Here is a 143843-nt window from a genome sequence, read left to right as displayed (position 1 = left end):
CCTCTGTGCTCCTGTCCTTTAGCTCTTCTGAACCCCAGACTGCTACAGCAAGCTCTTTGCAAAAAATGGAATCTTTGCTTGCCTTGGAAATCCATATCCATTTTTCTTCTGGCAACCAAATGCCCTCTCCAATACACACCTTCAACACAATTATAGAGAGGGACAATATTTTGTAAAAGAACATCAGTTTTAACATTTAAATATTAATAGATTGTTACATAATATAAACAACTTCATCAAATAGTCTTGGTACAGGGTTTAATTTTGAATTATAGTATTGCCTCAGTATCTTAGAAACAAGCTTGTCCTTTCTTCTATGTAATTGGATATCGTGTAAAGCTTAGCTTACTTTTCTATCAATGCAATCAAAAGGAATATATTGCGATTCCTTTGAAGCTGGAAATTCATGGACAGCAATAGGTTTTTCAGATGTTGTGGGCTCTGACTCTGGAAAAACAAAACAATGAACAAAACATGTTACTAGAAAACAAACCTGGGGCCAAGTACATGTAAATACACCCCAGCACATTTATAAGTACAAGAAGGCCAAGCAGTATAAAGAGTACATTTTTTTTTATTGATGTGCTCAAGTATGACTAATAAGAGTACATATTAAAACGTTTTGGTGGGTAACTGGAGAGAGTATGTTGAACAACTATATAAAATAAGCTACTTTGCAATGGCATCATGTCAATGACCCAAAACATAACAGATGTACTTAAATTCTGAGCAAAATAGGAGGGTTACATGAAATAAATTAAACTGTAAACATAAATATAACTCTTACCTCTTGGAAATCTGCTAAGCAAGTTGCTCTGCAACTTAATGTTGAGGTCCCTCAGGGTTCTGTTTTCGCGTTTAGCGTTTGATTTTCTTTTCTCAACAGTGACATTTCTTCGTCCATATTCCTCTTTTGTTTTTTTAGGATTTCATAGTTTTTTTTCTGTTGCATTATATTTTTCTTTCATTTCTTTAAACAGTTTGGACGGTACAAGGTCTACGTCCGAGTCGTCAGAGCTGCTGGATTCTATTTCCTCCACATAATCCTTTTTCTCTGAATAGAGGATTTCTTTTCCTTGTCTTCTTTTTTATTTCTAATATTTTCGACATTGTTTGCTTCTGTGCCTGAAAGGTTTTTCTTTTTTGTTCCTGCTAAAATGTATTTAGAAATATATCAATCGATCTTTATTTTATAGAGCGCCTTTCATAGTGGACCACAGCGTTTTACAAACGCACTGTCGCCTACAAGAAACCATTACAGATAAAACACATATTAAATAAAATAATAAATACCTAATGCACAGTATACAAGAAACCATTACAGATCAAATATAAATATATGGGTTTCTAATTACTATTATTATTTATGGTTTTTTTTTTTTTTTTTTTTTTTTTACATATTAAGATACTTACCATTGAATGTTTCATTGCGGAGATTTCCAGATCCAGATTTTTAAAACATTGATTTTCTTCGATTTCTTCATCATGGTTAACCTTGGGAACATGGATTCGTTTTCCACTGGAAATTTGTTTCTTTAAATCCTTCTCGTCATCTGGAAATGTTTATGAGACAATTCAATATGGCCTAGTTCTTACATAGAATGCCATCTTTGCAAAAAGTTATTCATTCGAAATTGTATTAATATCCTTTATCAAAATAATTGTCCAAACGTGTTTTCTTTTCACAAGTATCCTAGTTATTTTTTATGTTGTCATTATGTTATTAGCCTACTTTTACTTTTAACCTCGTTGTCCCATTCACCCTAAATAAAAAAAGATAAAACGTCCTTACCTGACAAGTAATAGAATTTGTCCTTTATAATAGTTATTAGAACTAACCAGATGTTGCTTAAGTTTATGCTTATCCTCTGGAAGTTTTTGTTGGCTTTCAGTCCAGTAAATCTGGTAAATTTCCTTTCTGTCAAAATCTTTAGTCGTTTCAGGATTTAAGTCTCTAATAAAAGACTACGACAGCACGTACATCATCTTCAATGTATCTGACAAAAGCGAACACCCCAAATTACCAAGAAAAAAGTCAAATTACAATTTTCACAATAATAGTTACATTATTTTTAAATACCATTACACAGAGGTAACATAACTTACCTTCTAGCCTTTAGCGAAGATGAACCGGTCTGAAAATTCCAAATCTTCTCGCGCAGCTGTTCAAATTTTATTGCAACTGTAAAGCTGCATCAGTAGCGCGCGTGTAACAACCATTAACCGACAACGGGGAATGACGACAGAGACAAGAGGAGCCAGCGGTTTCGAGAAACTTCCAAAAGGTATGTTAAACCAAAAATTAATCACAATACTTAACAAAGTATATAGTGTATTAAAACTTAATACCCTTTTGTTTGTAATATTTTTAGTATTTTTTATTATAAATTAATAGGTTTTTTTCTCTTGTTATTCATAATTGTTAAGTGAAAGTAAACAAAAATATTGTATATGTTTCAGCAGAATTAAAAAATGGAAAGGCCTTCAAAATATAAAAGATATTTAGAACCTGGAGTAGAAGATTACAGGCCGCGCTCAACACAGTGGCTGCATGAAAGAAAACATCATATTGCTTTATCAGAGGTGCCTTTGGTAAGTATCCATTCATTAGTTTTGCATGAGTTATAAAACAGGAGTAGCAGTTTATTTCACATTTCAAATTGATTGCAAGTTGTCTGTAATGTTTTCTAGTGATAACATCCTGTTCTTCCCCATCCCCCCCCCCCCAAAAAAAATCCAAAAACAGAAGACATAACTTACAGCCACAACAGTGAAGAACTGGCTTATGAAGTAAATATTCAAGACCTTCCTGATGAGTTTGATGAACCAGACAGTGATCAAGAACACATGTCATCTGGAACAGCAGTAAATGTGGAAAGTCCTGGTCCTGGTTTCTCAAATGATCCCTTACATATGTTGGGGTCAAATCCAGACCTGAATTTCAATCTGTGCGATTTTGTTTCTACAACAAAAGCAGAGGCACTTTTAATGGTTATGACATTTGCCATGAGGCACTCCCTTACTGGTGTTGCTGTAGTGGATCTCCTTCAAATAATTAACAAATTGTTTGAGAGAGAAGTTGTCCCAGATACGAAACATCTTTTCAGTAAGGTTTTTAGTAAATCATGTGAGTTGACAAAATTTCATTTTTATTGTACATTTTGTCAAACATATGTAGGAAAAGGGTTTTGATGAAAAAGAGAAAAAATGCCCCCAGTGTCACAGTGTTTGTAACTTAGACAACTTGGATGAAGGAAATTTCTTTATAAGTGTACCACTTGCTCCTCAGATTCAATGTTTACTAGAAAAGCTGGAGGGTACTGATGTGTTGTCGTATAGAATGTCCAGAAAAATGACTAACCGTGAGTCTATATGTGACATTTATGATGGCGAATGTTATAGGCAGATATCACAGCCTGGAAAAATTTTAAGTAAACCAGAAAACTTTTCGTACAATTTCAATTGTGATGGCAGTTCGGTGTTTAATTCATCTTCCTTCTCTATATGGCCTATTCAGATAATGATTAATGAAGTACCTCCCAGTGAAAGGGGTAAACATTTGATTTTAGCAGGTTTGTGGTTTGGCAAGGGGCATCCAAATATGGATATATTTCTTGGGCATTTTGTAGAAGAGGCCAAAATGCTTACAGAATTAGGTGTAAAATGGAGGAAAAAGGACAAGACCATAGTAACAAGTAAAATTGTAGGTATTTGTTGCTGTGTAGATTCTGTAGCAAGACCTGCCATGCAAAATTCTACACAGTACAATGGATACTTTGGTTGCAGCTGGTGCTATCACCCTGGTATGTTGGTTTCAGGGCAGGTCAAATACCCAGTTTCAGAAGTAGAGTATGCAGATAGGACAGACAGGGGAATGCTGAATGACATGAAAACTGCATTAAGAGAAAGGATTATATACAACAGAGTTAAAGGTCCTTCTCCTTTAATTAATCTTCCCTAATTTGGAATAGTCTGGGGCTTTACTCCAGACTACATGCACTGTGTGCTCGTGGGTGTTACACGGCAACTTACAGAGCTGTGGCTTCAGTATGCAAATGAAGAATGTTATATAGGCTCACCATCATGTCTAGCTGTCATAGATTCAAGACTACTTAGCATTAAACCACCGCAGAATATGGCACGATTACCAAGATCAATAAAAGACCGAAAGTACTGGAAAGCATCTGAATGGAGAAATTGGTTACTATTTTATAGTTTGCCCTGTCTGAAAGGAATACTGCCAGAGAGGTATCTGAAGCACTTTGCACTTCTTGTTGAAGCAATTTATCTTCCGTTACAATCTCCGATTTTACCTCAAGATGTGAATAATGCTGATATTCTCCTGCTCGAATTTGTAGTAAAGCTGCAATCATTATGTGGTGAAGCTAACATGACATCAAATGTCCATCTTTTGCTTCATTTGGCAAAAAGTGTGAAACTCTGGGGTCCACTGTGGGCACATTCAGCATTTGTTTTTGAGTCTGGTAATGGTAAATTATTACAATTAGTGAAAGGTACAAAAGGTGTAGCTAAACAAGTCGTTAACAAATTTCTGCTTTACAAAGCAATTCCATTATTTAAAGAGATCCACAATATTAAAACAAGCATTGCTGAGTTCTGCACAAAATTAACAGATTATCCAGAACTTCAGGCTTCTGATACAAGCAATGGAATAACACTACTGGGTCCAGGCTATGTACAAAGTAGTTTAGGACAGGAAGAGCAGACACTATTCAGAGAAGCTGGTAAAGAGATACCGTCGACTTTGGTTGTTTACAGCAGAATGGTTGTAAATGGGCAAAAGTATGAAAGTAACAGGGCAAAGAATGGGAGAAATAATAAAAATTGCTAGAAGCAATGCCACCATTGAAAACGAGATTATTATATTTTTAAAAATGTTTGATATAGAGCAAAGACAAGACATTGCCGGTATCATATTACAATGTGTTCAGAATACAAACGAGCACGACTTCTTGTACCGAGTGCAACGGATATTGTATGTAAATGTATTTTCATTTGTTTTGGTCAGACTGCATATATTTGCAAATTTCCAAATGTATATGAGAGGGACTAAAAAGTGTAGGGTAAATGTATTCTGTAAGCCCACCAAATCTAGTTTACACATGTCGTCCATGTGTGTTCCAATTAAGCCCATATATACAGTGCCCATCGTAAGTATTGGGACAGTGAAGTCAGAATTGGTATTTTTTTCTGTATACTGGAGCAATTTGGATTTGAAATGAAAAGATGAATATGAGGCAAAAGTACAGAACGTCACCTTTTATTTTAAGTGTTATTATTCTAAAATGGTAAAACATATATGCACAGAAATACCCAGAAATAAAAGGTGACATTCTGTACTTTTGCCTCATATTCATCTTTTCATCTGAAATCCAAATTGCTTGAGTATACTGCAAAAATACAAATTTTGACTTCACTGTCTCAATACTTACAGATCGTGCAGTGTTAGAGAATACAGCTGTGAAATGTCAAGGAATCAATTCCACTAGATGCTTACAGATATCTGTGAAGTTATGGGACCACTCAGCTCTGATAATAAGTGCTGGTGGGGGTACACTTACCCTGATATATTAAGACGCTCCCTGTCATTTATTTCTTTAGGTATCCAGACTGAAGATTTCATTAGTTACCATTACATTTTGTGATAGAAAAAGAACCTTGGTAGAACCTTGTTTTGGTATTTTTTTATTTACATATTTTTTACTTGTTTGTTATTTTAACCTCTCATAGACTAAGAGAAAAGGTACATTTTAAATTGTAATATGTTTTCTATGCAATGTTATTGTGATATGTTAAAAAAAACCCAGCAATTCTGCAACCTGTTCATCAGTCCATTGTAAATGAATTGTAAAATAATATATACTGTTTGTTTTTTCATATTTTTAACTGTGACCAGTTTTTATAAAATATTAATGGAATGACTAGATTTTGTACTTTCTTATTGTTCTTAACATAATTAAACAAATATAATATCAGAAATTAAGTGTCCTTTTCTTTTTAAACTTCCATTGAAAAAGAGGTAGCTAAGGTAAGACACTGTATTCATTTCTAATACATTATTTTGCTATAATTTAGAATTTTGAATAAAAGCTTACACGAGTAAGATATTTATACTCAAATAGGAGCCTATTATTGTGGATGCAGACACATACTACTATAATTAGCTACTATCAGTAGCTTGCAATTACACCGTGTAACAAAATGTATTTATTTTTTTTTGGTTCCTGGGTAGTAAGTGTTATTTCCTAATAGCTGATGCCTCAAATGTATAGAAAATGGCTATTATTCCCCACAAACTTTGCTTTTGTGACCAGGACAGTGATATTTTGAAACTTACCTATTTCCAATGAGAAAACGGGCGAATGTGTGTCTTTTCGTTCACATAAAGTCAGAAAAAAACAACATATGAATCTAAATTAACATGTATTTATACTAAAGTAAAAACCCAACTGTATAAATGGGTAATTGTATGTAAAAATAATGTGATATCTGCTAACAATTGTAAGTCGCCCTGGATAAGGGCGTCTGCTAAGAAATAAATAATAATAATAATAATAAAGTAATACAAAAATGACTACAAAAGATTTAGAAGTGAGTAGTTTTTCGAGATTTACGATTATACTGTAAATCACTTTCACGAATCAGCCCCCAAATGTAGTCTCCCATCATGTTCCCGTTATACTGTCCTTGGTAGCGGCGTTCAAAGTCCAGTATATCCTGGTGGAAGCGCTCGCCTTGCTCCTGCGAGTACGCTCCCATGTTCTCCTTGAATTTATCAAGATGAGCATCAAGGATATGGACTTTGAGGGACATCCTACAGCCCATTGTGCCGTAGTTCTTCACCAGAGTCTCAATCAGCTCCACATAGTTTTCGGCCTTGTGATTGCCCAGGAAGCCCCGAACCACTGCGACAAAGCTGTTCCAAGCTGCTTTCTCCTTACTAGTGAGCTTCTTGGGGAATTCATTGCACTCCAGGATCTTCTTTATCTGTGGTCTGACGAAGACACCGGCTTTGACCTTTGCCTCAGACAGCTTAGGGAAGAAGTCTTGAAGGTACTTGAAGGCTGCCGACTCCTTATCTAGAGCTCTGACAAATTGTTTCATAAGGCCCAATTTGATGTGCAGTGGTGGCATCAGCACCTTCCGGGGGTCCCAGCCATACTCATGATACTTCAAGGCGTCCAGCAAGGTCTTGATGCTGTTGTAATCCTCTTTGAGGTGCACCGAGTGAGCCAGGGGAAGAGACGGGTACTTGTTACCATTATGGAGTAGCACGGCTTTGAGGCTCCTGGATGAGCTGTCAATGAAGGACAGTATAACGAGAACATGATGGGAGACTATATTTGGGGGCTGAATCGTGAAAGTGATTTACAGTATAATCGTAAATCTCGAAAAACTACTCACTTCTAAATCTTTTGTAGTCATTTTTGTATTACTTTAGTATAAATACATGTTAATTTGGATTCATATGTTGTTTTTTTCTGACTTTATGTGAACAAAAAGACACAAATTCACCCGTTTTCTCATTGGAAATAGGTAAATTTCAAAATATCACTGTCCTGGTCACAAAAGCAAAGTTTGTGGGGAATAATAGCCATTTTCTATACTTTTGAGGTATAAGCAATTAGGAAATAACACTTACTACCCAGGAACAAAAATTGTGTTACATAGTGTTCTCTTTATTTGAGAGATCTACTGCTGCACTACTCACCAGTAGAGATACTGCTGAGTAGTGCAGGAGAGTTCATACCAGTTGGGACCCATTGATGAAATGGACTAATATACCATAGACCAGTAGAGATCTACTGGAGAGTAGTGTAGACCAGTTCATACCAGTTGAGACCCATTGATAAGGTCTACTTGTGAGTAGTTCATACCAGTTGAGACCAATTGATACGTTTACTGGTGAGTAGTACAGACCAGTTCATTCCAGTTGAGACCAATTGATAAGATCTACTGGTTTCAACTGGAATTTTTCTGCTCACGGGCCAGATCATTTTGTGCGTGAGCGTGCTTGCGAGCGCACAACATGCTAGACGGATTAAAAAAAAAAAAATCACATATGTTTTCTTCTTGTTCAGATTAGTTTGTATAGGTTGTTTCGCTCACTAAGCTACTAACAACCAAACGAGCAAGATGGGCTGAAATGACCACCTCTCGTTTGTAAACTTTAAGTAGCACGAAGTGGTTTAAAACGTCATATGTAATTTAGTGGGTGTAAAGAAAAACACAGAGTTTCGGTTTTGTCACTTGCACTTAACCCTGGTTTTACCATTTTGTTTTTCAAAGTCAGCGTAACGCTATGCAACACAGTCCGTATAATTACTGTATGAACACAGCCTAAGTTTTAAATGTTTACAAAACTCGACAATGTTGCCGAATTTGTCATTCAAACTTGTTTTGTTTTAATCAGTTTTGTCTGCTTGTTACTTTTTTCAGCCAACACATTTAAATGACCCTTGTTTGTTACATTTTAGAAGACTGTTTTAAACGTTACAATGTAAATGTTGACTCAGTAGCTACCATTAAATGTTTCAACCTTGGTGACTTTCTTTGATGCGCTATTAATTTTAGGCAACTTGCAATAGAAATGTTATATATATATATATATACACACACACACACTGTATATATATATATATTATATATATATATTTACATGAGACATGTACTTTGTATATAGGTATATAAATGTCAGTTGCTATGGATAAACGCATCAGCCAAATCAATTAATATGACGTAATTTTCTAGCTTGCTATTTATACATTTATGTATTCATTTCTACATTTATTTAAATTATTTCTAAATGTATTTATGCCTCCTATGTATTTGTTTAAATTGTTTATTTCTACCAAATAAATCCCTTTATCTTTAATTTAACGAGGAACTACAATTTATCAGAGATTTAGACAAGGAAGCTACATGCCACTCGTGTACAATTCCATGCTGTGGTATCTACCAAACAAACAGGAAACTAGAAATTTTCAAACAGGAAATCGAACATTCCTAGAATCGCGCAGAACTTTCAGCAAAAGCTGGTCAGGCTCGGATGCAAGCTTAAAAAATAAAACGCATTTCAACAACTGCGCAGTGGGCCAAGGTCGTGTGCTCGTCAAGAACGTCATGTTGCAAGTTCACACCACGTATTTTTTTCTGCGATGTGCCGTTTTAAAACAAATGGTTTCATATAAATGGTGTGGATATCAAAGCGCTTGCATTCTCTGGTTTATTTTGACGTTGATCAACATGTGGAATCAGTTATTTAGCTTTTCTGTTTGAAAAAGTCGCTACACACCCTTAAGAAGTAGACAGAAGAGGAAGAATAACAATGTTACCTTAGTTTGACGACTTCTATCGCATTGTGTACAAGAGGCATGTACGGTTTTATTCCCCCCACATTTGCTGTAAGGAAGTTTCAGACTTTTGATACTGGTACAGATGGGAATTCTAAATCATTTAGTTTTGCCGCTGCTACATGGCAAAAACAGCTAAACTCTTTGCGCTATACAGAGATGCTTGGTAGTTTCAAACAAGTTTTTCTAACTTGTACATTTGAGAGGAACGGTAGTTCCTCGTAGAATGGATAGACAAAATACACAGCCCCTCCCTGGATTTGAACTAATAATTAACCATTACAGCAGTCCTAGTAGCAGGTTCCCAAGACACATTGGCTTTCCTCCCCTCCTTTTCTCTAGGGCAGTGGTTCTAAACCCTGGTCGTTTTGGTTCCAACCGAGCTCTTAAGGGTTCAATTAAGTACTTGAGAGCTCGGTTGGAACAAGACACACCAGGACAGTGGGTCCCCAGGACCAGGGTTGAGAAGCACTGCTCTAGGGGATTGTCATGGAATTGAATCTTATTTGCACAACAGCAGTCAGTGCTAGCTCTAAAAACAGGTTACAACTTGCCTCTCCACTAACTAGGAAGGCAATGCTTCCTCCTAGGAGTACATGTTAGTACGGATTGCGAGGGGGGGAATAAAAACTGATTCAATTTATAAACTGCAAAAACGTGGCTTGCCTGTGAACACTGGTAAACTGGACCAAATCATTACACTATGATACCGTTCCCTTGAAATGGCAAAAGGCGTACAGGCATGTAAAAAAAGGTCTAGGTTACCGATAGAGATCTTGTCACCCTCAACCAATGCTTGGGTCACACAAGTTTTACTGCAAACCCTCTTCACTTCATGGCTGAAAACCAAAAGGTTTAAAGCATCATTTAGTGAGGCAACAGCAGAATCCTCTCATGGGAAAGAGTTATTGAAAAAGGACATTCAAAGGTTAGCTGAATAAGACTGCAGGCATCATTTTAGCCATCCAATACCCCAGTTAATTCAGATCCATTGACCGATGCAAATGTGAAAGCTAGCCACACACACGAGACAATTTCACATTCAAAGATTTTTATTAAACAGAAACCCAACATCTCATAGCTTTGGCAGCAAACACTACAACAGCAAGTAGAAGGACTCCCACTGCAACTCCCAAGACTGGAATATAGGGGACCAGAGGAGGAGTCGCACCTGAAAAGTAGACAATGGCAAGCATTAGGACCCTGAGGAAGCTACACAATACCCAATGTGTGCACTGGGGGAAGAGATGCAAGTGTTGGGTAGAAGAGGCAGAGCTAGTTAGCCTGGAGGGCTTCATTTGAAAGCACAGCTACTGGTTACATTATGTAGCGTGCCTGGGACAAGCATTTGTTTGGCTAAAACTTGCAACAGAAGAGGTCTAGAAAAACTACAGCCCCTGCAGGTGCCCTTTTGGCGCCAGATTCCCCTTTGGTGCAATACACAAAGCTTCCCATGCAAAAGCCAAAATGGCAGCAGTTTCCTAACCTTCATCACCATGCAAAGGAACACAGTTACAGGGCAGGCAGGGGATTAGCGTCTTGGTGCTTTACTGCTTACCGGCTGCTTGAACACTGGCAACTTCCCCCTCGGGTACAATTTGGACTGGTCCAGCAGAAATATAGCCTTTGACAGAGTCAGCCAGCTCAACACTGCGGGCTGGAAGACATACCCCAAAAGAGTTAGATCCAAAAAGGAGCAATTGGGAGTCGATAGAACATACAAATGGGTATCATATATCCACTGCAGGAGAGGTCAGATACACCCTGCCTATTTATTTCTTAGCAGACGTCCTTATCCAGGGCAACTTACAATTGTTACAAGATATCACATACAATTACCCATTTTTTACAGTTGGTTTTTACTGGAGCAATCTAGGTAAAGTACCTTGCTCAAGGGTACAATAGCAGTGTCCCCCACTGGGGATTGAACCCACAACCCTCCGGTCAAAAGTCCAGAGCCCTAACCACTACTCCCTACCTGATCTCTTGTCTCCAGCGATACAGGTCTCATTGCAGACACCTGCCTTCTCAGAAGCACAAACCACAGCTAGACAGTGGAAGTACATCTGCAAAACACAAAAAAGGTCAGACGACAGTGTTAGAGCCCTAGTTCAGCCTCATACACAGCCAACCAATATGTCAGCCTATAGAAAGCCATTTCTAGAGCAGGACTGCCCATTTCTGACCTTGGAGTCATTCCACACCAGTTTAAATAGGGAGCTACTTCAGGGTCTAGATGGAGGTTTAAACTATCGTTTGACATGGGAGCTTTCCTCCCCCACCCCAAACCTAGAGTAGATGGCCGTGTATTAACCCGAGGGTGAGAATGCAGATCAAAAGGCTCGGATTGAGCTCACTGAAAAAAGTTACCAACCTGTTGCCACAGGGCATGGTTTGCAACAGACTGAGCCTGGACCTCAAGCCTCTTGAGGTGGTGGGGGCTCTTGGTGAGAGCGCTGGCAGACACTGGGTGGAACCGGGTCTTGTAGGAGTCGCCACTGACCAGGCAGCTGCAGAAAAGGAGGAGACGACATTGGAGGCAATCGCACACTGGGTTTCGTGGCATGGAGCTCGAGGGGTGAAGTACAGGACAAAGGTAGTCATTTTAGGAAACGACTGAATCCTAGCACATTAGGAAGCCTCCAAAAGACTTCCAAGTGTGTTCTACATGCACTTCCCACCAGAGGGAAACTGCCATGGTGTGTGTGTTTACCATATATAGATGAACACCAATCAAGGCAAATGCAACTCATTGCAGAAGTACATGAAGCCAAAGCCCATTGCAATGCTGAAAAGGCCTTTGCCAGGTCACGTCTATCTAGGCATCCAGGTTATCATGCAATGCAAGTCTACAGCATAGCAAGAAAAGTTTAGACCTCTACCAAGCACACATTCTAAAAGCTGGCATAAGTGACAATGAAACTCCAGCTCAATACCATCTGCCTGCTTACTCTCGTCACCCCCACCCCCTTACCCGTCAGTGACCAGGTCCCATTGAGGGGTGGCGTCCAGTTCAGGGGTCTCTGTGGCCCAGCAGTCCCGCAGGACGAGGTGGTCAGCCAGGTTCTGGTGGTGGAGGAGCACAACCTCCAGGAACAAGGGCTCCAGCCCAGACTTGGACACTGGGAACTCCCGATAGAACTGGGAGAAGGTCACATCTGGCAGGAAGGAGAAAGGTTGACTGAGCGCCCATCACTGCTATGCTTTTAAAGCGCATTATGTGTACAGCCACCATTCCTGGTGGGTTATGGATGAAAGACTACAGAACCTGGCCATTAAAAGGTAGGTGGGTATGAAGGGTGTACCAGGTACCAACCTCTTGCTAGACGGGCCTTCAGATTCAGAACGTCTCTGGCTTTGGGGCCTGGGAAATCAAGAAATGGAGTCATAGTAGTAGGTCGATACTGGTAGTCAGGATAAAAGTTGACCAACACTGTCCCGGGACCGGGCAAGTTAAAACTAGGCACTAGAAGCCATACCTCTCTGCTCAGAGCTGTAAGGATAGAACTCCAGGGATCCAAGACTTTTTTTAGAGTAGGGGGCAGGGACAGCCTTCCTTTCAGCTAGCAATTTCATGGTGTCGTTGAGGGGGTAGCGGCAACGGATGGTCAGCCTACGGGAGACACGTTGCAGTAGTATTGGATAAGACTACCAAGGTCTTTAAAATGCAGTTGAAACACATTACTGTACACTACTTGCAATTTGTTAAATGGTTCCTTCAGAGGCAAATCTTCACAGGAAGTATACCATTATCTATTGGGCAGCATGCCCCAAGTCTAAAAAGTCAGTATCAAGAGGTGCCAGTGTAGGCCCATTTCAGGCCTTCTAGAAGTGCAGGACTCCTCATGCTCACCTGTATTCAGAGTCCCTGGTGATGACTGGAGCATTGGCTGGGAACAGAGCTCTGGTATACACTACCTCATTCTCATAGATCAGGTAGTTCTCCACAATCTGAAACATTGCCATATCAAGCCATTAGTACAAAGCACCCCCACCCACTACTAGAAATTAGAATAGCAGCCCCATTTGAAAGAAATCTGTATGCCAATAGCACATTTAAAAAAAAGACACACAAACAGGAGTTGTCACTTGTCAAACATGCAATTTTAAAAACAGTTCAAGGGGAAGCAATCTTGTAGTCTTTACTAGGGCAGACATGCAAGGCTAGTCCACAGCACTTTTAGGGATACGTATTGCATCTAGTACAGTCCACCAATACAAGACCTGTATGAAGGGCTATTGCACGAGTCTACAGCACCATGCGGGAAACCCACCTTGCTCCTGGTCCCACACGTGTTGACAGTGAAGGTGAAGAGAGCCCTGGTTGAGTCAAACTCTTTGGGTTTGCAGGTCTTATCCAGCAGGGTGGTCTTGCTGGGTTCCACTACTGGTATGGGCTCCATGGTGACAGCCACCACCGTCATCACACCATTAGGCATGCACACTGAAGAGAATGGGGTGAAGTTGAAGCATTCCATGAGAACTTGCTGCATGAACCAGTTCAAGATTGCCACACCAAATCGTGTACCAAGTAGCCTCGAGACGATACCTACAGCTATGGCCAAAAGTGCTGCGGAACCCTGTAGAATTAATTTTGCTTCAGGTCAAACAAAGCCTGCCGAATACTAAAGGATCACACTGTGGTGCACGTACTGGTAGAAGCCTTCACCAATATGCATAGAGACCTGACCGCAGACCAAGAGGCCAGGTAGACCATTTAGAAGTTGGGCAAGTGGCACTACGGATTGTTGCAAGCAATATGTGATCAGTGGAATACTCTCTATAGCAATGGAGAAGGAGGAGTCAGGTATACGGCTAAAGCATATGTTAGAGATTGCTTAGTCAACACGTGTAGAAAATGGCAAGGCATGGAAGCAGGGAGGTGCAGAGCACCAAGACAGAAAGTCAAGCCCACTTTGGGGAACTACTTACCCAACAGCTGCTTGGTAGGAAATTGACAGCGCTGTACAGCGGACAGCACTGCCACGAGTGTCCCAATATCGATTAGGGTCAGTTCTACTCGAACAAAGAGGCCTCGGAGAGAGATATCCTGGAAAAGAGGGAGACAAGCGACACGGGGAAAAAAAACATCCCAGTTTGATGGCACACCAACAGAGGGGCAGGCTTTCCAACCTAGTCATGCAGGGAGAACTACAGATTTAACAAGGCTCAGGTTTGCTCACACACCTAAACAAAGGAAAAGAAAAAGTCTCAAACCCAGAACGAGAATGTAATCCTACAAAACACCCAGTTCAGCCTCTAGGGAGACTCTGCCAAGTACATTCCTAATGGCCCCCAGAAATGTGTACCTCATAGATGCAGCCGATACTGAAGAGCGGCACCTCTAGAATAAACTTGGTCTGGTTGGTGAGGATGTAGCCCCGTTGAGCCGCCAGCTCAGAGGTAAGCTGGTGTTTCTCAATGTACATGGCCCAGAGGTGGTCCATGTTCCCACGCGTCACTTCAAAGACTAGGCTCTTTTCAGTACAAGAGCCCTTGATCACAGGAAGTACTGGGGAGGAAAGAAGAGTCAAGAGCCTGAAGTGTATGCCAATAAAAAACTACCAACCACACCTTCAGTAATGGTCAGGCGTCGACAGTTCAAGCTTCAGCAGAGTGCTGGCAGTCTTCTTTGGGCAGCAGTGCTTTAATGAACATCATTTCTCTCAAACAGCAAGTGCCAATAGGGGTGCATGTCTGTTAGTGTGGGAGGTGTATGCAAATCCCAAGAAAGATGACAGCATGCTAGCAGCAAACATTTTTCAGGAGGCTTTCAAGAGCTTGCAAACTAGCTCAATTGAAAAAAAGGGGAGACATCTTCATGATGGAATTCCCTGGGTGGGCACACAACCAGTGCACCAATCCTTTGGTTGAGAGACTTGGTCTAGTCCAGGGATGTCAACTCCAGCCCGAGGGTCGCAGGGTCTTCATGCCAAAACTCTCAATTAACAATTGAGATAATTTGTTGAATTATCAAACATTAAGGTCTTTTACAGTGGATGGTTTTAGAAATGCACTGGATTCAAGGTACACTACCTATGAAGCATTGAGGCCTGAAGAGAAGTGTTGAATGTGTCCGGTTAATCATCATTAGACCCATTAAGTAATTTGCTCTTATTGTATTACTTGTACTGTAACACAAGAAATGTATTTGCTTACGATTGTAAGTCGCCCTGGATAAGGGCATCTGCTAAGAAATAAATAATTGAGAGCTCAGGGGGAACGAAAGCCAGAAAACACTGTAGCCCGCCAGGAACAGAGTTTGACACCCGTGGTCTAAATCAATCAGTGCTCAGGGACACTTCCCAGCCCCAATACTTACCGACATCCTTAACCTGACACACAATGGTTGCAGGGTGGAAATAAGGCGCATTCTCAGGGATGATGTTCAAGGTGTAGTTGATATTCAAGGTGAACTCCCTCACACCATTGCCAATATACTGCCAGAGAACAACAAATGGTGTAAAGAAGCAGTAACAGTCAGCAACTGTACTGGAGAATAGACCGGTACAGCTTGGGTCTTAAGCTTTGAGTTCCATCAACATATAGGCATGCTTTCATCCCTACCTTTTGTGGGATGAGTGGGTGGGTGAAGGGGACCTTCAGGACAAAAGACTTGGTGCCATTGGGGTGCTGGACCTCAGTTAGCACAATGCCTTGGTTGATGGCCTCAGGAAGGGTCAGAGGAACCCCATTGATGGTGAAGTTCTTCAGCTCAACATCAGGGTTGAAGATGCCAAGGGTCACTGTGAAGACCTTTTCTGCTGGGATGGTATCTACAAACGCAGGCATTTAGGAGGTTAAGATGGAGGAGGGTTTGCATTACAGATTTAAAGCCAGGGCTAGTGTTTTAGTCCAGGACGTCCCCCACTGCATTACACATTGGCACCACAGCAAGGCCATTAAATGCCATGCTGGAAAGCAGGCAGCGTACTCACTGTTGACAACAAAGGGGGTCTCAGCAATAGAGGGGGTGCGGACTGGCTTGAAAGAACGGTGCTGGGTCGCTTCCCACTGGTCATCTGCCCACTGGTGCTCAAGGTACAGGTCAATGGCGTAGATCCGGTTGTACTGGTTATTTATAACACGACTCTGAAGAGACAGAAGGGCATGGTCACAAGAGTAAAGCAGGAGGTGGACTCCATTAAAAGCATGCAGAACCAAGGCTGGAAAGGAAGGGTCATTGGCCAACGTGTAGATTAAAACCAGGATTTACTCAGGGTCAGCTAAACTTGTCTGGGATATCAGAAGCAGGTGTACTGTCAAAGTGCTCATCTAGAGAAACACCAAGGGCACGCAATCTAGGGGGTAGAGAGAGTCTGCAACACATCCAGAACCTGCCTGGTTGTCAGTGAAGGAACGCCAGAGCTAAACCCCCCCCCCCCCATTACCTTCAGGTAGCCACCCTCCGCGCCATAAGGAACAGAGATATCTATGAAAGTCTCATTGACTTTCAGTTCATAGTTCCGTCTTCGGATAGTGGCAAGGTCAAGCAGCTTCCCCTCCACACCCATGGCAATACCCTTGTCCTGGAACTTCTCTATATGCAGGACCAGTGGAGTGAGGACTCTGGGTGCAACCCAAGCCAAATGTGTACCATCAAAAGTGCCAAGATCTAGGAGGGAAAAGACAGTTGGATTTAAAAACTTGTATCCATTAGGAATTTCTGTATAAAAGGAAGTGCAAGCAGATGGCAATCAATATGGCCATGATCATGGCCCTTGTTTGTAGAATTCTGTAGTGCTAGCATGCAGAGATGTTCCTTTTGTAACCTAGTAGAAGTAACTGCACTAGTAATTGTCCAGTTAAAAAGAGGACCACACCATGGCAGTCGTTTTACATGGCCTCTGGACCATGGCAAGATAGCCAAGCTTTAGATCTTACTCTTGGTACAGGCAGCAGAAGTGTCCACCAATAGCAGCATCCACCTTTGCTTGTAGAAGACAGTTGCCCGGATTGCTTCCACTTGGATTCCATTAACCTGGAAGAACATAGCATGAACTCAGGCACAGAAGCAATACAAGTGTGCTTGGAGACACCGATGGAGCAATATGGAACTCTGCTAAAAACAGAACCCGATATTTTAATAGTGCTTTTGGAGAGGTCTTACTGTAAGCATTTCTGATTCCGGCATGTTATAGGGCGAGCGGAAGAGGATCCTACTGGAGGTGGAGTTGATCATGTAGCCCCGAGACTGGGCCACGGAGGCATTCATGGATTTGGCTGGCTGTCCGGTCTTGTGGAACACAACCTGCCACACTGACATGATAGCTTCCTGGGCCTGGAACACAGGAGAGACAGCAGCTGGTCAGAAGGTCTAGGGGCTAGTCTGGTTTTATGGGACTGGGGTAGGAGGCAAGAAGCCAAGTTGACTGGGAAAGGGTGGAGTGATTTTAGCTAGACAAGTTATGAAGCTTAAGACAGTTCACACTTGCATAGAGTAGCAGCAAGTCACAAGCCTGCATAGAAGACAAACTAGGACTGAAACATAGGCACTTAATATACACCTAATTAGGACACTGTTGTGCACGAGAGACCAATCGATGGGGAGGTCCAAGTGTGATGGTCTAGTTGCTACAGAACTCCGCTGCTAGTGAGGGATTGATGGAAACAGGACTCCACAGCAATACGTTGATCAAGTCCCAAGGCCTCACTTGGTGCCCTTCTTGCAAGCCCATCCTAATAGGCCAACGTGCATGGTCTTGCAGGAATGGCCACATGTTGCTTATGTCACAACAGCTTTCTTGCACAATGGGAGAGTCATGCCTTATTCCCCAGACCCAAGCCCAATTAAACATTTGTGCGATGAACTTGGGCGGCATGTGGCTTCTAGGGCCCGGGAGACCACTGAACAGGCAGATGCTTATCCAGGCATGACAAGAGGAATGGGCCAGGATTCCACAAGACAACATCCGAAACCTGGTGCAAAGCATGCGTACTGCTTCCAACAGTGGCCACACACGCTAGCCTGTGACTAGCATAACTTCAGATGGTAAAATATCAATTGTTGGTCAGCACAGTAGAGTCACTGCACAGAGACATGTCATTTTATCCCAATATGAGCGATACATTTGATGCTCATTCATATATATGGCAGCATGAGCATCAGACATCATGTTATTAAAAGATGAGCTATACCTTTTGTTAAATTAGAAATATAGGACAGGTTGCAGAAAGACACAAGCCAATAGCCCTGCTCACAGCAGCCAACAAGATGCTACTGCGAGCTGGATAGCAGCTTGTAAGCACCCTATACAATTGCCATGCTGCATGAACATCTTCAGACCAAAACAGGAGTGGCTTTTAAACTTACTGCAGGGAGAGCAGCGTGCCAGTCTTCAGTATCCATCCCCTCCTGAGCAATAACTGGCACATTTCTCCTTACAGATATCTAAAGATGACAAGGGGATAACGTTATACAATCATTTAGGTTCAGACCTCCCTATAGCTTAAAGACGATCTAGCAGCCCGTCACTTTACAGAAGTAGATGGCTAGATCAGCCAAGAGGAACCCTGTTACAGGTACTGGGCTCAAGTCACAACCAGCTAGAATTAAGCCATGCAGCAAGAAATCTACTGAGAATTTGATACAAGCTTCTGAAGGAGTACAAGGGACAACTGTAAAACAATCAGACACTGCATTTTAGCAACACCAACAGTGGCAGGTTGCAGTTGTTGCCTGGGTTTGGTAGAGGACTGCACATCCAGATTGTGTATTGTTACTAGAGAAACAAACAAATGCACAAAGAATCAATAATTCACCTTCAGTTTAATGCTGTAAATATAAAATGCACAAATATGGGAAGCAAAAAGGCAATGCACACCAATTTGGATTTCTAATCCAAATAAATTCTACAATACTTGTAATTCAATTAGTGTTTGGTATTCTGTCCTAAACCAGTTTCAGTTGCAACATGTTGACAAAATAAGATATGGGGAAATATTGGTTGAATTAGAGTATTGTTTTATTAACTGGTACCACAGTGGCACAAAAAGGTAGTTTAAAAAGAAAAGAATCTGCAGAAGGATAATGGACCAAAGGGTGAGGCATTATTGTGGGCAATGTATTATAGCTAGTGGGAGTACAGGTCAAACCCAGGACTGGAGAGGTCTTACCTCCATGTAGTTCTCTTCACAGACGATTTCGCGGGGGTACCACTGCTTGGTAGTACTGCACGTCATAGAGAACGGGTAGTAAGTCTCTCTGCTGAACTGGTCGATGCGAACGAAACGGAACCTCAAGCTAAACTCCGAATCACTCTAAAGAGAGAAAAGCCATTAGTTTGTTTACAAGGAGACACTGTCGCTTGTAATAATGCTGGCATACATACGGAGCTGGCCGTGTGAAGTGTGACCGCACAGGACTCACATTGCTGGAGACGTGACAAGCAAAGAAAGAAGCCCTGAATATCAGGTCGCCGGGGATATTAACAGAGTAGGTAAAGCCACAGGATGCGGCGTATCTATCGTCCAGAGGGTGAATGCCGTCGTTACCTAAACACAAAAAAGGCTTAATTGTATGTTGAGGCATCCTACAAATACAAGTTCCTGTTACCGATCAAATCATATTTACCAATGATATCGAAGCGAAAGTTCCCTCCAATTAGGAAGTTTCTTTTCGTCGTCAGCCAGAAGTATCGGTCCCGACACTCATTAACAAAGGTCCCTGCGGGCAAAGAGACAAGAGACTTACTCTCACTTGCAGTGGTTCAATAACTATTCAGAGAACTAACCGGTTTTAATGACGAACACAACGTTGGTTATGCGGCAGATACAGTGCGCTTTTAAAAGAGCAAGACCGTGCTAGGGCAGAGACAACTCGTAACATTTCAGACAAAACTTCCCGTTTAAGCAAGTCAAGTGGCAGCTACAAAAGACCACGGAACAATTAAATAAACGCCACTTACCTGGTGGCGCTTGCGCCTTCGCATCCAAAGGTAACAGCATACACAATACAACTCTGAGGATGAAAAAAAATACATGCAAGAAGTGTTATTCAGACACACGCTGTATCCTACACAAACTCGGGTGTACTCAAGACACTGCATACCTTTACACGGCAACGCAAGAACAAAACATATAGAAATGAAATACAGCAACGCAAAGTCATTGTATTTATCTTGCTCTTAATTGTATTATTACTTGTACTGTGATACTTGAAATGTATTTGCTTATGATTGTAATTCGCCATGGATAAGGGCGTCTGGTAAGAAATAATAATAATAATAATAATAATAATAATAATAATAACGCAAGCATCTAAAACCGCGTAGCCATTAAAGACATAAACAAACCAAACACTATAACACATCAAACTCACCCTAAAAGGAGTTTACAATCCATGATACCCATCCTTCGTGCCAAAGCCAGCCACCAACCCGCAAGCTGCACAGCGTGTATTTATACTAAAGAAACCGATATACTCGCTTGCTAGAGTAGGACTGGTTACAGGATTATAAAGCCGCCTGAATTAGCTTGCAACCAATCGGGGCGGCAGCACCTGAGTTTAATAATCCGTTTATTGGAATGATCTTAATTATTGACAAATAGGAGCGTGTTTATCATTTGCCCCCTCCCGAGGCAAAGCCGAGGAGTGTTGGGTTAATCTTCAGAGGGTTTTGATTACAACAACGGTATTTAATAATATAAATACACATAATACAGTAGCGCTAAGTAGCGTGCAATTTATACCGTTTTACTATTTCAGCCGTGAACCAGTGTTTCACCAAAAGGTTCACTGATCCGAATCACCCGCAGCGCTTCATACTATAGTGCCACCTAATGGTAGATCTGCACAACCCAATGTCTTTAAAGCTAAGGCATTACCAAAATGCAACCGAACCATCAATAATAGTGACATTGTGGACAACTGCACCATTAGTTTACAGCGAAGGCAATAACCCGTAACATATTTTTGATACACATTATTAAGCAATTATTAATGCTCTCAGTTACTGTATCTTTTGAAATGTTGTTTCACTAAATGGTAAGGCATCTTGATCTCTTTGGAGTGCTTCGTAATCCATTGGTAGTAATTTAAAAATGTAAAATGAATATTGTAACGACCCCGGTGTAGGACGCCCAAAACACTCCAAAAAGACTAGTGTTTTGAATGTAAATTGCTAACACACTGAGTGTAACGAGCATACGTTCAAAACACTCTGCTGCGCTTTGAATTCACGCTCACACTAAAGGCCGACACTTCACAGCGGGGCATCTGGTCTGGGTGTACTGCCCCAGGAGGACTCGGGTCCGCTGTCCGAAGTTGGAGAGCAAATGGGTGGGGCCCTGCGAGGTACTCAAGCGAGTGAGTGAGGTGGTGTACCGCCTCCCCCGAGGCCAGACCCCGTCGGCGACCTTGAGTAATTCCCCCGCCTTTACACCCACCGGCGATCCGGAAGCCCTATCCCCCGCCGGACGATTGCCAGCACAGTGGTCTGTATCGGGAGAAGGGAGTGATTGGGTGGGGGTGGGGGTGGGGGGGGGGGGGGTGCTGTGCAAGAGAGTGACGGAGAAAAACGTGCTGAGAGACTGACAATCGTGGGAGACCTATCGGGTAGCGGAGGGACACTGCCTGAGAGTAAGGTGCTAGTGAAAAGGATTAGGATACAGACAAGAACCGAGAGAAGGATACGGAACAGGGTCGAGGGTTTATAGTGGGCTTTCTTGTTTTGGTGGTGTGGTCCTGGCCCGAACAGTGGCCGTTAGCGTGTCACGCAGGGCAATACAAAGCTCCACAGAGTGTTGCGTCTGTCATTCTTAAAAAAAATATTAATTAAGTTCAGATATAGCGACGCCAGTCATTTCACTTTACTGTAACAACATACACACAGAATGTAAGCCTACCAGCAGAGATTCAGTAGCAAACCCTAGTGGAAATTCCAACAGAAAATGTTCAACTGGTTTCTACTGGTGACCTGTGGCAACTGGTTTCAAATGGGTTTCTGGACAACTGAACTGGTCTACTGGTTTGGGTTGGAAACAGTAGCTCTACTGGTCTGTACTGGTACTGGTCTCCCAGTAGCTCTTTTGGTTTACCAGTACCTCTACTGGTCTGTAGTTGCACTGGTCTCCAAGTAGCTCTACTGGTTTCTACTGATACTGGTCTCCCAGTAGCTCTACTGGTTTTTCTGTACCTCTACTGGTCTGTTCTGGTCTCCCAGTAGCTCTACTGGTTTTTCTGTACCTCTACTGGTCTGTACTGGTCTCCCAGTAGCTCTACTGGTCTCTACTGGTACTGGTCTCCCAGTAGCTCTACAGGTTTTGCTGTCGTTTTGCAACTGCTCTCATTTGTTTAAATCTGTTGCAGATTTTGCCCTCTGTGCTCCTGTCCTTTAGCTCTTCTGAACCCCAGACTGCTACAGCAAGCTCTTTGCAAAAAATGGAATCTTTGCTTGCCTTGGAAATCCATATCCATTTTTCTTCTGGCAACCAAATGCCCTCTCCAATACACACCTTCAACACAATTATAGAGAGGGACAATATTTTGTAAAAGAACATCAGTTTTAACATTTAAATATTAATAGATTGTTACATAATATAAACAACTTCATCAAATAGTCTTGGTACAGGGTTTAATTTTGAATTATAGTATTGCCTCAGTATCTTAGAAACAAGCTTGTCCTTTCTTCTATGTAATTGGATATCGTGTAAAGCTTAGCTTACTTTTCTATCAATGCAATCAAAAGGAATATATTGCGATTCCTTTGAAGCTGGAAATTCATGGACAGCAATAGGTTTTTCAGATGTTGTGGGCTCTGACTCTGGAAAAACAAAACAATGAACAAAACATGTTACTAGAAAACAAACCTGGGGCCAAGTACATGTAAATACACCCCAGCACATTTATAAGTACAAGAAGGCCAAGCAGTATAAAGAGTACATTTTTTTTTTATTGATGTGCTCAAGTATGACTAATAAGAGTACATATTAAAACGTTTTGGTGGGTAACTGGAGAGAGTATGTTGAACAACTATATAAAATAAGCTACTTTGCAATGGCATCATGTCAATGACCCAAAACATAACAGATGTACTTAAATTCTGAGCAAAATAGGAGGGTTACATGAAATAAATTAAACTGTAAACATAAATATAACTCTTACCTCTTGGAAATCTGCTAAGCAAGTTGCTCTGCAACTTAATGTTGAGGTCCCTCAGGGTTCTGTTTTCAGTATTTAGCGTTTGATTTTCTTTTCTCAACAGTGACATTTCTTCGTCCATATTCCTCTTTTGTTTTTTTAGGATTTCATAGTTTTTTTCTGTTGCATTATATTTTTCTTTCATTTCTTTAAACAGTTTGGACGGTACAAGGTCTACGTCCGAGTCGTCAGAGCTGCTGGATTCTATTTCCTCCACATAATCCTTTTTCTCTGAATAGAGGATTTCTTTTCCTTGTCTTCTTTTTTATTTCTAATATTTTCGACATTGTTTGCTTCTGTGCCTGAAAGGTTTTTCTTTTTTGTTCCTGCTAAAATGTATTTAGAAATATATCAATCGATCTTTATTTTATAGAGCGCCTTTCATAGTGGACCACAGCGTTTTACAAACGCACTGTCGCCTACAAGAAACCATTACAGATAAAACACATATTAAATAAAATAATAAATACCTAATGCACAGTATACAAGAAACCATTACAGATCAAATATAAATATATGGGTTTCTAATTACTATTATTATTTATGTTTTTTTTTTTTTTTTTTTTTTTTACATATTAAGATACTTACCATTGAATGTTTCATTGCGGAGATTTCCAGATCCAGATTTTTAAAACATTGATTTTCTTCGATTTCTTCATCATGGTTAACCTTGGGAACATGGATCCTTCTCGTCATCTGGAAATGTTTATGAGACCATTCAATATGGCCTAGTTCTTACATAGAATGCCATCTTTGCAAAAAGTTATTCATTCGAAATTGTATTAATATCCTTTATCAAAATAATTGTCCAAACGTGTTTTCTTTTCACAAGTATCCTAGTTATTTTTTATGTTGTCATTATGTTATTAGCCTACTTTTACTTTTAACCTCGTTGCACCCTAAATAAAAAAAGATAAAACGTCCTTACCTGACAAGTAATAGAATTTGTCCTTTATAATAGTTATTAGAACTAACCAGATGTTGCTTAAGTTTATGCTTATCCTCTGGAAGCTTTTGTTGGCTTTCAGTCCAGTAAATCTGGTAAATTTCCTTTCTGTCAAAATCTTTAGTCGTTTCAGGATTGAAGTCTCTAATAAAAGACTACGACAGCACGTACATCATCTTCAATGTATCTGACAAAAGCGAACACCCCAAATTACCAAGAAAAAAGTCAAATTACAATTTTCACAATAATAGTTACATTATTTTTAAATACCATTACACAGAGGTAACATAACTTACCTTCTAGCCTTTAGCGAAGATGAACCGGTCTGAAAATTCAAAATCTTCTCGCGCAGCTGTTCAAATTTTATTGCAACTGTAAAGCTGCATCAGTAGCGCGCGTGTAACAACCATTAACCGACAACGGGGAATGACGACAGAGACAAGAGGAGCCAGCGGTTTCGAGAAACTTCCAAAAGGTATGTTAAACCAAAAATTAATCACAATACTTAACAAAGTATATAGTGTATTAAAACTTAATACCCTTTTGTTTGTAATATTTTTAGTATTTTTTATTATAAATTAATAGTTTTTTTTTCTCTTGTTATTCATAATTGTTAAGTGAAAGTAAACAAAAATATTGTATATGTTTCAGCAGAATTAAAAAATGGAAAGGCCTTCAAAATATAAAAGATATTTAGAACCTGGAGTAGAATATTACAGGCCGCGCTCAACACAGTGGCTGCATGAAAGAAAACATCATATTGCTTTATCAGAGGTGCCTTTGGTAAGTATCCATTCATTAGTTTTGCATGAGTTATAAAACAGGAGTAGCAGTTTATTTCACATTTCAAATTGATTGCAAGTTGTCTGTAATGTTTTCTAGTGATAACATCCTGTTCTCCCCCCCCCCCCAAAAAAAAATAAACAAAACAAACAAAAAACATAACGTTATTACATGTATTCTGCCTTTATTTAACAGACTGAGAATGATGAAACTATAGAACAGTTAGTGGGAGATTCTGACAGACTCTCAGGCAGCAGTTGTTCTACGGTAAGAAACACCATGAATATAACAAACAGTAATGCATAATATAGTGTAGCTGGGGTAACTGCTGCCGCTGCTCCGGGACTCATACCTGCAACTGGGTCTGGGTCTGCCGCTTATTATGTGAAAACTAAATTATTCTTTATAAAGCAAACACTTTAATTTTACTCTTTTAAAATACATATTTTACAGATACACTCTGGAACAGAAGACATAACTTACAGCCACAACAGTGAAGAACTGGCTTATGAAGTAAATATTCAAGACCTTCCTGATGAGTTTGATGAACCAGACAGTGATCAAGAACACATGTCATCTGGAACAGCGGTAAACGTGGAAAGTCCTGGTCCTGGTTTCTCAAATGATCCCTTACATATGTTGGGGTCAAATCCAGACCTGAATTTCAAGAAAAGAGAAAAAATGCCCCCAGTGTCACAGTGTTTGTAACTTAGACAACTTGGATGAAGGAAATTTCTTTATAAGTGTACCACTTGCTCCTCAGATTCAATGTTTACTAGAAAAGCTGGAGGGTACTGATGTGTTGTCGTATAGAATGTCCAGAAAAATGACTAACCGTGAGTCTATATGTGACATTTATGATGGCGAATGTTATAGGCAGATATCACAGCCTGGAAAAATTTTAAGTAAACCAGAAAACGTTTCGTACAATTTCAATTGTGATGGCAGTTCGGTGTTTAATTCATCTTCCTTCTCTATATGGCCTATTCAGATAATGATTAATGAACTACCTCCCAGTGAAAGGGGTAAACATTTGATTTTAGCAGGTTTGTGGTTTGGCAAGGGGCATCCAAATATGGATATATTTCTTGGGCATTTTGTAGAAGAGGCCAAAATGCTTACAGAATTAGGTGTAAAATGGAGGAAAAAGGACAAGACCATAGTAACAAGTAAAATTGTAGGTATTTGTTGCTGTGTAGATTCTGTAGCAAGACCTGCCATGCAAAATTCTGCACAGTATAATGGATACTTTGGTTGCAGCTGGTGCTATCACCCTGGTATGTTGGTTTCAGGGCAGGTCAAATACCCAGTTTCAGAAGTAGAGTATGCAGATAGGACAGACAGGGGAATGCTGAATGACATGAAAACTGCATTAAGAGAAAGGATTATATACAACGGAGTTAAAGGTCCTTCTCCCTTAATTAATCTTCCCTACTTTGGAATAGTCTGGGGCTTTACTCCAGACTACATGCACTGTGTGCTCTTGGGTGTTACACGGCAACTTACAGAGCTGTGGCTTCAGTATGCAAATGAAGAATGTTATATAGGCTCACCATCATGTCTAGCTGTCATAGATTCAAGACTACTTAGCATTAAACCACCGCAGAATATGGCACGATTACCAAGATCAGTAAAAGACCGAAAGTACTGGAAAGCATCTGAATGGAGAAATTGGTTACTATTTTATAGTTTGCCCTGTCTGAAAGGAATACTGCCAGAGAGGTATCTGAAGCACTTTGCACTTCTTGTTGAAGCAATTTATCTTCCGTTACAATCTCCGATTTTACCTCAAGATGTGAATAATGCTGATATTCTCCTGCTCGAATTTGTAGTAAAGCTGCAATCATTATGTGGTGAAGCTAACATGACATCAAATGTCCATCTTTTGCTTCATTTGGCAAAAAGTGTGAAACTCTGGGGTCCACTGTGGGCACATTCAGCATTTGTTTTTGAGTCTGGTAATGGTAAATTATTACAATTAGTGAAAGGTACAAAAGGTGTAGCTAAACAAGTCGTTAACAAATTTCTGCTTTACAAAGCAATTCCATTATTTAAAGAGATCCACAATATTAAAACAAGCATTGCTGAGTTCTGCACAAAATTAACAGATTATCCAAAACTTCAGGCTTCTGATACAAGCAATGGAATAACACTACTGGGTCCAGGCTATGTACAAAGTAGTTTAGGACAGGAAGAGCAGACACTATTCAGAGAAGCTGGTAAAGAGATACCGTCGACTTTGGTTGTTTACAGCAGAATGGTTGTAAATGGGCAAAAGTATGAAAGTAACAGGGCAAAGAATGGGAGAAATAATAAAAATTGCTAGAAGCAATGCCACCATTGAAAACGAGATTATTATATTTTTAAAAATGTTTGATATAGAGCAAAGACAAGACATTGCCGGTATCATATTACAATGTGTTCAGAATACAAACGAGCACGACTTCTTGTACCGAGTGCAACGGATATTGTATGTAAATGTATTTTCATTTGTTTTGGTCAGACTGCATATATTTGCAAATTTCCAAATGTATATGAGAGGGACTAAAAAGTGTAGGGTAAATGTATTCTGTAAGCCCACCAAATCTAGTTTACACATGTCGTCCATGTGTGTTCCAATTAAGCCCATATATACAGTGCCCATCGTAAGTATTGGGACAGTGAAGTCAGAATTGGTATTTTTTTCTGTATACTGGAGCAATTTGGATTTGAAATGAAAAGATGAATATGAGGCAAAAGTACAGAACGTCACCTTTTATTTTAAGTGTTATTATTCTAAAATGGTAAAACATATATGCACAGAAATACCCAGAAATAAAAGGTGACATTCTGTACTTTTGCCTCATATTCATCTTTTCATCTGAAATCCAAATTGCTTGAGTATACTGCAAAAATACAAATTTTGACTTCACTGTCTCAATACTTACAGATCGTGCAGTGTTAGAGAATACAGCTGTGAAATGTCAAGGAATCAATTCCACTAGATGCTCACAGATATCTGTGAAGTTATGGGACCACTCAGCTCTGATAATAAGTGCTGGTGGGGGTACACTTACCCTGATATATTAAGACGCTCCCTGTCATTTATTTCTTTAGGTATCCAGACTGAAGATTTCATTAGTTACCATTACATTTTGTGATAGAAAAAGAACCTTGGTAGAACCTTGTTTTGGTATTTTTTTATTTACATATTTTTTACTTGTTTGTTATTTTAACCTCTCATAGACTAAGAGAAAAGGTACATTTTAAATTGTAATATGTTTTCTATGCAATGTTATTGTGATATGTTAAAAAAACCAGCAATTCTGCAACCTGTTCATCAGTCCATTGTAAATGAATTGTAAAATAATATATACTGTTTGTTTTTTCATATTTTTAACTGTGACCAGTTTTTATAAAATATTAATGGAATGACTAGATTTTGTACTTTCTTATTGTTCTTAACATAATTAAACAAATATAATATCAGAAATTAAGTGTCCTTTTCTTTTTAAACTTCCATTGAAAAAGAGGTAGCTAAGGTAAGACACTGTATTCATTTCTAATACATTATTTTGCTATAATTTAGAATTTTGAATAAAAGCTTACACGAGTAAGATATTTATAGCCTATTATTGTGGATGCAGACACATACTACTATAATTAGCTACTATCAGTAGCTTGCAATTACACCGTGTAACAAAATGTATTTATTTTTTTTTGGTTCCTGGGTAGTAAGTGTTATTTCCTAATAGCTGATGCCTCAAATGTATAGAAAATGGCTATTATTCCCCACAAACTTTGCTTTTGTGACCAGGACAGTGATATTTTGAAACTTACCTATTTCCAATGAGAAAACGGGCGAATGTGTGTCTTTTCGTTCACATAAAGTCAGAAAAAAACAACATATGAATCCAAATTAACATGTATTTATACTAAAGTAAAAACCCAACTGTATAAATGGGTAATTGTATGTAAAAATAATGTGATATCTGCTAACAATTGTAAGTCGCCCTGGATAAGGGCGTCTGCTAAGAAATAAATAATAATAATAATAATAAAGTAATACAAAAATGACTACAAAAGATTTAGAAGTGAGTAGTTTTTCGAGATTTACGATTATACTGTAAATCACTTTCACGAATCAGCCCCCAAATGTAGTCTCCCATCATGTTCCCGTTATACTGTCCTTGGTAGCGGCGTTCAAAGTCCAGTATATCCTGGTGGAAGCGCTCGCCTTGCTCCTGCGAGTACGCTCCCATGTTCTCCTTGAATTTATCAAGATGAGCATCAAGGATATGGACTTTGAGGGACATCCTACAGCCCATTGTGCCGTAGTTCTTCACCAGAGTCTCAATCAGCTCCACATAGTTTTCGGCCTTGTGATTGCCCAGGAAGCCCCGAACCACTGCGACAAAGCTGTTCCAAGCCGCTTTCTCCTTACTAGTGAGCTTCTTGGGGAATTCATTGCACTCCAGGATCTTCTTTATCTGTGGTCTGACGAAGACACCGGCTTTGACCTTTGCCTCAGACAGCTTAGGGAAGAAGTCTTGAAGGTACTTGAAGGCTGCCGACTCCTTATCTAGAGCTCTGACAAATTGTTTCATAAGGCCCAATTTGATGTGCAGTGGTGGCATCAGCACCTTCCGGGGGTCCCAGCCATACTCATGATACTTCAAGGCGTCCAGCAAGGTCTTGATGCTGTTGTAATCCTCTTTGAGGTGCACCGAGTGAGCCAGGGGAAGAGACGGGTACTTGTTACCATTATGGAGTAGCACGGCTTTGAGGCTCCTGGATGAGCTGTCAATGAAGGACAGTATAACGAGAACATGATGGGAGACTATATTTGGGGGCTGAATCGTGAAAGTGATTTACAGTATAATCGTAAATCTCGAAAAACTACTCACTTCTAAATCTTTTGTAGTCATTTTTGTATTACTTTAGTATAAATACATGTTAATTTGGATTCATATGTTGTTTTTTTCTGACTTTATGTGAACAAAAAGACACAAATTCACCCGTTTTCTCATTGGAAATAGGTAAATTTCAAAATATCACTGTCCTGGTCACAAAAGCAAAGTTTGTGGGGAATAATAGCCATTTTCTATACTTTTGAGGTATAAGCAATTAGGAAATAACACTTACTACCCAGGAACAAAAATTGTGTTACATAGTGTTCTCTTTATTTGAGAGATCTACTGCTGCACTACTCACCAGTAGAGATACTGCTGAGTAGTGCAGGAGAGTTCATACCAGTTGGGACCCATTGATGAAATGGACTAATATACCATAGACCAGTAGAGATCTACTGGAGAGTAGTGTAGACCAGTTCATACCAGTTGAGACCCATTGATAAGGTCTACTTGTGAGTAGTTCATACCAGTTGAGACCAATTGATACGTTTACTGGTGAGTAGTACAGACCAGTTCATTCCAGTTGAGACCAATTGATAAGATCTACTGGTTTCAACTGGAATTTTTCTGCTCACGGGCCAGATCATTTTGTGCGTGAGCGTGCTTGCGAGCGCACAACATGCTAGACGGATTAAAAAAAAAAAAATCACATATGTTTTCTTCTTGTTCAGATTAGTTTGTATAGGTTGTTTCGCTCACTAAGCTACTAACAACCAAACGAGCAAGATGGGCTGAAATGACCACCTCTCGTTTGTAAACTTTAAGTAGCACGAAGTGGTTTAAAACGTCATATGTAATTTAGTGGGTGTAAAGAAAAACACAGAGTTTCGGTTTTGTCACTTGCACTTAACCCTGGTTTTACCATTTTGTTTTTCAAAGTCAGCGTAACGCTATGCAACACAGTCCGTATAATTACTGTATGAACACAGCCTAAGTTTTAAATGTTTACAAAACTCGACAATGTTGCCGAATTTGTCATTCAAACTTGTTTTGTTTTAATCAGTTTTGTCTGCTTGTTACTTTTTTCAGCCAACACATTTAAATGACCCTTGTTTGTTACATTTTAGAAGACTGTTTTAAACGTTACAATGTAAATGTTGACTCAGTAGCTACCATTAAATGTTTCAACCTTGGTGACTTTCTTTGATGCGCTATTAATTTTAGGCAACTTGCAATAGAAATGTTATATATATATACACACACACACACACTGTATATATATATATATATATATTATATATATATATTTACATGAGACATGTACTTTGTATATAGGTATATAAATGTCAGTTGCTATGGATAAACGCATCAGCCAAATCAATTAATATGACGTAATTTTCTAGCTTGCTATTTATACATTTATGTATTCATTTCTACATTTATTTAAATTATTTCTAAATGTATTTATGCCTCCTATGTATTTGTTTAAATTGTTTATTTCTACCAAATAAATCCCTTTATCTTTAATTTAACGAGGAACTACAATTTATCAGAGATTTAGACAAGGAAGCTACATGCCACTCGTGTACAATTCCATGCTGTGGTATCTACCAAACAAACAGGAAACTAGAAATTTTCAAACAGGAAATCGAACATTCCTAGAATCGCGCAGAACTTTCAGCAAAAGCTGGTCAGGCTCGGATGCAAGCTTAAAAAATAAAACGCATTTCAACAACTGCGCAGTGGGCCAAGGTCGTGTGCTCGTCAAGAACGTCATGTTGCAAGTTCACACCACGTATTTTTTTCTGCGATGTGCCGTTTTAAAACAAATGGTTTCATATAAATGGTGTGGATATCAAAGCGCTTGCATTCTCTGGTTTATTTTGACGTTGATCAACATGTGGAATCAGTTATTTAGCTTTTCTGTTTGAAAAAGTCGCTACACACCCTTAAGAAGTAGACAGAAGAGGAAGAATAACAATGTTACCTTAGTTTGACGACTTCTATCGCATTGTGTACAAGAGGCATGTACGGTTTTATTCCCCCCACATTTGCTGTAAGGAAGTTTCAGACTTTTGATACTGGTACAGATGGGAATTCTAAATCATTTAGTTTTGCCGCTGCTACATGGCAAAAACAGCTAAACTCTTTGCGCTATACAGAGATGCTTGGTAGTTTCAAACAAGTTTTTCTAACTTGTACATTTGAGAGGAACGGTAGTTCCTCGTAGAATGGATAGACAAAATACACAGCCCCTCCCTGGATTTGAACTAATAATTAACCATTACAGCAGTCCTAGTAGCAGGTTCCCAAGACACATTGGCTTTCCTCCCCTCCTTTTCTCTAGGGCAGTGGTTCTAAACCCTGGTCGTTTTGGTTCCAACCGAGCTCTTAAGGGTTCAATTAAGTACTTGAGAGCTCGGTTGGAACAAGACACACCAGGACAGTGGGTCCCCAGGACCAGGGTTGAGAAGCACTGCTCTAGGGGATTGTCATGGAATTGAATCTTATTTGCACAACAGCAGTCAGTGCTAGCTCTAAAAACAGGTTACAACTTGCCTCTCCACTAACTAGGAAGGCAATGCTTCCTCCTAGGAGTACATGTTAGTACGGATTGCGAGGGGGGGAATAAAAACTGATTCAATTTATAAACTGCAAAAACGTGGCTTGCCTGTGAACACTGGTAAACTGGACCAAATCATTACACTATGATACCGTTCCCTTGAAATGGCAAAAGGCGTACAGGCATGTAAAAAAAGGTCTAGGTTACCGATAGAGATCTTGTCACCCTCAACCAATGCTTGGGTCACACAAGTTTTACTGCAAACCCTCTTCACTTCATGGCTGAAAACCAAAAGGTTTAAAGCATCATTTAGTGAGGCAACAGCAGAATCCTCTCATGGGAAAGAGTTATTGAAAAAGGACATTCAAAGGTTAGCTGAATAAGACTGCAGGCATCATTTTAGCCATCCAATACCCCAGTTAATTCAGATCCATTGACCGATGCAAATGTGAAAGCTAGCCACACACACGAGACAATTTCACATTCAAAGATTTTTATTAAACAGAAACCCAACATCTCATAGCTTTGGCAGCAAACACTACAACAGCAAGTAGAAGGACTCCCACTGCAACTCCCAAGACTGGAATATAGGGGACCAGAGGAGGAGTCGCACCTGAAAAGTAGACAATGGCAAGCATTAGGACCCTGAGGAAGCTACACAATACCCAATGTGTGCACTGGGGGAAGAGATGCAAGTGTTGGGTAGAAGAGGCAGAGCTAGTTAGCCTGGAGGGCTTCATTTGAAAGCACAGCTACTGGTTACATTATGTAGCGTGCCTGGGACAAGCATTTGTTTGGCTAAAACTTGCAACAGAAGAGGTCTAGAAAAACTACAGCCCCTGCAGGTGCCCTTTTGGCGCCAGATTCCCCTTTGGTGCAATACACAAAGCTTCCCATGCAAAAGCCAAAATGGCAGCAGTTTCCTAACCTTCATCACCATGCAAAGGAACACAGTTACAGGGCAGGCAGGGGATTAGCGTCTTGGTGCTTTACTGCTTACCGGCTGCTTGAACACTGGCAACTTCCCCCTCGGGTACAATTTGGACTGGTCCAGCAGAAATATAGCCTTTGACAGAGTCAGCCAGCTCAACACTGCGGGCTGGAAGACATACCCCAAAAGAGTTAGATCCAAAAAGGAGCAATTGGGAGTCGATAGAACATACAAATGGGTATCATATATCCACTGCAGGAGAGGTCAGATACACCCTGCCTATTTATTTCTTAGCAGACGTCCTTATCCAGGGCAACTTACAATTGTTACAAGATATCACATACAATTACCCATTTTTTACAGTTGGTTTTTACTGGAGCAATCTAGGTAAAGTACCTTGCTCAAGGGTACAATAGCAGTGTCCCCCACTGGGGATTGAACCCACAACCCTCCGGTCAAAAGTCCAGAGCCCTAACCACTACTCCCTACCTGATCTCTTGTCTCCAGCGATACAGGTCTCATTGCAGACACCTGCCTTCTCAGAAGCACAAACCACAGCTAGACAGTGGAAGTACATCTGCAAAACACAAAAAAGGTCAGACGACAGTGTTAGAGCCCTAGTTCAGCCTCATACACAGCCAACCAATATGTCAGCCTATAGAAAGCCATTTCTAGAGCAGGACTGCCCATTTCTGACCTTGGAGTCATTCCACACCAGTTTAAATAGGGAGCTACTTCAGGGTCTAGATGGAGGTTTAAACTATCGTTTGACATGGGAGCTTTCCTCCCCCACCCCAAACCTAGAGTAGATGGCCGTGTATTAACCCGAGGGTGAGAATGCAGATCAAAAGGCTCGGATTGAGCTCACTGAAAAAAGTTACCAACCTGTTGCCACAGGGCATGGTTTGCAACAGACTGAGCCTGGACCTCAAGCCTCTTGAGGTGGTGGGGGCTCTTGGTGAGAGCGCTGGCAGACACTGGGTGGAACCGGGTCTTGTAGGAGTCGCCACTGACCAGGCAGCTGCAGAAAAGGAGGAGACGACATTGGAGGCAATCGCACACTGGGTTTCGTGGCATGGAGCTCGAGGGGTGAAGTACAGGACAAAGGTAGTCATTTTAGGAAACGACTGAATCCTAGCACATTAGGAAGCCTCCAAAAGACTTCCAAGTGTGTTCTACATGCACTTCCCACCAGAGGGAAACTGCCATGGTGTGTGTGTTTACCATATATAGATGAACACCAATCAAGGCAAATGCAACTCATTGCAGAAGTACATGAAGCCAAAGCCCATTGCAATGCTGAAAAGGCCTTTGCCAGGTCACGTCTATCTAGGCATCCAGGTTATCATGCAATGCAAGTCTACAGCATAGCAAGAAAAGTTTAGACCTCTACCAAGCACACATTCTAAAAGCTGGCATAAGTGACAATGAAACTCCAGCTCAATACCATCTGCCTGCTTACTCTCGTCACCCCCACCCCCTTACCCGTCAGTGACCAGGTCCCATTGAGGGGTGGCGTCCAGTTCAGGGGTCTCTGTGGCCCAGCAGTCCCGCAGGACGAGGTGGTCAGCCAGGTTCTGGTGGTGGAGGAGCACAACCTCCAGGAACAAGGGCTCCAGCCCAGACTTGGACACTGGGAACTCCCGATAGAACTGGGAGAAGGTCACATCTGGCAGGAAGGAGAAAGGTTGACTGAGCGCCCATCACTGCTATGCTTTTAAAGCGCATTATGTGTACAGCCACCATTCCTGGTGGGTTATGGATGAAAGACTACAGAACCTGGCCATTAAAAGGTAGGTGGGTATGAAGGGTGTACCAGGTACCAACCTCTTGCTAGACGGGCCTTCAGATTCAGAACGTCTCTGGCTTTGGGGCCTGGGAAATCAAGAAATGGAGTCATAGTAGTAGGTCGATACTGGTAGTCAGGATAAAAGTTGACCAACACTGTCCCGGGACCGGGCAAGTTAAAACTAGGCACTAGAAGCCATACCTCTCTGCTCAGAGCTGTAAGGATAGAACTCCAGGGATCCAAGACTTTTTTTAGAGTAGGGGGCAGGGACAGCCTTCCTTTCAGCTAGCAATTTCATGGTGTCGTTGAGGGGGTAGCGGCAACGGATGGTCAGCCTACGGGAGACACGTTGCAGTAGTATTGGATAAGACTACCAAGGTCTTTAAAATGCAGTTGAAACACATTACTGTACACTACTTGCAATTTGTTAAATGGTTCCTTCAGAGGCAAATCTTCACAGGAAGTATACCATTATCTATTGGGCAGCATGCCCCAAGTCTAAAAAGTCAGTATCAAGAGGTGCCAGTGTAGGCCCATTTCAGGCCTTCTAGAAGTGCAGGACTCCTCATGCTCACCTGTATTCAGAGTCCCTGGTGATGACTGGAGCATTGGCTGGGAACAGAGCTCTGGTATACACTACCTCATTCTCATAGATCAGGTAGTTCTCCACAATCTGAAACATTGCCATATCAAGCCATTAGTACAAAGCACCCCCACCCACTACTAGAAATTAGAATAGCAGCCCCATTTGAAAGAAATCTGTATGCCAATAGCACATTTAAAAAAAAGACACACAAACAGGAGTTGTCACTTGTCAAACATGCAATTTTAAAAACAGTTCAAGGGGAAGCAATCTTGTAGTCTTTACTAGGGCAGACATGCAAGGCTAGTCCACAGCACTTTTAGGGATACGTATTGCATCTAGTACAGTCCACCAATACAAGACCTGTATGAAGGGCTATTGCACGAGTCTACAGCACCATGCGGGAAACCCACCTTGCTCCTGGTCCCACACGTGTTGACAGTGAAGGTGAAGAGAGCCCTGGTTGAGTCAAACTCTTTGGGTTTGCAGGTCTTATCCAGCAGGGTGGTCTTGCTGGGTTCCACTACTGGTATGGGCTCCATGGTGACAGCCACCACCGTCATCACACCATTAGGCATGCACACTGAAGAGAATGGGGTGAAGTTGAAGCATTCCATGAGAACTTGCTGCATGAACCAGTTCAAGATTGCCACACCAAATCGTGTACCAAGTAGCCTCGAGACGATACCTACAGCTATGGCCAAAAGTGCTGCGGAACCCTGTAGAATTAATTTTGCTTCAGGTCAAACAAAGCCTGCCGAATACTAAAGGATCACACTGTGGTGCACGTACTGGTAGAAGCCTTCACCAATATGCATAGAGACCTGACCGCAGACCAAGAGGCCAGGTAGACCATTTAGAAGTTGGGCAAGTGGCACTACGGATTGTTGCAAGCAATATGTGATCAGTGGAATACTCTCTATAGCAATGGAGAAGGAGGAGTCAGGTATACGGCTAAAGCATATGTTAGAGATTGCTTAGTCAACACGTGTAGAAAATGGCAAGGCATGGAAGCAGGGAGGTGCAGAGCACCAAGACAGAAAGTCAAGCCCACTTTGGGGAACTACTTACCCAACAGCTGCTTGGTAGGAAATTGACAGCGCTGTACAGCGGACAGCACTGCCACGAGTGTCCCAATATCGATTAGGGTCAGTTCTACTCGAACAAAGAGGCCTCGGAGAGAGATATCCTGGAAAAGAGGGAGACAAGCGACACGGGGAAAAAAAACATCCCAGTTTGATGGCACACCAACAGAGGGGCAGGCTTTCCAACCTAGTCATGCAGGGAGAACTACAGATTTAACAAGGCTCAGGTTTGCTCACACACCTAAACAAAGGAAAAGAAAAAGTCTCAAACCCAGAACGAGAATGTAATCCTACAAAACACCCAGTTCAGCCTCTAGGGAGACTCTGCCAAGTACATTCCTAATGGCCCCCAGAAATGTGTACCTCATAGATGCAGCCGATACTGAAGAGCGGCACCTCTAGAATAAACTTGGTCTGGTTGGTGAGGATGTAGCCCCGTTGAGCCGCCAGCTCAGAGGTAAGCTGGTGTTTCTCAATGTACATGGCCCAGAGGTGGTCCATGTTCCCACGCGTCACTTCAAAGACTAGGCTCTTTTCAGTACAAGAGCCCTTGATCACAGGAAGTACTGGGGAGGAAAGAAGAGTCAAGAGCCTGAAGTGTATGCCAATAAAAAACTACCAACCACACCTTCAGTAATGGTCAGGCGTCGACAGTTCAAGCTTCAGCAGAGTGCTGGCAGTCTTCTTTGGGCAGCAGTGCTTTAATGAACATCATTTCTCTCAAACAGCAAGTGCCAATAGGGGTGCATGTCTGTTAGTGTGGGAGGTGTATGCAAATCCCAAGAAAGATGACAGCATGCTAGCAGCAAACATTTTTCAGGAGGCTTTCAAGAGCTTGCAAACTAGCTCAATTGAAAAAAAGGGGAGACATCTTCATGATGGAATTCCCTGGGTGGGCACACAACCAGTGCACCAATCCTTTGGTTGAGAGACTTGGTCTAGTCCAGGGATGTCAACTCCAGCCCGAGGGTCGCAGGGTCTTCATGCCAAAACTCTCAATTAACAATTGAGATAATTTGTTGAATTATCAAACATTAAGGTCTTTTACAGTGGATGGTTTTAGAAATGCACTGGATTCAAGGTACACTACCTATGAAGCATTGAGGCCTGAAGAGAAGTGTTGAATGTGTCCGGTTAATCATCATTAGACCCATTAAGTAATTTGCTCTTATTGTATTACTTGTACTGTAACACAAGAAATGTATTTGCTTACGATTGTAAGTCGCCCTGGATAAGGGCATCTGCTAAGAAATAAATAATTGAGAGCTCAGGGGGAACGAAAGCCAGAAAACACTGTAGCCCGCCAGGAACAGAGTTTGACACCCGTGGTCTAAATCAATCAGTGCTCAGGGACACTTCCCAGCCCCAATACTTACCGACATCCTTAACCTGACACACAATGGTTGCAGGGTGGAAATAAGGCGCATTCTCAGGGATGATGTTCAAGGTGTAGTTGATATTCAAGGTGAACTCCCTCACACCATTGCCAATATACTGCCAGAGAACAACAAATGGTGTAAAGAAGCAGTAACAGTCAGCAACTGTACTGGAGAATAGACCGGTACAGCTTGGGTCTTAAGCTTTGAGTTCCATCAACATATAGGCATGCTTTCATCCCTACCTTTTGTGGGATGAGTGGGTGGGTGAAGGGGACCTTCAGGACAAAAGACTTGGTGCCATTGGGGTGCTGGACCTCAGTTAGCACAATGCCTTGGTTGATGGCCTCAGGAAGGGTCAGAGGAACCCCATTGATGGTGAAGTTCTTCAGCTCAACATCAGGGTTGAAGATGCCAAGGGTCACTGTGAAGACCTTTTCTGCTGGGATGGTATCTACAAACGCAGGCATTTAGGAGGTTAAGATGGAGGAGGGTTTGCATTACAGATTTAAAGCCAGGGCTAGTGTTTTAGTCCAGGACGTCCCCCACTGCATTACACATTGGCACCACAGCAAGGCCATTAAATGCCATGCTGGAAAGCAGGCAGCGTACTCACTGTTGACAACAAAGGGGGTCTCAGCAATAGAGGGGGTGCGGACTGGCTTGAAAGAACGGTGCTGGGTCGCTTCCCACTGGTCATCTGCCCACTGGTGCTCAAGGTACAGGTCAATGGCGTAGATCCGGTTGTACTGGTTATTTATAACACGACTCTGAAGAGACAGAAGGGCATGGTCACAAGAGTAAAGCAGGAGGTGGACTCCATTAAAAGCATGCAGAACCAAGGCTGGAAAGGAAGGGTCATTGGCCAACGTGTAGATTAAAACCAGGATTTACTCAGGGTCAGCTAAACTTGTCTGGGATATCAGAAGCAGGTGTACTGTCAAAGTGCTCATCTAGAGAAACACCAAGGGCACGCAATCTAGGGGGTAGAGAGAGTCTGCAACACATCCAGAACCTGCCTGGTTGTCAGTGAAGGAACGCCAGAGCTAAACCCCCCCCCCCCCCCATTACCTTCAGGTAGCCACCCTCCGCGCCATAAGGAACAGAGATATCTATGAAAGTCTCATTGACTTTCAGTTCATAGTTCCGTCTTCGGATAGTGGCAAGGTCAAGCAGCTTCCCCTCCACACCCATGGCAATACCCTTGTCCTGGAACTTCTCTATATGCAGGACCAGTGGAGTGAGGACTCTGGGTGCAACCCAAGCCAAATGTGTACCATCAAAAGTGCCAAGATCTAGGAGGGAAAAGACAGTTGGATTTAAAAACTTGTATCCATTAGGAATTTCTGTATAAAAGGAAGTGCAAGCAGATGGCAATCAATATGGCCATGATCATGGCCCTTGTTTGTAGAATTCTGTAGTGCTAGCATGCAGAGATGTTCCTTTTGTAACCTAGTAGAAGTAACTGCACTAGTAATTGTCCAGTTAAAAAGAGGACCACACCATGGCAGTCGTTTTACATGGCCTCTGGACCATGGCAAGATAGCCAAGCTTTAGATCTTACTCTTGGTACAGGCAGCAGAAGTGTCCACCAATAGCAGCATCCACCTTTGCTTGTAGAAGACAGTTGCCCGGATTGCTTCCACTTGGATTCCATTAACCTGGAAGAACATAGCATGAACTCAGGCACAGAAGCAATACAAGTGTGCTTGGAGACACCGATGGAGCAATATGGAACTCTGCTAAAAACAGAACCCGATATTTTAATAGTGCTTTTGGAGAGGTCTTACTGTAAGCATTTCTGATTCCGGCATGTTATAGGGCGAGCGGAAGAGGATCCTACTGGAGGTGGAGTTGATCATGTAGCCCCGAGACTGGGCCACGGAGGCATTCATGGATTTGGCTGGCTGTCCGGTCTTGTGGAACACAACCTGCCACACTGACATGATAGCTTCCTGGGCCTGGAACACAGGAGAGACAGCAGCTGGTCAGAAGGTCTAGGGGCTAGTCTGGTTTTATGGGACTGGGGTAGGAGGCAAGAAGCCAAGTTGACTGGGAAAGTGTGGAGTGATTTTAGCTAGACAAGTTATGAAGCTTAAGACAGTTCACACTTGCATAGAGTAGCAGCAAGTCACAAGCCTGCATAGAAGACAAACTAGGACTGAAACATAGGCACTTAATATACACCTAATTAGGACACTGTTGTGCACGAGAGACCAATCGATGGGGAGGTCCAAGTGTGATGGTCTAGTTGCTACAGAACTCCGCTGCTAGTGAGGGATTGATGGAAACAGGACTCCACAGCAATACGTTGATCAAGTCCCAAGGCCTCACTTGGTGCCCTTCTTGCAAGCCCATCCTAATAGGCCAACGTGCATGGTCTTGCAGGAATGGCCACATGTTGCTTATGTCACAACAGCTTTCTTGCACAATGGGAGAGTCATGCCTTATTCCCCAGACCCAAGCCCAATTAAACATTTGTGCGATGAACTTGGGCGGCATGTGGCTTCTAGGGCCCGGGAGACCACTGAACAGGCAGATGCTTATCCAGGCATGACAAGAGGAATGGGCCAGGATTCCACAAGACAACATCCGAAACCTGGTGCAAAGCATGCGTACTGCTTCCAACAGTGGCCACACACGCTAGCCTGTGACTAGCATAACTTCAGATGGTAAAATATCAATTGTTGGTCAGCACAGTAGAGTCACTGCACAGAGACATGTCATTTTATCCCAATATGAGCGATACATTTGATGCTCATTCATATATATGGCAGCATGAGCATCAGACATCATGTTATTAAAAGATGAGCTATACCTTTTGTTAAATTAGAAATATAGGACAGGTTGCAGAAAGACACAAGCCAATAGCCCTGCTCACAGCAGCCAACAAGATGCTACTGCGAGCTGGATAGCAGCTTGTAAGCACCCTATACAATTGCCATGCTGCATGAACATCTTCAGACCAAAACAGGAGTGGCTTTTAAACTTACTGCAGGGAGAGCAGCGTGCCAGTCTTCAGTATCCATCCCCTCCTGAGCAATAACTGGCACATTTCTCCTTACAGATATCTAAAGATGACAAGGGGATAACGTTATACAATCATTTAGGTTCAGACCTCCCTATAGCTTAAAGACGATCTAGCAGCCCGTCACTTTACAGAAGTAGATGGCTAGATCAGCCAAGAGGAACCCTGTTACAGGTACTGGGCTCAAGTCACAACCAGCTAGAATTAAGCCATGCAGCAAGAAATCTACTGAGAATTTGATACAAGCTTCTGAAGGAGTACAAGGGACAACTGTAAAACAATCAGACACTGCATTTTAGCAACACCAACAGTGGCAGGTTGCAGTTGTTGCCTGGGTTTGGTAGAGGACTGCACATCCAGATTGTGTATTGTTACTAGAGAAACAAACAAATGCACAAAGAATCAATAATTCACCTTCAGTTTAATGCTGTAAATATAAAATGCACAAATATGGGAAGCAAAAAGGCAATGCACACCAATTTGGATTTCTAATCCAAATAAATTCTACAATACTTGTAATTCAATTAGTGTTTGGTATTCTGTCCTAAACCAGTTTCAGTTGCAACATGTTGACAAAATAAGATATGGGGAAATATTGGTTGAATTAGAGTATTGTTTTATTAACTGGTACCACAGTGGCACAAAAAGGTAGTTTAAAAAGAAAAGAATCTGCAGAAGGATAATGGACCAAAGGGTGAGGCATTATTGTGGGCAATGTATTATAGCTAGTGGGAGTACAGGTCAAACCCAGGACTGGAGAGGTCTTACCTCCATGTAGTTCTCTTCACAGACGATTTCGCGGGGGTACCACTGCTTGGTAGTACTGCACGTCATAGAGAACGGGTAGTAAGTCTCTCTGCTGAACTGGTCGATGCGAACGAAACGGAACCTCAAGCTAAACTCCGAATCACTCTAAAGAGAGAAAAGCCATTAGTTTGTTTACAAGGAGACACTGTCGCTTGTAATAATGCTGGCATACATACGGAGCTGGCCGTGTGAAGTGTGACCGCACAGGACTCACATTGCTGGAGACGTGACAAGCAAAGAAAGAAGCCCTGAATATCAGGTCGCCGGGGATATTAACAGAGTAGGTAAAGCCACAGGATGCGGCGTATCTATCGTCCAGAGGGTGAATGCCGTCGTTACCTAAACACAAAAAAGGCTTAATTGTATGTTGAGGCATCCTACAAATACAAGTTCCTGTTACCGATCAAATCATATTTACCAATGATATCGAAGCGAAAGTTCCCTCCAATTAGGAAGTTTCTTTTCGTCGTCAGCCAGAAGTATCGGTCCCGACACTCATTAACAAAGGTCCCTGCGGGCAAAGAGACAAGAGACGTACTCTCACTTGCAGTGGTTCAATAACTATTCAGAGAACTAACCGGTTTTAATGACGAACACAACGTTGGTTATGCGGCAGATACAGTGCGCTTTTAAAAGAGCAAGACCGTGCTAGGGCAGAGACAACTCGTAACATTTCAGACAAAACTTCCCGTTTAAGCAAGTCAAGTGGCAGCTACAAAAGACCACGGAACAATTAAATAAACGCCACTTACCTGGTGGCGCTTGCGCCTTCGCATCCAAAGGTAACAGCATACACAATACAACTCTGAGGATGAAAAAAAATACATGCAAGAAGTGTTATTCAGACACACGCTGTATCCTACACAAACTCGGGTGTACTCAAGACACTGCATACCTTTACACGGCAACGCAAGAACAAAACATATAGAAATGAAATACAGCAACGCAAAGTCATTGTATTTATCTTGCTCTTAATTGTATTATTACTTGTACTGTGATACTTGAAATGTATTTGCTTATGATTGTAATTCGCCATGGATAAGGGCGTCTGGTAAGAAATAATAATAATAATAATAATAATAATAACGCAAGCATCTAAAACCGCGTAGCCATTAAAGACATAAACAAACCAAACACTATAACACATCAAACTCACCCTAAAAGGAGTTTACAATCCATGATACCCATCCTTCGTGCCAAAGCCAGCAGCCAACCCACAAGCTGCACAGCGTGTATTTATAATAAAGAAACCGATATACTCGCTTGCTAGAGTAGGACTGGTTACAGGATTATAAAGCCGCCTGAATTAGCTTGCAACCAATCGGGGCGGCAGCACCTGAGTTTAATAATCCGTTTATTGGAATGATCTTAATTATTGACAAATAGGAGCGTGTTTATCATTTGCCCCCTCCCGAGGCAAAGCCGAGGAGTGTTGGGTTAATCTTCAGAGGGTTTTGATTACAACAACGGTATTTAATAATATAAATACACATAATACAGTAGCGCTAAGTAGCGTGCAATTTATACCGTTTTACTATTTCAGCCGTGAACCAGTGTTTCACCAAAAGGTTCACTGATCCGAATCACCCGCAGCGCTTCATACTATAGTGCCACCTAATGGTAGATCTGCACAACCCAATGTCTTTAAAGCTAAGGCATTACCAAAATGCAACCGAACCATCAATAATAGTGACATTGTGGACAACTGCACCATTAGTTTACAGCGAAGGCAATAACCCGTAACATATTTTTGATACACATTATTAAGCAATTATTAATGCTCTCAGTTACTGTATCTTTTGAAATGTCGTTTCACTAAATGGTAAGGCATCTTGATCTCTTTGGAGTGCTTCGTAATCCATTGGTAGTAATTTAAAAATGTAAAATGAATATTGTAACGACCCCGGTGTAGGACGCCCAAAACACTCCAAAAAGACTAGTGTTTTGAATGTAAATTGCTAACACACTGAGTGTAACGAGCATACGTTCAAAACACTCTGCTGCGCTTTGAATTCACGCTCACACTAAAGGCCGACACTTCACAGCGGGGCATCTGGTCTGGGTGTACTGCCCCCGGAGGACTCGGGTCCGCTGTCCGAAGTTGGAGAGCAAATGGGTGGGGCCCTGCGAGGTACTCAAGCGAGTGAGTGAGGTGGTGTACCGCCTCCCCCGAGGCCAGACCCCGTCGGCGACCTTGAGTAATTCCCCCGCCTTTACACCCACCGGCGATCCGGAAGCCCTATCCCCCGCCGGACGATTGCCAGCACAGTGGTCTGTATCGGGAGAAGGGAGTGATTGGGTGGGGGTGGGGGTGGGGGGGGGGGGTGCTGTGCAAGAGAGTGACGGAGAAAAACGTGCTGAGAGACTGACAATCGTGGGAGACCTATCGGGTAGCGGAGGGACACTGCCTGAGAGTAAGGTGCTAGTGAAAAGGATTAGGATACAGACAAGAACCGAGAGAAGGATACGGAACAGGGTCGAGGGTTTATAGTGGGCTTTCTTGTTTTGGTGGTGTGGTCCTGGCCCGAACAGTGGCCGTTAGCGTGTCACGCAGGGCAATACAAAGCTCCACAGAGTGTTGCGTCTGTCATTCTTAAAAAAAATATTAATTAAGTTCAGATATAGCGACGCCAGTCATTTCACTTTACTGTAACAACATACACACAGAATGTAAGCCTACCAGCAGAGATTCAGTAGCAAACCCTAGTGGAAATTCCAACAGAAAATGTTCAACTGGTTTCTACTGGTGACCTGTGGCAACTGGTTTCAAATGGGTTTCTGGACAACTGAACTGGTCTACTGGTTTGGGTTGGAAACAGTAGCTCTACTGGTCTGTACTGGTACTGGTCTCCCAGTAGCTCTTTTGGTTTACCAGTACCTCTACTGGTCTGTAGTTGCACTGGTCTCCAAGTAGCTCTACTGGTTTCTACTGATACTGGTCTCCCAGTAGCTCTACTGGTTTTTCTGTACCTCTACTGGTCTGTTCTGGTCTCCCAGTAGCTCTACTGGTTTTTCTGTACCTCTACTGGTCTGTACTGGTCTCCCAGTAGCTCTACTGGTCTCTACTGGTACTGGTCTCCCAGTAGCTCTACAGGTTTTGCTGTCGTTTTGCAACTGCTCTCATTTGTTTAAATCTGTTGCAGATTTTGCCCTCTGTGCTCCTGTCCTTTAGCTCTTCTGAACCCCAGACTGCTACAGCAAGCTCTTTGCAAAAAATGGAATCTTTGCTTGCCTTGGAAATCCATATCCATTTTTCTTCTGGCAACCAAATGCCCTCTCCAATACACACCTTCAACACAATTATAGAGAGGGACAATATTTTGTAAAAGAACATCAGTTTTAACATTTAAATATTAATAGATTGTTACATAATATAAACAACTTCATCAAATAGTCTTGGTACAGGGTTTAATTTTGAATTATAGTATTGCCTCAGTATCTTAGAAACAAGCTTGTCCTTTCTTCTATGTAATTGGATATCGTGTAAAGCTTAGCTTACTTTTCTATCAATGCAATCAAAAGGAATATATTGCGATTCCTTTGAAGCTGGAAATTCATGGACAGCAATAGGTTTTTCAGATGTTGTGGGCTCTGACTCTGGAAAAACAAAACAATGAACAAAACATGTTACTAGAAAACAAACCTGGGGCCAAGTACATGTAAATACACCCCAGCACATTTATAAGTACAAGAAGGCCAAGCAGTATAAAGAGTACATTTCTTTTTATTGATGTGCTCAAGTATGACTAATAAGAGTACATATTAAAACGTTTTGGTGGGTAACTGGAGAGAGTATGTTGAACAACTATATAAAATAAGCTACTTTGCAATGGCATCATGTCAATGACCCAAAACATAACAGATGTACTTAAATTCTGAGCAAAATAGGAGGGTTACATGAAATAAATTAAACTGTAAACATAAATATAACTCTTACCTCTTGGAAATCTGCTAAGCAAGTTGCTCTGCAACTTAATGTTGAGGTCCCTCAGGGTTCTGTTTTCGCGTTTAGCGTTTGATTTTCTTTTCTCAACAGTGACATTTCTTCGTCCATATTCCTCTTTTGTTTTTTTAGGATTTCATAGTTTTTTTCTGTTACATTATATTTTTCTTTCATTTCTTTAAACAGTTTGGACGGTACAAGGTCTACGTCCGAGTCGTCAGAGCTGCTGGATTCTATTTCCTCCACATAATCCTTTTTCTCTGAATAGAGGATTTCTTTTCCTTGCCTTCTTTTTTATTTCTAATATTTTCGACATTGTTTGCTTCTGTGCCTGAAAGGTTTTTCTTTTTTGTTCCTGCTAAAATGTATTTAGAAATATATCAATCGATCTTTATTTTATAGAGCGCCTTTCATAGTGGACCACAGCGTTTTACAAACGCACTGTCGCCTACAAGAAACCATTACAGATAAAACACATATTAAATAAAATAATAAATACCTAATGCACAGTATACAAGAAACCATTACAGATCAAATATAAATATATGGGTTTCTAATTACTATTATTATTTATGTTGTTTTTTTTTTTTTTTTTTTTTACATATTAAGATACTTACCATTGAATGTTTCATTGCGGAGATTTCCAGATCCAGATTTTTAAAACATTGATTTTCTTCGATTTCTTCATCATGGTTAACCTTGGGAACATGGATTCGTTTTCCACTGGAAATTTGTTTCTTTAAATCCTTCTCGTCATCTGGAAATGTTTATGAGACAATTCAATATGGCCTAGTTCTTACATAGAATGCCATCTTTGCAAAAAGTTATTCATTCGAAATTGTATTAATATCCTTTATCAAAATAATTGTCCAAACGTGTTTTCTTTTCACAAGTATCCTAGTTATTTTTTATGTTGTCATTATGTTATTAGCCTACTTTTACTTTTAACCTCGTTGTCCCATTCACCCTAAATAAAAAAAGATAAAACGTCCTTACCTGACAAGTAATAGAATTTGTCCTTTATAATAGTTATTAGAACTAACCAGATGTTGCTTAAGTTTATGCTTATCCTCTGGAAGTTTTTGTTGGCTTTCAGTCCAGTAAATCTGGTAAATTTCCTTTCTGTCAAAATCTTTAGTCGTTTCAGGATTGAAGTCTCTAATAAAAGACTACGACAGCACGTACATCATCTTCAATGTATCTGACAAAAGCGAACACCCCAAATTACCAAGAAAAAAGTCAAATTACAATTTTCACAGTAATAGTTACATTATTTTTAAATACCATTACACAGAGGTAACATAACTTACCTTCTAGCCTTTAGCGAAGATGAACCGGTCTGAAAATTCCAAATCTTCTCGCGCAGCTGTTCAAATTTTATTGCAACTGTAAAGCTGCATCAGTAGCGCGCGTGTAACAACCATTAACCGACAACGGGGAATGACGACAGAGACAAGAGGAGCCAGCGGTTTCGAGAAACTTCCAAAAGGTATGTTAAACCAAAAATTAATCACAATACTTAACAAAGTATATAGTGTATTAAAACTTAATACCCTTTTGTTTGTAATATTTTTAGTATTTTTTATTATAAATTAATAGTTTTTTTTTCTCTTGTTATTCATAATTGTTAAGTGAAAGTAAACAAAAATATTGTATATGTTTCAGCAGAATTAAAAAATGGAAAGGCCTTCAAAATATAAAAGATATTTAGAACCTGGAGTAGAAGATTACAGGCCGCGCTCAACACAGTGGCTGCATGAAAGAAAACATCATATTGCTTTATCAGAGGTGCCTTTGGTAAGTATCCATTCATTAGTTTTGCATGAGTTATAAAACAGGAGTAGCAGTTTATTTCACATTTCAAATTGATTGCAAGTTGTCTGTAATGTTTTCTAGTGATAACATCCTGTTCTCCCCCCCCCCCCCCAAAAAAAATAAACAAAACAAACAAAAAACATAACGTTATTACATGTATTCTGCCTTTATTTAACAGACTGAGAATGATGAAACTATAGAACAGTTAGTGGGAGATTCTGACAGACTCTCAGGCAGCAGTTGTTCTACGGTAAGAAACACCATGAATATAACAAACAGTAATGCATAATATAGTGTAGCTGGGGTAACTGCTGCCGCTGCTCCGGGACTCATACCTGCAACTGGGTCTGGGTCTGCCGCTTATTATGTGAAAACTAAATTATTCTTTATAAAGCCAACACTTTAATTTTACTCTTTTAAAATACATATTTTACAGATACACTCTGGAACAGAAGACATAACTTACAGCCACAACAGTGAAGAACTGGCTTATGAAGTAAATATTCAAGACCTTCCTGATGAGTTTGATGAACCAGACAGTGATCAAGAACACATGTCATCTGGAACAGCGGTAAACGTGGAAAGTCCTGGTCCTGGTTTCTCAAATGATCCCTTACATATGTTGGGGTCAAATCCAGACCTGAATTTCAAGAAAAGAGAAAAAATGCCCCCAGTGTCACAGTGTTTGTAACTTAGACAACTTGGATGAAGGAAATTTCTTTATAAGTGTACCACTTGCTCCTCAGATTCAATGTTTACTAGAAAAGCTGGAGGGTACTGATGTGTTGTCGTATAGAATGTCCAGAAAAATGACTAACCGTGAGTCTATATGTGACATTTATGATGGCGAATGTTATAGGCAGATATCACAGCCTGGAAAAATTTTAAGTAAACCAGAAAACTTTTCGTACAATTTCAATTGTGATGGTAGTTTGGTGTTTAATTTATCTTCCTTCTCTATATGGCCTATTCAGATAATGATTAATGAACTACCTCCCAGTGAAAGGGGTAAACATTTGATTTTAGCAGGTTTGTGGTTTGGCAAGGGGCATCCAAATATGGATATATTTCTTGGGCATTTTGTAGAAGAAGCCAAAATGCTTACAGAATTAGGTGTAAAATGGAGGAAAAAGGACAAGACCATAGTAACAAGTAAAATTGTAGGTATTTGTTGCTGTGTAGATTCTGTAGCAAGACCTGCCATGCAAAATTCTACACAGTACAATGGATACTTTGGTTGCAGCTGGTGCTATCACCCTGGTATGTTGGTTTCAGGGCAGGTCAAATACCCAGTTTCAGAAGTAGAGTATGCAGATAGGACAGACAGGGGAATGCTGAATGACATGAAAACTGCATTAAGAGAAAGGATTATATACAACGGAGTTAAAGGTCCTTCTCCCTTAATTAATCTTCCCTACTTTGGAATAGTCTGGGGCTTTACTCCAGACTACATGCACTGTGTGCTCGTGGGTGTTACACGGCAACTTACAGAGCTGTGGCTTCAGTATGCAAACGAAGAATGTTATATAGGCTCACCATCATGTCTAGCTGTCATAGATTCAAGACTACTTAGCATTAAACCACCGCAGAATATGGCACGATTACCAAGATCAGTAAAAGACCGAAAGTACTGGAAAGCATCTGAATGGAGAAATTGGTTACTATTTTATAGTTTGCCCTGTCTGAAAGGAATACTGCCAGAGAGGTATCTGAAGCACTTTGCACTTCTTGTTGAAGCAATTTATCTTCCGTTACAATCTCCGATTTTACCTCAAGATGTGAATAATGCTGATATTCTCCTGCTCGAATTTGTAGTAAAGCTGCAATCATTATGTGGTGAAGCTAACATGACATCAAATGTCCATCTTTTGCTTCATTTGGCAAAAAGTGTGAAACTCTGGGGTCCACTGTGGGCACATTCAGCATTTGTTTTTGAGTCTGGTAATGGTAAATTATTACAATTAGTGAAAGGTACAAAAGGTGTAGCTAAACAAGTCGCTAACAAATTTCTGCTTTACAAAGCAATTCCATTATTTAAAGAGATCCACAATATTAAAACAAGCATTGCTGAGTTCTGCACAAAATTAACAGATTATCCAGAACTTCAGGCTTCTGATACAAGCAATGGAATAACACTACTGGGTCCAGGCTATGTACAAAGTAGTTTAGGACAGGAAGAGCAGACACTATTCAGAGAAGCTGGTAAAGAGATACCGTCGACTTTGGTTGTTTACAGCAGAATGGTTGTAAATGGGCAAAAGTATGAAAGTAACAGGGCAAAGAATGGGAGAAATAATAAAAATTGCTAGAAGCAATGCCACCATTGAAAATGAGATTACTATATTTTTAAAAATGTTTGATATAGAGCAAAGACAAGACATTGCCGGTATCATATTACAATGTGTTCAGAATACAAACGAGCACGACTTCTTGTACCGAGTGCAACGGATATTGTATGTAAATGTATTTTCATTTGTTTTGGTCAGACTGCATATATTTGCAAATTTCCAAATGTATATGAGAGGGACTAAAAAGTGTAGGGTAAATGTATTCTGTAAGCCCACCAAATCTAGTTTACACATGTCGTCCATGTGTGTTCCAATTAAGCCCATATATACAGTGCCCATCGTAAGTATTGGGACAGTGAAGTCAGAATTGGTATTTTTTTCTGTATACTGGAGCAATTTGGATTTGAAATGAAAAGATGAATATGAGGCAAAAGTACAGAACGTCACCTTTTATTTTAAGTGTTATTATTCTAAAATGGTAAAACATATATGCACAGAAATACCCAGAAATAAAAGGTGACATTCTGTACTTTTGCCTCATATTCATCTTTTCATCTGAAATCCAAATTGCTTGAGTATACTGCAAAAATACAAATTTTGACTTCACTGTCTCAATACTTACAGATCGTGCAGTGTTAGAGAATACAGCTGTGAAATGTCAAGGAATCAATTCCACTAGATGCTCACAGATATCTGTGAAGTTATGGGACCACTCAGCTCTGATAATAAGTGCTGGTGGGGGTACACTTACCCTGATATATTAAGACGCTCCCTGTCATTTATTTCTTTAGGTATCCAGACTGAAGATTTCATTAGTTACCATTACATTTTGTGATAGAAAAAGAACCTTGGTAGAACCTTGTTTTGGTATTTTTTTATTTACATATTTTTTACTTGTTTGTTATTTTAACCTCTCATAGACTAAGAGAAAAGGTACATTTTAAATTGTAATATGTTTTCTATGCAATGTTATTGTGATATGTTAAAAAAAACCCAGCAATTCTGCAACCTGTTCATCAGTCCATTGTAAATGAATTGTAAAATAATATATACTGTTTGTTTTTTCATATTTTTAACTGTGACCAGTTTTTATAAAATATTAATGGAATGACTAGATTTTGTACTTTCTTATTGTTCTTAACATAATTAAACAAATATAATATCAGAAATTAAGTGTCCTTTTCTTTTTAAACTTCCATTGAAAAAGAGGTAGCTAAGGTAAGACACTGTATTCATTTCTAATACATTATTTTGCTATAATTTAGAATTTTGAATAAAAGCTTACACGAGTAAGATATTTATACTCAAATAGGAGCCTATTATTGTGGATGCAGACACATACTACTATAATTAGCTACTATCAGTAGCTTGCAATTACACCGTGTAACAAAATGTATTTATTTTTTTTTGGTTCCTGGGTAGTAAGTGTTATTTCCTAATAGCTGATGCCTCAAATGTATAGAAAATGGCTATTATTCCCCACAAACTTTGCTTTTGTGACCAGGACAGTGATATTTTGAAACTTACCTATTTCCAATGAGAAAACGGGCGAATGTGTGTCTTTTCGTTCACATAAAGTCAGAAAAAAACAACATATGAATCCAAATTAACATGTATTTATACTAAAGTAAAAACCCAACTGTATAAATGGGTAATTGTATGTAAAAATAATGTGATATCTGCTAACAATTGTAAGTCGCCCTGGATAAGGGCGTCTGCTAAGAAATAAATAATAATAATAATAATAAAGTAATACAAAAATGACTACAAAAGATTTAGAAGTGAGTAGTTTTTCGAGATTTACGATTATACTGTAAATCACTTTCACGAATCAGCCCCCAAATGTAGTCTCCCATCATGTTCCCGTTATACTGTCCTTGGTAGCGGCGTTCAAAGTCCAGTATATCCTGGTGGAAGCGCTCGCCTTGCTCCTGCGAGTACGCTCCCATGTTCTCCTTGAATTTATCAAGATGAGCATCAAGGATATGGACTTTGAGGGACATCCTACAGCCCATTGTGCCGTAGTTCTTCACCAGAGTCTCAATCAGCTCCACATAGTTTTCGGCCTTGTGATTGCCCAGGAAGCCCCGAACCACTGCGACAAAGCTGTTCCAAGCCGCTTTCTCCTTACTAGTGAGCTTCTTGGGGAATTCATTGCACTCCAGGATCTTCTTTATCTGTGGTCTGACGAAGACACCGGCTTTGACCTTTGCCTCAGACAGCTTAGGGAAGAAGTCTTGAAGGTACTTGAAGGCTGCCGACTCCTTATCTAGAGCTCTGACAAATTGTTTCATAAGGCCCAATTTGATGTGCAGTGGTGGCATCAGCACCTTCCGGGGGTCCCAGCCATACTCATGATACTTCAAGGCGTCCAGCAAGGTCTTGATGCTGTTGTAATCCTCTTTGAGGTGCACCGAGTGAGCCAGGGGAAGAGACGGGTACTTGTTACCATTATGGAGTAGCACGGCTTTGAGGCTCCTGGATGAGCTGTCAATGAAGGACAGTATAACGAGAACATGATGGGAGACTATATTTGGGGGCTGAATCGTGAAAGTGATTTACAGTATAATCGTAAATCTCGAAAAACTACTCACTTCTAAATCTTTTGTAGTCATTTTTGTATTACTTTAGTATAAATACATGTTAATTTGGATTCATATGTTGTTTTTTTCTGACTTTATGTGAACAAAAAGACACAAATTCACCCGTTTTCTCATTGGAAATAGGTAAATTTCAAAATATCACTGTCCTGGTCACAAAAGCAAAGTTTGTGGGGAATAATAGCCATTTTCTATACTTTTGAGGTATAAGCAATTAGGAAATAACACTTACTACCCAGGAACAAAAATTGTGTTACATAGTGTTCTCTTTATTTGAGAGATCTACTGCTGCACTACTCACCAGTAGAGATACTGCTGAGTAGTGCAGGAGAGTTCATACCAGTTGGGACCCATTGATGAAATGGACTAATATACCATAGACCAGTAGAGATCTACTGGAGAGTAGTGTAGACCAGTTCATACCAGTTGAGACCCATTGATAAGGTCTACTTGTGAGTAGTTCATACCAGTTGAGACCAATTGATACGTTTACTGGTGAGTAGTACAGACCAGTTCATTCCAGTTGAGACCAATTGATAAGATCTACTGGTTTCAACTGGAATTTTTCTGCTCACGGGCCAGATCATTTTGTGCGTGAGCGTGCTTGCGAGCGCACAACATGCTAGACGGATTAAAAAAAAAAAAATCACATATGTTTTCTTCTTGTTCAGATTAGTTTGTATAGGTTGTTTCGCTCACTAAGCTACTAACAACCAAACGAGCAAGATGGGCTGAAATGACCACCTCTCGTTTGTAAACTTTAAGTAGCACGAAGTGGTTTAAAACGTCATATGTAATTTAGTGGGTGTAAAGAAAAACACAGAGTTTCGGTTTTGTCACTTGCACTTAACCCTGGTTTTACCATTTTGTTTTTCAAAGTCAGCGTAACGCTATGCAACACAGTCCGTATAATTACTGTATGAACACAGCCTAAGTTTTAAATGTTTACAAAACTCGACAATGTTGCCGAATTTGTCATTCAAACTTGTTTTGTTTTAATCAGTTTTGTCTGCTTGTTACTTTTTTCAGCCAACACATTTAAATGACCCTTGTTTGTTACATTTTAGAAGACTGTTTTAAACGTTACAATGTAAATGTTGACTCAGTAGCTACCATTAAATGTTTCAACCTTGGTGACTTTCTTTGATGCGCTATTAATTTTAGGCAACTTGCAATAGAAATGTTATATATATATATATATATATATACACACACACACACTGTATATATATATATATTATATATATATATTTACATGAGACATGTACTTTGTATATAGGTATATAAATGTCAGTTGCTATGGATAAACGCATCAGCCAAATCAATTAATATGACGTAATTTTCTAGCTTGCTATTTATACATTTATGTATTCATTTCTACATTTATTTAAATTATTTCTAAATGTATTTATGCCTCCTATGTATTTGTTTAAATTGTTTATTTCTACCAAATAAATCCCTTTATCTTTAATTTAACGAGGAACTACAATTTATCAGAGATTTAGACAAGGAAGCTACATGCCACTCGTGTACAATTCCATGCTGTGGTATCTACCAAACAAACAGGAAACTAGAAATTTTCAAACAGGAAATCGAACATTCCTAGAATCGCGCAGAACTTTCAGCAAAAGCTGGTCAGGCTCGGATGCAAGCTTAAAAAATAAAACGCATTTCAACAACTGCGCAGTGGGCCAAGGTCGTGTGCTCGTCAAGAACGTCATGTTGCAAGTTCACACCACGTATTTTTTTCTGCGATGTGCCGTTTTAAAACAAATGGTTTCATATAAATGGTGTGGATATCAAAGCGCTTGCATTCTCTGGTTTATTTTGACGTTGATCAACATGTGGAATCAGTTATTTAGCTTTTCTGTTTGAAAAAGTCGCTACACACCCTTAAGAAGTAGACAGAAGAGGAAGAATAACAATGTTACCTTAGTTTGACGACTTCTATCGCATTGTGTACAAGAGGCATGTACGGTTTTATTCCCCCCACATTTGCTGTAAGGAAGTTTCAGACTTTTGATACTGGTACAGATGGGAATTCTAAATCATTTAGTTTTGCCGCTGCTACATGGCAAAAACAGCTAAACTCTTTGCGCTATACAGAGATGCTTGGTAGTTTCAAACAAGTTTTTCTAACTTGTACATTTGAGAGGAACGGTAGTTCCTCGTAGAATGGATAGACAAAATACACAGCCCCTCCCTGGATTTGAACTAATAATTAACCATTACAGCAGTCCTAGTAGCAGGTTCCCAAGACACATTGGCTTTCCTCCCCTCCTTTTCTCTAGGGCAGTGGTTCTAAACCCTGGTCGTTTTGGTTCCAACCGAGCTCTTAAGGGTTCAATTAAGTACTTGAGAGCTCGGTTGGAACAAGACACACCAGGACAGTGGGTCCCCAGGACCAGGGTTGAGAAGCACTGCTCTAGGGGATTGTCATGGAATTGAATCTTATTTGCACAACAGCAGTCAGTGCTAGCTCTAAAAACAGGTTACAACTTGCCTCTCCACTAACTAGGAAGGCAATGCTTCCTCCTAGGAGTACATGTTAGTACGGATTGCGAGGGGGGGAATAAAAACTGATTCAATTTATAAACTGCAAAAACGTGGCTTGCCTGTGAACACTGGTAAACTGGACCAAATCATTACACTATGATACCGTTCCCTTGAAATGGCAAAAGGCGTACAGGCATGTAAAAAAAGGTCTAGGTTACCGATAGAGATCTTGTCACCCTCAACCAATGCTTGGGTCACACAAGTTTTACTGCAAACCCTCTTCACTTCATGGCTGAAAACCAAAAGGTTTAAAGCATCATTTAGTGAGGCAACAGCAGAATCCTCTCATGGGAAAGAGTTATTGAAAAAGGACATTCAAAGGTTAGCTGAATAAGACTGCAGGCATCATTTTAGCCATCCAATACCCCAGTTAATTCAGATCCATTGACCGATGCAAATGTGAAAGCTAGCCACACACACGAGACAATTTCACATTCAAAGATTTTTATTAAACAGAAACCCAACATCTCATAGCTTTGGCAGCAAACACTACAACAGCAAGTAGAAGGACTCCCACTGCAACTCCCAAGACTGGAATATAGGGGACCAGAGGAGGAGTCGCACCTGAAAAGTAGACAATGGCAAGCATTAGGACCCTGAGGAAGCTACACAATACCCAATGTGTGCACTGGGGGAAGAGATGCAAGTGTTGGGTAGAAGAGGCAGAGCTAGTTAGCCTGGAGGGCTTCATTTGAAAGCACAGCTACTGGTTACATTATGTAGCGTGCCTGGGACAAGCATTTGTTTGGCTAAAACTTGCAACAGAAGAGGTCTAGAAAAACTACAGCCCCTGCAGGTGCCCTTTTGGCGCCAGATTCCCCTTTGGTGCAATACACAAAGCTTCCCATGCAAAAGCCAAAATGGCAGCAGTTTCCTAACCTTCATCACCATGCAAAGGAACACAGTTACAGGGCAGGCAGGGGATTAGCGTCTTGGTGCTTTACTGCTTACCGGCTGCTTGAACACTGGCAACTTCCCCCTCGGGTACAATTTGGACTGGTCCAGCAGAAATATAGCCTTTGACAGAGTCAGCCAGCTCAACACTGCGGGCTGGAAGACATACCCCAAAAGAGTTAGATCCAAAAAGGAGCAATTGGGAGTCGATAGAACATACAAATGGGTATCATATATCCACTGCAGGAGAGGTCAGATACACCCTGCCTATTTATTTCTTAGCAGACGTCCTTATCCAGGGCAACTTACAATTGTTACAAGATATCACATACAATTACCCATTTTTTACAGTTGGTTTTTACTGGAGCAATCTAGGTAAAGTACCTTGCTCAAGGGTACAATAGCAGTGTCCCCCACTGGGGATTGAACCCACAACCCTCCGGTCAAAAGTCCAGAGCCCTAACCACTACTCCCTACCTGATCTCTTGTCTCCAGCGATACAGGTCTCATTGCAGACACCTGCCTTCTCAGAAGCACAAACCACAGCTAGACAGTGGAAGTACATCTGCAAAACACAAAAAAGGTCAGACGACAGTGTTAGAGCCCTAGTTCAGCCTCATACACAGCCAACCAATATGTCAGCCTATAGAAAGCCATTTCTAGAGCAGGACTGCCCATTTCTGACCTTGGAGTCATTCCACACCAGTTTAAATAGGGAGCTACTTCAGGGTCTAGATGGAGGTTTAAACTATCGTTTGACATGGGAGCTTTCCTCCCCCACCCCAAACCTAGAGTAGATGGCCGTGTATTAACCCGAGGGTGAGAATGCAGATCAAAAGGCTCGGATTGAGCTCACTGAAAAAAGTTACCAACCTGTTGCCACAGGGCATGGTTTGCAACAGACTGAGCCTGGACCTCAAGCCTCTTGAGGTGGTGGGGGCTCTTGGTGAGAGCGCTGGCAGACACTGGGTGGAACCGGGTCTTGTAGGAGTCGCCACTGACCAGGCAGCTGCAGAAAAGGAGGAGACGACATTGGAGGCAATCGCACACTGGGTTTCGTGGCATGGAGCTCGAGGGGTGAAGTACAGGACAAAGGTAGTCATTTTAGGAAACGACTGAATCCTAGCACATTAGGAAGCCTCCAAAAGACTTCCAAGTGTGTTCTACATGCACTTCCCACCAGAGGGAAACTGCCATGGTGTGTGTGTTTACCATATATAGATGAACACCAATCAAGGCAAATGCAACTCATTGCAGAAGTACATGAAGCCAAAGCCCATTGCAATGCTGAAAAGGCCTTTGCCAGGTCACGTCTATCTAGGCATCCAGGTTATCATGCAATGCAAGTCTACAGCATAGCAAGAAAAGTTTAGACCTCTACCAAGCACACATTCTAAAAGCTGGCATAAGTGACAATGAAACTCCAGCTCAATACCATCTGCCTGCTTACTCTCGTCACCCCCACCCCCTTACCCGTCAGTGACCAGGTCCCATTGAGGGGTGGCGTCCAGTTCAGGGGTCTCTGTGGCCCAGCAGTCCCGCAGGACGAGGTGGTCAGCCAGGTTCTGGTGGTGGAGGAGCACAACCTCCAGGAACAAGGGCTCCAGCCCAGACTTGGACACTGGGAACTCCCGATAGAACTGGGAGAAGGTCACATCTGGCAGGAAGGAGAAAGGTTGACTGAGCGCCCATCACTGCTATGCTTTTAAAGCGCATTATGTGTACAGCCACCATTCCTGGTGGGTTATGGATGAAAGACTACAGAACCTGGCCATTAAAAGGTAGGTGGGTATGAAGGGTGTACCAGGTACCAACCTCTTGCTAGACGGGCCTTCAGATTCAGAACGTCTCTGGCTTTGGGGCCTGGGAAATCAAGAAATGGAGTCATAGTAGTAGGTCGATACTGGTAGTCAGGATAAAAGTTGACCAACACTGTCCCGGGACCGGGCAAGTTAAAACTAGGCACTAGAAGCCATACCTCTCTGCTCAGAGCTGTAAGGATAGAACTCCAGGGATCCAAGACTTTTTTTAGAGTAGGGGGCAGGGACAGCCTTCCTTTCAGCTAGCAATTTCATGGTGTCGTTGAGGGGGTAGCGGCAACGGATGGTCAGCCTACGGGAGACACGTTGCAGTAGTATTGGATAAGACTACCAAGGTCTTTAAAATGCAGTTGAAACACATTACTGTACACTACTTGCAATTTGTTAAATGGTTCCTTCAGAGGCAAATCTTCACAGGAAGTATACCATTATCTATTGGGCAGCATGCCCCAAGTCTAAAAAGTCAGTATCAAGAGGTGCCAGTGTAGGCCCATTTCAGGCCTTCTAGAAGTGCAGGACTCCTCATGCTCACCTGTATTCAGAGTCCCTGGTGATGACTGGAGCATTGGCTGGGAACAGAGCTCTGGTATACACTACCTCATTCTCATAGATCAGGTAGTTCTCCACAATCTGAAACATTGCCATATCAAGCCATTAGTACAAAGCACCCCCACCCACTACTAGAAATTAGAATAGCAGCCCCATTTGAAAGAAATCTGTATGCCAATAGCACATTTAAAAAAAAGACACACAAACAGGAGTTGTCACTTGTCAAACATGCAATTTTAAAAACAGTTCAAGGGGAAGCAATCTTGTAGTCTTTACTAGGGCAGACATGCAAGGCTAGTCCACAGCACTTTTAGGGATACGTATTGCATCTAGTACAGTCCACCAATACAAGACCTGTATGAAGGGCTATTGCACGAGTCTACAGCACCATGCGGGAAACCCACCTTGCTCCTGGTCCCACACGTGTTGACAGTGAAGGTGAAGAGAGCCCTGGTTGAGTCAAACTCTTTGGGTTTGCAGGTCTTATCCAGCAGGGTGGTCTTGCTGGGTTCCACTACTGGTATGGGCTCCATGGTGACAGCCACCACCGTCATCACACCATTAGGCATGCACACTGAAGAGAATGGGGTGAAGTTGAAGCATTCCATGAGAACTTGCTGCATGAACCAGTTCAAGATTGCCACACCAAATCGTGTACCAAGTAGCCTCGAGACGATACCTACAGCTATGGCCAAAAGTGCTGCGGAACCCTGTAGAATTAATTTTGCTTCAGGTCAAACAAAGCCTGCCGAATACTAAAGGATCACACTGTGGTGCACGTACTGGTAGAAGCCTTCACCAATATGCATAGAGACCTGACCGCAGACCATTTAGAAGTTGGGCAAGTGGCACTACGGATTGTTGCAAGCAATATGTGATCAGTGGAATACTCTCTATAGCAATGGAGAAGGAGGAGTCAGGTATACGGCTAAAGCATATGTTAGAGATTGCTTAGTCAACACGTGTAGAAAATGGCAAGGCATGGAAGCAGGGAGGTGCAGAGCACCAAGACAGAAAGTCAAGCCCACTTTGGGGAACTACTTACCCAACAGCTGCTTGGTAGGAAATTGACAGCGCTGTACAGCGGACAGCACTGCCACGAGTGTCCCAATATCGATTAGGGTCAGTTCTACTCGAACAAAGAGGCCTCGGAGAGAGATATCCTGGAAAAGAGGGAGACAAGCGACACGGGGAAAAAAAACATCCCAGTTTGATGGCACACCAACAGAGGGGCAGGCTTTCCAACCTAGTCATGCAGGGAGAACTACAGATTTAACAAGGCTCAGGTTTGCTCACACACCTAAACAAAGGAAAAGAAAAAGTCTCAAACCCAGAACGAGAATGTAATCCTACAAAACACCCAGTTCAGCCTCTAGGGAGACTCTGCCAAGTACATTCCTAATGGCCCCCAGAAATGTGTACCTCATAGATGCAGCCGATACTGAAGAGCGGCACCTCTAGAATAAACTTGGTCTGGTTGGTGAGGATGTAGCCCCGTTGAGCCGCCAGCTCAGAGGTAAGCTGGTGTTTCTCAATGTACATGGCCCAGAGGTGGTCCATGTTCCCACGCGTCACTTCAAAGACTAGGCTCTTTTCAGTACAAGAGCCCTTGATCACAGGAAGTACTGGGGAGGAAAGAAGAGTCAAGAGCCTGAAGTGTATGCCAATAAAAAACTACCAACCACACCTTCAGTAATGGTCAGGCGTCGACAGTTCAAGCTTCAGCAGAGTGCTGGCAGTCTTCTTTGGGCAGCAGTGCTTTAATGAACATCATTTCTCTCAAACAGCAAGTGCCAATAGGGGTGCATGTCTGTTAGTGTGGGAGGTGTATGCAAATCCCAAGAAAGATGACAGCATGCTAGCAGCAAACATTTTTCAGGAGGCTTTCAAGAGCTTGCAAACTAGCTCAATTGAAAAAAAGGGGAGACATCTTCATGATGGAATTCCCTGGGTGGGCACACAACCAGTGCACCAATCCTTTGGTTGAGAGACTTGGTCTAGTCCAGGGATGTCAACTCCAGCCCGAGGGTCGCAGGGTCTTCATGCCAAAACTCTCAATTAACAATTGAGATAATTTGTTGAATTATCAAACATTAAGGTCTTTTACAGTGGATGGTTTTAGAAATGCACTGGATTCAAGGTACACTACCTATGAAGCATTGAGGCCTGAAGAGAAGTGTTGAATGTGTCCGGTTAATCATCATTAGACCCATTAAGTAATTTGCTCTTATTGTATTACTTGTACTGTAACACAAGAAATGTATTTGCTTACGATTGTAAGTCGCCCTGGATAAGGGCATCTGCTAAGAAATAAATAATTGAGAGCTCAGGGGGAACGAAAGCCAGAAAACACTGTAGCCCGCCAGGAACAGAGTTTGACACCCGTGGTCTAAATCAATCAGTGCTCAGGGACACTTCCCAGCCCCAATACTTACCGACATCCTTAACCTGACACACAATGGTTGCAGGGTGGAAATAAGGCGCATTCTCAGGGATGATGTTCAAGGTGTAGTTGATATTCAAGGTGAACTCCCTCACACCATTGCCAATATACTGCCAGAGAACAACAAATGGTGTAAAGAAGCAGTAACAGTCAGCAACTGTACTGGAGAATAGACCGGTACAGCTTGGGTCTTAAGCTTTGAGTTCCATCAACATATAGGCATGCTTTCATCCCTACCTTTTGTGGGATGAGTGGGTGGGTGAAGGGGACCTTCAGGACAAAAGACTTGGTGCCATTGGGGTGCTGGACCTCAGTTAGCACAATGCCTTGGTTGATGGCCTCAGGAAGGGTCAGAGGAACCCCATTGATGGTGAAGTTCTTCAGCTCAACATCAGGGTTGAAGATGCCAAGGGTCACTGTGAAGACCTTTTCTGCTGGGATGGTATCTACAAACGCAGGCATTTAGGAGGTTAAGATGGAGGAGGGTTTGCATTACAGATTTAAAGCCAGGGCTAGTGTTTTAGTCCAGGACGTCCCCCACTGCATTACACATTGGCACCACAGCAAGGCCATTAAATGCCATGCTGGAAAGCAGGCAGCGTACTCACTGTTGACAACAAAGGGGGTCTCAGCAATAGAGGGGGTGCGGACTGGCTTGAAAGAACGGTGCTGGGTCGCTTCCCACTGGTCATCTGCCCACTGGTGCTCAAGGTACAGGTCAATGGCGTAGATCCGGTTGTACTGGTTATTTATAACACGACTCTGAAGAGACAGAAGGGCATGGTCACAAGAGTAAAGCAGGAGGTGGACTCCATTAAAAGCATGCAGAACCAAGGCTGGAAAGGAAGGGTCATTGGCCAACGTGTAGATTAAAACCAGGATTTACTCAGGGTCAGCTAAACTTGTCTGGGATATCAGAAGCAGGTGTACTGTCAAAGTGCTCATCTAGAGAAACACCAAGGGCACGCAATCTAGGGGGTAGAGAGAGTCTGCAACACATCCAGAACCTGCCTGGTTGTCAGTGAAGGAACGCCAGAGCTAAACCCCCCCCCCCCCCATTACCTTCAGGTAGCCACCCTCCGCGCCATAAGGAACAGAGATATCTATGAAAGTCTCATTGACTTTCAGTTCATAGTTCCGTCTTCGGATAGTGGCAAGGTCAAGCAGCTTCCCCTCCACACCCATGGCAATACCCTTGTCCTGGAACTTCTCTATATGCAGGACCAGTGGAGTGAGGACTCTGGGTGCAACCCAAGCCAAATGTGTACCATCAAAAGTGCCAAGATCTAGGAGGGAAAAGACAGTTGGATTTAAAAACTTGTATCCATTAGGAATTTCTGTATAAAAGGAAGTGCAAGCAGATGGCAATCAATATGGCCATGATCATGGCCCTTGTTTGTAGAATTCTGTAGTGCTAGCATGCAGAGATGTTCCTTTTGTAACCTAGTAGAAGTAACTGCACTAGTAATTGTCCAGTTAAAAAGAGGACCACACCATGGCAGTCGTTTTACATGGCCTCTGGACCATGGCAAGATAGCCAAGCTTTAGATCTTACTCTTGGTACAGGCAGCAGAAGTGTCCACCAATAGCAGCATCCACCTTTGCTTGTAGAAGACAGTTGCCCGGATTGCTTCCACTTGGATTCCATTAACCTGGAAGAACATAGCATGAACTCAGGCACAGAAGCAATACAAGTGTGCTTGGAGACACCGATGGAGCAATATGGAACTCTGCTAAAAACAGAACCCGATATTTTAATAGTGCTTTTGGAGAGGTCTTACTGTAAGCATTTCTGATTCCGGCATGTTATAGGGCGAGCGGAAGAGGATCCTACTGGAGGTGGAGTTGATCATGTAGCCCCGAGACTGGGCCACGGAGGCATTCATGGATTTGGCTGGCTGTCCGGTCTTGTGGAACACAACCTGCCACACTGACATGATAGCTTCCTGGGCCTGGAACACAGGAGAGACAGCAGCTGGTCAGAAGGTCTAGGGGCTAGTCTGGTTTTATGGGACTGGGGTAGGAGGCAAGAAGCCAAGTTGACTGGGAAAGTGTGGAGTGATTTTAGCTAGACAAGTTATGAAGCTTAAGACAGTTCACACTTGCATAGAGTAGCAGCAAGTCACAAGCCTGCATAGAAGACAAACTAGGACTGAAACATAGGCACTTAATATACACCTAATTAGGACACTGTTGTGCACGAGAGACCAATCGATGGGGAGGTCCAAGTGTGATGGTCTAGTTGCTACAGAACTCCGCTGCTAGTGAGGGATTGATGGAAACAGGACTCCACAGCAATACGTTGATCAAGTCCCAAGGCCTCACTTGGTGCCCTTCTTGCAAGCCCATCCTAATAGGCCAACGTGCATGGTCTTGCAGGAATGGCCACATGTTGCTTATGTCACAACAGCTTTCTTGCACAATGGGAGAGTCATGCCTTATTCCCCAGACCCAAGCCCAATTAAACATTTGTGCGATGAACTTGGGCGGCATGTGGCTTCTAGGGCTCGGGAGACCACTGAACAGGCAGATGCTTATCCAGGCATGACAAGAGGAATGGGCCAGGATTCCACAAGACAACATCCGAAACCTGGTGCAAAGCATGCGTACTGCTTCCAACAGTGGCCACACACGCTAGCCTGTGACTAGCATAACTTCAGATGGTAAAATATCAATTGTTGGTCAGCACAGTAGAGTCACTGCACAGAGACATGTCATTTTATCCCAATATGAGCGATACATTTGATGCTCATTCATATATATGGCAGCATGAGCATCAGACATCATGTTATTAAAAGATGAGCTATACCTTTTGTTAAATTAGAAATATAGGACAGGTTGCAGAAAGACACAAGCCAATAGCCCTGCTCACAGCAGCCAACAAGATGCTACTGCGAGCTGGATAGCAGCTTGTAAGCACCCTATACAATTGCCATGCTGCATGAACATCTTCAGACCAAAACAGGAGTGGCTTTTAAACTTACTGCAGGGAGAGCAGCGTGCCAGTCTTCAGTATCCATCCCCTCCTGAGCAATAACTGGCACATTTCTCCTTACAGATATCTAAAGATGACAAGGGGATAACGTTATACAATCATTTAGGTTCAGACCTCCCTATAGCTTAAAGACGATCTAGCAGCCCGTCACTTTACAGAAGTAGATGGCTAGATCAGCCAAGAGGAACCCTGTTACAGGTACTGGGCTCAAGTCACAACCAGCTAGAATTAAGCCATGCAGCAAGAAATCTACTGAGAATTTGATACAAGCTTCTGAAGGAGTACAAGGGACAACTGTAAAACAATCAGACACTGCATTTTAGCAACACCAACAGTGGCAGGTTGCAGTTGTTGCCTGGGTTTGGTAGAGGACTGCACATCCAGATTGTGTATTGTTACTAGAGAAACAAACAAATGCACAAAGAATCAATAATTCACCTTCAGTTTAATGCTGTAAATATAAAATGCACAAATATGGGAAGCAAAAAGGCAATGCACACCAATTTGGATTTCTAATCCAAATAAATTCTACAATACTTGTAATTCAATTAGTGTTTGGTATTCTGTCCTAAACCAGTTTCAGTTGCAACATGTTGACAAAATAAGATATGGGGAAATATTGGTTGAATTAGAGTATTGTTTTATTAACTGGTACCACAGTGGCACAAAAAGGTAGTTTAAAAAGAAAAGAATCTGCAGAAGGATAATGGACCAAAGGGTGAGGCATTATTGTGGGCAATGTATTATAGCTAGTGGGAGTACAGGTCAAACCCAGGACTGGAGAGGTCTTACCTCCATGTAGTTCTCTTCACAGACGATTTCGCGGGGGTACCACTGCTTGGTAGTACTGCACGTCATAGAGAACGGGTAGTAAGTCTCTCTGCTGAACTGGTCGATGCGAACGAAACGGAACCTCAAGCTAAACTCCGAATCACTCTAAAAAGAGAGAAAAGCCATTAGTTTACAAGGCGACACTGTCGCTTGTAATAATGCTGGCATACATACGGAGCTGGCCGTGTGAAGTGTGACCGCACAGGACTCACATTGCTGGAGACGTGACAAGCAAAGAAAGAAGCCCTGAATATCAGGTCGCCGGGGATATTAACAGAGTAGGTAAAGCCACAGGATGCGGCGTATCTATTGTCCAGAGGGTGAATGCCGTCGTTACCTAAACACAAAAAAGGCTTAATTGTATGTTGAGGCATCCTACAAATACAAGTTCCTGTTACCGATCAAATCATATTTACCAATGATATCGAAGCGAAAGTTCCCTCCAATTAGGAAGTTTCTTTTCGTCGTCATCCAGAAGTATCGGTCCCGACACTCATTAACAAAGGTCCCTGCGGGCAAAGAGACAAGAGACTTACTCTCACTTGCAGTGGTTCAATAACTATTCAGAGAACTAACCGGTTTTAATGACGAACACAACGTTGGTTATGCGGCAGATACAGTGCGCTTTTAAAAGAGCAAGACCGTGCTAGGGCAGAGACAACTCGTAACATTTCGGACAAAACTTCCCGTTTAAGCAGGTCAAGTGGCAGCTACAAAAGACCACGGAACAATCAAATAAACGCCACTTACCTGGTGGCGCTTGCGCCTTCGCATCCAAAGGTAACAGCATACACAATACAACTCTGAGGATGAAAAAAATACATGCAAGAAGTGTTATTCAGACACACGCTGTATCCTACACAAACTCGGGTGTACTCAAGACACTGCATACCTTTACACGGCAACGCAAGAACAAAACATATAGAAATGAAATACAGCAACGCAAAGTCATTGTATTTATCTTGCTCTTAATTGTATTATTACTTGTACTGTGATACTTGAAATGTATTTGCTTATGATTGTAATTCGCCATGGATAAGGGCGTCTGGTAAGAAATAATAATAATAATAATAATAATAGTAATAACGCAAGCATCTAAAACCGCGTAGCCATTAAAGACATAAACAAACCAAACACTATAACACATCAAACTCACCCTAAAAGGAGTTTACAATCCATGATACCCATCCTTCGTGCCAAAGCCAGCCACCAACCCACAAGCTGCACAGTGTATATTTATACTAAAGAAACCGATATACTCGCTTGCTAGAGTAAGACTGGTTACAGGATTATAAAGCCGCCTGAATTAGCTTGCAACCAATCGGGGCGGCAGCACGTGAGTTTAATAATCCGTTTATTGGAATGATCTTAATTATTGACAAATAGGAGCGTGTTTATCATTTGCCCCCTCCCGAGGCAAAGCCGAGGAGTGTTGGGTTAATCTTCAGAGGGTTTTGATTACAACAACGGTATTTAATAATATAAATACACATAATACAGTAGCGCTAAGTAGCGTGCAATTTATACCGTTTTACTATTTCAGCCGTGAACCAGTGTTTCACCAAAAGGTTCACTGATCCGAATCACCCGCAGCGCTTCATACTATAGTGCCACCTAATGGTAGATCTGCACAACCCAATGTCTTTAAAGCTAAGGCATTACCAAAATGCAACCGAACCATCAATAATAGTGACATTGTGGACAACTGCACCATTAGTTTACAGCGAAGGCAATAACCCGTAACATATTTTTGATACACATTATTAAGCAATTATTAATGCTCTCAGTTACTGTATCTTTTGAAATGTTGTTTCACTAAATGGTAAGGCATCTTGATCTCTTTGGAGTGCTTCGTAATCCATTGGTAGTAATTTAAAAATGTAAAATGAATATTGTAACGACCCCGGTGTAGGACGCCCAAAACACTCCAAAAAGACTAGTGTTTTGAATGTAAATTGCTAACACACTGAGTGTAACGAGCATACGTTCAAAACACTCTGCTGCGCTTTGAATTCACGCTCACACTAAAGGCCGACACTTCACAGCGGGGCATCTGGTCTGGGTGTACTGCCCCCGGAGGACTCGGGTCCGCTGTCCGAAGTTGGAGAGCAAATGGGTGGGGCCCTGCGAGGTACTCAAGCGAGTGAGTGAGGTGGTGTACCGCCTCCCCCGAGGCCAGACCCCGTCGGCGACCTTGAGTAATTCCCCCGCCTTTACACCCACCGGCGATCCGGAAGCCCTATCCCCCGCCGGACGATTGCCAGCACAGTGGTCTGTATCGGGAGAAGGGAGTGATTGGGTGGGGGTGGGGGTGGGGGTGGGGGTGGGGGGGGGGGTGCTGTGCAAGAGAGTGACGGAGAAAAACGTGCTGAGAGACTGACAATCGTGGGAGACCTATCGGGTAGCGGAGGGACACTGCCTGAGAGTAAGGTGCTAGTGAAAAGGATTAGGATACAGACAAGAACCGAGAGAAGGATACGGAACAGGGTCGAGGGTTTATAGTGGGCTTTCTTGTTTTGGTGGTGTGGTCCTGGCCCGAACAGTGGCCGTTAGCGTGTCACGCAGGGCAATACAAAGCTCCACAGAGTGTTGCGTCTGTCATTCTTAAAAAAAATATTAATTAAGTTCAGATATAGCGACGCCAGTCATTTCACTTTACTGTAACAACATACACACAGAATGTAAGCCTACCAGCAGAGATTCAGTAGCAAACCCTAGTGGAAATTCCAACAGAAAATGTTCAACTGGTTTCTACTGGTGACCTGTGGCAACTGGTTTCAAATGGGTTTCTGGACAACTGAACTGGTCTACTGGTTTGGGTTGGAAACAGTAGCTCTACTGGTCTGTACTGGTACTGGTCTCCCAGTAGCTCTTTTGGTTTACCAGTACCTCTACTGGTCTGTAGTTGCACTGGTCTCCAAGTAGCTCTACTGGTTTCTACTGATACTGGTCTCCCAGTAGCTCTACTGGTTTTTCTGTACCTCTACTGGTCTGTTCTGGTCTCCCAGTAGCTCTACTGGTTTTTCTGTACCTCTACTGGTCTGTACTGGTCTCCCAGTAGCTCTACTGGTCTCTACTGGTACTGGTCTCCCAGTAGCTCTACAGGTTTTGCTGTCGTTTTGCAACTGCTCTCATTTGTTTAAATCTGTTGCAGATTTTGCCCTCTGTGCTCCTGTCCTTTAGCTCTTCTGAACCCCAGACTGCTACAGCAAGCTCTTTGCAAAAAATGGAATCTTTGCTTGCCTTGGAAATCCATATCCATTTTTCTTCTGGCAACCAAATGCCCTCTCCAATACACACCTTCAACACAATTATAGAGAGGGACAATATTTTGTAAAAGAACATCAGTTTTAACATTTAAATATTAATAGATTGTTACATAATATAAACAACTTCATCAAATAGTCTTGGTACAGGGTTTAATTTTGAATTATAGTATTGCCTCAGTATCTTAGAAACAAGCTTGTCCTTTCTTCTATGTAATTGGATATCGTGTAAAGCTTAGCTTACTTTTCTATCAATGCAATCAAAAGGAATATATTGCGATTCCTTTGAAGCTGGAAATTCATGGACAGCAATAGGTTTTTCAGATGTTGTGGGCTCTGACTCTGGAAAAACAAAACAATGAACAAAACATGTTACTAGAAAACAAACCTGGGGCCAAGTACATGTAAATACACCCCAGCACATTTATAAGTACAAGAAGGCCAAGCAGTATAAAGAGTACATTTTTTTTTTATTGATGTGCTCAAGTATGACTAATAAGAGTACATATTAAAACGTTTTGGTGGGTAACTGGAGAGAGTATGTTGAACAACTATATAAAATAAGCTACTTTGCAATGGCATCATGTCAATGACCCAAAACATAACAGATGTACTTAAATTCTGAGCAAAATAGGAGGGTTACATGAAATAAATTAAACTGTAAACATAAATATAACTCTTACCTCTTGGAAATCTGCTAAGCAAGTTGCTCTGCAACTTAATGTTGAGGTCCCTCAGGGTTCTGTTTTCAGTATTTAGCGTTTGATTTTCTTTTCTCAACAGTGACATTTCTTCGTCCATATTCCTCTTTTGTTTTTTTAGGATTTCATAGTTTTTTTCTGTTGCATTATATTTTTCTTTCATTTCTTTAAACAGTTTGGACGGTACCAGGTCTACGTCCGAGTCGTCAGAGCTGCTGGGTTCTATTTCCTCCCCATAATCCTTTTTCGTCCGCTTCGGCTCTTTGAATAGAGGATTTCTTTTCCTTGCCTTCTTTTTTATTTCTAATATTTTCGACATTGTTTGCTTCTGTGCCTGAAAGGTTTTTCTTTTTTGTTCCTGCTAAAATGTATTTAGAAATATATCAATCGATCTTTATTTTATAGAGCGCCTTTCATAGTGGACCACAGCGTTTTACAAACGCACTGTCGCCTACAAGAAACCATTACAGATAAAACACATATTAAATAAAATAATAAATACCTAATGCACAGTATACAAGAAACCATTACAGATCAAATATAAATATATGGGTTTCTAATTACTATTATTATTTATGTTTTTTTTTTTGTTTTTTTTTTACATATTAAGATACTTACCATTGAATGTTTCATTGCGGAGATTTCCAGATCCAGATTTTTAAAACATTGATTTTCTTCGATTTCTTCATCATGGTTAACCTTGGGAACATGGATTCGTTTTCCACTGGAAATTTGTTTCTTTAAATCCTTCTCGTCATCTGGAAATGTTTATGAGACAATTCAATATGGCCTAGTTCTTACATAGAATGCCATCTTTGCAAAAAGTTATTCATTCGAAATTGTATTAATATCCTTTATCAAAATAATTGTCCAAACGTGTTTTCTTTTCACAAGTATCCTAGTTATTTTTTATGTTGTCATTATGTTATTAGCCTACTTTTACTTTTAACCTCGTTGTCCCATTCACCCTAAATAAAAAAAGATAAAACGTCCTTACCTGACAAGTAATAGAATTTGTCCTTTATAATAGTTATTAGAACTAACCAGATGTTGCTTAAGTTTATGCTTATCCTCTGGAAGTTTTTGTTGGCTTTCAGTCCAGTAAATCTGGTAAATTTCCTTTCTGTCAAAATCTTTAGTCGTTTCAGGATTGAAGTCTCTAATAAAAGACTACGACAGCACGTACATCATCTTCAGTGTATCTGACAAAAGCGAACACCCCAAATTACCAAGAAAAAAGTCAAATTACAATTTTCACAGTAATAGTTACATTATTTTTAAATACCATTACACAGAGGTAACATAACTTACCTTCTAGCCTTTAGCGAAGATGAACCGGTCTGAAAATTCCAAATCTTCTCGCGCAGCTGTTCAAATTTTATTGCAACTGTAAAGCTGCATCAGTAGCGCGCGTGTAACAACCATTAACCGACAACGGGGAATGACGACAGAGACAAGAGGAGCCAGCGGTTTCGAGAAACTTCCAAAAGGTATGTTAAACCAAAAATTAATCACAATACTTAACAAAGTATATAGTGTATTAAAACTTAATACCCTTTTGTTTGTAATATTTTTAGTATTTTTTATTATAAATTAATAGTTTTTTTCTCTTGTTATTCATAATTGTTAAATGAAAGTAAACAAAAATATTGTATATGTTTCAGCAGAATTAAAAAATGGAAAGGCCTTCAAAATATAAAATATATTTAGAACCTGGAGTAGAATATTACAGGCCGCGCTCAACACAGTGGCTGCATGAAAGAAAACATCATATTGCTTTATCAGAGGTGCCTTTGGTAAGTATCCATTCATTAGTTTTGCATGAGTTATAAAACAGGAGTAGCAGTTTATTTCACATTTCAAATTGATTGCAAGTTGTCTGTAATGTTTTCTAGTGATAACATCCTGTTCTCCCCCCCCCCCAAAAAAAAATAAACAAAACAAACAAAAAACATAACGTTATTACATGTATTCTGCCTTTATTTAACAGACTGAGAATGATGAAACTATAGAACAGTTAGTGGGAGATTCTGACAGACTCTCAGGCAGCAGTTGTTCTACGGTAAGAAACACCATGAATATAACAAACAGTAATGCATAATATAGTGTAGCTGGGGTAACTGCTGCCGCTGCTCCGGGACTCATACCTGCAACTGGGTCTGGGTCTGCCGCTTATTATGTGAAAACTAAATTATTCTTTATAAAGCCAACACTTTAATTTTACTCTTTTAAAATACATATTTTACAGATACACTCTGGAACAGAAGACATAACTTACAGCCACAACAGTGAAGAACTGGCTTATGAAGTAAATATTCAAGACCTTCCTGATGAGTTTGATGAACCAGACAGTGATCAAGAACACATGTCATCTGGAACAGCGGTAAACGTGGAAAGTCCTGGTCCTGGTTTCTCAAATGATCCCTTACATATGTTGGGGTCAAATCCAGACCTGAATTTCAAGAAAAGAGAAAAAATGCCCCCAGTGTCACAGTGTTTGTAACTTAGACAACTTGGATGAAGGAAATTTCTTTATAAGTGTACCACTTGCTCCTCAGATTCAATGTTTACTAGAAAAGCTGGAGGGTACTGATGTGTTGTCGTATAGAATGTCCAGAAAAATGACTAACCGTGAGTCTATATGTGACATTTATGATGGCGAATGTTATAGGCAGATATCACAGCCTGGAAAAATTTTAAGTAAACCAGAAAACTTTTCGTACAATTTCAATTGTGATGGTAGTTTGGTGTTTAATTTATCTTCCTTCTCTATATGGCCTATTCAGATAATGATTAATGAACTACCTCCCAGTGAAAGGGGTAAACATTTGATTTTAGCAGGTTTGTGGTTTGGCAAGGGGCATCCAAATATGGATATATTTCTTGGGCATTTTGTAGAAGAAGCCAAAATGCTTACAGAATTAGGTGTAAAATGGAGGAAAAAGGACAAGACCATAGTAACAAGTAAAATTGTAGGTATTTGTTGCTGTGTAGATTCTGTAGCAAGACCTGCCATGCAAAATTCTACACAGTACAATGGATACTTTGGTTGCAGCTGGTGCTATCACCCTGGTATGTTGGTTTCAGGGCAGGTCAAATACCCAGTTTCAGAAGTAGAGTATGCAGATAGGACAGACAGGGGAATGCTGAATGACATGAAAACTGCATTAAGAGAAAGGATTATATACAACGGAGTTAAAGGTCCTTCTCCCTTAATTAATCTTCCCTACTTTGGAATAGTCTGGGGCTTTACTCCAGACTACATGCACTGTGTGCTCTTGGGTGTTACACGGCAACTTACAGAGCTGTGGCTTCAGTATGCAAACGAAGAATGTTATATAGGCTCACCATCATGTCTAGCTGTCATAGATTCAAGACTACTTAGCATTAAACCACCGCAGAATATGGCACGATTACCAAGATCAGTAAAAGACCGAAAGTACTGGAAAGCATCTGAATGGAGAAATTGGTTACTATTTTATAGTTTGCCCTGTCTGAAAGGAATACTGCCAGAGAGGTATCTGAAGCACTTTGCACTTCTTGTTGAAGCAATTTATCTTCCGTTACAATCTCCGATTTTACCTCAAGATGTGAATAATGCTGATATTCTCCTGCTCGAATTTGTAGTAAAGCTGCAATCATTATGTGGTGAAGCTAACATGACATCAAATGTCCATCTTTTGCTTCATTTGGCAAAAAGTGTGAAACTCTGGGGTCCACTGTGGGCACATTCAGCATTTGTTTTTGAGTCTGGTAATGGTAAATTATTACAATTAGTGAAAGGTACAAAAGGTGTAGCTAAACAAGTCGCTAACAAATTTCTGCTTTACAAAGCAATTCCATTATTTAAAGAGATCCACAATATTAAAACAAGCATTGCTGAGTTCTGCACAAAATTAACAGATTATCCAGAACTTCAGGCTTCTGATACAAGCAATGGAATAACACTACTGGGTCCAGGCTATGTACAAAGTAGTTTAGGACAGGAAGAGCAGACACTATTCAGAGAAGCTGGTAAAGAGATACCGTCGACTTTGGTTGTTTACAGCAGAATGGTTGTAAATGGGCAAAAGTATGAAAGTAACAGGGCAAAGAATGGGAGAAATAATAAAAATTGCTAGAAGCAATGCCACCATTGAAAATGAGATTACTATATTTTTAAAAATGTTTGATATAGAGCAAAGACAAGACATTGCCGGTATCATATTACAATGTGTTCAGAATACAAACGAGCACGACTTCTTGTACCGAGTGCAACGGATATTGTATGTAAATGTATTTTCATTTGTTTTGGTCAGACTGCATATATTTGCAAATTTCCAAATGTATATGAGAGGGACTAAAAAGTGTAGGGTAAATGTATTCTGTAAGCCCACCAAATCTAGTTTACACATGTCGTCCATGTGTGTTCCAATTAAGCCCATATATACAGTGCCCATCGTAAGTATTGGGACAGTGAAGTCAGAATTGGTATTTTTTTCTGTATACTGGAGCAATTTGGATTTGAAATGAAAAGATGAATATGAGGCAAAAGTACAGAACGTCACCTTTTATTTTAAGTGTTATTATTCTAAAATGGTAAAACATATATGCACAGAAATACCCAGAAATAAAAGGTGACATTCTGTACTTTTGCCTCATATTCATCTTTTCATCTGAAATCCAAATTGCTTGAGTATACTGCAAAAATACAAATTTTGACTTCACTGTCTCAATACTTACAGATAGTGCAGTGTTAGAGAATACAGCTGTGAAATGTCAAGGAATCAATTCCACTAGATGCTCACAGATATCTGTGAAGTTATGGGACCACTCAGCTCTGATAATAAGTGCTGGTGGGGGTACACTTACCCTGATATATTAAGACGCTCCCTGTCATTTATTTCTTTAGGTATCCAGACTGAAGATTTCATTAGTTACCATTACATTTTGTGATAGAAAAAGAACCTTGGTAGAACCTTGTTTTGGTATTTTTTTATTTACATATTTTTTACTTGTTTGTTATTTTAACCTCTCATAGACTAAGAGAAAAGGTACATTTTAAATTGTAATATGTTTTCTATGCAATGTTATTGTGATATGTTAAAAAAAACCCAGCAATTCTGCAACCTGTTCATCAGTCCATTGTAAATGAATTGTAAAATAATATATACTGTTTGTTTTTTCATATTTTTAACTGTGACCAGTTTTTATAAAATATTAATGGAATGACTAGATTTTGTACTTTCTTATTGTTCTTAACATAATTAAACAAATATAATATCAGAAATTAAGTGTCCTTTTCTTTTTAAACTTCCATTGAAAAAGAGGTAGCTAAGGTAAGACACTGTATTCATTTCTAATACATTATTTTGCTATAATTTAGAATTTTGAATAAAAGCTTACACGAGTAAGATATTTATACTCAAATAGGAGCCTATTATTGTGGATGCAGACACATACTACTATAATTAGCTACTATCAGTAGCTTGCAATTACACCGTGTAACAAAATGTATTTATTTATTTTTGGTTCCTGGGTAGTAAGTGTTATTTCCTAATAGCTGATGCCTCAAATGTATAGAAAATGGCTATTATTCCCCACAAACTTTGCTTTTGTGACCAGGACAGTGATATTTTGAAACTTACCTATTTCCAATGAGAAAACGGGCGAATGTGTGTCTTTTCGTTCACATAAAGTCAGAAAAAAACAACATATGAATCCAAATTAACATGTATTTATACTAAAGTAAAAACCCAACTGTATAAATGGGTAATTGTATGTAAAAATAATGTGATATCTGCTAACAATTGTAAGTCGCCCTGGATAAGGGCGTCTGCTAAGAAATAAATAATAATAATAATAATAAAGTAATACAAAAATGACTACAAAAGATTTAGAAGTGAGTAGTTTTTCGAGATTTACGATTATACTGTAAATCACTTTCACGAATCAGCCCCCAAATGTAGTCTCCCATCATGTTCCCGTTATACTGTCCTTGGTAGCGGCGTTCAAAGTCCAGTATATCCTGGTGGAAGCGCTCGCCTTGCTCCTGCGAGTACGCTCCCATGTTCTCCTTGAATTTATCAAGATGAGCATCAAGGATATGGACTTTGAGGGACATCCTACAGCCCATTGTGCCGTAGTTCTTCACCAGAGTCTCAATCAGCTCCACATAGTTTTCGGCCTTGTGATTGCCCAGGAAGCCCCGAACCACTGCGACAAAGCTGTTCCAAGCCGCTTTCTCCTTACTAGTGAGCTTCTTGGGGAATTCATTGCACTCCAGGATCTTCTTTATCTGTGGTCTGACGAAGACACCGGCTTTGACCTTTGCCTCAGACAGCTTAGGGAAGAAGTCTTGAAGGTACTTGAAGGCTGCCGACTCCTTATCTAGAGCTCTGACAAATTGTTTCATAAGGCCCAATTTGATGTGCAGTGGTGGCATCAGCACCTTCCGGGGGTCCCAGCCATACTCATGATACTTCAAGGCGTCCAGCAAGGTCTTGATGCTGTTGTAATCCTCTTTGAGGTGCACCGAGTGAGCCAGGGGAAGAGACGGGTACTTGTTACCATTATGGAGTAGCACGGCTTTGAGGCTCCTGGATGAGCTGTCAATGAAGGACAGTATAACGAGAACATGATGGGAGACTATATTTGGGGGCTGAATCGTGAAAGTGATTTACAGTATAATCGTAAATCTCGAAAAACTACTCACTTCTAAATCTTTTGTAGTCATTTTTGTATTACTTTAGTATAAATACATGTTAATTTGGATTCATATGTTGTTTTTTTCTGACTTTATGTGAACAAAAAGACACAAATTCACCCGTTTTCTCATTGGAAATAGGTAAATTTCAAAATATCACTGTCCTGGTCACAAAAGCAAAGTTTGTGGGGAATAATAGCCATTTTCTATACTTTTGAGGTATAAGCAATTAGGAAATAACACTTACTACCCAGGAACAAAAATTGTGTTACATAGTGTTCTCTTTATTTGAGAGATCTACTGCTGCACTACTCACCAGTAGAGATACTGCTGAGTAGTGCAGGAGAGTTCATACCAGTTGGGACCCATTGATGAAATGGACTAATATACCATAGACCAGTAGAGATCTACTGGAGAGTAGTGTAGACCAGTTCATACCAGTTGAGACCCATTGATAAGGTCTACTTGTGAGTAGTTCATACCAGTTGAGACCAATTGATACGTTTACTGGTGAGTAGTACAGACCAGTTCATTCCAGTTGAGACCAATTGATAAGATCTACTGGTTTCAACTGGAATTTTTCTGCTCACGGGCCAGATCATTTTGTGCGTGAGCGTGCTTGCGAGCGCACAACATGCTAGACGGATTAAAAAAAAAAAAATCACATATGTTTTCTTCTTGTTCAGATTAGTTTGTATAGGTTGTTTCGCTCACTAAGCTACTAACAACCAAACGAGCAAGATGGGCTGAAATGACCACCTCTCGTTTGTAAACTTTAAGTAGCACGAAGTGGTTTAAAACGTCATATGTAATTTAGTGGGTGTAAAGAAAAACACAGAGTTTCGGTTTTGTCACTTGCACTTAACCCTGGTTTTACCATTTTGTTTTTCAAAGTCAGCGTAACGCTATGCAACACAGTCCGTATAATTACTGTATGAACACAGCCTAAGTTTTAAATGTTTACAAAACTCGACAATGTTGCCGAATTTGTCATTCAAACTTGTTTTGTTTTAATCAGTTTTGTCTGCTTGTTACTTTTTTCAGCCAACACATTTAAATGACCCTTGTTTGTTACATTTTAGAAGACTGTTTTAAACGTTACAATGTAAATGTTGACTCAGTAGCTACCATTAAATGTTTCAACCTTGGTGACTTTCTTTGATGCGCTATTAATTTTAGGCAACTTGCAATAGAAATGTTATATATATATATATATATATATACACACACACACACTGTATATATATATATATTATATATATATATTTACATGAGACATGTACTTTGTATATAGGTATATAAATGTCAGTTGCTATGGATAAACGCATCAGCCAAATCAATTAATATGACGTAATTTTCTAGCTTGCTATTTATACATTTATGTATTCATTTCTACATTTATTTAAATTATTTCTAAATGTATTTATGCCTCCTATGTATTTGTTTAAATTGTTTATTTCTACCAAATAAATCCCTTTATCTTTAATTTAACGAGGAACTACAATTTATCAGAGATTTAGACAAGGAAGCTACATGCCACTCGTGTACAATTCCATGCTGTGGTATCTACCAAACAAACAGGAAACTAGAAATTTTCAAACAGGAAATCGAACATTCCTAGAATCGCGCAGAACTTTCAGCAAAAGCTGGTCAGGCTCGGATGCAAGCTTAAAAAATAAAACGCATTTCAACAACTGCGCAGTGGGCCAAGGTCGTGTGCTCGTCAAGAACGTCATGTTGCAAGTTCACACCACGTATTTTTTTCTGCGATGTGCCGTTTTAAAACAAATGGTTTCATATAAATGGTGTGGATATCAAAGCGCTTGCATTCTCTGGTTTATTTTGACGTTGATCAACATGTGGAATCAGTTATTTAGCTTTTCTGTTTGAAAAAGTCGCTACACACCCTTAAGAAGTAGACAGAAGAGGAAGAATAACAATGTTACCTTAGTTTGACGACTTCTATCGCATTGTGTACAAGAGGCATGTACGGTTTTATTCCCCCCACATTTGCTGTAAGGAAGTTTCAGACTTTTGATACTGGTACAGATGGGAATTCTAAATCATTTAGTTTTGCCGCTGCTACATGGCAAAAACAGCTAAACTCTTTGCGCTATACAGAGATGCTTGGTAGTTTCAAACAAGTTTTTCTAACTTGTACATTTGAGAGGAACGGTAGTTCCTCGTAGAATGGATAGACAAAATACACAGCCCCTCCCTGGATTTGAACTAATAATTAACCATTACAGCAGTCCTAGTAGCAGGTTCCCAAGACACATTGGCTTTCCTCCCCTCCTTTTCTCTAGGGCAGTGGTTCTAAACCCTGGTCGTTTTGGTTCCAACCGAGCTCTTAAGGGTTCAATTAAGTACTTGAGAGCTCGGTTGGAACAAGACACACCAGGACAGTGGGTCCCCAGGACCAGGGTTGAGAAGCACTGCTCTAGGGGATTGTCATGGAATTGAATCTTATTTGCACAACAGCAGTCAGTGCTAGCTCTAAAAACAGGTTACAACTTGCCTCTCCACTAACTAGGAAGGCAATGCTTCCTCCTAGGAGTACATGTTAGTACGGATTGCGAGGGGGGGAATAAAAACTGATTCAATTTATAAACTGCAAAAACGTGGCTTGCCTGTGAACACTGGTAAACTGGACCAAATCATTACACTATGATACCGTTCCCTTGAAATGGCAAAAGGCGTACAGGCATGTAAAAAAAGGTCTAGGTTACCGATAGAGATCTTGTCACCCTCAACCAATGCTTGGGTCACACAAGTTTTACTGCAAACCCTCTTCACTTCATGGCTGAAAACCAAAAGGTTTAAAGCATCATTTAGTGAGGCAACAGCAGAATCCTCTCATGGGAAAGAGTTATTGAAAAAGGACATTCAAAGGTTAGCTGAATAAGACTGCAGGCATCATTTTAGCCATCCAATACCCCAGTTAATTCAGATCCATTGACCGATGCAAATGTGAAAGCTAGCCACACACACGAGACAATTTCACATTCAAAGATTTTTATTAAACAGAAACCCAACATCTCATAGCTTTGGCAGCAAACACTACAACAGCAAGTAGAAGGACTCCCACTGCAACTCCCAAGACTGGAATATAGGGGACCAGAGGAGGAGTCGCACCTGAAAAGTAGACAATGGCAAGCATTAGGACCCTGAGGAAGCTACACAATACCCAATGTGTGCACTGGGGGAAGAGATGCAAGTGTTGGGTAGAAGAGGCAGAGCTAGTTAGCCTGGAGGGCTTCATTTGAAAGCACAGCTACTGGTTACATTATGTAGCGTGCCTGGGACAAGCATTTGTTTGGCTAAAACTTGCAACAGAAGAGGTCTAGAAAAACTACAGCCCCTGCAGGTGCCCTTTTGGCGCCAGATTCCCCTTTGGTGCAATACACAAAGCTTCCCATGCAAAAGCCAAAATGGCAGCAGTTTCCTAACCTTCATCACCATGCAAAGGAACACAGTTACAGGGCAGGCAGGGGATTAGCGTCTTGGTGCTTTACTGCTTACCGGCTGCTTGAACACTGGCAACTTCCCCCTCGGGTACAATTTGGACTGGTCCAGCAGAAATATAGCCTTTGACAGAGTCAGCCAGCTCAACACTGCGGGCTGGAAGACATACCCCAAAAGAGTTAGATCCAAAAAGGAGCAATTGGGAGTCGATAGAACATACAAATGGGTATCATATATCCACTGCAGGAGAGGTCAGATACACCCTGCCTATTTATTTCTTAGCAGACGTCCTTATCCAGGGCAACTTACAATTGTTACAAGATATCACATACAATTACCCATTTTTTACAGTTGGTTTTTACTGGAGCAATCTAGGTAAAGTACCTTGCTCAAGGGTACAATAGCAGTGTCCCCCACTGGGGATTGAACCCACAACCCTCCGGTCAAAAGTCCAGAGCCCTAACCACTACTCCCTACCTGATCTCTTGTCTCCAGCGATACAGGTCTCATTGCAGACACCTGCCTTCTCAGAAGCACAAACCACAGCTAGACAGTGGAAGTACATCTGCAAAACACAAAAAAGGTCAGACGACAGTGTTAGAGCCCTAGTTCAGCCTCATACACAGCCAACCAATATGTCAGCCTATAGAAAGCCATTTCTAGAGCAGGACTGCCCATTTCTGACCTTGGAGTCATTCCACACCAGTTTAAATAGGGAGCTACTTCAGGGTCTAGATGGAGGTTTAAACTATCGTTTGACATGGGAGCTTTCCTCCCCCACCCCAAACCTAGAGTAGATGGCCGTGTATTAACCCGAGGGTGAGAATGCAGATCAAAAGGCTCGGATTGAGCTCACTGAAAAAAGTTACCAACCTGTTGCCACAGGGCATGGTTTGCAACAGACTGAGCCTGGACCTCAAGCCTCTTGAGGTGGTGGGGGCTCTTGGTGAGAGCGCTGGCAGACACTGGGTGGAACCGGGTCTTGTAGGAGTCGCCACTGACCAGGCAGCTGCAGAAAAGGAGGAGACGACATTGGAGGCAATCGCACACTGGGTTTCGTGGCATGGAGCTCGAGGGGTGAAGTACAGGACAAAGGTAGTCATTTTAGGAAACGACTGAATCCTAGCACATTAGGAAGCCTCCAAAAGACTTCCAAGTGTGTTCTACATGCACTTCCCACCAGAGGGAAACTGCCATGGTGTGTGTGTTTACCATATATAGATGAACACCAATCAAGGCAAATGCAACTCATTGCAGAAGTACATGAAGCCAAAGCCCATTGCAATGCTGAAAAGGCCTTTGCCAGGTCACGTCTATCTAGGCATCCAGGTTATCATGCAATGCAAGTCTACAGCATAGCAAGAAAAGTTTAGACCTCTACCAAGCACACATTCTAAAAGCTGGCATAAGTGACAATGAAACTCCAGCTCAATACCATCTGCCTGCTTACTCTCGTCACCCCCACCCCCTTACCCGTCAGTGACCAGGTCCCATTGAGGGGTGGCGTCCAGTTCAGGGGTCTCTGTGGCCCAGCAGTCCCGCAGGACGAGGTGGTCAGCCAGGTTCTGGTGGTGGAGGAGCACAACCTCCAGGAACAAGGGCTCCAGCCCAGACTTGGACACTGGGAACTCCCGATAGAACTGGGAGAAGGTCACATCTGGCAGGAAGGAGAAAGGTTGACTGAGCGCCCATCACTGCTATGCTTTTAAAGCGCATTATGTGTACAGCCACCATTCCTGGTGGGTTATGGATGAAAGACTACAGAACCTGGCCATTAAAAGGTAGGTGGGTATGAAGGGTGTACCAGGTACCAACCTCTTGCTAGACGGGCCTTCAGATTCAGAACGTCTCTGGCTTTGGGGCCTGGGAAATCAAGAAATGGAGTCATAGTAGTAGGTCGATACTGGTAGTCAGGATAAAAGTTGACCAACACTGTCCCGGGACCGGGCAAGTTAAAACTAGGCACTAGAAGCCATACCTCTCTGCTCAGAGCTGTAAGGATAGAACTCCAGGGATCCAAGACTTTTTTTAGAGTAGGGGGCAGGGACAGCCTTCCTTTCAGCTAGCAATTTCATGGTGTCGTTGAGGGGGTAGCGGCAACGGATGGTCAGCCTACGGGAGACACGTTGCAGTAGTATTGGATAAGACTACCAAGGTCTTTAAAATGCAGTTGAAACACATTACTGTACACTACTTGCAATTTGTTAAATGGTTCCTTCAGAGGCAAATCTTCACAGGAAGTATACCATTATCTATTGGGCAGCATGCCCCAAGTCTAAAAAGTCAGTATCAAGAGGTGCCAGTGTAGGCCCATTTCAGGCCTTCTAGAAGTGCAGGACTCCTCATGCTCACCTGTATTCAGAGTCCCTGGTGATGACTGGAGCATTGGCTGGGAACAGAGCTCTGGTATACACTACCTCATTCTCATAGATCAGGTAGTTCTCCACAATCTGAAACATTGCCATATCAAGCCATTAGTACAAAGCACCCCCACCCACTACTAGAAATTAGAATAGCAGCCCCATTTGAAAGAAATCTGTATGCCAATAGCACATTTAAAAAAAAGACACACAAACAGGAGTTGTCACTTGTCAAACATGCAATTTTAAAAACAGTTCAAGGGGAAGCAATCTTGTAGTCTTTACTAGGGCAGACATGCAAGGCTAGTCCACAGCACTTTTAGGGATACGTATTGCATCTAGTACAGTCCACCAATACAAGACCTGTATGAAGGGCTATTGCACGAGTCTACAGCACCATGCGGGAAACCCACCTTGCTCCTGGTCCCACACGTGTTGACAGTGAAGGTGAAGAGAGCCCTGGTTGAGTCAAACTCTTTGGGTTTGCAGGTCTTATCCAGCAGGGTGGTCTTGCTGGGTTCCACTACTGGTATGGGCTCCATGGTGACAGCCACCACCGTCATCACACCATTAGGCATGCACACTGAAGAGAATGGGGTGAAGTTGAAGCATTCCATGAGAACTTGCTGCATGAACCAGTTCAAGATTGCCACACCAAATCGTGTACCAAGTAGCCTCGAGACGATATCTACAGCTATGGCCAAAAGTGCTGCGGGACCCTGTAGAATTAATTTTGCTTCAGGTCAAACAAAGCCTGCCGAATACTAAAGGATCACACTGTGGTGCACGTACTGGTAGAAGCCTTCACCAATATGCATAGAGACCTGACCGCAGACCAAGAGGCCAGGTAGACCATTTAGAAGTTGGGCAAGTGGCACTACGGATTGTTGCAAGCAATATGTGATCAGTGGAATACTCTCTATAGCAATGGAGAAGGAGGAGTCAGGTATACGGCTAAAGCATATGTTAGAGATTGCTTAGTCAACACGTGTAGAAAATGGCAAGGCATGGAAGCAGGGAGGTGCAGAGCACCAAGACAGAAAGTCAAGCCCACTTTGGGGAACTACTTACCCAACAGCTGCTTGGTAGGAAATTGACAGCGCTGTACAGCGGACAGCACTGCCACGAGTGTCCCAATATCGATTAGGGTCAGTTCTACTCGAACAAAGAGGCCTCGGAGAGAGATATCCTGGAAAAGAGGGAGACAAGCGACACGGGGAAAAAAAACATCCCAGTTTGATGGCACACCAACAGAGGGGCAGGCTTTCCAACCTAGTCATGCAGGGAGAACTACAGATTTAACAAGGCTCAGGTTTGCTCACACACCTAAACAAAGGAAAAGAAAAAGTCTCAAACCCAGAACGAGAATGTAATCCTACAAAACACCCAGTTCAGCCTCTAGGGAGACTCTGCCAAGTACATTCCTAATGGCCCCCAGAAATGTGTACCTCATAGATGCAGCCGATACTGAAGAGCGGCACCTCTAGAATAAACTTGGTCTGGTTGGTGAGGATGTAGCCCCGTTGAGCCGCCAGCTCAGAGGTAAGCTGGTGTTTCTCAATGTACATGGCCCAGAGGTGGTCCATGTTCCCACGCGTCACTTCAAAGACTAGGCTCTTTTCAGTACAAGAGCCCTTGATCACAGGAAGTACTGGGGAGGAAAGAAGAGTCAAGAGCCTGAAGTGTATGCCAATAAAAAACTACCAACCACACCTTCAGTAATGGTCAGGCGTCGACAGTTCAAGCTTCAGCAGAGTGCTGGCAGTCTTCTTTGGGCAGCAGTGCTTTAATGAACATCATTTCTCTCAAACAGCAAGTGCCAATAGGGGTGCATGTCTGTTAGTGTGGGAGGTGTATGCAAATCCCAAGAAAGATGACAGCATGCTAGCAGCAAACATTTTTCAGGAGGCTTTCAAGAGCTTGCAAACTAGCTCAATTGAAAAAAAGGGGAGACATCTTCATGATGGAATTCCCTGGGTGGGCACACAACCAGTGCACCAATCCTTTGGTTGAGAGACTTGGTCTAGTCCAGGGATGTCAACTCCAGCCCGAGGGTCGCAGGGTCTTCATGCCAAAACTCTCAATTAACAATTGAGATAATTTGTTGAATTATCAAACATTAAGGTCTTTTACAGTGGATGGTTTTAGAAATGCACTGGATTCAAGGTACACTACCTATGAAGCATTGAGGCCTGAAGAGAAGTGTTGAATGTGTCCGGTTAATCATCATTAGACCCATTAAGTAATTTGCTCTTATTGTATTACTTGTACTGTAACACAAGAAATGTATTTGCTTACGATTGTAAGTCGCCCTGGATAAGGGCATCTGCTAAGAAATAAATAATTGAGAGCTCAGGGGGAACGAAAGCCAGAAAACACTGTAGCCCGCCAGGAACAGAGTTTGACACCCGTGGTCTAAATCAATCAGTGCTCAGGGACACTTCCCAGCCCCAATACTTACCGACATCCTTAACCTGACACACAATGGTTGCAGGGTGGAAATAAGGCGCATTCTCAGGGATGATGTTCAAGGTGTAGTTGATATTCAAGGTGAACTCCCTCACACCATTGCCAATATACTGCCAGAGAACAACAAATGGTGTAAAGAAGCAGTAACAGTCAGCAACTGTACTGGAGAATAGACCGGTACAGCTTGGGTCTTAAGCTTTGAGTTCCATCAACATATAGGCATGCTTTCATCCCTACCTTTTGTGGGATGAGTGGGTGGGTGAAGGGGACCTTCAGGACAAAAGACTTGGTGCCATTGGGGTGCTGGACCTCAGTTAGCACAATGCCTTGGTTGATGGCCTCAGGAAGGGTCAGAGGAACCCCATTGATGGTGAAGTTCTTCAGCTCAACATCAGGGTTGAAGATGCCAAGGGTCACTGTGAAGACCTTTTCTGCTGGGATGGTATCTACAAACGCAGGCATTTAGGAGGTTAAGATGGAGGAGGGTTTGCATTACAGACTTAAAGCCAGGGCTAGTGTTTTAGTCCAGGACGTCCCCCACTGCATTACACATTGGCACCACAGCAAGGCCATTAAATGCCATGCTGGAAAGCAGGCAGCGTACTCACTGTTGACAACAAAGGGGGTCTCAGCAATAGAGGGGGTGCGGACTGGCTTGAAAGAACGGTGCTGGGTCGCTTCCCACTGGTCATCTGCCCACTGGTGCTCAAGGTACAGGTCAATGGCGTAGATCCGGTTGTACTGGTTATTTATAACACGACTCTGAAGAGACAGAAGGGCATGGTCACAAGAGTAAAGCAGGAGGTGGACTCCATTAAAAGCATGCAGAACCAAGGCTGGAAAGGAAGGGTCATTGGCCAACGTGTAGATTAAAACCAGGATTTACTCAGGGTCAGCTAAACTTCACTCTGCCACGGGAGCATTTCCCAGGTGTCTGGGATATCAGAAGCAGGTGTACTGTCAAAGTGCTCATCTAGAGAAACACCAAGGGCACGCAATCTAGGGGGTAGAGAGAGTCTGCAACACATCCAGAACCTGCCTGGTTGTCAGTGAAGGAACGCCAGAGCTAAACCCCCCCCCCCCCCCCCATTACCTTCAGGTAGCCACCCTCCGCGCCATAAGGAACAGAGATATCTATGAAAGTCTCATTGACTTTCAGTTCATAGTTCCGTCTTCGGATAGTGGCAAGGTCAAGCAGCTTCCCCTCCACACCCATGGCAATACCCTTGTCCTGGAACTTCTCTATATGCAGGACCAGTGGAGTGAGGACTCTGGGTGCAACCCAAGCCAAATGTGTACCATCAAAAGTGCCAAGATCTAGGAGGGAAAAGACAGTTGGATTTAAAAACTTGTATCCATTAGGAATTTCTGTATAAAAGGAAGTGCAAGCAGATGGCAATCAATATGGCCATGATCATGGCCCTTGTTTGTAGAATTCTGTAGTGCTAGCATGCAGAGATGTTCCTTTTGTAACCTAGTAGAAGTAACTGCACTAGTAATTGTCCAGTTAAAAAGAGGACCACACCATGGCAGTCGTTTTACATGGCCTCTGGACCATGGCAAGATAGCCAAGCTTTAGATCTTACTCTTGGTACAGGCAGCAGAAGTGTCCACCAATAGCAGCATCCACCTTTGCTTGTAGAAGACAGTTGCCCGGATTGCTTCCACTTGGATTCCATTAACCTGGAAGAACATAGCATGAACTCAGGCACAGAAGCAATACAAGTGTGCTTGGAGACACCGATGGAGCAATATGGAACTCTGCTAAAAACAGAACCCGATATTTTAATAGTGCTTTTGGAGAGGTCTTACTGCAAGCATTTCTGATTCCGGCATGTTATAGGGCGAGCGGAAGAGGATCCTACTGGAGGTGGAGTTGATCATGTAGCCCCGAGACTGGGCCACGGAGGCATTCATGGATTTGGCTGGCTGTCCGGTCTTGTGGAACACAACCTGCCACACTGACATGATAGCTTCCTGGGCCTGGAACACAGGACAGACAGCAGCTGGTCAGAAGGTCTAGGGGCTAGTCTGGTTTTATGGGACTGGGGTAGGAGGCAAGAAGCCAAGTTGACTGGGAAAGTGTGGAGTGATTTTAGCTAGACAAGTTATGAAGCTTAAGACAGTTCACACTTGCATAGAGTAGCAGCAAGTCACAAGCCTGCATAGAAGACAAACTAGGACTGAAACATAGGCACTTAATATACACCTAATTAGGGACACGGTTGTGCACGAGAGACCAATCGGTGGGGAGGTCCAAGTGTGATGGTCTAGTTGCTACAGAACTCCGCTGCCAGTGAGGGATTGATGGAAACAGGACTCCACAGCAATATGTTGATCAAGTCCCAAGGCCTCACTTGGTGCCCTTCTTGCAAGCCCATCCTAATAGGCCAACGTGCATGGTCTTGCAGGAATGGCCACATGTTGCTTATGTCACAACAGCTTTCTTGCACAATGGGAGAGTCATGCCTTATTCCCCAGACCCAAGCCCAATTAAACATTTGTGCGATGAACTTGGGCGGCATGTGGCTTCTAGGGCTCGGGAGACCACTGAACAGGCAGATGCTTATCCAGGCATGACAAGAGGAATGGGCCAGGATTCCACAAGACAACATCCGAAACCTGGTGCAAAGCATGCGTACTGCTTCCAACAGTGGCCACACACGCTAGCCTGTGACTAGCATAACTTCAGATGGTAAAATATCAATTGTTGGTCAGCACAGTAGAGTCACTGCACAGAGACATGTCATTTTATCCCAATATGAGCGATACATTTGATGCTCATTCATATATATGGCAGCATGAGCATCAGACATCATGTTATTAAAAGATGAGCTATACCTTTTGTTAAATTAGAAATATAGGACAGGTTGCAGAAAGACACAAGCCAATAGCCCTGCTCACAGCAGCCAACAAGATGCTACTGCGAGCTGGATAGCAGCTTGTAAGCACCCTATACAATTGCCATGCTGCATGAACATCTTCAGACCAAAACAGGAGTGGCTTTTAAACTTACTGCAGGGAGAGCAGCGTGCCAGTCTTCAGTATCCATCCCCTCCTGAGCAATAACTGGCACATTTCTCCTTACAGATATCTAAAGATGACAAGGGGATAACGTTATACAATCATTTAGGTTCAGACCTCCCTATAGCTTAAAGACGATCTAGCAGCCCGTCACTTTACAGAAGTAGATGGCTAGATCAGCCAAGAGGAACCCTGTTACAGGTACTGGGCTCAAGTCACAACCAGCTAGAATTAAGCCATGCAGCAAGAAATCTACTGAGAATTTGATACAAGCTTCTGAAGGAGTACAAGGGACAACTGTAAAACAATCAGACACTGCATTTTAGCAACACCAACAGTGGCAGGTTGCAGTTGTTGCCTGGGTTTGGTAGAGGACTGCACATCCAGATTGTGTATTGTTACTAGAGAAACAAACAAATGCACAAAGAATCAATAATTCACCTTCAGTTTAATGCTGTAAATATAAAATGCACAAATATGGGAAGCAAAAAGGCAATGCACACCAATTTGGATTTCTAATCCAAATAAATTCTACAATACTTGTAATTCAATTAGTGTTTGGTATTCTGTCCTAAACCAGTTTCAGTTGCAACATGTTGACAAAATAAGATATGGGGAAATATTGGTTGAATTAGAGTATTGTTTTATTAACTGGTACCACAGTGGCACAAAAAGGTAGTTTAAAAAGAAAAGAATCTGCAGAAGGATAATGGACCAAAGGGTGAGGCATTATTGTGGGCAATGTATTATAGCTAGTGGGAGTACAGGTCAAACCCAGGACTGGAGAGGTCTTACCTCCATGTAGTTCTCTTCACAGACGATTTCGCGGGGGTACCACTGCTTGGTAGTACTGCACGTCATAGAGAACGGGTAGTAAGTCTCTCTGCTGAACTGGTCGATGCGAACGAAACGGAACCTCAAGCTAAACTCCGAATCACTCTAAAGAGAGAAAAGCCATTAGTTTGTTTACAAGGAGACACTGTCGCTTGTAATAATGCTGGCATACATACGGAGCTGGCCGTGTGAAGTGTGACCGCACAGGACTCACATTGCTGGAGACGTGACAAGCAAAGAAAGAAGCCCTGAATATCAGGTCGCCGGGGATATTAACAGAGTAGGTAAAGCCACAGGATGCGGCGTATCTATCGTCCAGAGGGTGAATGCCGTCGTTACCTAAACACAAAAAAGGCTTAATTGTATGTTGAGGCATCCTACAAATACAAGTTCCTGTTACCGATCAAATCATATTTACCAATGATATCGAAGCGAAAGTTCCCTCCAATTAGGAAGTTTCTTTTCGTCGTCAGCCAGAAGTATCGGTCCCGACACTCATTAACAAAGGTCCCTGCGGGCAAAGAGACAAGAGACTTACTCTCACTTGCAGTGGTTCAATAACTATTCAGAGAACTAACCGGTTTTAATGACGAACACAACGTTGGTTATGCGGCAGATACAGTGCGCTTTTAAAAGAGCAAGACCGTGCTAGGGCAGAGACAACTCGTAACATTTCAGACAAAACTTCCCGTTTAAGCAGGTCAAGTGGCAGCTACAAAAGACCACGGAACAATTAAATAAACGCCACTTACCTGGTGGCGCTTGCGCCTTCGCATCCAAAGGTAACAGCATACACAATACAACTCTGAGGATGAAAAAAAATACATGCAAGAAGTGTTATTCAGACACACGCTGTATCCTACACAAACTCGGGTGTACTCAAGACACTGCATACCTTTACACGGCAACGCAAAAACAAAACATATAGAAATGAAATACAGCAACGCAAAGTCATTGTATTTATCTTGCTCTTAATTGTATTATTACTTGTACTGTGATACTTGAAATGTATTTGCTTATGATTGTAATTCGCCATGGATAAGGGCGTCTGGTAAGAAATAATAATAATAATAATAATAATAATAATAATAATAATAACGCAAGCATCTAAAACCGCGTAGCCATTAAAGACATAAGCAAACCAAACACTATAACACATCAAACTCACCCTAAAAGGAGTTTACAATCCATGATACCCATCCTTCGTGCCAAAGCCAGCCACCAACCCGCAAGCTGCACAGTGTATATTTATACTAAAGAAACCGATATACTCGCTTGCTAGAGTAGGACTGGTTACAGGATTATAAAGCCGCCTGAATTAGCTTGCAACCAATCGGGGCGGCAGCACCTGAGTTTAATAATCCGTTTATTGGAATGATCTTAATTATTGACAAATAGGAGCGTGTTTATCATTTGCCCCCTCCCGAGGCAAAGCCGAGGAGTGTTGGGTTAATCTTCAGAGGGTTTTGATTACAACAACGGTATTTAATAATATAAATACACATAATACAGTAGCGCTAAGTAGCGTGCAATTTATACCGTTTTACTATTTCAGCCGTGAACCAGTGTTTCACCAAAAGGTTCACTGATCCGAATCACCCGCAGCGCTTCATACTATAGTGCCACCTAATGGTAGATCTGCACAACCCAATGTCTTTAAAGCTAAGGCATTACCAAAATGCAACCGAACCATCAATAATAGTGACATTGTGGACAACTGCACCATTAGTTTACAGCGAAGGCAATAACCCGTAACATATTTTTGATACACATTATTAAGCAATTATTAATGCTCTCAGTTACTGTATCTTTTGAAATGTTGTTTCACTAAATGTTAAGGCATCTTGATCTCTTTGGAGTGCTTCGTAATCCATTGGTAGTAATTTAAAAATGTAAAATGAATATTGTAACGACCCCGGTGTAGGACGCCCAAAACACTCCAAAAAGACTAGTGTTTTGAATGTAAATTGCTAACACACTGAGTGTAACGAGCATACGTTCAAAACACTCTGCTGCGCTTTGAATTCACGCTCACACTAAAGGCCGACACTTCACAGCGGGGCATCTGGTCTGGGTGTACTGCCCCAGGAGGACTCGGGTCCGCTGTCCGAAGTTGGAGAGCAAATGGGTGGGGCCCTGCGAGGTACTCAAGCGAGTGAGTGAGGTGGTGTACCGCCTCCCCCGAGGCCAGACCGTGGTACTGCATCTGGATTGGTTGGCCCATTACCAGGGATGGGCCAGACCAGCACCCGGCCCAGCTGCACCGGGGACCCCGTCGGCGACCTTGAGTAATTCCCCCGCCTTTACACCCACCGGCGATCCGGAAGCCCTATCCCCCGCCGGACGATTGCCAGCACAGTGGTCTGATACTGGTCTCCCAGTAGCTCTACTGGTTTTTCTGTACCTCTACTGGTCTGTTCTGGTCTCCCAGTAGCTCTACTGGTCTCTACTGGTACTGGTCTCCCAGTAGCTCTACAGGTTTTGCTGTCGTTTTGCAACTGCTCTCATTTGTTTAAATCTGTTGCAGATTTTGCCCTCTGTGCTCCTGTCCTTTAGCTCTTCTGAACCCCAGACTGCTACAGCAAGCTCTTTGCAAAAAATGGAATCTTTGCTTGCCTTGGAAATCCATATCCATTTTTCTTCTGGCAACCAAATGCCCTCTCCAATACACACCTTCAACACAATTATAGAGAGGGACAATATTTTGTAAAAGAACATCAGTTTTAACATTTAAATATTAATAGATTGTTACATAATATAAACAACTTCATCAAATAGTCTTGGTACAGGGTTTAATTTTGAATTATAGTATTGCCTCAGTATCTTAGAAACAAGCTTGTCCTTTCTTCTATGTAATTGGATATCGTGTAAAGCTTAGCTTACTTTTCTATCAATGCAATCAAAAGGAATATATTGCGATTCCTTTGAAGCTGGAAATTCATGGACAGCAATAGGTTTTTCAGATGTTGTGGGCTCTGACTCTGGAAAAACAAAACAATGAACAAAACATGTTACTAGAAAACAAACCTGGGGCCAAGTACATGTAAATACACCCCAGCACATTTATAAGTACAAGAAGGCCAAGCAGTATAAAGAGTACATTTTTTTTTTATTGATGTGCTCAAGTATGACTAATAAGAGTACATATTAAAACGTTTTGGTGGGTAACTGGAGAGAGTATGTTGAACAACTATATAAAATAAGCTACTTTGCAATGGCATCATGTCAATGACCCAAAACATAACAGATGTACTTAAATTCTGAGCAAAATAGGAGGGTTACATGAAATAAATTAAACTGTAAACATAAATATAACTCTTACCTCTTGGAAATCTGCTAAGCAAGTTGCTCTGCAACTTAATGTTGAGGTCCCTCAGGGTTCTGTTTTCAGTATTTAGCGTTTGATTTTCTTTTCTCAACAGTGACATTTCTTCGTCCATATTCCTCTTTTGTTTTTTTAGGATTTCATAGTTTTTTTCTGTTGCATTATATTTTTCTTTCATTTCTTTAAACAGTTTGGACGGTACCAGGTCTACGTCCGAGTCGTCAGAGCTGCTGGGTTCTATTTCCTCCCCATAATCCTTTTTCGTCCGCTTCGGCTCTTTGAATAGAGGATTTCTTTTCCTTGCCTTCTTTTTTATTTCTAATATTTTCGACATTGTTTGCTTCTGTGCCTGAAAGGTTTTTCTTTTTTGTTCCTGCTAAAATGTATTTAGAAATATATCAATCGATCTTTATTTTATAGAGCGCCTTTCATAGTGGACCACAGCGTTTTACAAACGCACTGTCGCCTACAAGAAACCATTACAGATAAAACACATATTAAATAAAATAATAAATACCTAATGCACAGTATACAAGAAACCATTACAGATCAAATATAAATATATGGGTTTCTAATTACTATTATTATTTATGTTTTTTTTTTTGTTTTTTTTTTACATATTAAGATACTTACCATTGAATGTTTCATTGCGGAGATTTCCAGATCCAGATTTTTAAAACATTGATTTTCTTCGATTTCTTCATCATGGTTAACCTTGGGAACATGGATTCGTTTTCCACTGGAAATTTGTTTCTTTAAATCCTTCTCGTCATCTGGAAATGTTTATGAGACAATTCAATATGGCCTAGTTCTTACATAGAATGCCATCTTTGCAAAAAGTTATTCATTCGAAATTGTATTAATATCCTTTATCAAAATAATTGTCCAAACGTGTTTTCTTTTCACAAGTATCCTAGTTATTTTTTATGTTGTCATTATGTTATTAGCCTACTTTTACTTTTAACCTCGTTGTCCCATTCACCCTAAATAAAAAAAGATAAAACGTCCTTACCTGACAAGTAATAGAATTTGTCCTTTATAATAGTTATTAGAACTAACCAGATGTTGCTTAAGTTTATGCTTATCCTCTGGAAGTTTTTGTTGGCTTTCAGTCCAGTAAATCTGGTAAATTTCCTTTCTGTCAAAATCTTTAGTCGTTTCAGGATTGAAGTCTCTAATAAAAGACTACGACAGCACGTACATCATCTTCAGTGTATCTGACAAAAGCGAACACCCCAAATTACCAAGAAAAAAGTCAAATTACAATTTTCACAGTAATAGTTACATTATTTTTAAATACCATTACACAGAGGTAACATAACTTACCTTCTAGCCTTTAGCGAAGATGAACCGGTCTGAAAATTCCAAATCTTCTCGCGCAGCTGTTCAAATTTTATTGCAACTGTAAAGCTGCATCAGTAGCGCGCGTGTAACAACCATTAACCGACAACGGGGAATGACGACAGAGACAAGAGGAGCCAGCGGTTTCGAGAAACTTCCAAAAGGTATGTTAAACCAAAAATTAATCACAATACTTAACAAAGTATATAGTGTATTAAAACTTAATACCCTTTTGTTTGTAATATTTTTAGTATTTTTTATTATAAATTAATAGTTTTTTTCTCTTGTTATTCATAATTGTTAAATGAAAGTAAACAAAAATATTGTATATGTTTCAGCAGAATTAAAAAATGGAAAGGCCTTCAAAATATAAAATATATTTAGAACCTGGAGTAGAATATTACAGGCCGCGCTCAACACAGTGGCTGCATGAAAGAAAACATCATATTGCTTTATCAGAGGTGCCTTTGGTAAGTATCCATTCATTAGTTTTGCATGAGTTATAAAACAGGAGTAGCAGTTTATTTCACATTTCAAATTGATTGCAAGTTGTCTGTAATGTTTTCTAGTGATAACATCCTGTTCTCCCCCCCCCCCAAAAAAAAATAAACAAAACAAACAAAAAACATAACGTTATTACATGTATTCTGCCTTTATTTAACAGACTGAGAATGATGAAACTATAGAACAGTTAGTGGGAGATTCTGACAGACTCTCAGGCAGCAGTTGTTCTACGGTAAGAAACACCATGAATATAACAAACAGTAATGCATAATATAGTGTAGCTGGGGTAACTGCTGCCGCTGCTCCGGGACTCATACCTGCAACTGGGTCTGGGTCTGCCGCTTATTATGTGAAAACTAAATTATTCTTTATAAAGCCAACACTTTAATTTTACTCTTTTAAAATACATATTTTACAGATACACTCTGGAACAGAAGACATAACTTACAGCCACAACAGTGAAGAACTGGCTTATGAAGTAAATATTCAAGACCTTCCTGATGAGTTTGATGAACCAGACAGTGATCAAGAACACATGTCATCTGGAACAGCGGTAAACGTGGAAAGTCCTGGTCCTGGTTTCTCAAATGATCCCTTACATATGTTGGGGTCAAATCCAGACCTGAATTTCAAGAAAAGAGAAAAAATGCCCCCAGTGTCACAGTGTTTGTAACTTAGACAACTTGGATGAAGGAAATTTCTTTATAAGTGTACCACTTGCTCCTCAGATTCAATGTTTACTAGAAAAGCTGGAGGGTACTGATGTGTTGTCGTATAGAATGTCCAGAAAAATGACTAACCGTGAGTCTATATGTGACATTTATGATGGCGAATGTTATAGGCAGATATCACAGCCTGGAAAAATTTTAAGTAAACCAGAAAACTTTTCGTACAATTTCAATTGTGATGGTAGTTTGGTGTTTAATTTATCTTCCTTCTCTATATGGCCTATTCAGATAATGATTAATGAACTACCTCCCAGTGAAAGGGGTAAACATTTGATTTTAGCAGGTTTGTGGTTTGGCAAGGGGCATCCAAATATGGATATATTTCTTGGGCATTTTGTAGAAGAAGCCAAAATGCTTACAGAATTAGGTGTAAAATGGAGGAAAAAGGACAAGACCATAGTAACAAGTAAAATTGTAGGTATTTGTTGCTGTGTAGATTCTGTAGCAAGACCTGCCATGCAAAATTCTACACAGTACAATGGATACTTTGGTTGCAGCTGGTGCTATCACCCTGGTATGTTGGTTTCAGGGCAGGTCAAATACCCAGTTTCAGAAGTAGAGTATGCAGATAGGACAGACAGGGGAATGCTGAATGACATGAAAACTGCATTAAGAGAAAGGATTATATACAACGGAGTTAAAGGTCCTTCTCCCTTAATTAATCTTCCCTACTTTGGAATAGTCTGGGGCTTTACTCCAGACTACATGCACTGTGTGCTCTTGGGTGTTACACGGCAACTTACAGAGCTGTGGCTTCAGTATGCAAACGAAGAATGTTATATAGGCTCACCATCATGTCTAGCTGTCATAGATTCAAGACTACTTAGCATTAAACCACCGCAGAATATGGCACGATTACCAAGATCAGTAAAAGACCGAAAGTACTGGAAAGCATCTGAATGGAGAAATTGGTTACTATTTTATAGTTTGCCCTGTCTGAAAGGAATACTGCCAGAGAGGTATCTGAAGCACTTTGCACTTCTTGTTGAAGCAATTTATCTTCCGTTACAATCTCCGATTTTACCTCAAGATGTGAATAATGCTGATATTCTCCTGCTCGAATTTGTAGTAAAGCTGCAATCATTATGTGGTGAAGCTAACATGACATCAAATGTCCATCTTTTGCTTCATTTGGCAAAAAGTGTGAAACTCTGGGGTCCACTGTGGGCACATTCAGCATTTGTTTTTGAGTCTGGTAATGGTAAATTATTACAATTAGTGAAAGGTACAAAAGGTGTAGCTAAACAAGTCGCTAACAAATTTCTGCTTTACAAAGCAATTCCATTATTTAAAGAGATCCACAATATTAAAACAAGCATTGCTGAGTTCTGCACAAAATTAACAGATTATCCAGAACTTCAGGCTTCTGATACAAGCAATGGAATAACACTACTGGGTCCAGGCTATGTACAAAGTAGTTTAGGACAGGAAGAGCAGACACTATTCAGAGAAGCTGGTAAAGAGATACCGTCGACTTTGGTTGTTTACAGCAGAATGGTTGTAAATGGGCAAAAGTATGAAAGTAACAGGGCAAAGAATGGGAGAAATAATAAAAATTGCTAGAAGCAATGCCACCATTGAAAATGAGATTACTATATTTTTAAAAATGTTTGATATAGAGCAAAGACAAGACATTGCCGGTATCATATTACAATGTGTTCAGAATACAAACGAGCACGACTTCTTGTACCGAGTGCAACGGATATTGTATGTAAATGTATTTTCATTTGTTTTGGTCAGACTGCATATATTTGCAAATTTCCAAATGTATATGAGAGGGACTAAAAAGTGTAGGGTAAATGTATTCTGTAAGCCCACCAAATCTAGTTTACACATGTCGTCCATGTGTGTTCCAATTAAGCCCATATATACAGTGCCCATCGTAAGTATTGGGACAGTGAAGTCAGAATTGGTATTTTTTTCTGTATACTGGAGCAATTTGGATTTGAAATGAAAAGATGAATATGAGGCAAAAGTACAGAACGTCACCTTTTATTTTAAGTGTTATTATTCTAAAATGGTAAAACATATATGCACAGAAATACCCAGAAATAAAAGGTGACATTCTGTACTTTTGCCTCATATTCATCTTTTCATCTGAAATCCAAATTGCTTGAGTATACTGCAAAAATACAAATTTTGACTTCACTGTCTCAATACTTACAGATAGTGCAGTGTTAGAGAATACAGCTGTGAAATGTCAAGGAATCAATTCCACTAGATGCTCACAGATATCTGTGAAGTTATGGGACCACTCAGCTCTGATAATAAGTGCTGGTGGGGGTACACTTACCCTGATATATTAAGACGCTCCCTGTCATTTATTTCTTTAGGTATCCAGACTGAAGATTTCATTAGTTACCATTACATTTTGTGATAGAAAAAGAACCTTGGTAGAACCTTGTTTTGGTATTTTTTTATTTACATATTTTTTACTTGTTTGTTATTTTAACCTCTCATAGACTAAGAGAAAAGGTACATTTTAAATTGTAATATGTTTTCTATGCAATGTTATTGTGATATGTTAAAAAAAACCCAGCAATTCTGCAACCTGTTCATCAGTCCATTGTAAATGAATTGTAAAATAATATATACTGTTTGTTTTTTCATATTTTTAACTGTGACCAGTTTTTATAAAATATTAATGGAATGACTAGATTTTGTACTTTCTTATTGTTCTTAACATAATTAAACAAATATAATATCAGAAATTAAGTGTCCTTTTCTTTTTAAACTTCCATTGAAAAAGAGGTAGCTAAGGTAAGACACTGTATTCATTTCTAATACATTATTTTGCTATAATTTAGAATTTTGAATAAAAGCTTACACGAGTAAGATATTTATACTCAAATAGGAGCCTATTATTGTGGATGCAGACACATACTACTATAATTAGCTACTATCAGTAGCTTGCAATTACACCGTGTAACAAAATGTATTTATTTATTTTTGGTTCCTGGGTAGTAAGTGTTATTTCCTAATAGCTGATGCCTCAAATGTATAGAAAATGGCTATTATTCCCCACAAACTTTGCTTTTGTGACCAGGACAGTGATATTTTGAAACTTACCTATTTCCAATGAGAAAACGGGCGAATGTGTGTCTTTTCGTTCACATAAAGTCAGAAAAAAACAACATATGAATCCAAATTAACATGTATTTATACTAAAGTAAAAACCCAACTGTATAAATGGGTAATTGTATGTAAAAATAATGTGATATCTGCTAACAATTGTAAGTCGCCCTGGATAAGGGCGTCTGCTAAGAAATAAATAATAATAATAATAATAAAGTAATACAAAAATGACTACAAAAGATTTAGAAGTGAGTAGTTTTTCGAGATTTACGATTATACTGTAAATCACTTTCACGAATCAGCCCCCAAATGTAGTCTCCCATCATGTTCCCGTTATACTGTCCTTGGTAGCGGCGTTCAAAGTCCAGTATATCCTGGTGGAAGCGCTCGCCTTGCTCCTGCGAGTACGCTCCCATGTTCTCCTTGAATTTATCAAGATGAGCATCAAGGATATGGACTTTGAGGGACATCCTACAGCCCATTGTGCCGTAGTTCTTCACCAGAGTCTCAATCAGCTCCACATAGTTTTCGGCCTTGTGATTGCCCAGGAAGCCCCGAACCACTGCGACAAAGCTGTTCCAAGCCGCTTTCTCCTTACTAGTGAGCTTCTTGGGGAATTCATTGCACTCCAGGATCTTCTTTATCTGTGGTCTGACGAAGACACCGGCTTTGACCTTTGCCTCAGACAGCTTAGGGAAGAAGTCTTGAAGGTACTTGAAGGCTGCCGACTCCTTATCTAGAGCTCTGACAAATTGTTTCATAAGGCCCAATTTGATGTGCAGTGGTGGCATCAGCACCTTCCGGGGGTCCCAGCCATACTCATGATACTTCAAGGCGTCCAGCAAGGTCTTGATGCTGTTGTAATCCTCTTTGAGGTGCACCGAGTGAGCCAGGGGAAGAGACGGGTACTTGTTACCATTATGGAGTAGCACGGCTTTGAGGCTCCTGGATGAGCTGTCAATGAAGGACAGTATAACGAGAACATGATGGGAGACTATATTTGGGGGCTGAATCGTGAAAGTGATTTACAGTATAATCGTAAATCTCGAAAAACTACTCACTTCTAAATCTTTTGTAGTCATTTTTGTATTACTTTAGTATAAATACATGTTAATTTGGATTCATATGTTGTTTTTTTCTGACTTTATGTGAACAAAAAGACACAAATTCACCCGTTTTCTCATTGGAAATAGGTAAATTTCAAAATATCACTGTCCTGGTCACAAAAGCAAAGTTTGTGGGGAATAATAGCCATTTTCTATACTTTTGAGGTATAAGCAATTAGGAAATAACACTTACTACCCAGGAACAAAAATTGTGTTACATAGTGTTCTCTTTATTTGAGAGATCTACTGCTGCACTACTCACCAGTAGAGATACTGCTGAGTAGTGCAGGAGAGTTCATACCAGTTGGGACCCATTGATGAAATGGACTAATATACCATAGACCAGTAGAGATCTACTGGAGAGTAGTGTAGACCAGTTCATACCAGTTGAGACCCATTGATAAGGTCTACTTGTGAGTAGTTCATACCAGTTGAGACCAATTGATACGTTTACTGGTGAGTAGTACAGACCAGTTCATTCCAGTTGAGACCAATTGATAAGATCTACTGGTTTCAACTGGAATTTTTCTGCTCACGGGCCAGATCATTTTGTGCGTGAGCGTGCTTGCGAGCGCACAACATGCTAGACGGATTAAAAAAAAAAAAATCACATATGTTTTCTTCTTGTTCAGATTAGTTTGTATAGGTTGTTTCGCTCACTAAGCTACTAACAACCAAACGAGCAAGATGGGCTGAAATGACCACCTCTCGTTTGTAAACTTTAAGTAGCACGAAGTGGTTTAAAACGTCATATGTAATTTAGTGGGTGTAAAGAAAAACACAGAGTTTCGGTTTTGTCACTTGCACTTAACCCTGGTTTTACCATTTTGTTTTTCAAAGTCAGCGTAACGCTATGCAACACAGTCCGTATAATTACTGTATGAACACAGCCTAAGTTTTAAATGTTTACAAAACTCGACAATGTTGCCGAATTTGTCATTCAAACTTGTTTTGTTTTAATCAGTTTTGTCTGCTTGTTACTTTTTTCAGCCAACACATTTAAATGACCCTTGTTTGTTACATTTTAGAAGACTGTTTTAAACGTTACAATGTAAATGTTGACTCAGTAGCTACCATTAAATGTTTCAACCTTGGTGACTTTCTTTGATGCGCTATTAATTTTAGGCAACTTGCAATAGAAATGTTATATATATATATATATACACACACACACACTGTATATATATATATATTATATATATATATTTACATGAGACATGTACTTTGTATATAGGTATATAAATGTCAGTTGCTATGGATAAACGCATCAGCCAAATCAATTAATATGACGTAATTTTCTAGCTTGCTATTTATACATTTATGTATTCATTTCTACATTTATTTAAATTATTTCTAAATGTATTTATGCCTCCTATGTATTTGTTTAAATTGTTTATTTCTACCAAATAAATCCCTTTATCTTTAATTTAACGAGGAACTACAATTTATCAGAGATTTAGACAAGGAAGCTACATGCCACTCGTGTACAATTCCATGCTGTGGTATCTACCAAACAAACAGGAAACTAGAAATTTTCAAACAGGAAATCGAACATTCCTAGAATCGCGCAGAACTTTCAGCAAAAGCTGGTCAGGCTCGGATGCAAGCTTAAAAAATAAAACGCATTTCAACAACTGCGCAGTGGGCCAAGGTCGTGTGCTCGTCAAGAACGTCATGTTGCAAGTTCACACCACGTATTTTTTTCTGCGATGTGCCGTTTTAAAACAAATGGTTTCATATAAATGGTGTGGATATCAAAGCGCTTGCATTCTCTGGTTTATTTTGACGTTGATCAACATGTGGAATCAGTTATTTAGCTTTTCTGTTTGAAAAAGTCGCTACACACCCTTAAGAAGTAGACAGAAGAGGAAGAATAACAATGTTACCTTAGTTTGACGACTTCTATCGCATTGTGTACAAGAGGCATGTACGGTTTTATTCCCCCCACATTTGCTGTAAGGAAGTTTCAGACTTTTGATACTGGTACAGATGGGAATTCTAAATCATTTAGTTTTGCCGCTGCTACATGGCAAAAACAGCTAAACTCTTTGCGCTATACAGAGATGCTTGGTAGTTTCAAACAAGTTTTTCTAACTTGTACATTTGAGAGGAACGGTAGTTCCTCGTAGAATGGATAGACAAAATACACAGCCCCTCCCTGGATTTGAACTAATAATTAACCATTACAGCAGTCCTAGTAGCAGGTTCCCAAGACACATTGGCTTTCCTCCCCTCCTTTTCTCTAGGGCAGTGGTTCTAAACCCTGGTCGTTTTGGTTCCAACCGAGCTCTTAAGGGTTCAATTAAGTACTTGAGAGCTCGGTTGGAACAAGACACACCAGGACAGTGGGTCCCCAGGACCAGGGTTGAGAAGCACTGCTCTAGGGGATTGTCATGGAATTGAATCTTATTTGCACAACAGCAGTCAGTGCTAGCTCTAAAAACAGGTTACAACTTGCCTCTCCACTAACTAGGAAGGCAATGCTTCCTCCTAGGAGTACATGTTAGTACGGATTGCGAGGGGGGGAATAAAAACTGATTCAATTTATAAACTGCAAAAACGTGGCTTGCCTGTGAACACTGGTAAACTGGACCAAATCATTACACTATGATACCGTTCCCTTGAAATGGCAAAAGGCGTACAGGCATGTAAAAAAAGGTCTAGGTTACCGATAGAGATCTTGTCACCCTCAACCAATGCTTGGGTCACACAAGTTTTACTGCAAACCCTCTTCACTTCATGGCTGAAAACCAAAAGGTTTAAAGCATCATTTAGTGAGGCAACAGCAGAATCCTCTCATGGGAAAGAGTTATTGAAAAAGGACATTCAAAGGTTAGCTGAATAAGACTGCAGGCATCATTTTAGCCATCCAATACCCCAGTTAATTCAGATCCATTGACCGATGCAAATGTGAAAGCTAGCCACACACACGAGACAATTTCACATTCAAAGATTTTTATTAAACAGAAACCCAACATCTCATAGCTTTGGCAGCAAACACTACAACAGCAAGTAGAAGGACTCCCACTGCAACTCCCAAGACTGGAATATAGGGGACCAGAGGAGGAGTCGCACCTGAAAAGTAGACAATGGCAAGCATTAGGACCCTGAGGAAGCTACACAATACCCAATGTGTGCACTGGGGGAAGAGATGCAAGTGTTGGGTAGAAGAGGCAGAGCTAGTTAGCCTGGAGGGCTTCATTTGAAAGCACAGCTACTGGTTACATTATGTAGCGTGCCTGGGACAAGCATTTGTTTGGCTAAAACTTGCAACAGAAGAGGTCTAGAAAAACTACAGCCCCTGCAGGTGCCCTTTTGGCGCCAGATTCCCCTTTGGTGCAATACACAAAGCTTCCCATGCAAAAGCCAAAATGGCAGCAGTTTCCTAACCTTCATCACCATGCAAAGGAACACAGTTACAGGGCAGGCAGGGGATTAGCGTCTTGGTGCTTTACTGCTTACCGGCTGCTTGAACACTGGCAACTTCCCCCTCGGGTACAATTTGGACTGGTCCAGCAGAAATATAGCCTTTGACAGAGTCAGCCAGCTCAACACTGCGGGCTGGAAGACATACCCCAAAAGAGTTAGATCCAAAAAGGAGCAATTGGGAGTCGATAGAACATACAAATGGGTATCATATATCCACTGCAGGAGAGGTCAGATACACCCTGCCTATTTATTTCTTAGCAGACGTCCTTATCCAGGGCAACTTACAATTGTTACAAGATATCACATACAATTACCCATTTTTTACAGTTGGTTTTTACTGGAGCAATCTAGGTAAAGCACCTTGCTCAAGGGTACAATAGCAGTGTCCCCCACTGGGGATTGAACCCACAACCCTCCGGTCAAAAGTCCAGAGCCCTAACCACTACTCCCTACCTGATCTCTTGTCTCCAGCGATACAGGTCTCATTGCAGACACCTGCCTTCTCAGAAGCACAAACCACAGCTAGACAGTGGAAGTACATCTGCAAAACACAAAAAAGGTCAGACGACAGTGTTAGAGCCCTAGTTCAGCCTCATACACAGCCAACCAATATGTCAGCCTATAGAAAGCCATTTCTAGAGCAGGACTGCCCATTTCTGACCTTGGAGTCATTCCACACCAGTTTAAATAGGGAGCTACTTCAGGGTCTAGATGGAGGTTTAAACTATCGTTTGACATGGGAGCTTTCCTCCCCCACCCCAAACCTAGAGTAGATGGCCGTGTATTAACCCGAGGGTGAGAATGCAGATCAAAAGGCTCGGATTGAGCTCACTGAAAAAAGTTACCAACCTGTTGCCACAGGGCATGGTTTGCAACAGACTGAGCCTGGACCTCAAGCCTCTTGAGGTGGTGGGGGCTCTTGGTGAGAGCGCTGGCAGACACTGGGTGGAACCGGGTCTTGTAGGAGTCGCCACTGACCAGGCAGCTGCAGAAAAGGAGGAGACGACATTGGAGGCAATCGCACACTGGGTTTCGTGGCATGGAGCTCGAGGGGTGAAGTACAGGACAAAGGTAGTCATTTTAGGAAACGACTGAATCCTAGCACATTAGGAAGCCTCCAAAAGACTTCCAAGTGTGTTCTACATGCACTTCCCACCAGAGGGAAACTGCCATGGTGTGTGTGTTTACCATATATAGATGAACACCAATCAAGGCAAATGCAACTCATTGCAGAAGTACATGAAGCCAAAGCCCATTGCAATGCTGAAAAGGCCTTTGCCAGGTCACGTCTATCTAGGCATCCAGGTTATCATGCAATGCAAGTCTACAGCATAGCAAGAAAAGTTTAGACCTCTACCAAGCACACATTCTAAAAGCTGGCATAAGTGACAATGAAACTCCAGCTCAATACCATCTGCCTGCTTACTCTCGTCACCCCCACCCCCTTACCCGTCAGTGACCAGGTCCCATTGAGGGGTGGCGTCCAGTTCAGGGGTCTCTGTGGCCCAGCAGTCCCGCAGGACGAGGTGGTCAGCCAGGTTCTGGTGGTGGAGGAGCACAACCTCCAGGAACAAGGGCTCCAGCCCAGACTTGGACACTGGGAACTCCCGATAGAACTGGGAGAAGGTCACATCTGGCAGGAAGGAGAAAGGTTGACTGAGCGCCCATCACTGCTATGCTTTTAAAGCGCATTATGTGTACAGCCACCATTCCTGGTGGGTTATGGATGAAAGACTACAGAACCTGGCCATTAAAAGGTAGGTGGGTATGAAGGGTGTACCAGGTACCAACCTCTTGCTAGACGGGCCTTCAGATTCAGAACGTCTCTGGCTTTGGGGCCTGGGAAATCAAGAAATGGAGTCATAGTAGTAGGTCGATACTGGTAGTCAGGATAAAAGTTGACCAACACTGTCCCGGGACCGGGCAAGTTAAAACTAGGCACTAGAAGCCATACCTCTCTGCTCAGAGCTGTAAGGATAGAACTCCAGGGATCCAAGACTTTTTTTAGAGTAGGGGGCAGGGACAGCCTTCCTTTCAGCTAGCAATTTCATGGTGTCGTTGAGGGGGTAGCGGCAACGGATGGTCAGCCTACGGGAGACACGTTGCAGTAGTATTGGATAAGACTACCAAGGTCTTTAAAATGCAGTTGAAACACATTACTGTACACTACTTGCAATTTGTTAAATGGTTCCTTCAGAGGCAAATCTTCACAGGAAGTATACCATTATCTATTGGGCAGCATGCCCCAAGTCTAAAAAGTCAGTATCAAGAGGTGCCAGTGTAGGCCCATTTCAGGCCTTCTAGAAGTGCAGGACTCCTCATGCTCACCTGTATTCAGAGTCCCTGGTGATGACTGGAGCATTGGCTGGGAACAGAGCTCTGGTATACACTACCTCATTCTCATAGATCAGGTAGTTCTCCACAATCTGAAACATTGCCATATCAAGCCATTAGTACAAAGCACCCCCACCCACTACTAGAAATTAGAATAGCAGCCCCATTTGAAAGAAATCTGTATGCCAATAGCACATTTAAAAAAAAGACACACAAACAGGAGTTGTCACTTGTCAAACATGCAATTTTAAAAACAGTTCAAGGGGAAGCAATCTTGTAGTCTTTACTAGGGCAGACATGCAAGGCTAGTCCACAGCACTTTTAGGGATACGTATTGCATCTAGTACAGTCCACCAATACAAGACCTGTATGAAGGGCTATTGCACGAGTCTACAGCACCATGCGGGAAACCCACCTTGCTCCTGGTCCCACACGTGTTGACAGTGAAGGTGAAGAGAGCCCTGGTTGAGTCAAACTCTTTGGGTTTGCAGGTCTTATCCAGCAGGGTGGTCTTGCTGGGTTCCACTACTGGTATGGGCTCCATGGTGACAGCCACCACCGTCATCACACCATTAGGCATGCACACTGAAGAGAATGGGGTGAAGTTGAAGCATTCCATGAGAACTTGCTGCATGAACCAGTTCAAGATTGCCACACCAAATCGTGTACCAAGTAGCCTCGAGACGATACCTACAGCTATGGCCAAAAGTGCTGCGGAACCCTGTAGAATTAATTTTGCTTCAGGTCAAACAAAGCCTGCCGAATACTAAAGGATCACACTGTGGTGCACGTACTGGTAGAAGCCTTCACCAATATGCATAGAGACCTGACCGCAGACCAAGAGGCCAGGTAGACCATTTAGAAGTTGGGCAAGTGGCACTACGGATTGTTGCAAGCAATATGTGATCAGTGGAATACTCTCTATAGCAATGGAGAAGGAGGAGTCAGGTATACGGCTAAAGCATATGTTAGAGATTGCTTAGTCAACACGTGTAGAAAATGGCAAGGCATGGAAGCAGGGAGGTGCAGAGCACCAAGACAGAAAGTCAAGCCCACTTTGGGGAACTACTTACCCAACAGCTGCTTGGTAGGAAATTGACAGCGCTGTACAGCGGACAGCACTGCCACGAGTGTCCCAATATCGATTAGGGTCAGTTCTACTCGAACAAAGAGGCCTCGGAGAGAGATATCCTGGAAAAGAGGGAGACAAGCGACACGGGGAAAAAAAACATCCCAGTTTGATGGCACACCAACAGAGGGGCAGGCTTTCCAACCTAGTCATGCAGGGAGAACTACAGATTTAACAAGGCTCAGGTTTGCTCACACACCTAAACAAAGGAAAAGAAAAAGTCTCAAACCCAGAACGAGAATGTAATCCTACAAAACACCCAGTTCAGCCTCTAGGGAGACTCTGCCAAGTACATTCCTAATGGCCCCCAGAAATGTGTACCTCATAGATGCAGCCGATACTGAAGAGCGGCACCTCTAGAATAAACTTGGTCTGGTTGGTGAGGATGTAGCCCCGTTGAGCCGCCAGCTCAGAGGTAAGCTGGTGTTTCTCAATGTACATGGCCCAGAGGTGGTCCATGTTCCCACGCGTCACTTCAAAGACTAGGCTCTTTTCAGTACAAGAGCCCTTGATCACAGGAAGTACTGGGGAGGAAAGAAGAGTCAAGAGCCTGAAGTGTATGCCAATAAAAAACTACCAACCACACCTTCAGTAATGGTCAGGCGTCGACAGTTCAAGCTTCAGCAGAGTGCTGGCAGTCTTCTTTGGGCAGCAGTGCTTTAATGAACATCATTTCTCTCAAACAGCAAGTGCCAATAGGGGTGCATGTCTGTTAGTGTGGGAGGTGTATGCAAATCCCAAGAAAGATGACAGCATGCTAGCAGCAAACATTTTTCAGGAGGCTTTCAAGAGCTTGCAAACTAGCTCAATTGAAAAAAAGGGGAGACATCTTCATGATGGAATTCCCTGGGTGGGCACACAACCAGTGCACCAATCCTTTGGTTGAGAGACTTGGTCTAGTCCAGGGATGTCAACTCCAGCCCGAGGGTCGCAGGGTCTTCATGCCAAAACTCTCAATTAACAATTGAGATAATTTGTTGAATTATCAAACATTAAGGTCTTTTACAGTGGATGGTTTTAGAAATGCACTGGATTCAAGGTACACTACCTATGAAGCATTGAGGCCTGAAGAGAAGTGTTGAATGTGTCCGGTTAATCATCATTAGACCCATTAAGTAATTTGCTCTTATTGTATTACTTGTACTGTAACACAAGAAATGTATTTGCTTACGATTGTAAGTCGCCCTGGATAAGGGCATCTGCTAAGAAATAAATAATTGAGAGCTCAGGGGGAACGAAAGCCAGAAAACACTGTAGCCCGCCAGGAACAGAGTTTGACACCCGTGGTCTAAATCAATCAGTGCTCAGGGACACTTCCCAGCCCCAATACTTACCGACATCCTTAACCTGACACACAATGGTTGCAGGGTGGAAATAAGGCGCATTCTCAGGGATGATGTTCAAGGTGTAGTTGATATTCAAGGTGAACTCCCTCACACCATTGCCAATATACTGCCAGAGAACAACAAATGGTGTAAAGAAGCAGTAACAGTCAGCAACTGTACTGGAGAATAGACCGGTACAGCTTGGGTCTTAAGCTTTGAGTTCCATCAACATATAGGCATGCTTTCATCCCTACCTTTTGTGGGATGAGTGGGTGGGTGAAGGGGACCTTCAGGACAAAAGACTTGGTGCCATTGGGGTGCTGGACCTCAGTTAGCACAATGCCTTGGTTGATGGCCTCAGGAAGGGTCAGAGGAACCCCATTGATGGTGAAGTTCTTCAGCTCAACATCAGGGTTGAAGATGCCAAGGGTCACTGTGAAGACCTTTTCTGCTGGGATGGTATCTACAAACGCAGGCATTTAGGAGGTTAAGATGGAGGAGGGTTTGCATTACAGATTTAAAGCCAGGGCTAGTGTTTTAGTCCAGGACGTCCCCCACTGCATTACACATTGGCACCACAGCAAGGCCATTAAATGCCATGCTGGAAAGCAGGCAGCGTACTCACTGTTGACAACAAAGGGGGTCTCAGCAATAGAGGGGGTGCGGACTGGCTTGAAAGAACGGTGCTGGGTCGCTTCCCACTGGTCATCTGCCCACTGGTGCTCAAGGTACAGGTCAATGGCGTAGATCCGGTTGTACTGGTTATTTATAACACGACTCTGAAGAGACAGAAGGGCATGGTCACAAGAGTAAAGCAGGAGGTGGACTCCATTAAAAGCATGCAGAACCAAGGCTGGAAAGGAAGGGTCATTGGCCAACGTGTAGATTAAAACCAGGATTTACTCAGGGTCAGCTAAACTTGTCTGGGATATCAGAAGCAGGTGTACTGTCAAAGTGCTCATCTAGAGAAACACCAAGGGCACGCAATCTAGGGGGTAGAGAGAGTCTGCAACACATCCAGAACCTGCCTGGTTGTCAGTGAAGGAACGCCAGAGCTAAACCCCCCCCCCCCCCCCATTACCTTCAGGTAGCCACCCTCCGCGCCATAAGGAACAGAGATATCTATGAAAGTCTCATTGACTTTCAGTTCATAGTTCCGTCTTCGGATAGTGGCAAGGTCAAGCAGCTTCCCCTCCACACCCATGGCAATACCCTTGTCCTGGAACTTCTCTATATGCAGGACCAGTGGAGTGAGGACTCTGGGTGCAACCCAAGCCAAATGTGTACCATCAAAAGTGCCAAGATCTAGGAGGGAAAAGACAGTTGGATTTAAAAACTTGTATCCATTAGGAATTTCTGTATAAAAGGAAGTGCAAGCAGATGGCAATCAATATGGCCATGATCATGGCCCTTGTTTGTAGAATTCTGTAGTGCTAGCATGCAGAGATGTTCCTTTTGTAACCTAGTAGAAGTAACTGCACTAGTAATTGTCCAGTTAAAAAGAGGACCACACCATGGCAGTCGTTTTACATGGCCTCTGGACCATGGCAAGATAGCCAAGCTTTAGATCTTACTCTTGGTACAGGCAGCAGAAGTGTCCACCAATAGCAGCATCCACCTTTGCTTGTAGAAGACAGTTGCCCGGATTGCTTCCACTTGGATTCCATTAACCTGGAAGAACATAGCATGAACTCAGGCACAGAAGCAATACAAGTGTGCTTGGAGACACCGATGGAGCAATATGGAACTCTGCTAAAAACAGAACCCGATATTTTAATAGTGCTTTTGGAGAGGTCTTACTGTAAGCATTTCTGATTCCGGCATGTTATAGGGCGAGCGGAAGAGGATCCTACTGGAGGTGGAGTTGATCATGTAGCCCCGAGACTGGGCCACGGAGGCATTCATGGATTTGGCTGGCTGTCCGGTCTTGTGGAACACAACCTGCCACACTGACATGATAGCTTCCTGGGCCTGGAACACAGGAGAGACAGCAGCTGGTCAGAAGGTCTAGGGGCTAGTCTGGTTTTATGGGACTGGGGTAGGAGGCAAGAAGCCAAGTTGACTGGGAAAGTGTGGAGTGATTTTAGCTAGACAAGTTATGAAGCTTAAGACAGTTCACACTTGCATAGAGTAGCAGCAAGTCACAAGCCTGCATAGAAGACAAACTAGGACTGAAACATAGGCACTTAATATACACCTAATTAGGACACTGTTGTGCACGAGAGACCAATCGATGGGGAGGTCCAAGTGTGATGGTCTAGTTGCTACAGAACTCCGCTGCTAGTGAGGGATTGATGGAAACAGGACTCCACAGCAATACGTTGATCAAGTCCCAAGGCCTCACTTGGTGCCCTTCTTGCAAGCCCATCCTAATAGGCCAACGTGCATGGTCTTGCAGGAATGGCCACATGTTGCTTATGTCACAACAGCTTTCTTGCACAATGGGAGAGTCATGCCTTATTCCCCAGACCCAAGCCCAATTAAACATTTGTGCGATGAACTTGGGCAGCATGTGGCTTCTAGGGCCCGGGAGACCACTGAACAGGCAGATGCTTATCCAGGCATGACAAGAGGAATGGGCCAGGATTCCACAAGACAACATCCGAAACCTGGTGCAAAGCATGCGTACTGCTTCCAACAGTGGCCACACACGCTAGCCTGTGACTAGCATAACTTCAGATGGTAAAATATCAATTGTTGGTCAGCACAGTAGAGTCACTGCACAGAGACATGTCATTTTATCCCAATATGAGCGATACATTTGATGCTCATTCATATATATGGCAGCATGAGCATCAGACATCATGTTATTAAAAGATGAGCTATACCTTTTGTTAAATTAGAAATATAGGACAGGTTGCAGAAAGACACAAGCCAATAGCCCTGCTCACAGCAGCCAACAAGATGCTACTGCGAGCTGGATAGCAGCTTGTAAGCACCCTATACAATTGCCATGCTGCATGAACATCTTCAGACCAAAACAGGAGTGGCTTTTAAACTTACTGCAGGGAGAGCAGCGTGCCAGTCTTCAGTATCCATCCCCTCCTGAGCAATAACTGGCACATTTCTCCTTACAGATATCTAAAGATGACAAGGGGATAACGTTATACAATCATTTAGGTTCAGACCTCCCTATAGCTTAAAGACGATCTAGCAGCCCGTCACTTTACAGAAGTAGATGGCTAGATCAGCCAAGAGGAACCCTGTTACAGGTACTGGGCTCAAGTCACAACCAGCTAGAATTAAGCCATGCAGCAAGAAATCTACTGAGAATTTGATACAAGCTTCTGAAGGAGTACAAGGGACAACTGTAAAACAATCAGACACTGCATTTTAGCAACACCAACAGTGGCAGGTTGCAGTTGTTGCCTGGGTTTGGTAGAGGACTGCACATCCAGATTGTGTATTGTTACTAGAGAAACAAACAAATGCACAAAGAATCAATAATTCACCTTCAGTTTAATGCTGTAAATATAAAATGCACAAATATGGGAAGCAAAAAGGCAATGCACACCAATTTGGATTTCTAATCCAAATAAATTCTACAATACTTGTAATTCAATTAGTGTTTGGTATTCTGTCCTAAACCAGTTTCAGTTGCAACATGTTGACAAAATAAGATATGGGGAAATATTGGTTGAATTAGAGTATTGTTTTATTAACTGGTACCACAGTGGCACAAAAAGGTAGTTTAAAAAGAAAAGAATCTGCAGAAGGATAATGGACCAAAGGGTGAGGCATTATTGTGGGCAATGTATTATAGCTAGTGGGAGTACAGGTCAAACCCAGGACTGGAGAGGTCTTACCTCCATGTAGTTCTCTTCACAGACGATTTCGCGGGGGTACCACTGCTTGGTAGTACTGCACGTCATAGAGAACGGGTAGTAAGTCTCTCTGCTGAACTGGTCGATGCGAACGAAACGGAACCTCAAGCTAAACTCCGAATCACTCTAAAGAGAGAAAAGCCATTAGTTTGTTTACAAGGAGACACTGTCGCTTGTAATAATGCTGGCATACATACGGAGCTGGCCGTGTGAAGTGTGACCGCACAGGACTCACATTGCTGGAGACGTGACAAGCAAAGAAAGAAGCCCTGAATATCAGGTCGCCGGGGATATTAACAGAGTAGGTAAAGCCACAGGATGCGGCGTATCTATCGTCCAGAGGGTGAATGCCGTCGTTACCTAAACACAAAAAAGGCTTAATTGTATGTTGAGGCATCCTACAAATACAAGTTCCTGTTACCGATCAAATCATATTTACCAATGATATCGAAGCGAAAGTTCCCTCCAATTAGGAAGTTTCTTTTCGTCGTCAGCCAGAAGTATCGGTCCCGACACTCATTAACAAAGGTCCCTGCGGGCAAAGAGACAAGAGACGTACTCTCACTTGCAGTGGTTCAATAACTATTCAGAGAACTAACCGGTTTTAATGACGAACACAACGTTGGTTATGCGGCAGATACAGTGCGCTTTTAAAAGAGCAAGACCGTGCTAGGGCAGAGACAACTCGTAACATTTCGGACAAAACTTCCCGTTTAAGCAGGTCAAGTGGCAGCTACAAAAGACCACGGAACAATTAAATAAACGCCACTTACCTGGTGGCGCTTGCGCCTTCGCATCCAAAGGTAACAGCATACACAATACAACTCTGAGGATGAAAAAAATACATGCAAGAAGTGTTATTCAGACACACGCTGTATCCTACACAAACTCGGGTGTACTCAAGACACTGCATACCTTTACACGGCAACGCAAGAACAAAACATATCGAAATGAAATACAGCAACGCAAAATCATTGTATTTATCTTGCTCTTAATTGTATTATTACTTGTACTGTGATACTTGAAATGTATTAGCTTATGATTGTAATTCGCCATGGATAAGGGCGTCTGGTAAGAAATAATAATAATAATAATAATAATAATAATAATAATAATAGTAATAACGCAAGCATCTAAAACCGCGTAGCCATTAAAGACATAAACAAACCAAACACTATAACACATCAAACTCACCCTAAAAGGAGTTTACAATCCATGATACCCATCCTTCGTGCCAAAGCCAGCCACCAACCCACAAGCTGCACAGTGTATATTTATACTAAAGAAACCGATATACTCGCTTGCTAGAGTAGGACTGGTTACAGGATTATAAAGCCGCCTGAATTAGCTTGCAACCAATCGGGGCGGCAGCACGTGAGTTTAATAATCCGTTTATTGGAATGATCTTAATTATTGACAAATAGGAGCGTGTTTATCATTTGCCCCCTCCCGAGGCAAAGCCGAGGAGTGTTGGGTTAATCTTCATAGGGTTTTGATTACAACAACGGTATTTAATAATATAAATACACATAATACAGTAGCGCTAAGTAGCGTGCAATTTATACCGTTTTACTATTTCAGCCGTGAACCAGTGTTTCACCAAAAGGTTCACTGATCCGAATCACCCGCAGCGCTTCATACTATAGTGCCACCTAATGGTAGATCTGCACAACCCAATGTCTTTAAAGCTAAGGCATTACCAAAATGCAACCGAACCATCAATAATAGTGACATTGTGGACAACTGCACCATTAGTTTACAGCGAAGGCAATAACCCGTAACATATTTTTGATACACATTATTAAGCAATTATTAATGCTCTCAGTTACTGTATCTTTTGAAATGTTGTTTCACTAAATGGTAAGGCATCTTGATCTCTTTGGAGTGCTTCGTAATCCATTGGTAGTAATTTAAAAATGTAAAATGAATATTGTAACGACCCCGGTGTAGGACGCCCAAAACACTCCAAAAAGACTAGTGTTTTGAATGTAAATTGCTAACACACTGAGTGTAACGAGCATACGTTCAAAACACTCTGCTGCGCTTTGAATTCACGCTCACACTAAAGGCCGACACTTCACAGCGGGGCATCTGGTCTGGGTGTACTGCCCCCGGAGGACTCGGGTCCGCTGTCCGAAGTTGGAGAGCAAATGGGTGGGGCCCTGCGAGGTACTCAAGCGAGTGAGTGAGGTGGTGTACCGCCTCCCCCGAGGCCAGACCGTGGTACTGCATCTGGATTGGTTGACCAGCACCCGGCACAGCTGCACCGGGGACCCCGTCGGCGACCTTGAGTAATTCCCCCGCCTTTACACCCACCGGCGATCCGGAAGCCCTATCCCCCGCCGGACGATTGCCAGCACAGTGGTCTGTATCGGGAGAAGGGAGTGATTGGGTGGGGGTGGGGGTGGGGGGGGGGGGGTGCTGTGCAAGAGAGTGACGGAGAAAAACGTGCTGAGAGACTGACAATCGTGGGAGACCTATCGGGTAGCTGAGGGACACTGCCTGAGAGTAAGGTGCTAGTGAAAAGGATTAGGATACAGACAAGAACCGAGAGAAGGATACGGAACAGGGTCGAGGGTTTATAGTGGGCTTTCTTGTTTTGGTGGTGTGGTCCTGGCCCGAACAGTGGCCGTTAGCGTGTCACGCAGGGCAATACAAAGCTCCACAGAGTGTTGCGTCTGTCATTCTTAAAAAAATATTAATTAAGTTCAGATATAGCGACGCCAGTCATTTCACTTTACTGTAACAACATACACACAGAATGTAAGCCTACCAGCAGAGATTCAGTAGCAAACCCTAGTGGAAATTCCAACAGAAAATGTTCAACTGGTTTCTACTGGTGACCTGTGGCAACTGGTTTCAAATGGGTTTCTGGACAACTGAACTGGTCTACTGGTTTGGGTTGGAAACAGTAGCTCTACTGGTCTGTACTGGTACTGGTCTCCCAGTAGCTCTTTTGGTTTACCAGTACCTCTACTGGTCTGTAGTTGCACTGGTCTCCAAGTAGCTCTACTGGTTTCTACTGATACTGGTCTCCCAGTAGCTCTACTGGTTTTTCTGTACCTCTACTGGTCTGTTCTGGTCTCCCAGTAGCTCTACTGGTTTTTCTGTACCTCTACTGGTCTGTACTGGTCTCCCAGTAGCTCTACTGGTCTCTACTGGTACTGGTCTCCCAGTAGCTCTACAGGTTTTGCTGTCGTTTTGCAACTGCTCTCATTTGTTTAAATCTGTTGCAGATTTTGCCCTCTGTGCTCCTGTCCTTTAGCTCTTCTGAACCCCAGACTGCTACAGCAAGCTCTTTGCAAAAAATGGAATCTTTGCTTGCCTTGGAAATCCATATCCATTTTTCTTCTGGCAACCAAATGCCCTCTCCAATACACACCTTCAACACAATTATAGAGAGGGACAATATTTTGTAACAGAACATCAGTTTTAACATTTAAATATTAATAGATTGTTACATAATATAAACAACTTCATCAAATAGTCTTGGTACAGGGTTTAATTTTGAATTATAGTATTGCCTCAGTATCTTAGAAACAAGCTTGTCCTTTCTTCTATGTAATTGGATATCGTGTAAAGCTTAGCTTACTTTTCTATCAATGCAATCAAAAGGAATATATTGCGATTCCTTTGAAGCTGGAAATTCATGGACAGCAATAGGTTTTTCAGATGTTGTGGGCTCTGACTCTGGAAAAACAAAACAATGAACAAAACATGTTACTAGAAAACAAACCTGGGGCCAAGTACATGTAAATACACCCCAGCACATTTATAAGTACAAGAAGGCCAAGCAGTATAAAGAGTACATTTTTTTTTTATTGATGTGCTCAAGTATGACTAATAAGAGTACATATTAAAACGTTTTGGTGGGTAACTGGAGAGAGTATGTTGAACAACTATATAAAATAAGCTACTTTGCAATGGCATCATGTCAATGACCCAAAACATAACAGATGTACTTAAATTCTGAGCAAAATAGGAGGGTTACATGAAATAAATTAAACTGTAAACATAAATATAACTCTTACCTCTTGGAAATCTGCTAAGCAAGTTGCTCTGCAACTTAATGTTGAGGTCCCTCAGGGTTCTGTTTTCAGTATTTAGCGTTTGATTTTCTTTTCTCAACAGTGACATTTCTTCGTCCATATTCCTCTTTTGTTTTTTTAGGATTTCATAGTTTTTTTCTGTTGCATTATATTTTTCTTTCATTTCTTTAAACAGTTTGGACGGTACCAGGTCTACGTCCGAGTCGTCAGAGCTGCTGGGTTCTATTTCCTCCCCATAATCCTTTTTCGTCCGCTTCGGCTCTTTGAATAGAGGATTTCTTTTCCTTGCCTTCTTTTTTATTTCTAATATTTTCGACATTGTTTGCTTCTGTGCCTGAAAGGTTTTTCTTTTTTGTTCCTGCTAAAATGTATTTAGAAATATATCAATCGATCTTTATTTTATAGAGCGCCTTTCATAGTGGACCACAGCGTTTTACAAACGCACTGTCGCCTACAAGAAACCATTACAGATAAAACACATATTAAATAAAATAATAAATACCTAATGCACAGTATACAAGAAACCATTACAGATCAAATATAAATATATGGGTTTCTAATTACTATTATTATTTATGGTTTTTTTTTTTTTTTTTTTTTACATATTAAGATACTTACCATTGAATGTTTCATTGCGGAGATTTCCAGATCCAGATTTTTAAAACATTGATTTTCTTCGATTTCTTCATCATGGTTAACCTTGGGAACATGGATTCGTTTTCCACTGGAAATTTGTTTCTTTAAATCCTTCTCGTCATCTGGAAATGTTTATGAGACAATTCAATATGGCCTAGTTCTTACATAGAATGCCATCTTTGCAAAAAGTTATTCATTCGAAATTGTATTAATATCCTTTATCAAAATAATTGTCCAAACGTGTTTTCTTTTCACAAGTATCCTAGTTATTTTTTATGTTGTCATTATGTTATTAGCCTACTTTTACTTTTAACCTCGTTGTCCCATTCACCCTAAATAAAAAAAGATAAAACGTCCTTACCTGACAAGTAATAGAATTTGTCCTTTATAATAGTTATTAGAACTAACCAGATGTTGCTTAAGTTTATGCTTATCCTCTGGAAGTTTTTGTTGGCTTTCAGTCCAGTAAATCTGGTAAATTTCCTTTCTGTCAAAATCTTTAGTCGTTTCAGGATTGAAGTCTCTAATAAAAGACTACGACAGCACGTACATCATCTTCAATGTATCTTGCAAAAGCGAACACCCCAAATTACCAAGAAAAAAGTCAAATTACAATTTTCACAGTAATAGTTACATTATTTTTAAATACCATTACACAGAGGTAACATAACTTACCTTCTAGCCTTTAGCGAAGATGAACCGGTCTGAAAATTCCAAATCTTCTCGCGCAGCTGTTCAAATTTTATTGCAACTGTAAAGCTGCATCAGTAGCGCGCGTGTAACAACCATTAACCGACAACGGGGAATGACGACAGAGACAAGAGGAGCCAGCGGTTTCGAGAAACTTCCAAAAGGTATGTTAAACCAAAAATTAATCACAATACTTAACAAAGTATATAGTGTATTAAAACTTAATACCCTTTTGTTTGTAATATTTTTAGTATTTTTTATTATAAATTAATAGTTTTTTTCTCTTGTTATTCATAATTGTTAAATGAAAGTAAACAAAAATATTGTATATGTTTCAGCAGAATTAAAAAATGGAAAGGCCTTCAAAATATAAAATATATTTAGAACCTGGAGTAGAATATTACAGGCCACGCTCAACACAGTGGCTGCATGAAAGAAAACATCATATTGCTTTATCAGAGGTGCCTTTGGTAAGTATCCATTCATTAGTTTTGCATGAGTTATAAAACAGGAGTAGCAGTTTATTTCACATTTCAAATTGATTGCAAGTTGTCTGTAATGTTTTCTAGTGATAACATCCTGTTCTCCCCCCCCCCCCCCAAAAAAAAATAAACAAAACAAACAAAAAACATAACGTTATTACATGTATTCTGCCTTTATTTAACAGACTGAGAATGATGAAACTATAGAACAGTTAGTGGGAGATTCTGACAGACTCTCAGGCAGCAGTTGTTCTACGGTAAGAAACACCATGAATATAACAAACAGTAATGCATAATATATTGTAGCTGGGGTAACTGCTGCCGCTGCTCCGGGACTCATACCTGCAACTGGGTCTGGGTCTGCCGCTTATTATGTGAAAACTAAATTATTCTTTATAAAGCAAACACTTTAATTTTACTCTTTTAAAATACATATTTTACAGATACACTCTGGAACAGAAGACATAACTTACAGCCACAACAGTGAAGAACTGGCTTATGAAGTAAATATTCAAGACCTTCCTGATGAGTTTGATGAACCAGACAGTGATCAAGAACACATGTCATCTGGAACAGCGGTAAACGTGGAAAGTCCTGGTCCTGGTTTCTCAAATGATCCCTTACATATGTTGGGGTCAAATCCAGACCTGAATTTCAAGAAAAGAGAAAAAATGCCCCCAGTGTCACAGTGTTTGTAACTTAGACAACTTGGATGAAGGAAATTTCTTTATAAGTGTACCACTTGCTCCTCAGATTCAATGTTTACTAGAAAAGCTGGAGGGTACTGATGTGTTGTCGTATAGAATGTCCAGAAAAATGACTAACCGTGAGTCTATATGTGACATTTATGATGGCGAATGTTATAGGCAGATATCACAGCCTGGAAAAATTTTAAGTAAACCAGAAAACTTTTCGTACAATTTCAATTGTGATGGTAGTTTGGTGTTTAATTTATCTTCCTTCTCTATATGGCCTATTCAGATAATGATTAATGAACTACCTCCCAGTGAAAGGGGTAAACATTTGATTTTAGCAGGTTTGTGGTTTGGCAAGGGGCATCCAAATATGGATATATTTCTTGGGCATTTTGTAGAAGAAGCCAAAATGCTTACAGAATTAGGTGTAAAATGGAGGAAAAAGGACAAGACCATAGTAACAAGTAAAATTGTAGGTATTTGTTGCTGTGTAGATTCTGTAGCAAGACCTGCCATGCAAAATTCTACACAGTACAATGGATACTTTGGTTGCAGCTGGTGCTATCACCCTGGTATGTTGGTTTCAGGGCAGGTCAAATACCCAGTTTCAGAAGTAGAGTATGCAGATAGGACAGACAGGGGAATGCTGAATGACATGAAAACTGCATTAAGAGAAAGGATTATATACAACGGAGTTAAAGGTCCTTCTCCCTTAATTAATCTTCCCTACTTTGGAATAGTCTGGGGCTTTACTCCAGACTACATGCACTGTGTGCTCTTGGGTGTTACACGGCAACTTACAGAGCTGTGGCTTCAGTATGCAAACGAAGAATGTTATATAGGCTCACCATCATGTCTAGCTGTCATAGATTCAAGACTACTTAGCATTAAACCACCGCAGAATATGGCACGATTACCAAGATCAGTAAAAGACCGAAAGTACTGGAAAGCATCTGAATGGAGAAATTGGTTACTATTTTATAGTTTGCCCTGTCTGAAAGGAATACTGCCAGAGAGGTATCTGAAGCACTTTGCACTTCTTGTTGAAGCAATTTATCTTCCGTTACAATCTCCGATTTTACCTCAAGATGTGAATAATGCTGATATTCTCCTGCTCGAATTTGTAGTAAAGCTGCAATCATTATGTGGTGAAGCTAACATGACATCAAATGTCCATCTTTTGCTTCATTTGGCAAAAAGTGTGAAACTCTGGGGTCCACTGTGGGCACATTCAGCATTTGTTTTTGAGTCTGGTAATGGTAAATTATTACATTTAGTGAAAGGTACAAAAGGTGTAGCTAAACAAGTCGCTAACAAATTTCTGCTTTACAAAGCAATTCCATTATTTAAAGAGATCCACAATATTAAAACAAGCATTGCTGAGTTCTGCACAAAATTAACAGATTATCCAGAACTTCAGGCTTCTGATACAAGCAATGGAATAACACTACTGGGTCCAGGCTATGTACAAAGTAGTTTAGGACAGGAAGAGCAGACACTATTCAGAGAAGCTGGTAAAGAGATACCGTCGACTTTGGTTGTTTACAGCAGAATGGTTGTAAATGGGCAAAAGTATGAAAGTAACAGGGCAAAGAATGGGAGAAATAATAAAAATTGCTAGAAGCAATGCCACCATTGAAAATGAGATTACTATATTTTTAAAAATGTTTGATATAGAGCAAAGACAAGACATTGCCGGTATCATATTACAATGTGTTCAGAATACAAACGAGCACGACTTCTTGTACCGAGTGCAACGGATATTGTATGTAAATGTATTTTCATTTGTTTTGGTCAGACTGCATATATTTGCAAATTTCCAAATGTATATGAGAGGGACTAAAAAGTGTAGGGTAAATGTATTCTGTAAGCCCACCAAATCTAGTTTACACATGTCGTCCATGTGTGTTCCAATTAAGCCCATATATACAGTGCCCATCGTAAGTATTGGGACAGTGAAGTCAGAATTGGTATTTTTTTCTGTATACTGGAGCAATTTGGATTTGAAATGAAAAGATGAATATGAGGCAAAAGTACAGAACGTCACCTTTTATTTTAAGTGTTATTATTCTAAAATGGTAAAACATATATGCACAGAAATACCCAGAAATAAAAGGTGACATTCTGTACTTTTGCCTCATATTCATCTTTTCATCTGAAATCCAAATTGCTTGAGTATACTGCAAAAATACAAATTTTGACTTCACTGTCTCAATACTTACAGATAGTGCAGTGTTAGAGAATACAGCTGTGAAATGTCAAGGAATCAATTCCACTAGATGCTCACAGATATCTGTGAAGTTATGGGACCACTCAGCTCTGATAATAAGTGCTGGTGGGGGTACACTTACCCTGATATATTAAGACGCTCCCTGTCATTTATTTCTTTAGGTATCCAGACTGAAGATTTCATTAGTTACCATTACATTTTGTGATAGAAAAAGAACCTTGGTAGAACCTTGTTTTGGTATTTTTTTATTTACATATTTTTTACTTGTTTGTTATTTTAACCTCTCATAGACTAAGAGAAAAGGTACATTTTAAATTGTAATATGTTTTCTATGCAATGTTATTGTGATATGTTAAAAAAAACCCAGCAATTCTGCAACCTGTTCATCAGTCCATTGTAAATGAATTGTAAAATAATATATACTGTTTGTTTTTTCATATTTTTAACTGTGACCAGTTTTTATAAAATATTAATGGAATGACTAGATTTTGTACTTTCTTATTGTTCTTAACATAATTAAACAAATATAATATCAGAAATTAAGTGTCCTTTTCTTTTTAAACTTCCATTGAAAAAGAGGTAGCTAAGGTAAGACACTGTATTCATTTCTAATACATTATTTTGCTATAATTTAGAATTTTGAATAAAAGCTTACACGAGTAAGATATTTATACTCAAATAGGAGCCTATTATTGTGGATGCAGACACATACTACTATAATTAGCTACTATCAGTAGCTTGCAATTACACCGTGTAACAAAATGTATTTATTTTTTTTTGGTTCCTGGGTAGTAAGTGTTATTTCCTAATAGCTGATGCCTCAAATGTATAGAAAATGGCTATTATTCCCCACAAACTTTGCTTTTGTGACCAGGACAGTGATATTTTGAAACTTACCTATTTCCAATGAGAAAACGGGCGAATGTGTGTCTTTTCGTTCACATAAAGTCAGAAAAAAACAACATATGAATCTAAATTAACATGTATTTATACTAAAGTAAAAACCCAACTGTATAAATGGGTAATTGTATGTAAAAATAATGTGATATCTGCTAACAATTGTAAGTCGCCCTGGATAAGGGCGTCTGCTAAGAAATAAATAATAATAATAATAATAAAGTAATACAAAAATGACTACAAAAGATTTAGAAGTGAGTAGTTTTTCGAGATTTACGATTATACTGTAAATCACTTTCACGAATCAGCCCCCAAATGTAGTCTCCCATCATGTTCCCGTTATACTGTCCTTGGTAGCGGCGTTCAAAGTCCAGTATATCCTGGTGGAAGCGCTCGCCTTGCTCCTGCGAGTACGCTCCCATGTTCTCCTTGAATTTATCAAGATGAGCATCAAGGATATGGACTTTGAGGGACATCCTACAGCCCATTGTGCCGTAGTTCTTCACCAGAGTCTCAATCAGCTCCACATAGTTTTCGGCCTTGTGATTGCCCAGGAAGCCCCGAACCACTGCGACAAAGCTGTTCCAAGCTGCTTTCTCCTTACTAGTGAGCTTCTTGGGGAATTCATTGCACTCCAGGATCTTCTTTATCTGTGGTCTGACGAAGACACCGGCTTTGACCTTTGCCTCAGACAGCTTAGGGAAGAAGTCTTGAAGGTACTTGAAGGCTGCCGACTCCTTATCTAGAGCTCTGACAAATTGTTTCATAAGGCCCAATTTGATGTGCAGTGGTGGCATCAGCACCTTCCGGGGGTCCCAGCCATACTCATGATACTTCAAGGCGTCCAGCAAGGTCTTGATGCTGTTGTAATCCTCTTTGAGGTGCACCGAGTGAGCCAGGGGAAGAGACGGGTACTTGTTACCATTATGGAGTAGCACGGCTTTGAGGCTCCTGGATGAGCTGTCAATGAAGGACAGTATAACGAGAACATGATGGGAGACTATATTTGGGGGCTGAATCGTGAAAGTGATTTACAGTATAATCGTAAATCTCGAAAAACTACTCACTTCTAAATCTTTTGTAGTCATTTTTGTATTACTTTAGTATAAATACATGTTAATTTGGATTCATATGTTGTTTTTTTCTGACTTTATGTGAACAAAAAGACACAAATTCACCCGTTTTCTCATTGGAAATAGGTAAATTTCAAAATATCACTGTCCTGGTCACAAAAGCAAAGTTTGTGGGGAATAATAGCCATTTTCTATACTTTTGAGGTATAAGCAATTAGGAAATAACACTTACTACCCAGGAACAAAAATTGTGTTACATAGTGTTCTCTTTATTTGAGAGATCTACTGCTGCACTACTCACCAGTAGAGATACTGCTGAGTAGTGCAGGAGAGTTCATACCAGTTGGGACCCATTGATGAAATGGACTAATATACCATAGACCAGTAGAGATCTACTGGAGAGTAGTGTAGACCAGTTCATACCAGTTGAGACCCATTGATAAGGTCTACTTGTGAGTAGTTCATACCAGTTGAGACCAATTGATACGTTTACTGGTGAGTAGTACAGACCAGTTCATTCCAGTTGAGACCAATTGATAAGATCTACTGGTTTCAACTGGAATTTTTCTGCTCACGGGCCAGATCATTTTGTGCGTGAGCGTGCTTGCGAGCGCACAACATGCTAGACGGATTAAAAAAAAAAAAATCACATATGTTTTCTTCTTGTTCAGATTAGTTTGTATAGGTTGTTTCGCTCACTAAGCTACTAACAACCAAACGAGCAAGATGGGCTGAAATGACCACCTCTCGTTTGTAAACTTTAAGTAGCACGAAGTGGTTTAAAACGTCATATGTACTTTAGTGGGTGTAAAGAAAAACACAGAGTTTCGGTTTTGTCACTTGCACTTAACCCTGGTTTTACCATTTTGTTTTTCAAAGTCAGCGTAACGCTATGCAACACAGTCCGTATAATTACTGTATGAACACAGCCTAAGTTTTAAATGTTTACAAAACTCGACAATGTTGCCGAATTTGTCATTCAAACTTGTTTTGTTTTAATCAGTTTTGTCTGCTTGTTACTTTTTTCAGCCAACACATTTAAATGACCCTTGTTTGTTACATTTTAGAAGACTGTTTTAAACGTTACAATGTAAATGTTGACTCAGTAGCTACCATTAAATGTTTCAACCTTGGTGACTTTCTTTGATGCGCTATTAATTTTAGGCAACTTGCAATAGAAATGTTATATATATATATACACACACACACACACACTGTATATATATATATATATATATTATATATATATATTTACATGAGACATGTACTTTGTATATAGGTATATAAATGTCAGTTGCTATGGATAAACGCATCAGCCAAATCAATTAATATGACGTAATTTTCTAGCTTGCTATTTATACATTTATGTATTCATTTCTACATTTATTTAAATTATTTCTAAATGTATTTATGCCTCCTATGTATTTGTTTAAATTGTTTATTTCTACCAAATAAATCCCTTTATCTTTAATTTAACGAGGAACTACAATTTATCAGAGATTTAGACAAGGAAGCTACATGCCACTCGTGTACAATTCCATGCTGTGGTATCTACCAAACAAACAGGAAACTAGAAATTTTCAAACAGGAAATCGAACATTCCTAGAATCGCGCAGAACTTTCAGCAAAAGCTGGTCAGGCTCGGATGCAAGCTTAAAAAATAAAACGCATTTCAACAACTGCGCAGTGGGCCAAGGTCGTGTGCTCGTCAAGAACGTCATGTTGCAAGTTCACACCACGTATTTTTTTCTGCGATGTGCCGTTTTAAAACAAATGGTTTCATATAAATGGTGTGGATATCAAAGCGCTTGCATTCTCTGGTTTATTTTGACGTTGATCAACATGTGGAATCAGTTATTTAGCTTTTCTGTTTGAAAAAGTCGCTACACACCCTTAAGAAGTAGACAGAAGAGGAAGAATAACAATGTTACCTTAGTTTGACGACTTCTATCGCATTGTGTACAAGAGGCATGTACGGTTTTATTCCCCCCACATTTGCTGTAAGGAAGTTTCAGACTTTTGATACTGGTACAGATGGGAATTCTAAATCATTTAGTTTTGCCGCTGCTACATGGCAAAAACAGCTAAACTCTTTGCGCTATACAGAGATGCTTGGTAGTTTCAAACAAGTTTTTCTAACTTGTACATTTGAGAGGAACGGTAGTTCCTCGTAGAATGGATAGACAAAATACACAGCCCCTCCCTGGATTTGAACTAATAATTAACCATTACAGCAGTCCTAGTAGCAGGTTCCCAAGACACATTGGCTTTCCTCCCCTCCTTTTCTCTAGGGCAGTGGTTCTAAACCCTGGTCGTTTTGGTTCCAACCGAGCTCTTAAGGGTTCAATTAAGTACTTGAGAGCTCGGTTGGAACAAGACACACCAGGACAGTGGGTCCCCAGGACCAGGGTTGAGAAGCACTGCTCTAGGGGATTGTCATGGAATTGAATCTTATTTGCACAACAGCAGTCAGTGCTAGCTCTAAAAACAGGTTACAACTTGCCTCTCCACTAACTAGGAAGGCAATGCTTCCTCCTAGGAGTACATGTTAGTACGGATTGCGAGGGGGGGAATAAAAACTGATTCAATTTATAAACTGCAAAAACGTGGCTTGCCTGTGAACACTGGTAAACTGGACCAAATCATTACACTATGATACCGTTCCCTTGAAATGGCAAAAGGCGTACAGGCATGTAAAAAAAGGTCTAGGTTACCGATAGAGATCTTGTCACCCTCAACCAATGCTTGGGTCACACAAGTTTTACTGCAAACCCTCTTCACTTCATGGCTGAAAACCAAAAGGTTTAAAGCATCATTTAGTGAGGCAACAGCAGAATCCTCTCATGGGAAAGAGTTATTGAAAAAGGACATTCAAAGGTTAGCTGAATAAGACTGCAGGCATCATTTTAGCCATCCAATACCCCAGTTAATTCAGATCCATTGACCGATGCAAATGTGAAAGCTAGCCACACACACGAGACAATTTCACATTCAAAGATTTTTATTAAACAGAAACCCAACATCTCATAGCTTTGGCAGCAAACACTACAACAGCAAGTAGAAGGACTCCCACTGCAACTCCCAAGACTGGAATATAGGGGACCAGAGGAGGAGTCGCACCTGAAAAGTAGACAATGGCAAGCATTAGGACCCTGAGGAAGCTACACAATACCCAATGTGTGCACTGGGGGAAGAGATGCAAGTGTTGGGTAGAAGAGGCAGAGCTAGTTAGCCTGGAGGGCTTCATTTGAAAGCACAGCTACTGGTTACATTATGTAGCGTGCCTGGGACAAGCATTTGTTTGGCTAAAACTTGCAACAGAAGAGGTCTAGAAAAACTACAGCCCCTGCAGGTGCCCTTTTGGCGCCAGATTCCCCTTTGGTGCAATACACAAAGCTTCCCATGCAAAAGCCAAAATGGCAGCAGTTTCCTAACCTTCATCACCATGCAAAGGAACACAGTTACAGGGCAGGCAGGGGATTAGCGTCTTGGTGCTTTACTGCTTACCGGCTGCTTGAACACTGGCAACTTCCCCCTCGGGTACAATTTGGACTGGTCCAGCAGAAATATAGCCTTTGACAGAGTCAGCCAGCTCAACACTGCGGGCTGGAAGACATACCCCAAAAGAGTTAGATCCAAAAAGGAGCAATTGGGAGTCGATAGAACATACAAATGGGTATCATATATCCACTGCAGGAGAGGTCAGATACACCCTGCCTATTTATTTCTTAGCAGACGTCCTTATCCAGGGCAACTTACAATTGTTACAAGATATCACATACAATTACCCATTTTTTACAGTTGGTTTTTACTGGAGCAATCTAGGTAAAGTACCTTGCTCAAGGGTACAATAGCAGTGTCCCCCACTGGGGATTGAACCCACAACCCTCCGGTCAAAAGTCCAGAGCCCTAACCACTACTCCCTACCTGATCTCTTGTCTCCAGCGATACAGGTCTCATTGCAGACACCTGCCTTCTCAGAAGCACAAACCACAGCTAGACAGTGGAAGTACATCTGCAAAACACAAAAAAGGTCAGACGACAGTGTTAGAGCCCTAGTTCAGCCTCATACACAGCCAACCAATATGTCAGCCTATAGAAAGCCATTTCTAGAGCAGGACTGCCCATTTCTGACCTTGGAGTCATTCCACACCAGTTTAAATAGGGAGCTACTTCAGGGTCTAGATGGAGGTTTAAACTATCGTTTGACATGGGAGCTTTCCTCCCCCACCCCAAACCTAGAGTAGATGGCCGTGTATTAACCCGAGGGTGAGAATGCAGATCAAAAGGCTCGGATTGAGCTCACTGAAAAAAGTTACCAACCTGTTGCCACAGGGCATGGTTTGCAACAGACTGAGCCTGGACCTCAAGCCTCTTGAGGTGGTGGGGGCTCTTGGTGAGAGCGCTGGCAGACACTGGGTGGAACCGGGTCTTGTAGGAGTCGCCACTGACCAGGCAGCTGCAGAAAAGGAGGAGACGACATTGGAGGCAATCGCACACTGGGTTTCGTGGCATGGAGCTCGAGGGGTGAAGTACAGGACAAAGGTAGTCATTTTAGGAAACGACTGAATCCTAGCACATTAGGAAGCCTCCAAAAGACTTCCAAGTGTGTTCTACATGCACTTCCCACCAGAGGGAAACTGCCATGGTGTGTGTGTTTACCATATATAGATGAACACCAATCAAGGCAAATGCAACTCATTGCAGAAGTACATGAAGCCAAAGCCCATTGCAATGCTGAAAAGGCCTTTGCCAGGTCACGTCTATCTAGGCATCCAGGTTATCATGCAATGCAAGTCTACAGCATAGCAAGAAAAGTTTAGACCTCTACCAAGCACACATTCTAAAAGCTGGCATAAGTGACAATGAAACTCCAGCTCAATACCATCTGCCTGCTTACTCTCGTCACCCCCACCCCCTTACCCGTCAGTGACCAGGTCCCATTGAGGGGTGGCGTCCAGTTCAGGGGTCTCTGTGGCCCAGCAGTCCCGCAGGACGAGGTGGTCAGCCAGGTTCTGGTGGTGGAGGAGCACAACCTCCAGGAACAAGGGCTCCAGCCCAGACTTGGACACTGGGAACTCCCGATAGAACTGGGAGAAGGTCACATCTGGCAGGAAGGAGAAAGGTTGACTGAGCGCCCATCACTGCTATGCTTTTAAAGCGCATTATGTGTACAGCCACCATTCCTGGTGGGTTATGGATGAAAGACTACAGAACCTGGCCATTAAAAGGTAGGTGGGTATGAAGGGTGTACCAGGTACCAACCTCTTGCTAGACGGGCCTTCAGATTCAGAACGTCTCTGGCTTTGGGGCCTGGGAAATCAAGAAATGGAGTCATAGTAGTAGGTCGATACTGGTAGTCAGGATAAAAGTTGACCAACACTGTCCCGGGACCGGGCAAGTTAAAACTAGGCACTAGAAGCCATACCTCTCTGCTCAGAGCTGTAAGGATAGAACTCCAGGGATCCAAGACTTTTTTTAGAGTAGGGGGCAGGGACAGCCTTCCTTTCAGCTAGCAATTTCATGGTGTCGTTGAGGGGGTAGCGGCAACGGATGGTCAGCCTACGGGAGACACGTTGCAGTAGTATTGGATAAGACTACCAAGGTCTTTAAAATGCAGTTGAAACACATTACTGTACACTACTTGCAATTTGTTAAATGGTTCCTTCAGAGGCAAATCTTCACAGGAAGTATACCATTATCTATTGGGCAGCATGCCCCAAGTCTAAAAAGTCAGTATCAAGAGGTGCCAGTGTAGGCCCATTTCAGGCCTTCTAGAAGTGCAGGACTCCTCATGCTCACCTGTATTCAGAGTCCCTGGTGATGACTGGAGCATTGGCTGGGAACAGAGCTCTGGTATACACTACCTCATTCTCATAGATCAGGTAGTTCTCCACAATCTGAAACATTGCCATATCAAGCCATTAGTACAAAGCACCCCCACCCACTACTAGAAATTAGAATAGCAGCCCCATTTGAAAGAAATCTGTATGCCAATAGCACATTTAAAAAAAAGACACACAAACAGGAGTTGTCACTTGTCAAACATGCAATTTTAAAAACAGTTCAAGGGGAAGCAATCTTGTAGTCTTTACTAGGGCAGACATGCAAGGCTAGTCCACAGCACTTTTAGGGATACGTATTGCATCTAGTACAGTCCACCAATACAAGACCTGTATGAAGGGCTATTGCACGAGTCTACAGCACCATGCGGGAAACCCACCTTGCTCCTGGTCCCACACGTGTTGACAGTGAAGGTGAAGAGAGCCCTGGTTGAGTCAAACTCTTTGGGTTTGCAGGTCTTATCCAGCAGGGTGGTCTTGCTGGGTTCCACTACTGGTATGGGCTCCATGGTGACAGCCACCACCGTCATCACACCATTAGGCATGCACACTGAAGAGAATGGGGTGAAGTTGAAGCATTCCATGAGAACTTGCTGCATGAACCAGTTCAAGATTGCCACACCAAATCGTGTACCAAGTAGCCTCGAGACGATACCTACAGCTATGGCCAAAAGTGCTGCGGAACCCTGTAGAATTAATTTTGCTTCAGGTCAAACAAAGCCTGCCGAATACTAAAGGATCACACTGTGGTGCACGTACTGGTAGAAGCCTTCACCAATATGCATAGAGACCTGACCGCAGACCAAGAGGCCAGGTAGACCATTTAGAAGTTGGGCAAGTGGCACTACGGATTGTTGCAAGCAATATGTGATCAGTGGAATACTCTCTATAGCAATGGAGAAGGAGGAGTCAGGTATACGGCTAAAGCATATGTTAGAGATTGCTTAGTCAACACGTGTAGAAAATGGCAAGGCATGGAAGCAGGGAGGTGCAGAGCACCAAGACAGAAAGTCAAGCCCACTTTGGGGAACTACTTACCCAACAGCTGCTTGGTAGGAAATTGACAGCGCTGTACAGCGGACAGCACTGCCACGAGTGTCCCAATATCGATTAGGGTCAGTTCTACTCGAACAAAGAGGCCTCGGAGAGAGATATCCTGGAAAAGAGGGAGACAAGCGACACGGGGAAAAAAAACATCCCAGTTTGATGGCACACCAACAGAGGGGCAGGCTTTCCAACCTAGTCATGCAGGGAGAACTACAGATTTAACAAGGCTCAGGTTTGCTCACACACCTAAACAAAGGAAAAGAAAAAGTCTCAAACCCAGAACGAGAATGTAATCCTACAAAACACCCAGTTCAGCCTCTAGGGAGACTCTGCCAAGTACATTCCTAATGGCCCCCAGAAATGTGTACCTCATAGATGCAGCCGATACTGAAGAGCGGCACCTCTAGAATAAACTTGGTCTGGTTGGTGAGGATGTAGCCCCGTTGAGCCGCCAGCTCAGAGGTAAGCTGGTGTTTCTCAATGTACATGGCCCAGAGGTGGTCCATGTTCCCACGCGTCACTTCAAAGACTAGGCTCTTTTCAGTACAAGAGCCCTTGATCACAGGAAGTACTGGGGAGGAAAGAAGAGTCAAGAGCCTGAAGTGTATGCCAATAAAAAACTACCAACCACACCTTCAGTAATGGTCAGGCGTCGACAGTTCAAGCTTCAGCAGAGTGCTGGCAGTCTTCTTTGGGCAGCAGTGCTTTAATGAACATCATTTCTCTCAAACAGCAAGTGCCAATAGGGGTGCATGTCTGTTAGTGTGGGAGGTGTATGCAAATCCCAAGAAAGATGACAGCATGCTAGCAGCAAACATTTTTCAGGAGGCTTTCAAGAGCTTGCAAACTAGCTCAATTGAAAAAAAGGGGAGACATCTTCATGATGGAATTCCCTGGGTGGGCACACAACCAGTGCACCAATCCTTTGGTTGAGAGACTTGGTCTAGTCCAGGGATGTCAACTCCAGCCCGAGGGTCGCAGGGTCTTCATGCCAAAACTCTCAATTAACAATTGAGATAATTTGTTGAATTATCAAACATTAAGGTCTTTTACAGTGGATGGTTTTAGAAATGCACTGGATTCAAGGTACACTACCTATGAAGCATTGAGGCCTGAAGAGAAGTGTTGAATGTGTCCGGTTAATCATCATTAGACCCATTAAGTAATTTGCTCTTATTGTATTACTTGTACTGTAACACAAGAAATGTATTTGCTTACGATTGTAAGTCGCCCTGGATAAGGGCATCTGCTAAGAAATAAATAATTGAGAGCTCAGGGGGAACGAAAGCCAGAAAACACTGTAGCCCGCCAGGAACAGAGTTTGACACCCGTGGTCTAAATCAATCAGTGCTCAGGGACACTTCCCAGCCCCAATACTTACCGACATCCTTAACCTGACACACAATGGTTGCAGGGTGGAAATAAGGCGCATTCTCAGGGATGATGTTCAAGGTGTAGTTGATATTCAAGGTGAACTCCCTCACACCATTGCCAATATACTGCCAGAGAACAACAAATGGTGTAAAGAAGCAGTAACAGTCAGCAACTGTACTGGAGAATAGACCGGTACAGCTTGGGTCTTAAGCTTTGAGTTCCATCAACATATAGGCATGCTTTCATCCCTACCTTTTGTGGGATGAGTGGGTGGGTGAAGGGGACCTTCAGGACAAAAGACTTGGTGCCATTGGGGTGCTGGACCTCAGTTAGCACAATGCCTTGGTTGATGGCCTCAGGAAGGGTCAGAGGAACCCCATTGATGGTGAAGTTCTTCAGCTCAACATCAGGGTTGAAGATGCCAAGGGTCACTGTGAAGACCTTTTCTGCTGGGATGGTATCTACAAACGCAGGCATTTAGGAGGTTAAGATGGAGGAGGGTTTGCATTACAGATTTAAAGCCAGGGCTAGTGTTTTAGTCCAGGACGTCCCCCACTGCATTACACATTGGCACCACAGCAAGGCCATTAAATGCCATGCTGGAAAGCAGGCAGCGTACTCACTGTTGACAACAAAGGGGGTCTCAGCAATAGAGGGGGTGCGGACTGGCTTGAAAGAACGGTGCTGGGTCGCTTCCCACTGGTCATCTGCCCACTGGTGCTCAAGGTACAGGTCAATGGCGTAGATCCGGTTGTACTGGTTATTTATAACACGACTCTGAAGAGACAGAAGGGCATGGTCACAAGAGTAAAGCAGGAGGTGGACTCCATTAAAAGCATGCAGAACCAAGGCTGGAAAGGAAGGGTCATTGGCCAACGTGTAGATTAAAACCAGGATTTACTCAGGGTCAGCTAAACTTGTCTGGGATATCAGAAGCAGGTGTACTGTCAAAGTGCTCATCTAGAGAAACACCAAGGGCACGCAATCTAGGGGGTAGAGAGAGTCTGCAACACATCCAGAACCTGCCTGGTTGTCAGTGAAGGAACGCCAGAGCTAAACCCCCCCCCCCCCCCCCCATTACCTTCAGGTAGCCACCCTCCGCGCCATAAGGAACAGAGATATCTATGAAAGTCTCATTGACTTTCAGTTCATAGTTCCGTCTTCGGATAGTGGCAAGGTCAAGCAGCTTCCCCTCCACACCCATGGCAATACCCTTGTCCTGGAACTTCTCTATATGCAGGACCAGTGGAGTGAGGACTCTGGGTGCAACCCAAGCCAAATGTGTACCATCAAAAGTGCCAAGATCTAGGAGGGAAAAGACAGTTGGATTTAAAAACTTGTATCCATTAGGAATTTCTGTATAAAAGGAAGTGCAAGCAGATGGCAATCAATATGGCCATGATCATGGCCCTTGTTTGTAGAATTCTGTAGTGCTAGCATGCAGAGATGTTCCTTTTGTAACCTAGTAGAAGTAACTGCACTAGTAATTGTCCAGTTAAAAAGAGGACCACACCATGGCAGTCGTTTTACATGGCCTCTGGACCATGGCAAGATAGCCAAGCTTTAGATCTTACTCTTGGTACAGGCAGCAGAAGTGTCCACCAATAGCAGCATCCACCTTTGCTTGTAGAAGACAGTTGCCCGGATTGCTTCCACTTGGATTCCATTAACCTGGAAGAACATAGCATGAACTCAGGCACAGAAGCAATACAAGTGTGCTTGGAGACACCGATGGAGCAATATGGAACTCTGCTAAAAACAGAACCCGATATTTTAATAGTGCTTTTGGAGAGGTCTTACTGTAAGCATTTCTGATTCCGGCATGTTATAGGGCGAGCGGAAGAGGATCCTACTGGAGGTGGAGTTGATCATGTAGCCCCGAGACTGGGCCACGGAGGCATTCATGGATTTGGCTGGCTGTCCGGTCTTGTGGAACACAACCTGCCACACTGACATGATAGCTTCCTGGGCCTGGAACACAGGAGAGACAGCAGCTGGTCAGAAGGTCTAGGGGCTAGTCTGGTTTTATGGGACTGGGGTAGGAGGCAAGAAGCCAAGTTGACTGGGAAAGTGTGGAGTGATTTTAGCTAGACAAGTTATGAAGCTTAAGACAGTTCACACTTGCATAGAGTAGCAGCAAGTCACAAGCCTGCATAGAAGACAAACTAGGACTGAAACATAGGCACTTAATATACACCCAATTAGGACACTGTTGTGCACGAGAGACCAATCGATGGGGAGGTCCAAGTGTGATGGTCTAGTTGCTACAGAACTCCGCTGCTAGTGAGGGATTGATGGAAACAGGACTCCACAGCAATACGTTGATCAAGTCCCAAGGCCTCACTTGGTGCCCTTCTTGCAAGCCCATCCTAATAGGCCAACGTGCATGGTCTTGCAGGAATGGCCACATGTTGCTTATGTCACAACAGCTTTCTTGCACAATGGGAGAGTCATGCCTTATTCCCCAGACCCAAGCCCAATTAAACATTTGTGCGATGAACTTGGGCGGCATGTGGCTTCTAGGGCCCGGGAGACCACTGAACAGGCAGATGCTTATCCAGGCATGACAAGAGGAATGGGCCAGGATTCCACAAGACAACATCCGAAACCTGGTGCAAAGCATGCGTACTGCTTCCAACAGTGGCCACACACGCTAGCCTGTGACTAGCATAACTTCAGATGGTAAAATATCAATTGTTGGTCAGCACAGTAGAGTCACTGCACAGAGACATGTCATTTTATCCCAATATGAGCGATACATTTGATGCTCATTCATATATATGGCAGCATGAGCATCAGACATCATGTTATTAAAAGATGAGCTATACCTTTTGTTAAATTAGAAATATAGGACAGGTTGCAGAAAGACACAAGCCAATAGCCCTGCTCACAGCAGCCAACAAGATGCTACTGCGAGCTGGATAGCAGCTTGTAAGCACCCTATACAATTGCCATGCTGCATGAACATCTTCAGACCAAAACAGGAGTGGCTTTTAAACTTACTGCAGGGAGAGCAGCGTGCCAGTCTTCAGTATCCATCCCCTCCTGAGCAATAACTGGCACATTTCTCCTTACAGATATCTAAAGATGACAAGGGGATAACGTTATACAATCATTTAGGTTCAGACCTCCCTATAGCTTAAAGACGATCTAGCAGCCCGTCACTTTACAGAAGTAGATGGCTAGATCAGCCAAGAGGAACCCTGTTACAGGTACTGGGCTCAAGTCACAACCAGCTAGAATTAAGCCATGCAGCAAGAAATCTACTGAGAATTTGATACAAGCTTCTGAAGGAGTACAAGGGACAATTGTAAAACAATCAGACACTGCATTTTAGCAACACCAACAGTGGCAGGTTGCAGTTGTTGCCTGGGTTTGGTAGAGGACTGCACATCCAGATTGTGTATTGTTACTAGAGAAACAAACAAATGCACAAAGAATCAATAATTCACCTTCAGTTTAATGCTGTAAATATAAAATGCACAAATATGGGAAGCAAAAAGGCAATGCACACCAATTTGGATTTCTAATCCAAATAAATTCTACAATACTTGTAATTCAATTAGTGTTTGGTATTCTGTCCTAAACCAGTTTCAGTTGCAACATGTTGACAAAATAAGATATGGGGAAATATTGGTTGAATTAGAGTATTGTTTTATTAACTGGTACCACAGTGGCACAAAAAGGTAGTTTAAAAAGAAAAGAATCTGCAGAAGGATAATGGACCAAAGGGTGAGGCATTATTGTGGGCAATGTATTATAGCTAGTGGGAGTACAGGTCAAACCCAGGACTGGAGAGGTCTTACCTCCATGTAGTTCTCTTCACAGACGATTTCGCGGGGGTACCACTGCTTGGTAGTACTGCACGTCATAGAGAACGGGTAGTAAGTCTCTCTGCTGAACTGGTCGATGCGAACGAAACGGAACCTCAAGCTAAACTCCGAATCACTCTAAAGAGAGAAAAGCCATTAGTTTGTTTACAAGGAGACACTGTCGCTTGTAATAATGCTGGCATACATACGGAGCTGGCCGTGTGAAGTGTGACCGCACAGGACTCACATTGCTGGAGACGTGACAAGCAAAGAAAGAAGCCCTGAATATCAGGTCGCCGGGGATATTAACAGAGTAGGTAAAGCCACAGGATGCGGCGTATCTATCGTCCAGAGGGTGAATGCCGTCGTTACCTAAACACAAAAAAGGCTTAATTGTATGTTGAGGCATCCTACAAATACAAGTTCCTGTTACCGATCAAATCATATTTACCAATGATATCGAAGCGAAAGTTCCCTCCAATTAGGAAGTTTCTTTTCGTCGTCATCCAGAAGTATCGGTCCCGACACTCATTAACAAAGGTCCCTGCGGGCAAAGAGACAAGAGACTTACTCTCACTTGCAGTGGTTCAATAACTATTCAGAGAACTAACCGGTTTTAATGACGAACACAACGTTGGTTATGCGGCAGATACAGTGCGCTTTTAAAAGAGCAAGACCGTGCTAGGGCAGAGACAACTCGTAACATTTCAGACAAAACTTCCCGTTTAAGCAGGTCAAGTGGCAGCTACAAAAGACCACGGAACAATTAAATAAACGCCACTTACCTGGTGGCGCTTGCGCCTTCGCATCCAAAGGTAACAGCATACACAATACAACTCTGAGGATGAAAAAAAATACATGCAAGAAGTGTTATTCAGACACACGCTGTATCCTACACAAACTCGGGTGTACTCAAGACACTGCATACCTTTACACGGCAACGCAAAAACAAAACATATAGAAATGAAATACAGCAACGCAAAATCATTGTATTTATCTTGCTCTTAATTGTATCATTACTTGTACTGTGATACTTGAAATGTATTTGCTTATGATTGTAATTCGCCATGGATAAGGGCGTCTGGTAAGAAATAATAATAATAATAATAATAATAATAATAATAACGCAAGCATCTAAAACCGCGTAGCCATTAAAGACATAAGCAAACCAAACACTATAACACATCAAACTCACCCTAAAAGGAGTTTACAATCCATGATACCCATCCTTCGTGCCAAAGCCAGCCACAAACCCACAAGCTGCACAGCGTGTATTTATAATAAAGAAACCGATATACTCGCTTGCTAGAGTAGGACTGGTTACAGGATTATAAAGCCGCCTGAATTAGCTTGCAACCAATCGGGGCGGCAGCACCTGAGTTTAATAATCCGTTTATTGGAATGATCTTAATTATTGACAAATAGGAGCGTGTTTATCATTTGCCCCCACCCGAGGCAAAGCCGAGGAGTGTTGGGTTAATCTTCAGAGGGTTTTGATTACAACAACGGTATTTAATAATATAAATACACATAATACAGTAGCGCTAAGTAGCGTGCAATTTATACCGTTTTACTATTTCAGCCGTGAACCAGTGTTTCACCAAAAGGTTCACTGATCCGAATCACCCGCAGCGCTTCATACTATAGTGCCACCTAATGGTAGATCTGCACAACCCAATGTCTTTAAAGCTAAGGCATTACCAAAATGCAACCGAACCATCAATAATAGCGACATTGTGGACAACTGCACCATTAGTTTACAGCGAAGGCAATAACCCGTAACATATTTTTGATACACATTATTAAGCAATTATTAATGCTCTCAGTTACTGTATCTTTTGAAATGTTGTTTCACTAAATGGTAAGGCATCTTGATCTCTTTGGAGTGCTTCGTAATCCATTGGTAGTAATTTAAAAATGTAAAATGAATATTGTAACGACCCCGGTGTAGGACGCCCAAAACACTCCAAAAAGACTAGTGTTTTGAATGTAAATTGCTAACACACTGAGTGTAACGAGCATACGTTCAAAACACTCTGCTGCGCTTTGAATTCACGCTCACACTAAAGGCCGACACTTCACAGCGGGGCATCTGGTCTGGGTGTACTGCCCCCGGAGGACTCGGGTCCGCTGTCCGAAGTTGGAGAGCAAATGGGTGGGGCCCTGCGAGGTACTCAAGCGAGTGAGTGAGGTGGTGTACCGCCTCCCCCGAGGCCGGACCGTGGTACTGCATCTGGATTGGTTGGCCCATTACCAGGGATGGTGCCAGCATAGTGGTCTGTATCGGGAGAAGGGAGTGATTGGGCGGCGGGGGGGGGGGAGGGGTGCTGTGCAAGAGAGTGACGGAGAAAGACGTGCTGAGAGACTGACAATCGTGGGAGACCTATCGGGTAGCTGAGGGACACTGCCTGAGAGTAAGGTGCTAGTGAAAAGGATTAGGATACAGACAAGAACCGAGAGAAGGATACGGAACAGGGTCGAGGGTTTATAGTGGGCTTTCTTGTTTTGGTGGTGTGGTCCTGGCCCGAACAGGGGCCGTTAGCGTGTCACGCAGGGCAATAAAAAGCTCCACAGAGTGTTGCGTCTGTCATTCTTTAAAAAAATTTATTAAGTTCAGATATAGCGACGCCAGTCATTTCACTTTACTGTAACAACATACACACAGAATGTAAGCCTACCAGCAGAGATTCAGTAGCAAACCCTAGTGGAAATTCCAACAGAAAATGTTCAACTGGTTTCTACTGGTGACCTGTGGCAACTGGTTTCAAATGGGTTTCTGGACAACTGAACTGGTCTACTGGTTTGGGTTGGAAACAGTAGCTCTACTGGTCTGTACTGGTACTGGTCTCCCAGTAGCTCTTTTGGTTTACCAGTACCTCTACTGGTCTGTAGTTGCACTGGTCTCCCAGTAGCTCTACTGGTCTCTACTGGTCTCCCAGTAGCTCTACTGGTTTTTCTGTACCTCTACTGGTCTGTTCTGCTCTCCCAGTAGCTCTACTGGTTTTTCTGTACCTCTACTGGTCTGTACTGGTCTCCCAGTACCTCTACTGGTCTGTAGTGGCACTGGTCTCCCAGAAGCTCTACTGGTCTCTACTGGTACTGCTCTCCCAGTAGCTCTACAGGTTTTGCTGTCGTTTTGCAACTGCTCTCATTTGTTTAAATCTGTTGCAGATTTTGCCCTCTGTGCTCCTGTCCTTTAGCACTTCTGACCCCCAGACTGCTACAGCAAGCTCTTTGCAAAAAATGGAATCTTTGCTTGCCTTGGAAATCTATATCCATTTTTCTTCTGGCAACCAAATGCCCTCTCCAATACACACCTTCAACACAATTATAGAGAGGGACAATATTTTGTAACAGAACATCAGTTTTAACATTTAAATATTAATAGATTGTTACATAATATAAACAACTTCATCAAATAGTCTTGGTACAGGGTTTAATTTTGAATTATAGTATTGCCTCAGTATCTTAGAAACAAGCTTGTCCTTTCTTCTATGTAATTGGATATCGTGTAAAGCTTAGCTTACTTTTCTATCAATGCAATCAAAAGGAATATATTGCGATTCCTTTGAAGCTGGAAATTCATGGACAGCAATAGGTTTTTCAGATGTTGTGGGCTCTGACTCTGGAAAAACAAAACAATGAACAAAACATGTTACTAGAAAACAAACCTGGGGCCAAGTACATGTAAATACACCCCAGCACATTTATAAGTACAAGAAGGCCAAGCAGTATAAAGAGTACATTTTTTTTTATTGATGTGCTCAAGTATGACTAATAAGAGTACATATTAAAACGTTTTGGTGGGTAACTGGAGAGAGTATGTTGAACAACTATATAAAATAAGCTACTTTGCAATGACATCATGTCAATGACCCAAAACATAATAAATTAAACTGTAAACATAAATATAATTCTTACCTCTTGGAAATCTGCTAAGCAAGTTGCTCTGCAACTTAATGTTGAGGTCCCTCAGGGTTCTGTTTTCAGTATTTAGCGTTTGATTTTCTTTTCTCAACAGTGACATTTCTTCGTCCATATTCCTCTTTTGTTTTTTTAGGATTTCATACTTTTTTCTGTTACATTATATTTTTCTTTCATTTCTTTAAACAGTTTGGACGGTACAAGGTCTACGTCCGAGTCGTCAGAGCTGCTGGATTCTATTTCCTCCACATAATCCTTTTTCTCTGAATAGAGGATTTCTTTTCCTTGCCTTCTTTTTTTTCTAATATTTTCGACATTGTTTGCTTCTGTGGCTGAAAGGTTTTTCTTTTTTGTTCCCGCTAAAATGTATTTAGAAATATATCAATCGATCTTTATTTTATAGAGCGCCTTTCATAGTGGACCACAGCGTTTTACAAACGCACTGTCGCCTACAAGAAACCATTACAGATCAAATATAAATATATGGGTTTCTAATTACTATTATTATTTATGTTTTTTTACATATTAAGATACTTACCATTGAATGTTTCATTGCGGAGATTTCCAGATCCAGATTTTTAAAACATTGATTTTCTTCGATTTCTTCATCATGGTTAACCTTGGGAACATGGATTCGTTTTCCACTGGAAATTTGTTTCTTTAAATCCTTCTCGTCATCTGGAAATGTTTATGAGACAATTCAATATGGCCTAGTTCTTACATAGAATGCCATCTTTGCAAAAAGTTATTCATTCGAAATTGTATTAATATCCTTTATCAAAATAATTGTCCAAACGTGTTTTCTTTTCACAAGTATCCTAGTTATTTTTTATGTTGTCATTATGTTATTAGCCTACTTTTACTTTTAACCTCGTTGTCCCATTCACCCTAAATAAAAAAAGATAAAACGTCCTTACCTGACAGTAATAGAATTTGTCCTTTATAATAGTTATTAGAACTAACCAGATGTTGCTTAAGTTTATGCTTATCCTCTGGAAGCTTTTGTTGGCTTTCAGTCCAGTAAATCTGGTAAATTTCCTTTCTGTCAAAATCTTTAGTCGTTTCAGGATTGAAGTCTCTAATAAAAGACTACGACAGCACGTACATCATCTTCAGTGTATCTGACAAAAGCGAACACCCCAAATTACCAAGAAAAAAGTCAAATTACAATTTTCACAATAATAGTTACATTATTTTTAAATACCATTACACAGAGGTAACATAACTTACCTTCTAGCCTTTAGCGAAGATGAACCGGTCTGAAAATTCCAAATCTTCTCGCGCAGCTGTTCAAATTTTATTGCAACTGTAAAGCTGCATCAGTAGCGCGCGTGTAACAACCATTAACCGACAACGGGGAATGACGACAGAGACAAGAGGAGCCAGCGGTTTCGAGAAACTTCCAAAAGGTATGTTAAACCAAAAATGAATCACAATACTTAACAAAGTATATAGTGTATTAAAACTTAATACCCTTTTGTTTGTAATATTTTTAGTATTTTTTATTATAAATTAATAGTTTTTTTTCTCTTGTTATTCATAATTGTTAAGTGAAAGTAAACAAAAATATTGTATATGTTTCAGCAGAATTAAAAAATGGAAAGGCCTTCAAAATATAAAAGATATTTAGAACCTGGAGTAGAAGATTACAGGCCGCGCTCAACACAGTGGCTGCATGAAAGAAAACATCATATTGCTTTATCAGAGGTGCCTTTAGTAAGTATCCATTCATTAGTTTTGCATGAGTTATAAAACAGGAGTAGCAGTTTATTTCACATTTCAAATTGATTGCAAGTTGTCTGTAATGTTTTCTAGTGATAACATCCTGTTCCCCCCCCCCCCCCAAAAAAAATAATCCAAAAACATAACGTTATTACATGTATTCTGCCTTTATTTAACAGACTGAGAATGATGAAACTATAGAACAGTTAGTGGTAGATTCTGACAGACTCTCAGGCAGCAGTTGTTCTACGGTAAGAAACACCATGAATATAACAAACAGTAATGCATAATATAGTGTAGCTGGGGTAACTGCTGCCGCTGCTCCAGGACTCATACCTGCAACTGGGTCTGGGTCTGCCGCTTATTATGTGAAAACTAAATTATTCTTTATAAAGCAAACACTTTAATTTTACTCTTTTAAAATACATATTTTACAGATACACTCTGGAACAGAAGACATAACTTACAGCCACAACAGTGAAGAACTGGCTTATGAAGTAAATATTCAAGACCTTCCTGATGAGTTTGATGAACCAGACAGTGATCAAGAACACATGTCATCTGGAACAGCGGTAAATGTGGAAAGTCCTGGTCCTGGTTTCTGGTTATCCCTTACATATGTTGGGGTCAAATCCAGACCTGAATTTCAATCTGTGCGATTTTGTTTCTACAACAAAAGCAGAGGCACTTTTAATGGTTATGACATTTGCCATGAGGCACTCCCTTACTGGTGTTGCTGTAGTGGATCTCCTTCAAATAATTAACAAATTGTTTGAGAGAGAAGTTGTCCCAGATACGAAACATCTTTTCAGTAAGGTTTTTAGTAAATCATGTGAGTTGACAAAATTTCATTTTTATTGTACATTTTGTCAAACATATGTAGGAAAAGGGTTTTGATGAAAAAGAGAAAAAATGCCCCCAGTGTCACAGTGTTTGTAACTTAGACAACTTGGATGAAGGAAATTTCTTTATAAGTGTACCACTTGCTCCTCAGATTCAATGTTTACTAGAAAAGCTGGAGGGTACTGATGTGTTGTCGTATAGAATGTCCAGAAAAATGACTAACCGTGAGTCTATATGTGACATTTATGATGGCGAATGTTATAGGCAGATATCACAGCCTGGAAAAATTTTAAGTAAACCAGAAAACTTTTCGTACAATTTCAATTGTGATGGCAGTTCGGTGTTTAATTCATCTTCCTTCTCTATATGGCCTATTCAGATAATGATTAATGAACTACCTCCCAGTGAAAGGGGTAAACATTTGATTTTAGCAGGTTTGTGGTTTGGCAAGGGGCATCCAAATATGGATATATTTCTTGGGCATTTTGTAGAAGAGGCCAAAATGCTTACAGAATTAGGTGTAAAATGGAGGAAAAAGGACAAGACCATAGTAACAAGTAAAATTGTAGGTATTTGTTGCTGTGTAGATTCTGTAGCAAGACCTGCCATGCAAAATTCTACACAGTACAATGGATACTTTGGTTGCAGCTGGTGCTATCACCCTGGTATGTTGGTTTCAGGGCAGGTCAAATACCCAGTTTCAGAAGTAGAGTATGCAGATAGGACAGACAGGGGAATGCTGAATGACATGAAAACTGCATTAAGAGAAAGGATTATATACAACAGAGTTAAAGGTCCTTCTCCTTTAATTAATCTTCCCTAATTTGGAATAGTCTGGGGCTTTACTCCAGACTACATGCACTGTGTGCTCGTGGGTGTTACACGGCAACTTACAGAGCTGTGGCTTCAGTATGCAAATGAAGAATGTTATATAGGCTCACCATCATGTCTAGCTGTCATAGATTCAAGACTACTTAGCATTAAACCACCGCAGAATATGGCACGATTACCAAGATCAATAAAAGACCGAAAGTACTGGAAAGCATCTGAATGGAGAAATTGGTTACTATTTTATAGTTTGCCCTGTCTGAAAGGAATACTGCCAGAGAGGTATCTGAAGCACTTTGCACTTCTTGTTGAAGCAATTTATCTTCCGTTACAATCTCCGATTTTACCTCAAGATGTGAATAATGCTGATATTCTCCTGCTCGAATTTGTAGTAAAGCTGCAATCATTATGTGGTGAAGCTAACATGACATCAAATGTCCATCTTTTGCTTCATTTGGCAAAAAGTGTGAAACTCTGGGGTCCACTGTGGGCACATTCAGCATTTGTTTTTGAGTCTGGTAATGGTAAATTATTACAATTAGTGAAAGGTACAAAAGGTGTAGCTAAACAAGTCGTTAACAAATTTCTGCTTTACAAAGCAATTCCATTATTTAAAGAGATCCACAATATTAAAACAAGCATTGCTGAGTTCTGCACAAAATTAACAGATTATCCAGAACTTCAGGCTTCTGATACAAGCAATGGAATAACACTACTGGGTCCAGGCTATGTACAAAGTAGTTTAGGACAGGAAGAGCAGACACTATTCAGAGAAGCTGGTAAAGAGATACCGTCGACTTTGGTTGTTTACAGCAGAATGGTTGTAAATGGGCAAAAGTATGAAAGTAACAGGGCAAAGAATGGGAGAAATAATAAAAATTGCTAGAAGCAATGCCACCATTGAAAACGAGATTATTATATTTTTAAAAATGTTTGATATAGAGCAAAGACAAGACATTGCCGGTATCATATTACAATGTGTTCAGAATACAAACGAGCACGACTTCTTGTACCGAGTGCAACGGATATTGTATGTAAATGTATTTTCATTTGTTTTGGTCAGACTGCATATATTTGCAAATTTCCAAATGTATATGAGAGGGACTAAAAAGTGTAGGGTAAATGTATTCTGTAAGCCCACCAAATCTAGTTTACACATGTCGTCCATGTGTGTTCCAATTAAGCCCATATATACAGTGCCCATCGTAAGTATTGGGACAGTGAAGTCAGAATTGGTATTTTTTTCTGTATACTGGAGCAATTTGGATTTGAAATGAAAAGATGAATATGAGGCAAAAGTACAGAACGTCACCTTTTATTTTAAGTGTTATTATTCTAAAATGGTAAAACATATATGCACAGAAATACCCAGAAATAAAAGGTGACATTCTGTACTTTTGCCTCATATTCATCTTTTCATCTGAAATCCAAATTGCTTGAGTATACTGCAAAAATACAAATTTTGACTTCACTGTCTCAATACTTACAGATCGTGCAGTGTTAGAGAATACAGCTGTGAAATGTCAAGGAATCAATTCCACTAGATGCTCACAGATATCTGTGAAGTTATGGGACCACTCAGCTCTGATAATAAGTGCTGGTGGGGGTACACTTACCCTGATATATTAAGACGCTCCCTGTCATTTATTTCTTTAGGTATCCAGACTGAAGATTTCATTAGTTACCATTACATTTTGTGATAGAAAAAGAACCTTGGTAGAACCTTGTTTTGGTATTTTTTTATTTACATATTTTTTACTTGTTTGTTATTTTAACCTCTCATAGACTAAGAGAAAAGGTACATTTTAAATTGTAATATGTTTTCTATGCAATGTTATTGTGATATGTTAAAAAAAAAACAGCAATTCTGCAACCTGTTCATCAGTCCATTGTAAATGAATTGTAAAATAATATATACTGTTTGTTTTTTCATATTTTTAACTGTGACCAGTTTTTATAAAATATTAATGGAATGACTAGATTTTGTACTTTCTTATTGTTCTTAACATAATTAAACAAATATAATATCAGAAATTAAGTGTCCTTTTCTTTTTAAACTTCCATTGAAAAAGAGGTAGCTAAGGTAAGACACTGTATTCATTTCTAATACATTATTTTGCTATAATTTAGAATTTTGAATAAAAGCTTACACGAGTAAGATATTTATACTCAAATAGGAGCCTATTATTGTGGATGCAGACACATACTACTATAATTAGCTACTATCAGTAGCTTGCAATTACACCGTGTAACAAAATGTATTTATTTTTTTTTGGTTCCTGGGTAGTAAGTGTTATTTCCTAATAGCTGATGCCTCAAATGTATAGAAAATGGCTATTATTCCCCACAAACTTTGCTTTTGTGACCAGGACAGTGATATTTTGAAACTTACCTATTTCCAATGAGAAAACGGGCGAATGTGTGTCTTTTCGTTCACATAAAGTCAGAAAAAAACAACATATGAATCCAAATTAACATGTATTTATACTAAAGTAATACAAAAATGACTACAAAAGATTTAGAAGTGAGTAGTTTTTCGAGATTTACGATTATACTGTAAATCACTTTCACGAATCAGCCCCCAAATGTAGTCTCCCATCATGTTCCCGTTATACTGTCCTAGGTAGCGGCGTTCAAAGTCCAGTATATCCTGGTGGAAGCGCTCGCCTTGCTCCTGCGAGTACGCTCCCATGTTCTCCTTGAATTTATCAAGATGAGCATCAAGGATATGGACTTTGAGGGACATCCTACAGCCCATTGTGCCGTAGTTCTTCACCAGAGTCTCAATCAGCTCCACATAGTTTTCGGCCTTGTGATTGCCCAGGAAGCCCCGAACCACTGCGACAAAGCTGTTCCAAGCCGCTTTCTCCTTACTAGTGAGCTTCTTGGGGAATTCATTGCACTCCAGGATCTTCTTTATCTGTGGTCTGACGAAGACACCGGCTTTGACCTTTGCCTCAGACAGCTTAGGGAAGAAGTCTTGAAGGTACTTGAAGGCTGCCGACTCCTTATCTAGAGCTCTGACAAATTGTTTCATAAGGCCCAATTTGATGTGCAGTGGTGGCATCAGCACCTTCCGGGGGTCCCAGCCATACTCATGATACTTCAAGGCGTCCAGCAAGGTCTTGATGCTGTTGTAATCCTCTTTGAGGTGCACCGAGTGAGCCAGGGGAAGAGACGGGTACTTGTTACCATTATGGAGTAGCACGGCTTTGAGGCTCCTGGATGAGCTGTCAATGAAGGACAGTATAACGAGAACATGATGGGAGACTATATTTGGGGGCTGAATCGTGAAAGTGATTTACAGTATAATCGTAAATCTCGAAAAACTACTCACTTCTAAATCTTTTGTAGTCATTTTTGTATTACTTTAGTATAAATACATGTTAATTTGGATTCATATGTTGTTTTTTTCTGACTTTATGTGAACAAAAAGACACAAATTCACCCGTTTTCTCATTGGAAATAGGTAAATTTCAAAATATCACTGTCCTGGTCACAAAAGCAAAGTTTGTGGGGAATAATAGCCATTTTCTATACTTTTGAGGTATAAGCAATTAGGAAATAACACTTACTACCCAGGAACAAAAATTGTGTTACATAGTGTTCTCTTTATTTGAGAGATCTACTGCTGCACTACTCACCAGTAGAGATACTGCTGAGTAGTGCAGGAGAGTTCATACCAGTTGGGACCCATTGATGAAATGGACTAATATACCATAGACCAGTAGAGATCTACTGGAGAGTAGTGTAGACCAGTTCATACCAGTTGAGACCCATTGATAAGGTCTACTTGTGAGTAG

At 41.3% G+C, this 143843-nt stretch overlaps 6 protein-coding genes across 6 annotated transcripts; all 6 read right to left on the bottom strand.

Annotated features, from left to right (window-relative positions):
• Positions 1-10408: 10408 nt before the first annotated feature.
• On the bottom strand, positions 10409-20799 carry LOC131730499 (uncharacterized). The gene is made up of 23 exons (XM_059020530.1): positions 20695-20799; positions 20282-20334; positions 19948-20040; positions 19744-19868; positions 19491-19634; positions 18688-18765; positions 17485-17655; positions 17259-17355; positions 16766-16989; positions 16313-16466; positions 15942-16150; positions 15697-15814; positions 14684-14886; positions 14307-14424; positions 13649-13818; positions 13228-13325; positions 12854-12987; positions 12691-12738; positions 12349-12532; positions 11749-11884; positions 11353-11440; positions 10933-11031; positions 10409-10545 (listed from the first exon to the last, which is right to left on the bottom strand). The coding sequence occupies exons 1-23, from the start codon at positions 20724-20726 to the stop codon at positions 10430-10432; spliced, it is 2892 nt and encodes a 963-aa protein (XP_058876513.1). The 5' UTR covers positions 20727-20799; the 3' UTR covers positions 10409-10429.
• Positions 20800-33114: 12315 nt separating this feature from the next.
• LOC131730494 (uncharacterized) lies at positions 33115-43496 on the bottom strand. Its single transcript, XM_059020522.1, has 23 exons — positions 43394-43496; positions 42990-43042; positions 42656-42748; positions 42452-42576; positions 42199-42342; positions 41396-41473; positions 40193-40363; positions 39967-40063; positions 39474-39697; positions 39019-39172; positions 38648-38856; positions 38403-38520; positions 37390-37592; positions 37013-37130; positions 36355-36524; positions 35934-36031; positions 35560-35693; positions 35397-35444; positions 35055-35238; positions 34455-34590; positions 34059-34146; positions 33639-33737; positions 33115-33251 (listed from the first exon to the last, which is right to left on the bottom strand). Exons 1-23 carry the CDS (start codon positions 43423-43425, stop codon positions 33136-33138), a joined length of 2892 nt encoding a protein of 963 aa, XP_058876505.1. The 5' UTR covers positions 43426-43496; the 3' UTR covers positions 33115-33135.
• A 12370-nt stretch (positions 43497-55866) lies between these two features.
• Positions 55867-66227, bottom strand: LOC131730488 (uncharacterized). Its single transcript, XM_059020511.1, has 23 exons — positions 66128-66227; positions 65722-65774; positions 65388-65480; positions 65184-65308; positions 64933-65076; positions 64130-64207; positions 62927-63097; positions 62701-62797; positions 62208-62431; positions 61754-61907; positions 61383-61591; positions 61138-61255; positions 60125-60327; positions 59748-59865; positions 59107-59276; positions 58686-58783; positions 58312-58445; positions 58149-58196; positions 57807-57990; positions 57207-57342; positions 56811-56898; positions 56391-56489; positions 55867-56003 (listed from the first exon to the last, which is right to left on the bottom strand). The coding sequence occupies exons 1-23, from the start codon at positions 66157-66159 to the stop codon at positions 55888-55890; spliced, it is 2892 nt and encodes a 963-aa protein (XP_058876494.1). The 5' UTR covers positions 66160-66227; the 3' UTR covers positions 55867-55887.
• A 12394-nt stretch (positions 66228-78621) lies between these two features.
• Positions 78622-89047, bottom strand: LOC131730475 (uncharacterized). Its single transcript, XM_059020509.1, has 23 exons — positions 88944-89047; positions 88528-88580; positions 88194-88286; positions 87990-88114; positions 87737-87880; positions 86934-87011; positions 85730-85900; positions 85504-85600; positions 85011-85234; positions 84526-84679; positions 84155-84363; positions 83910-84027; positions 82897-83099; positions 82520-82637; positions 81862-82031; positions 81441-81538; positions 81067-81200; positions 80904-80951; positions 80562-80745; positions 79962-80097; positions 79566-79653; positions 79146-79244; positions 78622-78758 (listed from the first exon to the last, which is right to left on the bottom strand). The coding sequence occupies exons 1-23, from the start codon at positions 88973-88975 to the stop codon at positions 78643-78645; spliced, it is 2892 nt and encodes a 963-aa protein (XP_058876492.1). The 5' UTR covers positions 88976-89047; the 3' UTR covers positions 78622-78642.
• An 11745-nt stretch (positions 89048-100792) lies between these two features.
• Positions 100793-111214, bottom strand: LOC131730459 (uncharacterized). Its single transcript, XM_059020508.1, has 23 exons — positions 111090-111214; positions 110669-110721; positions 110335-110427; positions 110131-110255; positions 109878-110021; positions 109075-109152; positions 107872-108042; positions 107646-107742; positions 107153-107376; positions 106697-106850; positions 106326-106534; positions 106081-106198; positions 105068-105270; positions 104691-104808; positions 104033-104202; positions 103612-103709; positions 103238-103371; positions 103075-103122; positions 102733-102916; positions 102133-102268; positions 101737-101824; positions 101317-101415; positions 100793-100929 (listed from the first exon to the last, which is right to left on the bottom strand). The coding sequence occupies exons 1-23, from the start codon at positions 111119-111121 to the stop codon at positions 100814-100816; spliced, it is 2892 nt and encodes a 963-aa protein (XP_058876491.1). The 5' UTR covers positions 111122-111214; the 3' UTR covers positions 100793-100813.
• Positions 111215-123630: 12416 nt separating this feature from the next.
• On the bottom strand, positions 123631-134015 carry LOC131730443 (uncharacterized). The gene is made up of 23 exons (XM_059020507.1): positions 133919-134015; positions 133509-133561; positions 133175-133267; positions 132971-133095; positions 132718-132861; positions 131915-131992; positions 130712-130882; positions 130486-130582; positions 129993-130216; positions 129535-129688; positions 129164-129372; positions 128919-129036; positions 127906-128108; positions 127529-127646; positions 126871-127040; positions 126450-126547; positions 126076-126209; positions 125913-125960; positions 125571-125754; positions 124971-125106; positions 124575-124662; positions 124155-124253; positions 123631-123767 (listed from the first exon to the last, which is right to left on the bottom strand). The coding sequence occupies exons 1-23, from the start codon at positions 133948-133950 to the stop codon at positions 123652-123654; spliced, it is 2892 nt and encodes a 963-aa protein (XP_058876490.1). The 5' UTR covers positions 133951-134015; the 3' UTR covers positions 123631-123651.
• Positions 134016-143843: the final 9828 nt, after the last annotated feature.

Source organism: Acipenser ruthenus, chromosome 3 (genome assembly GCF_902713425.1).
Source record: "Acipenser ruthenus chromosome 3, fAciRut3.2 maternal haplotype, whole genome shotgun sequence".
In the NCBI taxonomy this organism is placed as follows: Eukaryota; Metazoa; Chordata; class Actinopteri; order Acipenseriformes; family Acipenseridae; genus Acipenser; species Acipenser ruthenus.
Note: the sequence above shows the minus strand (reverse complement) of the source record. Positions and strands in the feature narration are given on the sequence as shown.

Excerpts from the sequence above, each read along its gene's own strand:
- LOC131730499 (XM_059020530.1), bottom strand. The coding sequence starts at position 20,726 with ATGGGTATCATGGATTGTAAACTCCTTTTAGG. Across the intron at positions 19,635-19,743 it reads CTTGTCACGTCTCCAGCAAT|AGTGATTCGGAGTTTAGCTT; the intron begins GTGAGTCCTGTG and ends TTCTCTCTTTAG. Across the intron at positions 15,815-15,941 it reads ACCCACTCATCCCACAAAAG|TATATTGGCAATGGTGTGAG; the intron begins GTAGGGATGAAA and ends GTTCTCTGGCAG.
- LOC131730494 (XM_059020522.1), bottom strand. The coding sequence starts at position 43,425 with ATGGGTATCATGGATTGTAAACTCCTTTTAGG. Across the intron at positions 42,749-42,989 it reads GAAGGCGCAAGCGCCACCAG|GGACCTTTGTTAATGAGTGT; the intron begins GTAAGTGGCGTT and ends CTTTGCCCGCAG. Across the intron at positions 34,147-34,454 it reads ACCATGCCCTGTGGCAACAG|ATGTACTTCCACTGTCTAGC; the intron begins GTTGGTAACTTT and ends TGTGTTTTGCAG.
- LOC131730488 (XM_059020511.1), bottom strand. The coding sequence starts at position 66,159 with ATGGGTATCATGGATTGTAAACTCCTTTTAGG. Across the intron at positions 62,432-62,700 it reads TTCTGCTGCCTGTACCAAGA|ATCTTGGCACTTTTGATGGT; the intron begins GTAAGATCTAAA and ends TTTCCCTCCTAG. Across the intron at positions 57,991-58,148 it reads GAAGGCCCGTCTAGCAAGAG|ATGTGACCTTCTCCCAGTTC; the intron begins GTTGGTACCTGG and ends CCTTCCTGCCAG.
- LOC131730475 (XM_059020509.1), bottom strand. The coding sequence starts at position 88,975 with ATGGGTATCATGGATTGTAAACTCCTTTTAGG. Across the intron at positions 81,201-81,440 it reads ACCAGGGACTCTGAATACAG|GCTGACCATCCGTTGCCGCT; the intron begins GTGAGCATGAGG and ends TGTCTCCCGTAG. Across the intron at positions 80,098-80,561 it reads TGGGACCTGGTCACTGACGG|CTGCCTGGTCAGTGGCGACT; the intron begins GTAAGGGGGTGG and ends CCTTTTCTGCAG.
- LOC131730459 (XM_059020508.1), bottom strand. The coding sequence starts at position 111,121 with ATGGGTATCATGGATTGTAAACTCCTTTTAGG. Across the intron at positions 110,428-110,668 it reads GAAGGCGCAAGCGCCACCAG|GGACCTTTGTTAATGAGTGT; the intron begins GTAAGTGGCGTT and ends CTTTGCCCGCAG. Across the intron at positions 103,710-104,032 it reads CGTGTGGGACCAGGAGCAAG|ATTGTGGAGAACTACCTGAT; the intron begins GTGGGTTTCCCG and ends GCAATGTTTCAG.
- LOC131730443 (XM_059020507.1), bottom strand. The coding sequence starts at position 133,950 with ATGGGTATCATGGATTGTAAACTCCTTTTAGG. Across the intron at positions 128,109-128,918 it reads GTGTCAGGTTAAGGATGTCG|TACTTCCTGTGATCAAGGGC; the intron begins GTAAGTATTGGG and ends TTTCCTCCCCAG. Across the intron at positions 125,107-125,570 it reads TGGGACCTGGTCACTGACGG|CTGCCTGGTCAGTGGCGACT; the intron begins GTAAGGGGGTGG and ends CCTTTTCTGCAG.